General features: G+C 38.6%; 3 protein-coding genes across 6 annotated transcripts; all 3 read right to left on the reverse strand.

The window, feature by feature from the left end:
- Positions 1-3633: 3633 nt before the first annotated feature.
- On the reverse strand, positions 3634-61419 carry TRPM7 (transient receptor potential cation channel subfamily M member 7). Its single transcript, XM_075714158.1, has 41 exons — positions 61146-61419; positions 56725-56888; positions 39348-39427; positions 36962-37000; positions 36276-36474; positions 34364-34577; positions 33728-33852; positions 32389-32560; positions 31355-31529; positions 29994-30117; positions 29027-29099; positions 28653-28753; positions 27597-27731; positions 26190-26243; positions 25483-25623; positions 24774-24908; positions 23896-24176; positions 23195-23423; positions 21819-21974; positions 21536-21679; positions 20791-20919; positions 19559-19843; positions 18226-18400; positions 17536-17668; positions 16458-16642; positions 15614-15746; positions 14424-15139; positions 12247-12323; positions 11284-11343; positions 9777-9858; positions 9315-9385; positions 8766-8803; positions 8045-8070; positions 7631-7681; positions 7477-7542; positions 6576-6859; positions 6160-6242; positions 5622-5827; positions 4927-4978; positions 4733-4839; positions 3634-3764 (listed from the first exon to the last, which is right to left on the reverse strand). The coding sequence occupies exons 1-41, from the start codon at positions 61417-61419 to the stop codon at positions 3634-3636; spliced, it is 6105 nt and encodes a 2034-aa protein (XP_075570273.1).
- Positions 61420-70928: 9509 nt separating this feature from the next.
- On the reverse strand, positions 70929-100504 carry SPPL2A (signal peptide peptidase like 2A). Of its 4 annotated transcripts, none has more exons than XM_075713602.1 (17): positions 100451-100504; positions 96461-96580; positions 94431-94613; positions 93535-93624; positions 90063-90196; positions 87824-87975; positions 85546-85642; positions 84043-84144; positions 83260-83341; positions 82866-82940; positions 82097-82153; positions 81886-81939; positions 81359-81458; positions 80366-80443; positions 79873-80033; positions 72874-72951; positions 70929-70939 (listed from the first exon to the last, which is right to left on the reverse strand). In XM_075713602.1, the coding sequence occupies exons 1-16, from the start codon at positions 100502-100504 to the stop codon at positions 72877-72879; spliced, it is 1614 nt and encodes a 537-aa protein (XP_075569717.1). In that variant the 3' UTR covers positions 70929-70939; positions 72874-72876. The 4 variants fall into 4 exon arrangements, with proteins under 4 accessions (XP_075569717.1, XP_075569716.1, XP_075569718.1 ...); XM_075713603.1 differs by lacking the exon at positions 70929-70939 and adding an exon at positions 77639-77672 and having other exon boundaries at positions 72881-72951; XM_075713601.1 differs by lacking the exon at positions 70929-70939 and having other exon boundaries at positions 72299-72951.
- Positions 100505-110699: 10195 nt separating this feature from the next.
- On the reverse strand, positions 110700-111903 carry LOC104038147 (CDC42 small effector protein 2-B). The gene is made up of 3 exons (XM_009492433.2): positions 111850-111903; positions 111307-111408; positions 110700-110774 (listed from the first exon to the last, which is right to left on the reverse strand). Exons 1-3 carry the CDS (start codon positions 111901-111903, stop codon positions 110700-110702), a joined length of 231 nt encoding a protein of 76 aa, XP_009490708.1.
- Between the last annotated feature and the right edge of the window lie 177 nt (positions 111904-112080).

Genomic DNA, 112080 nt, shown 5'->3' on the forward strand with positions numbered 1-112080 from the left:
CAGATAGCTGAATTTTAGTACTAAAGCAATGGTAATAAGCATCATTCAAGAAGGCAAAAGCATATGCTTATTCCTACTTTTTGTGGAATCCAAATCAAGACCTTGATTTACTATTTTAACATAACACGATACACAAATCCACATCAGTGCTACCTACTGCAAGCTCCGGGGCTGAGAATTAACTTACCGTTACTCTCACCACAAAATAGTTTACTTGCAAGGAAGTGTTATTGTACAAAGAAAGATTAAATAATCAGAAGTCTTTTCAGAAGCATTGTTAGATTTTAATTTTTTTTTTTTCCAGCTGATCTTTTAGGAACATTCAACATGAACTGTTACTACAAAGTTTTCAGCTGTGTTTTTTTTCCCCACTCTGAATTCTTGCAGTGTTAAGTGTTGTGGCATTAAGTGAGATACAACCACAAAGAATGAAAGTGTAGGAAAACACTGCCGCCGGCTTAAAAGCCAAATCCCTCCTTTACCAAATCACATGGCTGCTGAACAGCAGCTAGGAAACCAGCTCACCAGGAGACTCACCTTTGTGTATTTTGCCACAATGTATTTGGGATTGGTTTTCTCTGAAATGTTTCAACACCTAAATACTGCAAGAAAGCAGTCAACAATGCTAAATTTGCTGGATTAATTGAAAGATTAAGTTAGCTCACTCACATATTTGAGGTTTTTGCATAAAGAAATATTGATGCTGGAGGAAATTAAAGTGCATTTTAAAACAGAAGTTACATAAGTAACCAACACTAGTCTACAAGTACAGAATATTCAGTTTAATCTGTCATTCAATGGTCTTTCTTCTAATGAAAATATCCTGAGGATGGTGGTATGGAATCAAAACTATCTGTCAAGGAAAATAATGTACCTTACCTATTTCCCTGTATGAGAGATATTCTTTAAATACCCTCTTAGTAGGAAAGTCACCGAAGCATTTCAGATTTTTACTAAAACTAGTTAGACAAGGTTTGAATTATATTCCTGTATTTAAAAACTAGGCTCTAACAAGATACACTGATATTTTGGTTTGGGATAGTTAACAGAAGTTCCAGTGCTGCTTCTACTTCCCTCCTCTTCAGTAATCTAAAGGAAATTTAAAAGTTAAAGGATCACAACTCTTCTCTATTCATAGAGCACTTCCAAGAGTGATGACGTTTCAGCAGAGGAGTGACACTTGATGTTCTCAACCAAATTAAATTACATGGGATAATCTTCATGTTCCTACAGCCTGACATCAATAGGACCTGGTATTATCCTAACACAATCAGGCTACTTCTTCAAACCAACTTTTTTTTTTTTTTTCCTTTGCCACCACACCTTTCCAACGCCTTCCCTGAAGGATACTTTTTTTTTTTTTTTTTTTCCTGCTAGTGTGAAGGAGAAGATAATTTGTGAAAGTTGTAATGTTTACCCCCCTCAATTTAGACAGAGGCTTCTCATATAATGCTAGCTCTAAGTCTCACAGAGTAAGCTAGCACTCATGCCAGGAAGATGTACAGAAATACCTACAGTGTTTACTCCAAGTCTTACATACATTCCCCAACCCTGTTTGTGCCTTTCGGTCTTGGGAAGGCTTCAGGCAACATGGAGCGGAGGGAACACTCCCCACTATCACACACACCCATCACAAGAGTCACATCTGCTTATGTTGTTAAGAAATGAGTCACAGGCCAAACTCCTGAAGACAGGTATCATGGTTGCAAAAATTACCTGTGCGTTGTTCAGTATTAGGAAACTTTTTGTTTCCTGATGAACTTCTACTTACGATTTTCCCAAAATAGTTTTCCTATTTCATACACTGAATTTGGTCACATTTTCATACCACCTGAGGCTCCCCTAGAAATCCTTCCCAATTTGAAGAGCCAGCCTCACTTTACAGATTAACTGTTGCTGTTATTTGGCTAAGAACATAGCATTAAAAAGGTGTAAGTACATCTTGAATAACTGCCCATTACCTCACAGCAATAGAAGGGGATGCAGTCAAGCATCCACGAACCAGCTCCTAATTCAAAACAAGCACTGTAAAGACATTTTTGTCTCATTTACCCATTAACTCCATCACATATGTTTGTCTACTATGAGTTTTCAATCCCTCTCCCACCCCTCTAGTTTCTGGTGTTAGCCAAAGTTGAGATACCTCAAAAGGTGGACAACTGCTTTGATCCAGCATGGTAAATTCTACTTTTCTGCATAAAAAGTTACTTAAATTCACCCAAATAACCTTTCAGACTAAGACGGACAGCAGAAGTCTGTAAACAAGAATAAATTTATTTTAGATTCTTTAAAGATTTAATGATATACAAAATGTATACAGTATTATATCCTTATAACATTTTACCTTTCCCCGTCAAACATAAAACACCATTTAAACAGCTATTGTGTTCGTGCCTTAGGTCTGTATCTATAAGATACACTACTGAATAAAAAATTTAGAGCTATATACTGCCCTTTTAATTAAAAATTACAAATTAGTACCTATGTAACAAAAAAAAAAATCGCAGCATGAAACTTCAGTTGGACAACAGTTTTTTCTTGCTGAATGCTCAACAATATTTGGGACAGTTAAATTACATTTTATTGGCATGAAAGGTGCATTGCAATCTCCCGTACTTTACATAATGCTAATCCAACCCTAGTCTCTCTTAAATAAGTACCACAAATAACATAACATTAAAAATGTTTTCTACACAAATTTAAATACATTTAAAAGTTATGTGTACATTCGGTTTTGATACACTGGTTTTACGAGATCTTTGGAAGGCATAACTTCTGAAGCAGTCACTACATACGAGGAAAAGCACTTCCAACTTGTGTTCTTACAAGGCAACTTATTTGGACCAGTACATACTATTTCTTCTATTAGATATGATTATACCGGTCTATCATGGCTTTGTTACTATTTGACAGTGATGTGATAAAATTGAAATGTATAAAACAAGAAATTTCATTATGCACAATTAGGGCTCTATTCCACAAAAAACCCCAGTTTTACAGCCACGAAGCTGAATCCTGATTCAGGAGACACTCTCTCTCTACTGGAACAATCAAGTTCCTACCTTCAACCTCAGCCTACTGGCATCATATACACACCTCACTTGGCTCTGTCCTCTTCAAAAAGGCCAGATTAAAAGACATCTGGTGAGAAAACATTAGTGGAACACTTCCAGAACCACTCAAAGTATACTCTGGCATTACAGAGGTAGGTGCTTTCTCCTCTCTTTTGCTGACTGACAGTTAAGACAGCTGCCAAACAAATGCTTTACCTTAAAACATCAACTACCAAAATCCTTTTGGTTGAAGGCATATTGCACACCACAGGACTACAGAGAGAAAATCCTCCACTAAACAAAAAAAACGCCAAAAAACCCACCAACCTTCTGATAAAAAGCCCCTTTAAAAACATAACTTAAATACTTGTCATTATTCAACCTTTAAAATGATCAGCCGCCAAGCTGTTCACTGTAGATGGTTATCACAAGTTGTTAGGTCCTTAGATTATGGACCAGCCAAAATTCCACTTAGACAGCAATCCTTGTTTTGATGTATCTTTCTTTTAATTGTAGTGGAGGAAAGATAAGTGACAACTTTGTGACATTCCATGATGAAGCCACTGATCTGGTCACACCATTAGAGCATCAGACGAATAGAATTAGCTGAATCGGATTCTTTGGTGCAGCTTCCAGGCTGAATTGTCAATTCAGGGGAATCGTCCTGAGGAAATATGATCTTGTCAGGTGTGTAATCATTCCTCTTCAGATCTGTACAAACAAAATGAAGTCATATTTGATTACTATTTCTTGAGCTGCTAGAATCAATGGGGCATAAAAGTCTTTCAAATAATTGGGTGTGCATGTGTACCTATAAAGAATTCCTCAATATGCACGATGTCAAAAAAGGATGTTTTTATCATACTTGTAATCAGAAGCCTACAGCTCTGCTTTAAAAAGTGATGGGAATCTCAGAATTACTTTATTTATAGATATTACAGCAAGTATTGAGTCAACTTTCCATGGAAATTGGATCCTTCCATGATCTGTTTTGATGTTACCAGGATTTACAACTCAAATTTAAAATAAATGACCTCTCTTCATCTGAGGTCACACCCTTGAACTGTGAAACGCAGGTTCCTTATGTTGACCTGCTGGAGTCTTAAAGGCTGATACAGAGAAGCAATTTCAAGGTTTGAGATGAGTATAGTCTAATACATGCAGCAAAAATATCTGGAATCGAAGTTTTTAACAGAATGAATTTCTGCAGACCTGGGCATGTTTTTAAAACCAAACAAACAAAAAAACCAAACAGTAAAGAAACACACACCTCAAAAAGAAGCCACCCAAAACCCGCAAACCAACAACAACATCCCCCCCCCAAGCCAAAACAAACACAAGCACCATTTTGTTTAAAAAGCCTGAAGGTTTGCAATCATCTTGACTTGCTTTTCCTACTTTTTCTAGGAACCTTTATCATTTTTTTTACTTTACCTTCTGAAGTCTTGATCAATCTATTGTCTACCTTCCTCAAATACTATGCATATGGATATAGAACACACATTCTTATTTCCTTCATTTAGGATTTTATCTTACAAAGGCATATTGTTTTAGAAGTCAAATTACAAAACTGCTGTTTATGACTTATTCCACTTTCACAGCATGACATAACTATTTCATTACATATCATACCAACATTTCATGACATGAGTGTCTCAGAAGAAATACAGCACTCTTACCAGGAAGTTTAAGTTTCCTGCAGCAGGAATTACAGTGATGCTTCGCTCTGAAGTTTTTTATTGCATCCTCTCCCAAATTGGCCGGACCAAACACCATATCATATGACCTTAGAAAAAGAGCATATAAACATGGGTTACAATATGCCCTCTGGTGAAAATCTTGCACTTTTCTTTAAATCCTTCTTTAACCTTACCTTTTTTCTCCAGCTTTTATCACAGAGGGATCTGTCAAATTTTCACCAACACCTTCAGACAGCACATGAAGAAAAAGTTAAATCTGATACATGACATAAATGCATTAATACTGAAAAGCCTTGGCAACCTTAGCTATGAATTCTCACCTTCCCCAAGAATAAAAGCCGGGGGGGGGGGGGGGGGGGAACCAAACACCCAAAACCCCCCCCCACAAACCCCATGATATGTGATACTCTTTACCCTTACAAAAAATCGCGCCTAAACAAGCACTTTGTACTTCTCAGATTTCTTTCACCTATTTTTACATCTGCCTGCAACTCCTAACTGTAGTTTTCACCCACGTGAAAGAAGTTTCCTATATAGTTGTCACAGCCAGAACATCTGACACACAATTCAGGATAAATACAGCTTACCATATTTGCACTACACAGATGTGCCAAAAAATAGATTTTTTTTTTTTTTATGGTGCATATCATTAGGAAAAGATGTATATATTTATAGTCCCTGTGTTGCTGTAAGTTTTAATGTGATTTTAAAGAAGACAACCATAGATTCAGATTAACTAGGCTAAGACACACTAAATAATGATTGTTATTTATGACTGGCATATGAATTCTTAATAAAACGCTATCACAAGAAACACCCACATACATTTATCTTGTCCCCAATCCCAATTTCAAAATAAGGACATTACCTTGCAGATCTAGTACTAACAATTCTCCTCTTGTATACTCGTATGTCCAATGGCTGAAAGCTAGCATAACCTCCTCTAGCATGTTAGTTGGAATTATTTCATCACCGTTATTGTTGTTATATTTTCTAAACTCTCCAGTCATGCACTCTTCAACTGCAAACCACTGGCCAGCAGAGTGGCAATATAACAGGAAAACTTCCAGGAATCTAGTAAAAAGCATATTTAATGAATATATTTCCAAAACAAATGGCAAATATATCATCACTACTAGATTTTTATTTGATTTACTAATAATTTAAATAATTTGAAGCTATTACACAATATAATTTATATTATTGCACCAAGCTAGAATTGGTGCAAAAAGTATCAGTAGAAAATACTGCCAAGGATAATTCTGCTCAACACATTCATAGTAATGTTCCGAGACATACATTTCACATATCAGTACCTTAATATATTTGATCCATCTGTTAACAACCCCGTAGGCTTTCTTCTATGTCAAAAGCATGCAACGTAATGGAAGTTTAAATACACTCACCTTGGAGAGTATGGAATGGATTTGGGCTTCATTTGATTGAAAGCAAAGGTGAGTTTCTGTGCTGCCCTCTGCTGTTGAATTTCCTACAATTCAAAGCCCATAGTTCATTAGCTGCATTATATGACAGGGAACATTAAGGAGCCAAAAAGGCAGCAGAAACAGTAAGTGTCTATTCCCCCAAGACAGTGTAACTAGTTACTTGCTTTTTAAATTATGTCTACATTTTAAGCATTTGAGCTCTTTGATTAAGTAAACCATACTGGAGCAGGAGTTTTTAACCTTTCACCTCATAGAGAACCACAGACTAACCTTTTTTTTTTTCTTTTTTTTAAGTATATACTAGTTTTCGGGGGGGGGAAACTTGTTTAACATATAATGCCTGTCTATGTTTAATAATTGATGAGAATAAAACTTACTCTCAAGCACAAGTGTAACACAGTGTCCTCCTTATAAATGCTTGACCAAGTATTCACAACTTCAGGAAGAAAAGATTTGATGATATAAAGATGTCCCGATTTCAGGATATCATATTCTGACCACGTGCATACTACTTTAAGAGCTCGACGTAAACCTCCTCCCATCTCCTCTTTACTTAAAAATTCAATTTTAGCGCAGAGTCCTAGTTGAGACCAGGAAGACATGCTGTTGTTCAAGATGCTGGGAGAACTTTCTTCAAGGCGATACACAGTGACTGGTTCACCTACGTTACAACACAAAAAGCAATTACAGCATTTAATTTTCCAAGTTTAAAATTCAAAGTACTGAAAACCTACAGTTTCTTAGATTTCAACATGCTGCAATATTAAGTTGTTACTAACATCCTGAATTAACAAAAAAATTTAAACTACCCAGTGGCAACACCCCTCTCCAACTTCTTGCATACAGCACCAAAGTAGTACAGTGGTTTTGTCCTCCTAATTAGAACTATTAATGACACTGTTCAAACAGCATTAAGAACAGTGACTAAATGTTTGTTTGCACTTTATACAAGTCAAGGCAACTTGAAGAAATCCTTCCAGAATAGTTTGTTAGAAACACTGTTAGTACAATACTGTCATCACTGTATCACCATTTCTGAGGACAATTACAATTAAATTTAGATTTCATAATCAAGTGAGCTGTCCTAGGAAAAGGTGTCATACTCATTTATATTTTTGAGTGCTACAAGACAGACACTAGACTTCTTTTAGTTCACTAAAAGTTTAGTTTCACACTTGCTGTGAACATTCTATATTAGAAGGAATCTGTACAGATTTTACTTTTGTTTTCTTCCCCAAAAGACCATAGCAAACTAGCAAGAAGAAGTACAATTCTTACCTCTGGGAGGCACAGGAGTGAATGGAATGCTCTGTGATAATCTCATCAAGTTATTTCTTTCTACAGCTAGAGGAAAATTACAACATTTGTTAAAGTTTAAGGATCTAATAAATGTCATTAAAAATATGAGCATTAGTTCATAAGAGGGACTGACCTGAGTAATAGTAATTGATATCCATGATAGGCTTGAAAGGAGAAGCAATGCCTGAAAGATTAAAAACAAAAGAAAGGGGAAAAAAAATATACTGCCTGCTATCTGTACTGTGTATTAAAATTACCACATGCAAAGAACACTTGCCAAGTAACTAAAGCTTGAAAAAGATTTGCTGTGCAGAAAATTAAGTATCATGCTTAGCTCTTCAGTACCCTTGGGGGGTGGGGGTGGAGGAATTAAAAAACTGCAGTGCTCAATGGTAGGCTATTTATTTAAAAAAAAAAAAAAAATCATCACACTATTATATGTCCATTAAGTTCCAACTTATCAGTAGTTAAATGCATTCTTATACAAGACCCAAATAGTTGCTTATATGAAAAGCTCCCAGCTTGTTTATATCAGAAACAAACTTACCATTCAATGCATCTTCTTCAGATGGCCTGTGAAATGCCACAAAACCAACAGTCATTGCTTCTTAAAAACTTATTTTGCATTCAGTGATTTTGACACATCATCCTAGGTCACCTTGTTAACCTCACAGTACTGCTTTTATCCTATTTTTTCAAGGGCAGTACAAGTTTCTTAATTACAAAATGGTAATGGAAGGCTGTTAAGTAATCTCATGTTTTTAGAACTATACTTTAAATACCACCAAGTCACGCACAACATTATGTGAAGTTTGCATCACAAGAGCTCATTCCCACAGAGGTGCTTTAATTAAAACTTGTTCACAACAGCTTACCCTTCTGTTATCAGATTAATAAGGTAATGGCTTTAACTGTTAACTCAGGGGATAATTGTTAACAAGAGCAATGTCTGCACAACTTCAGAGAAGGTTTACAGTTTGAAAGGTTGGGTAAAGACCTTTACCAGGAAGCTAGCTCCTTAATAAGTGTCAACACAGTCATTCTCATTTAACAGCATGTTTTGCCCTCTGACATGTGACCCCATTAATCTAAATAGAACCTGTCAAAGCATTCCAGTGAACACATTCAGTTATTTATTAGAAAAAACCCTTAAACCTTGTTTTTTCATTAAACACAACTGAATACCACTATAGCCAAAGACGACAACCAAACAGAAAAACAAATCAAAATATACAGTAATAAAATTGCTCCATTAGTAGCTTACTTACATTTGACTGCTATTAGAAGGTCTACCTTGTAACCAATCCTTTAAAACAAAGGAGAAAAAAAACAAAGAAGGTTTCAGTTTTTTAAGAAAAACATAGTATATTTAATTGGAGGTGGGGTGGTAATGTGTTTTAAAGATCTTGCAGTATAGCCTGTTTATCGGAAATACTTCACCAGGCTGTACTGAACTGCAGTTGAATGGAAAGACTCAAATACAACTGAGGAATGGTAACTACAGTTAAAAGAATAGGTAAGGCTATATATTCGCTACTGGTTTAATGGATTATATAAATAATTCTTTTATGGAAAAAACCACAACTTTTCATTTAAGAAACAGGAAGCAGCATCTGTTTTCAGAGTGAGAATATGCACAATATGTAGTAGAGAACATGCACAACTCCTTCCCTCAGTCAAAATAAGTCCCCTTCTCTTGCCTCCTTGAACAAATGAGTCCACAAATCAGTATTATTCTTTAGACAATCCATTTAATCTCCTTTATTTGTTCACATTTCTAGTTCTGCTTAACAACAACAAAAAAGGACAATACAAACCGTCAGTAAGGCTGCTTTAGAGTCTACTTGCTGAGTGTCTTCACTCGATGCTCTTCTATTCTTGCTGTATACTACGAATGAAAGAGATTCATAACTGGACAAAGAACGGCATGTGTCATTGTTACTTACCTATTTTCTAACAGTGAGCAACTAGACAGCTTAATGTGTGTCTCATTAAAAAAGCCTGACCCACAACTATCTGATCTTTACAAGTTTCCAACACAGTCCTGACTAGAACACTTCGCTTTTTATGACTAGCTATCCATGGCAAATACAAGGTAACATAATTAAGCTGCCTAGAAGAACCACAATGAGACACAGGAGCAGATTCAAGTAGCACCAATCATGAAAGTATTTCAAGATGCTTTAACTTTTTGTGCTTCCTTTGTATCTTCTTAGAATACACGTTATCAATACAATTTAGAGATAAAGTTAGGTCACCTGAAAAGACGACACACTTACATTGTTCTGAATGGACTGCCAGAGGGTCAGTAAACCCACCGCAAGAACTAGATTGTCTTAGACCACAGTCAGTTTGAAGACCCTACAAAAAAATACACGCATCTTCAGTCATTATCATTGTTTTCAACTAGTACTACTTTGGCACACAATCTGCCCAGTTTTCTTTTCTAGGACTACCTAGGATTCTTTTTTTTAATTCTTTTGTTTTGCTTCAGAACTTCTGGATGTACCTCAAATACCTTGCTGCGCAGAAATGTACAAGTGGAGTGCACAATTCAGTTAAAATGCTCTTCACAGTAACCATCAGCTCTAACATTTTCAGGTGCACATTAAGACTACTGACCCACACTGAAAGTATTCTTTTAAAGAAAACATTACAATAGGATACAGACGACAGAACACTACACTGGATCTCTAAAAGCACCAAGTTCAGCTATTCTGTCACGTGCCTTTGCTAACTATCAATTCTCATTTAAGAACTTTTCTCTGGCAGAAGCTAAAGTTCAGTCGGAACCTCCTGAAAATAGCAACAAAAACTAGAGAAGTCTTGCCACGTAAAACTCTACAGTTTATGAACAGAATTTCCTCATGGACTTAATAATAATTACATACTTTCTGAATATTTATTGAGGTGGTCAGCTTTTGACAACAAAATATTTCTTTTACAAAAAAGGAGAAAGGCAGTTTCATCACAAACTAGAACTACATGGTAGACTGGCATAGGGCTGGAACATTCCTCACAACCAGCCTATTATTAATTCCAATGGTTACCTGAATAAAATGTAAAAAGTCAAGATTTTGAAGAATAAAATACTAGAACTTGGAATGCTATGCCCTGCTTTGATTCCAAGATTTGTAACAGTTAGGAAGTTGTTTCCACTTTTTTTCACCCTTCTCTCAAGGAATACACCCAAACACACCTAAACACATACACACACACCTGCATCTATGTATGTGTGTGTAAGCATGCGTATATATATATACACACACACACAAGAAAGTCTATTTCTTACATCCCTAAACATAAACACTTCACTGGAATGCAACACAGAGAATGCACCTGCTTTAAGTGTCTTCTGAAGACCCATTTTTAGGTCTATATGCATTTCAGTGTTCAGCATATATCTTCAGTATTTTACAGTCAATGACTCTGGGGCCTACATGAAAGGTAAGAATCAAACCAGTCCCACCAGTTAAGATGGAATAACTCTATTATTAAGCGTTTAAGAACAGTAGTACTGTCTGGAAGTGCTACTGGAGTTTGCATCCCAATAGTACCAAACATTGGAACTATTTAGACCTACGTCAAGGAGACATCCAGCTGTATTTGTACAAAGGTTCAACTGTGTTAAATTTTTTTTTCTTCTTCTTTTTTACATCATGACCAGAGTTTACTTACAGATAATGACAGAAGAAAATAGAGTTCCCTGTCTTTGCTGTAAAGAATACATTTAGTATCTGGTGAAAATAATGCCTCCTATAAATGGAAACTTTCTTTACTACTTACTTGAAGTCTGGTTGTCTCTATGCCCTCTAATATAGCTTTTTTGAAGTCTTCCTGTTGCTCCTATTAAAAAAACCAACCAAACAAAAAAAAAAAAACAAACCCGCAAAGCAGACTGTAAACATTATTACCAAAAAACCCATGCCAAAAATACACACGCAAAAAAAGCTTTTTGTTCACACATTATACTTATCAGAAGGTCCAGAAGGAGCAACTCAGCAGAACACTGACATTGCAAATGGTCATAATGCAATTCTCGAGTCAGATTCTCCCCTGAATGAGGGGTAACTGAAATGGTAACTTGTATTTACTAACTTATCTTAATAGCTACAGTGAGAAAATCAGTTTTTTTATATACACTATAGCACTCGGAGGACAGGTTTGTTACAATTAATCACTTTCCATTTAGTTATTTTTATTATTCTTTAAGAAAATGGATATTATACATATTTTTAGTTTATGACAAGTTTATTTGAAAGGCCTTTTCTTCTTGGAAGCATAATGAACAGTTTTTGTCACTTTTTAAAGTCATATACACTGTCATCTTGCTCAATAAAATATCATGTAAATCACTGAAATCTTCCCAAATGCCGATCTTGAAATTTATGTGTGTCAAAAGTTTCATTAAACACTATGGGATACATAGTTTTATCTTAATTCACAGTTGTAGTGATCTGAGGGTTATGAAAGCCAAGATATTGTTTAATATTTCATTAGTATCATATTATGAAGCAACAGTACTTGACATGTAGTTAAGGTTACATGAATTTTCACTAGGTTGTTTTTTTCTTTTTCTTTGGGGGGGGGAATCAGATACACATTCCTTCCAGGCTGCATTTTACAAGTTCTTTGATTATATTTGCTCTTAGACTTTTTCAAAACATGTCGTGAAGTTACAGTTCAAAAAATAAAAAAAAAAAATAAAAAAAATCCCCATTAACATGTTTGATAGCCTTCCATGCTTACCTCAATATCAGCACTTCTTTCTTTAATTTTGCTTGCTGCCTCTTTAAACCGCTGTAACTCCATGCTGTCTCTGTGACCTTTGACACAGTGAATTGAAAAGACAGTATTCAAAATCAAAGGCAACCTCCAATGTTCTGACCATGCCAATAGTTTGCATCACCATAGCAAAGGGTTACAAACCATTTAAGTTCTGTGTGCCTGTTTGCAGTAGAGAAGAATTTCCAAACACACTAAAGTAAAAATCAGTGTAACAAAATATTAATATGAAACCACTGCTTTTCCCACATTCAGGCATGGATTACCACAATTCAAAAAGTAGAACTAACATTTTAAAATTTTACTCAAGGGTATGCTCCTCACATGAAAGGAACAGGGCAGTCTGAATGACAGTATTTTTATGTACATATGACAAATGAAGGAAAAGCAGACAGTTTTCTTGAGGTAGCTTTTACAATATACCCTTCATCCTCCCAGTTGTGAGAAATACTTTTCAGAATTTTACCAAGCATGTGGCTTTATAGTGAATGAAAATCTACTTGGTTTCACAATAGAAAGCTGCACTGTAGCACATGTTTTATAAAATGTGGACAGCAAGAATGAAGAGTATGTTCTAAATGCTCAAGATGTCAAAGGAACATACACTAACAATTCGGTTCCAGTAAAATAAGTATAGTTAGTATTCAAAGTTATTAGTGGTGAAGTACATTTGAAGATTAAAGTTATACAATCACTGTCCATTATTTCTGTTTAGTCTTGCTTTCTGAATTTAAAAAAAAAGTTTTCTTTTTTTAAACCATGAGGAAATTATAAACAAATAGCTAATGAGTGTACAAACGTGTAGATGCTCTTCCTACGCATACATAAATCTAAAAATGCTAGTGCATGCAAGTAACTTCTTACAACTCCCAAGTTTCACAGCAGTAGAATAAACTCTTGTCTAAAGACTTAAATTTTTACATCCTCAACAAACCTTTGGAAAACACTGAGACATCCCTGAACAACTGGGGCAAGACAACACCTCTGCAGGCAACCTGATAATTCCAGATTGTGATCTTCTGCTATACACTAAGCATACTTAAAGCATTATCCACTTTACAGAAACCAGTTAGTAAACCCACACCTGTGTTTTGCAATGAATCTGCCACTGTTTTACCATTCAAATACGCAGGTAACTCTAACCAAAAACGTGCACCTTTTTACTCTTAAGCAAAACTTGAAGGGAGGTATAATGCTGTATTTAATAAAAGGACTTTGGAAGCTTCCAAAACGACTGCCAAAAGATACGTTAGCCTAGGCAACAGTGGAAGATCCCAGCTATAACAGTGTTTAGAAACATAGTATAGGAGGATCCCTCAGCTTGACACAGATACCACAAAGATATTCGTCCAGGATTCCATCAGCCTAAGAAGTCTTCTGTAATTACGTCAAGAAATAGACAATATTTTTGATTTATGCAATGAGAAGGTAGGAGCTTTATAATGAGTCACAAAAAGTTTGTCCACAATGCCCATACCAAGTTGTAGAGCTGCTATTTGCACAAAACTGCTATACTCAACAACTGTCTAATGTTTTTCAGAAAAATATTGTCTATGTGACAGAATTATAAAGAAATGATAATTTAATTAAAAAAAATTCAAGCAACATAAGGAAATTAGAGATGTTAAAAGCAAAAAGAAGCAGAGCAAAATGGTAGAATAAAGTCACCTGCAACCGGAATACACCCAAAATACTATACAATTCTTGATAAGTCAAACCTTGTGGCTTAGATTTGGTCCACAGTTTATGAAGTAGTCCCATAAGGATGTTAGACCATAAATCTTGGTTTTGTAGTTCCATTGCATGGACATGCTGACTTTTGGAAAGTTCATCTTTAATATTCAATTTTCCATGTGAGCCGCCACAGTTGACTGTTGACATCAAGTCGCCAGTTGACAAAGAGAACTTCGTTTGGGGGTTGTTCGTCGATAAGGTGACAGAGGACTGGTGATCACATTTGTCAACTCTGCAGCTGTAGTTATCATTAGTGTCACTCTCATCATGAATAAAACCACAATTAATGTATCCTCCATTTTCAACACAAGGTTGGGTGAAAGCAAGGCAAGCAGAGCCAGAAGCAAAAGGATAAGAGCAGCTAATAATGACTTCAGGACATTCAGAATCTACTTTGTTATACTTACCCACAAATGCACCAAATTCTACATTATTATCTCCTTCTGTAGCCTTAGAGAAAACAGTCTCTTCATGCTTTGCTGAAGAATCCAGCTGACTTTTGCAGCTGGGCCGAGATGGAGTGCTAACAAAAAATTTAGCTGTTGGGGATGTTACATGTGGCATACTGTTGGATGAATTGCCTAATTTTTTACTTTTACTAATAGACTTTGAGATCTCTGCAGCCTGTATTCGTTGGCGAAGTTCTGGAGGGGAAACAGCATTTGAAAATAAGGCACTGCCTGAGGAACCTGCCTCTTGAAAGTTTATTTCTTCTCTTCGGGGAACTGGAGGTAACTCCTGACCAATTGTCTTATGTTGGACTTCTTTTTCATCACGTGTAGAAATGTTGCAGAGTAAAGCATTATTACTTTCAACACCTCCTTGAGGAAAAGAACCAAAGACGTTTCCAATGCTGTGCTTTTTCCACACAGAAGATCTTAGAGAGCCATCCTCAATGAGGTTTTGTGCCAAATGTTTTGAAATGCTCAATTCCCGTGTGATTTCATTATGAACCTTGCTGGCTTCTGAAGCTTTCTGTGCAGTCAGTGTTTTCAGAGTATCCACAGTCAGAGCAGACAGATCCTGTAGGTGGCCAATCTGTGAATCTAGAGACTGTAATGACCGTTTTATGTAGTTGACACGATCACCAACTTCCTTTATCTGAATGCACATTTGTTCCACCCTAAGAAAAATCAAATTATGAAGTAGCTATGAAAGGTATTTTTCTCAAAATGCAAAAGAAACATCTTTGCAACTCTTTCTGCCCATTTAAGGAAAAAACCCTCTGAAATTCCAAGATGGTATACACTATAGCGTTGGACTGGTTTGTAATACAACATTTGTACATACTTCTGAATCACAGAATTAACATATACATCAATAGAGGGCCTACAGCACTTTTTCAAATTTATCAGTTTATTAAAACATCATGAGAAACTAAATAATACAATTGCGTCAGCTTACTGAGTGCTGCTACAGATCAGGAAACATCAATCACATCATTAGTTTCTGTGTAGCAATGGAAAGACATAATCTAAAGTTTGCATAAATACTTGTTTTCTTGAGCTGCATTTTACCCCCCCCTTAAAGCACATTTCAAAAACCTGCAAGAGTTCTAAGCTTCTTTATTCAGAAATTTTAACTGTAAATATTCTACCGTTCAAATGTGACTCGAATCCTCTCCTCACTTCCAGAATGAAATTTATCATCCTTTTCATTGAAATACATCTCAACACACAGCTCTTCAAAATCATGAAGCTTCTTTTGATCTTCTTCTGTCAGGAAGAGTTCTAAAGAGAGATTAAACAGTTAAGAAGATGCATATGTAGTGTAGTACAGGTGCTGGAAACTGATAGCCACAACTTTATAAAAAGAGTGTTAAAAATAAAAACAAAACCAAACCAACAAAAAAAACCACAGTGCCACCTAAGACCCTTCCTCTCTACTTGCTAGAAAAAAGTTCAAGGTCAAAGATTTCTGCTAAAATAAAATCAAAACAGTAATTCTGAGAGGATCTGTGCACAATATTATCAGTCCTTACACTCCTAGCCTCCAGTCCCTTTTTCTCTGAGGCAGGAGCTAGATTCTGTAGCTGGATTTTATCATCTGTGGAACACTTTTTTTTTTTTTTTCCTTCCCCCTTTTTAAATTTTCGAAGTGTTTACAATAAGAACAGAAGCTTTCCAGAAAGAAAGAAAAAAAAAAAAAAAAAATCTTCCCCCATTAACACTAACAGGAAATCTAATCTCAGGTTTTTTGTTTAGTTTTGTCATAAGTTAGTTTGACTGGAGATTTCTAGGGGCTATGCATTATACTCTTCATAAAAACACTGGGACTTTGAACAGAATTAGAGTCTTAATACTAAAAACATGGACATTTTAAGACTTACTTTGACTTTCTTGAGAATACGCATTATAACCAAGAACAATGCACTTTTCTGACAGTTTGCTTTAATTATATCAAAAAGTTATTGCAATTTTTTGGATAATAACTGTTCATACTTGGCCCATCTGAAGTCTTGTCTGTCTTTCTTCTTTTACATATACAACAGAACAGGGAAGCCATGTGGCTAAGAATAATAAGTGGTGGAGGCAGAACAGGTTTTTCATGGTAGGCCATAATGAAATGATAGCGTTGATACTTCCACACAATGTTTGAAATTGCCTTGACTTGTAAATACACGTTGCTGAAAGGGAACAGAAAAGCATTAACAGATCAAGGTGGTTTTTGGTTTGGGGTGGTGGGAGGGTGGGTGTGTGTGTGGGGGGGGTGGTGGTGTTTGGTTTTGGGGGTTTTGGTTTTGGGGGGGGGGTTTGTTTGTTTTTTGGGGTTTTTTTAAACACTTTGATAACAATCTTGAATTCTGAAGCTAGTTAAGTAAGAAACAAAAGCACATACTTGTCTTTTACTGCAAAATTATTTTAGTGGAAGTTGGAAACACATTCAAGAAAACACCATGATTCAAAGCAAGGAGAGGGTTAAAAAATTCTCTTACCTGGTACCATTTCAGTACCCTTCCTCAGAAATAAATTACACTGAGATCAAATTTCAAGTTTGCCAAACAACAACAACAAATTATTTCTAAATAAACCCACATTTTTATATCAGACCACATTAATACTGCAGTCTGCCAGTCTTCAGTGTTAGTGAGCTACTTATTCCCATAAATCAAACACTTGCAGAGAACCGTAAAAGACAATTTACTCTACTACAATTCAACTCAACCAACTAGTGAATGTTAAATGAATTTAGGAACAACAGTCAATATACAGATCCAGAAACAATTTTGGTTTTTTTCCTGACAAAGAGAAGTTACAAAATGCTTTGAAATCCTCTTAAACCTCCGATTCCCCTGGCCTCATAGATGTGACGCTTATCAGTCACATCACACAATTCCCTACCTAGCCATGGGCTTGCAGTGAGAAGGAGACGAAGACCAGCCTTAGAACCTGAAAATACTTCCAGCAAATGGGATTGCTTTGAACTGGCATCAGTTCTTCTTATTTTGTCATCTTTATGGCAGTGAAATAGAAACTTATCAAATAATTAGCAAAAATTAACAATTATCCATATACTTACTTGAAAAATGCAATAAGGAGATTAACCATAATTATGTACTGTACAAAGAGGTAGACAGCTTGAAGAAACGGGGTCAACCATGTTCCTGGGCCACAGAGATGAGCAACTTTTTCATCAGAATTATTTGCACATACTATGTTGGGAAAAAAAGACACAGAGAAAATATGTACAACTTTTACAACTCCCAGATGGTATAGATGGGGGGCGGGGGGGAAGATCACTTATAAAGATTTTAACAACCAACTATCATACACTGCTTCTGCAATTCAAAAATGAAAAATGTCTCCATGCATTTAGGAACACGGTAGAAAAATACAGGAGACAAAGTTTCTGGTTAATACTATGGTATAATCATATCATCAGATTAGCATAATATACCACCACAGCCAAAATTTTGGCATGACAGCTGTGGGGGAAAATTCCAAAATCTTGCTAGGAATAGCCTTCTGAGAAATTGTGATTAAGTGGAGTTTTCATTCTAAGCCATTCAAGTTTCATAAAGAATAACAGAAGAGTCAAGTCAAGAAGTTATACAGCTGCAACCCACAAAGCAGAGATAATCCAATGAACGGAATCAACGTCAATAATACCAGCTATTTCATTTCATAAAATTAGAATTTCATAAGACCTTGAGGAGATCTTATCAGAGTAAGTCTTCTCCTTACTTGCTTCAAAATTGCAGTGTCTTACCATCAATTTCATAGGCATACACTTCACCAAAAATCATCCAGTATGGATGAAACACAATATCTCTAGCAAGAGTCCAAGATGGTGCCTCATCAGGATACAATATTGCCTTCCTGGGAACACCAAAACTAAGTAGTACAAGTGCCATAATCACCACAATGTAGAACATGTTGGCCACCTATTAACACAAGAAAGTCAGTTAACCCACAAGGTCATCATAATGATTTCACAACTTTAAACACTTTTACAGTGACAGTGTAAGTTTGATGAATTTTATGTATTATATAAGGAAAAAAGCCTAGGACACTTATATTTCAGGCAGAAAATTTTGTTAAACAACAAACCCTGTAAAAAAATTTGGGTTTTCCTGTCCTTTCCTACAGAGTATTTAGTATCCTCAGCCAAAGACAACTGAGACTATTTCCTTTGTAACTCAAATACCTGTTATGTAGATGAGTAGCAGCTGATAGAGAAACATTCCTTCCTAAATGCACTCAATAGCTGCACAAAACACAGAGGTAGCTTTCCAAGGGCTGAAACGCAGTACCTATGCCTCTTGTAAGAAATCAAAGCGAGAGATGAGCAACTTGATGCACTCTTTTTTTAAGGACTGACAGGGTTCAACTTTGTAGGAACCATTTTAGAGGGAGAAGAAAAACAAACACCCCTTCCACCTTTGCATATACAGTTCTCAAGCCTTAAAATCTTTTTCAACTTTTAGAATAGCTCACTGACAGTAAAGCTAAATTATTTATTTTTAAATTTAAACAATTTGAATATTTTTTGTGTGAGAGAAGACAAGAACAGAACCACAATCTATTCCTTTTCCACAGCACAGGATACGAAGGTGCTTTAGGACACAAAACAAGTTCAAGTCTTGCACTAAGGAGCAAGACCTTGCTTGGCACACAAAGGTGCTTTAGGACACAAAACAAGTTAAAGTCTTGCACTAGAGAGCAAGAATCAAGACTATAAATAAATCTCAGACCAAAAACGGAAGCAATGCTAGATGAATCAAGAAAAAGGCATCCCCATATTCATTCAAGTCTCTGACATCCAAGAACAAAACAGACCAGAGAAGGAAGATGTGCCAGCTTTTTACAGATACGCAACAGAGAAAGCTCCATAATAAAGGAAGCCTTCTAATCAGTGCTTGTTTTGAAACACATTAAGTTTTATTCCAGCTAGCTAATTCTGCACACTGAGTTGTTGACATATTACACCAGGATAAGCAACCTTTTCTAAATAAAACTTTGAGAAAATTTGTAAATGGATGCAGCAAGAAAAACATATTTCAGTGGGGGGGAAAAAAAACAGTGACAAAAGTAGTACTTACCATTTTCCCAATCATCATAACATAAGGGCCAGCCTGTTGATTTACAGCTAGAAAATCCAGTAATCGCACATACCAAAAAATTATATTGAGACAGTATGTTATTCTTCCAGCAACAAAGACATAATTTTCTCTATAAGTGTTTTCACCAAAATTCCCCTTTGCTCCAAATCTTAATGCAAACCCGATGAAGAAAGTGACAATGGCAACTGTGTCACTGATATTGAAGTAATCACTGAACCACACTTTAATCTTCTGATTAATCTTCCCAGCCTCTGACATAAAGATCTGCAATAAAAACAGAAGTCAGATCTGCTCACATTGATTGCACATGGACCAACACTGAAATACATGAATCAGTAATATTTTTATACTTGCAAAAATAAAACACCTATTCAAATGGATAACTGCCTTACACTGAGGAATCAAACGCAGTATTTAACCACGTCAGCTTCCCAAGGACAAGGAGGATGTATGTTTCCTTCTGTCTGAACAATTTATGAAGGAATTTTGGGTTTGGGGGTTTTTTTGGTAGTGGTTTTTTTTTTCTTTTGAGGCAGTTACTATTACAAAAATGAGCCCTACTTTCTGCCCCTTCAGTTAGGCCTGAGGTACCAGGTTAATGAACTAACTTTCTCTCTCTCATTTAAGAATTCTTACAGAACTTTTCAAAAGTCTCTCGCTGACCAGCAATGCTGTAGTTGTGATAGCTATCCTGTCTTGATAAAGCTTTTTTTGTTTTGTCATCTCAGTCATAGCATAGTGGTAGAGTTTGACTGACACCAATAAATAAATACACTAAATACACCTTTCATCCCTCTGAAAAGTAAGGTTGTTTACTTCATTACAACTTGTGGACAGTGAGTTACAGATTTAAAAAAAAAAAACAAACAAAAAAATCAACTCGGGGTGGAGGGTTTAACAAACAAACAAAATCAGACCAGGATGTCATTGCCAGTTCCTTGAAATTTAGGAGGAAGAAACCCACCTCCTTTTAATAGACCTCCACCTCTTCCCCATTGGAAACAGAAGAAAAGCAAGCTAAGTCCAAGCAGTAGGCCAAGGAACACTGGTATTGAAATTAGCAGCCTATACCAAAATTTTAAGATAAAGGTATTACATCACATTCTCTGATGCTTGAAGTTTCTTAGGTTCTCTTGTTTATAAACACAGTTTAAAGCATACTGTTTTAACTGACAAAAGAAAACTAAAATCCCAGATTGTTGCAGGCATACCTCACGAACTTTCTCAATTGCTGATGTGAAAATGTAAGCAATAACAATCCACTCTTGAACGGACGGTAATTCTTCCATTTTTACAAGAACCACAAATGTGTAGAGCATGAGGAATCCTAAGTACGCCAACTAAAAAAAGCAATGAAAATTATACATGTAATTACTGAAGGGTTCTTTATAGATGTGCATAGAGTCTTTTGGTGTGGTATACAATAAAAGCTTCAAGTAGGATTACAGTACTATATTTACCCCTTTAAGCAGGCAAGTTACTATTTATAAGGGGATACAAACATTTTCTTCTTAGAAGAGGAAAAATAGCTGTAATAAGCTATTTATTATTAGCAAAGCTTTGTTCTTATTACAGCTATTTTTCCTTTAATACAAATTTTAGAGTTTCTATTACAGTAATTTAAACAAAGCTGTGTGTGAACACTTCAACCTAATAAATAATAATAGAATTCCTGCTAGCAACTGATGAAATTAATTACTCAGGCCAGAATAAAAATGTTCATGCTAATTACTCTCTTAGCTTAAAAAAAAGAAAGTATTTCTCAAAGCCAACATCATGAACTTAAAAAAAAAAAAACCAAACCAAACACACCCAAACCACAGAGCACTTCTCAAGTACTTCTCAACTTCCAGCTTAAACTTTGACTCAAGTCACAGAGCTACTTGTTGGGAAAAGAACCCAAAAATCTGCGTTAGATTTCCAAATAAAATACACGTTACACAGAAGAAAACTCACCGTATTAAACCAAAACTTCACAATTGGTGCATGATAAAATGCATAAAATTTCTGTGTAATTGGAAGTCTTTTAGGTTTTGCTGGAGTTTCCATATCATGCTTTTCTGAAGTACTGTCCAAGATCCTTACTTCTTTAAACACCTCCTAAAATGAAAGGACCGTTAACTTCACATACAGAAATATATGCTTTTAGACACTCATTTTAACCCTTGTTTTAATTTAAAAATGTAATTATTTTAAGTTAGAAATGCTGGTTTTAATATCTCCCCCTGCCCCACATTACCATAGGTATTTCATCTGCTGCATTCTGGAAGTTGTTTTCACTGTCATCCATTGCCATTTGATGCGCATCTTGAGACTGAGGGATATGTGACATTTCAGCCTTGGTCTTATATTCCAACAGCAGTATAGCAGGAGGGAGTAAAATACTCAGTATCACCTGGAAAAGATGAAGACTAAGTGCAAATAGTTCACAGCTATCAGAATATGCCAACACACAGAATATCCTCTGAAAATATATTACCCAAATTTCACTTGCTTGTTATTGAGGAAAAAAAAAAAAAGTAGAAAATAATTAGTTGTTATTACTTATATACACACTGAAGAGGCTAAGATCACATATACAGAGCATTCCTTGACTTGAAGATATAGGAAAAGGGGAAGAACCAACAAATTCCAAAACTAAAAGCTGCTGAAAAGAATATACTTCAGGTCTGAAGATCCAGAGATGTTCTGTTTACACTCTGCTCCTCAAGCCACTCCCAGAAACTCTGGAACTGTGTACTGTCAAGGTGTATTTAAAAAGCATATAAGAGTCAAGGTTGTGGGGGGTTTCTTTTGCTTGGTTTTTTTTTTTTTTGGGGGGGGGGGGTGTTCTTGGGGTTTTTTTCAACTTATGGTAGAAAAATGAGCTAAGATATGGATGAAGAGAATAAGTGAAAGCTATTTATTGTCATTAGCCTTTTACAAAGCAAGCAAGAAAATGGTTAATCAGTTATCAAAGAGGATTTTAGTAGGTCACAAGTTAAATGATGCTCATAGATATTTTGTAGGAAAGTTTTATTTCATTATATTCCTAGCAACAATTAGGTTTTGGTACACCATCTCAAAGAAATATGCAACTCCCATTTTGGTTCAATTGATCTATATCAAATGGCACCATTGGAAAACCTATCCCCGATTTGCCTACCCTTGTTTAATTCTGTGCCCTGCTTTTTTGCTCAGTTTCTTCCTCCAAAATAGGACATACACAAAGCTTTTCTACATCAAGTCTTACGTACTGCCTGTAAAAAGCCAAAACAAATGAAACTATATTCTTACAGTGGGTTTTCTGTCTGTTAAGGTTTATTACCACTATGGTTTTAGTAGTAGATTAGTATTCACATGTTCTCTTTAAGCCTCTGATTAAAGGCTACTTGCCTGGTTTTTGCCTTCTATATTTCTGTACCTTATTTGAAAAGATAATAGAGTGTCAAAAGAAGAGTTAACAATAAATACTTCCAGTTTTGATCATGTTACAGGAGACTGTTTTACACGATTTATTAACATAAGCTATAGTTGTGAAAGCTTTATACTAATAGCATATAAACACACTTTCCTTCCATTTAAATATAAATTCCCTTGATCCTTTTTACACCAATAAACTGTGACAATGCTTACTTTGTACCATGAATTCTTCCTCATATTCAGCCTTCCCATCCACATATCTGATAACAACATCTGTGTACAAGTATGTGCTACAAATGGACGAAGCCTTGATGACACTGCTAGCTTCAGACAAGTCGAGTTGCTCCAATTTTTAAGCTCATAGGTTAGTAATTTCATTGCCATAGTTTCATCTTGTCGGAAGGACTGTTCTAACAGTTCAACTGCCAGTTGACCAAACTCGCTAGAATGAAGAAAAAACAACATCTAGTATCTATAGAAACGACCTTGAGTTTAGGTCAAATTCTCTTGTACAATCAAATTCCCAGTAGCACAACTTGAAGGGACTATAACCTGTCCCTTCTGTACAGATATACTGTACAGTAATTTGTAACTACATGTGAATCTGTGACTTCTATTAAAAACATATGGATGCTACAAACAGCTGTTAATTAAAACATGCAAGGAAATTACATGGAAGTAAACAGCACGTTCAGTGTAATTTTAATTTAAGTATAAATCTTGACTTGTAACAGCTCTCAAGAGAGAGCAATATCCAATATAAAACTTCTACTAGAGCGCCACTTAATCCTTTTTGCAAAAAGGAGTTGTCTTCAAGTGTGCTAATAGAATAGTCTGGGTTTTGTTCACATATAGCCCACTACTTTTATGGTAAATTTCAATAAAATATCTTTAACTATACAAATGTAATTTACTTGGAATACTGTTTCAGTTCTTCTGAAGTATCATCGACAAGGTCACTTTGTTTTGCTTCATACGCCATTGAACGATACACTTTGCAAGCAACTAAGGCTTTTGCCATGGACTCCTCCCCATGCTGCCAGAAGAAGAGGGCCATCTTCTGCCTCTTCATTAACACCGCCCAAAGTAACAGCTCGTTGAGAGGATAAGCAAAACGTCTGGTTTCAGGATCATCTATGTCTACTATTTCATCTTTGGTTCTTTTCTTTTTTCCCTCTTCTGCACCAGTGTCAATCTTTAAAATAAAATCAGAAAGTTACATTTTAAATCTCTAACTTTGGTCATTACGTAACTTGAAATAAAATGCTAAGTGATCCAATATCAAATTATATATAATTATTAAAAAAATGAGTTTCTGAAGACTTGAAAACCAGCTGGAACATTTGTTCAAAAATTTCAGTTGAGTCCAATTCATTTTAATAACTGGGAGACTCATTTACTTTGATTTATAGATCAAAAGAAAAGCCATAACTAATATACCTACATACAAATGAGGAAACTCATGGAGACACATGGCTAATCTTGCTCCGTCTACAAAGCCATATGAGTACCCCCCATTGCTAGAACTGTGCCAAAGATAAGTTTTTTGCTCCCTAACATATCAAAGCTTAACCAGGAGACTACTATACAGAAAGTTAAACACTCTTTACACAATCCTGTACACATGCTAGACAGTTTATAAACAAGTACAAAAGCAAGGCTGAAATTCCAGCTTTACCAAGTCAGTAAAACTGCTGCTAATCACATTTCAGTGGCACCTGGATTTCAACGAGGTTCTCCACTCTTAACTACTTAAAATAAACCCTGCCACATTCCCCTCACACATCTGTACCTTTGGTTTGTACGGCTGTGCTGTTTTGATGAAGTGATTATGGCGCATTTTTTCTTTCTTGTCTGCCCTGTTACCAAAAGACTCATGGCTTTTACACATCTGAGGAGTAGTATTTGAAGGATTTCGCCCAGATCGCTGTAACAAGAATAACGGTTTGGTTTGATTTCTTTACTCTTACCTGCTATGCATTATAAAGTCACCTGTTTATAACTAGATACTTAGTTGAGCAATTAAACAGCTACTTTGCTACTGAAACAGTAATGAACTTATGTAACAGCAACAACCAGAATCTTCACTGGCTATTTAACAAGTTTTTTGATTGCTTTGGTTTTTTTAAGAAGTCACAAAGTAGGCAGTTACACTTGTTGCTTTACAATAAGCTAAGCTATCTGCATCCCAAGCCCTGGTGAATCTGCATGTTTAGTGCTCATTCTTCCCCTACAAGTAGGAAAAGAGGGAATAACAGAGAAGGAATTTAGATGTGCTAGAATAAGGAGCAGAAGAACAAAACCTTTTGTTTCTCCTCAATCTCAAACCAGCTACCAGCTGCCCTCATAGGCCTTACTATTGCCTTTAAAAGAACCGGTCCATTGACAAGAACAACAAAACAATATGGATCCAATTTTCCTTCAAAATAGGTAGTTTTTTTTAAAACTGAGAACATACAAATCAGCATGTCCTGTTATCCAACTGCCACAATGCCACATACCCGATTGTTCCCGCTGAGACTATTGTATATAGCTCTAAAGCGTTTTCTTGTATAGGTGCATCTATAGGTTCCTCCCATCAGGTATTCAATAACCAGCCCCACATCAATCAGGTTGATTTTATATCCTGGAGGAAGATTTCCCTAGGAATACAAAAGGTATTTTTAGTTTTTCAAATTATAATCTTCAACTTGCTCAGTGTTTCTACATGCCACATCATAGCTCTAAATAAAAAAACCCCAACAAATTAAACCTTTCATGATTAAAAAAGCCATCTACATGGCTCAATATTTATCAGTTTCAAAAAAAGACAAGGTTATAGCTTCTTGTCTGCATGATCTCCCCTAGCAGGGTAGATGATCATTTGGGGGGGGGGGGGGGGGGTGCAGACTGATTTTTGTCTATTAACAGCCAAAATTACTCCTAGCTGGGAGTATCAGCTTTCAATCGCCTCAAAAAGCAAAACAATCACAAATAAGATGAAAAAGACAACACTCATCAGGGTTTAACACCTTTCTGGCAGCAGAGCACTAAGCGTACAACAGCATACAACAGCAAGTATCGGAAACAACAGAATGACTGCAGAGGTAGCTTATTATTTACAATACAACCCAATTAATAAACCTAAGATTAAGTTGTCAGTCAAACATTAGAAATCATGAAAAAACTAACACTGCTAGTTTGACAGATTTTTACATTTACAGCATACCTGTTTGACATCCCGAACAAGATGAAAGAGTGTTGGGTTAGTTGGGCCTTGTTTCTTTACAAAAAAAGAGGGGGGAAAAATTTGGAATGAGAAATTAAGAGTGCAACGACAACATGAGAAGATTACAGTAGAAGCCAAATATTTTTGCATGATGGCTCAAAAAAAAAAATCCCTAGTTTTTAAACAAACAGTAGCCATCAAATAAATGCAAATATTTCAAATTACCATATTAGCTATAGACTATTTCCTTTTTTGTTTCATTTTACTTCTATTTTAATTTGGGACATAATTAATACACCCATAGTTTGTCCAAAAAGGGAATTAAAAAAAAACCCAGAATGCAAACAGCAACATTATGGGTTTCTTTATATTATTAAAGTATACTATTATAGAGACAAGTTTTAACAAATAAACATTTTAATTTACAAGAACACACAGAGACTGATATTCATGTTTACCGTATTGCAGGATCCATAGTAAAAGCTCCCTTACTTTAAAAAATCTTTATTCTAAACATTCCCTCTTTTTACCAAAGTAGATTTTTCTTCCTTCTCCGATTTCTGGTGAGAGCATGAACTGTTACACTTTTAGACATATGGTTACCCTAGCTCCCATACAGAACTCAATCAAAAGCACATCATGCGTGTAAAAGCAACACCATAAAGGGATAATTAAAAAAAACCCAAAAAACAAAACCTGAGCATGTGGGCTCATTTACAGAGCTTTATTAGCTAAAGATTTTTTTTTTGGTCAAAAGCAGATAATGAGAACATTAATGTAAGCCTAAGTCATATTTGTGTACTACTCACATCAGCTACTTTTTGATGAAAGGTTTTTTTGTTTCCCCTGTTAAATACTTAAGTGTTATACAAAACTACTTTAAAATTCTTAAATCAACACCTACTCCAACAAAATTTTTTAAGTAATATTTATAACTATGCAGGTTCACAAAATAAACTATTTTTACAACTATTACGATAATATTAACTGCTATAGACAGAATTAATCTTATGAAGTCCTAACAATACTATCTATAGACCTCATATTTTGTGCACAAGTTTCACCCATCTGACTTTCTCTTGTGCTCTTCCCCACTGTGGTTTACACATTTCATATGTTCCACAACAAGGCTGCAATTTTCCCTTTAGTATCTACCCCCAGCATCAGACACACATGAACATCCTGCTGACAAACTATTTCTGGTATCATTTCTGAAGAGACAGAAAGCAGCTGTGGCACTACAAAGCAGCCAGACAGCATGCACTTCTCAACTCTAACCTCACGCCATGGAGCCTTCCCTACTGACGCCCCACGGCCTTCAGACTGCTGCACATGAGCCAGTATACAACACACTGAGCAACTAAAAAGCTGTTCTAAAAGTAGTTTAAAAAGCAATCATTCACTTACTGTGTTATAAAGTTCTTCCAGCCTCGGAATTGTAAGAAATTTGTGCATGCTTACTCCATTTTCAATCAGAAGTTTCACAAATGCAACTCTATCCATTACAAGGGCATCTAACATAGCCTGTTCCAGAGAGCCAACCTACAACAAGTAAGTAACAAGGTAGAGCCTGGAGAGAACCAGTAAAATGGAGCATCACAAAAGTTAAGTGTACTTAGACTACATATCAGCCTCATTCACTTACAGGGCTGGGGAAGCCTTCTATGTCTACAAACACAAAGATGTCACCCTTGGTTCAGAAAATCCCCTGAACTTCACACAATTACAGGATGAGAGAATATTCTGAAGACTTAATCAGCAAGTCTTATACTCTTCCATAGGTATCTCCTACTGACACAGTACATGGGACTATGTAGACATTTAGTTTAACGTAGTTAAGCTGTTCTCATAGATTGATATTGGATGAAACACAAAGACATAAACCATTTAAAGCACAATTTGCTTCAAAGACAAATGCTCAGAACCATCATAGCTACCAACAAGCCTTACATTATGTACTTTTGACTGCACACTCATGTAAGATTGTGCTTTATTTTTACAGTAATATGGGAAAAAGGCAAGATCCACAATGTAGTGTTCAAATTAACTTGCAGACTACAAGAAACAGACATTTTGTCCTTCCCCTCAAAAGACACTGCAGTGCTGCCAACAGTAGTTAATATATGCATTTTACTAGATACTTCTTAAGAACTTCCTACTACCATGCAACTGTAAGGAAGAAAGAGCATCTGACTAACACAAATTCAGCTTCCACCTTTTGTAATGTCTCTTCTCCTCTAGTTAGTAAGAACACTTAGCACATCTCTAAAATTTTTGGACCATTTTCAACTACAACAAACAAACCAGCTGTAAGATTATGCAGGATGCAAAAACTACTGTCCTCAAAGTCAATGTGTCAGTATTCTACAGTCTCCCTCTACAAAAGTCAAGAGTCATTCTTTACAGTAAGTTGAGCTTCTCTCTTAGAAAATACCATTCTGCTTAATCCAGACGATTACATACCAGCCATTGTTGTCCATAAACAAAAACATGATTTTTGGCTATGTCAACTCTATCCCACGCAAGTGTAAGAACAAGCTGGTCAAATGCAGATGCATTTGTGCCTTCAGAAGCAAAAACAGTGAAAGAAAAATTAATTAAAATATACGATAATAAACATTCTTTCTTCCTAAAATGGCCAAATCAAGCAATCCAACAGTATATTTCATCATTTATGACATGCTATGGTATTATACAATGAGAAAACATAGTAGATAATTATTTGCTTAAAACCTAAAGATTCCTACAGATTATAGTATTTTATAAATAATCCATCATATAAACACTAAACAACAATAGCTGGGGATCCCAAATGATCTTAAAATTAAAAGTCTCACCTTTTAACAACGCTGTAAGTATTGCCACATCAATGTCCTGATGCTCATCTGACCCAATATGAAAAACTGTAATCTGTCCAAAATGGTGAAATAGTGAAAAAATATTTTTAAAGTTATTTTTAGACAAAGGTGATTAGCTCCAATCTTTTATGTCAGGAATATACATTAAAAAGTCACCTTATCTTTGAGGCAATTTAAGCTTACGCTCGATTTAAACTTACCTTTAGTGTGCACTCTGTATTGTTTTCCTAACTGGGTGCCACACAAGACAATCTTTTATGAGAAAAAGCACAGCAGAAACCCTTACACTCTTCAATCAATTTGAACTTCTTTTCCCACTATGATTACAGTTCTCTATTGTCTATAAACACCACACAGTATTCTGTTTACCCCTTCAGTTCATTCTAGATTATGAGATCAACCAGCCACCAAACATGTTTAGTCAAATAGGACAATTTTAAACCTTAGAACAGCACAATATGATGCCCAAATGAGACACCAGTACCTGAACTCAGGCTACATATGAAGCTCTGTAAAGTACTTTTGCTTTAAGCATGCAGTGATAGTAGACCTCAGTGAGTACAGTCATAATTAAAAGCCCAAAACACAGCAAAAGTAGTCCCAAGGTTTTCAAAAATCAGAGCAAGAAAAAAAGGACAGCAATCCAAATACAAAATACATACACAGTACAAACAAACTAGAACCCTGTCATCTGAAAACAAATAGGCTTGGAAACAACAACAAACTCAGATTACCAGGAATAACCACAAGAATTAAGTCTCTCCTGGCCTTGAGATAAAGTATACACAAAAACTGTATTTGACCATCTATAACTGGAAGATCTACTATGTCCAGAAAAGATTTCTGAATGACTCTTGATCATATATAACATTGAGATACAATTTAATATTATATCCACAAATGCACACACCTTGCACACAAAATTTTTATGGCAAGATCTACTTACAAGTTCTTTTTTTTTCATGCATTCCAGCAGTGTCTGAAACAAATGAACTGCTTCACTTTGACCAAAGTTAAATGTCTTTTTGATGGTTGAAATTATTTCAGGCTCAGCACCCTCAGGAACATTCCTGAGATACAAACAAACAGGAAAACACATTGTTATACATCAACAGTAAGAACAACAATGCATTTAATTAGTTTCAACATGTCCATTCAAAGTCCTGCTATCCATAAGCTTATTACTGTTTCAGTGGCAAAATCTTGGGTAACCTTTAGAAAGTAGCATAGGTTGCTTTATCTATGACTTTCTACTACTGCCTCCTAAAAGCAACTCAGCTTCTCTCCCTTTCCTTCCCATACCCAGTTCCGAGATACTCTCAACTAAAAGATTTTGACACAAAACACTAAGTACTCACCCCTGTGCATAAGACCTGCTTCTGATCTTACTATGGACAAAGCTGTTCAGTTTACTGCTACGTTAGATCCCTGCCTCCTGGTTCTGAGGCAGTCCCTGCAACAAGGACCCAATATGTTTACGGATTTATGCAGATCTGACAACTAACTAGAAATTACTAAGTATTGTGGAGACCAAGGACATCCCTTTTACTATTTGAAACTACACTTAAAACAGACAAGTGTTTTCTACACTAAAGAGAAACGTGTAAAAAGTTCAGTTTTAAGACCACTCAGAAGAAACAATACAGAAACTCTTTCTGATCCGTTTTAAAGAAAAGTTACTACTATGCAACGGCTAACTTCATGAAAGTACTTCCATTCAGTGTAGTCAAGTGATACTTTCAAGCAGTTCGGTAACATACTATTCTCTATGTTATTCTCACACCTCTGGAAGGTCTTGTCAACTCTGACTTCTGTTGAGCAAAACTCTGTTGTGCACACTTAAGAACAGTCACATTTATCACTTAAGTTACTGCGGCTTAGCTAAAATTTGAAGTTGAAGCAGACAGAGCATTTAAACTGTGAGTCGGGTCCTCTAGTTACAATGGTGTAACAAACTTACCACACATAACTGAAGTTACACGAGACGTTTCCCCTAATTTAGGATATAGGTGTGTACACTTTTCCTATCCTTTTTGTAAGTATTGCTAAAGCAAGCATATGCTACAGAATTTGGTGCAACTGGTACAACATATGTGGGAGGAACCTAGAACTAGAGAAGAAGTCTCGGTATTTAGTGAGAGCTATTATTGCAGCCAACCTAGAAAGCTGCATCATGGGTAAGATTACACTCTCCTCCTTTAGCCTTTGTCTTTCCACAGAAAAAGCTCTTGCACAAATTCATTAAGGAATGATCTCAAAACCCATCTATGTATGACTGAAAGTTTGGCTCGTAGTGCTAGGACTTACCCTCCCTCCTCTGTTTGCTTGTGAACATAGGCCAATATGTCTGCAGCTCTACCAGTTCCTTCACATACTACCACCGGCACAGGAGGACTTTCTTGAAGGAAGTCCAAAACTGTGAGTATGACGTTGGGGCCACCTTCGAATACAAGTGCCACCACAGGCACACCTTGGCCAATTCCTATAAAGTTGCAAATAAGTAATAAAAACCAGACAATGTTGTAAGTGCGTATGGAATGCCAAGATTGATTTTACATACTTAATAAACCAAGTACGTCCCTTCTATTGAATAAATATTAAAATGCTGCCTGCCAGACATTTTAACTGTTGCTAATGCACAGTTTCAAGCACTGTTTATACTTTGGGCTGGGGCGAAAGCACTGCAAAGCAGCTGATAAATCAATGGAATACAGTCTACGAAACAGAAGAGATTCTTCACAGAAATATTCCTGAACTAATTCAGAGAAGTGAACTTTTTTTCTTTAGGGAATTCCCCTTCCACCTTCCTCCCCAAATAGTTTCCAAAGATGACAACATGTATAGACTTTGGACACAGTTACATGGAAACCCTCTACTGACAGGAGTATTGCAAAAGCATTCCTAGAAGAGGAAAAAACACGTGTTGCTCCATAATTGTGAAAACACCAAAAGAAGCCATGACTTCTTTGCACAAACACACATGATGTTTTACAAACTCAGTTGCCCTGTTGTGAAACTGCAAGTGATCAGTGTCAAAATCATTAATCAATTGGACCAGTAAGGCCTGAGAACGTACTAGTAACTCAAGTGACATACATTTGCTTTATCAAAGCAAAATCGACAACTTTATTCAAAAGAACCCTCCTCTCTGGTCCAGAGAAATCCTAAATCTACTAGCAATATCTAGGGTCTGCAGCAGCGGTTGAAATTTGCAAAATAATCAGACTTGAAACATAAACAAAAGACTAATTTTTCTATTTTCTCATTCAGATGTTTGGTGCAAGTACTTTTTTTCACTAAAGTATAGAGAAACTCAGCCCTCAGGCATCAGAATTACTTACTTGCATGGATCCGTTGCAAATTAATAGTTTTTTCCAGCTCCCTCCGCAATTTAACTTCTGCTCCATACTTGCCAACTGTTCCATCATCCACCAGAATGAAATGTGAATGGAGGTTATTTAGGACATTTAGTTTACTTAATGGGTTTAACAAGGTTTGATATGGAGCAACCACCTAAGTATAAGCACACAACAATATCTTTTACTTACGAAGATTCAAATTTGTTTCTGTGAAACTTAACTTTTTGTCTAGTGTCCTGGTTTGAGCTGGGATAGAGTTAATTTTCTTCCTAGTAGCTGGCATAGTGCTGTGTTTTGGATTTAGTATGAGAATAATATTAATAACACACTGATGTTTTAGTTGTTCTTAAGTAGTGCTTACACTAGTCAAGGACTTTTCAGTTTCCCATGCTCTGCCAGCAAGAAGCTGGGAGGGAGCACAGCCAGGACAGCTGACCCAAACCGGCCAAAGGGATATTCCGTACCATATGATGTCATGGTCAGTATGGGGACAGTTGGCCGGGGGGGTGGTGACCGCTACTTGGGAAGTGGCTGAGCATCGGTCGGTGGGTGATGAGCAATTGCACTGTGCATCACTTATTTTGAATATTCTTTTATCACTTATTATTATTACTATTATTATTTCCCCCTTCCTTTTCTGTCCTATTAAACTGCCTTTATCTCAATCCACAAATTTTACATTTTCCCCTGATTCTCTCCCCTATCCCACTGGGGGCAGGGGGGAAGAGTGAGCGAACACCTGTGCAGTGTTCAGCTGCCTGCCGGGTTAAACCACAACATCTAGACACAAGAACTGGTGGCTCAACAAGAAGCACTGACGCATATAAGCATGCCTTGGGTCAGGATACACCAACAGCTGTAGCTCTTAACTTTGTGCAGGAAAGCAGATAACTATATCACAAGAGAATTATATTCTGAAGGATAATAGAGGAAAGATCCTCTGAAAAGAATCTTTTCTTTGGGGAAAACTTGTGACTGCTCTGGCAAACTAGCATTGAAGACTCTGCATCAATATTTTTCAACATATTGTCTTCTTAATGTGAATTCTCTGTAATACTTCAGCATTTTTGTTATATGATTCAGTAGTATCGGTAGGGAGGAAAAAAGGATTAAGTACTTGAGCACAAGCACCTCCTGTAGTGCATTTGCATTTTGCAACTTGTTTACACTAATGATCTTGCGTGAGTCACAGATGTCAATGTATCTTCATATTAAAGGAAGTATTCCAATGATGCAAAGCAAGTGAAAAAACACGCTTGAGCAGCTTTGTGAAAAAATAAGTCAGGTAAATCATTATTTCAATTAGGTAGTTTATCCTTACATCTCTTCCAACAAGGTCATTTCTGTTTTCAATCACTCCCCACGGAGCAATCCCAATAGTGCAAATCTTTCGAGATGATCTGGAAGCATGCTCTCTTAGAGCATCACCAACATGTTTTGCAACACCTGTTTGTGCACAAAAAGATTTCAATATATTGAATGTCACATCTTATTAAGAAATACAACTGTTTTATTAGTTAACTGGGCCTTTTAAGGATCTGGGAACTTATTTGACACAACACCAAAGAAAAAGCACCATACTACATCTACTAGAAGGAAACAAAGTAGTATGTATCAGTAATTCAACAAAATAAATATTAGCCTAGTAAGAAATAAAGGGTTTCCAGCACATTACTGTAATTGTTTTAATTGCATTAAGTGTCTCGTCTTGCAGTTTCAAAACAACAAAAAAAATTATCTCAAAACAAAAAGCCCCCACCTTGGTGGTGTTTCTCTTTGCAAGACAAAACAGCAGCCCACTTCCAACTACACGTTCAAAATGCATTATTTTAATTTCACTTGACCAAACTCACCCAAATTTACTTTACTTTAAGATGAAGCTATGCATCCATTAAATCTTTTGGCTCTTTTAAACCGTAATCCAGTTAACTGTGCACATTCATTGGTACTTCTTTACCTGTGTTCACTCCTCCAGTTATAATCCAGGCTCCTGTTGTCACTGCAGCTTTAATAAGACCTTTGCCAAGCAACTGTTTGATGCGTGGGTGAAGTTCAAATTTCTGCATGCCCCCATGTACAGATATAACAAGCTTCGGCAACTCCATCTGCCATTCTTTAAGCATAAGTTGCAGAATAGCTTCAGGCTTAGTGTCATACGACAATCGCACATACTGCAGGCACAAGAAGAGAGTTAAAAGGTTCTTAAAAGAAATCATCACAGAATGAATGAGTAAAAAGAAGCGCCAGGATGTACTTCAGGATATACGACCCTGGCTACAGAAGATGTAATTCACTTTCTCAAAACACAGCAGATGCAATAAATTAACAAGCTTACTTATGTCCTCCAGGATTAAGGACAAGATAGTTAACAGTTTTCGAAAGCAAGTTTTGGAAAGGAAATGACTATACGAAGATTATGTTATTCCATCCTACTGGCACAGTGACCTAGAAAAATGAGTCTTTATGAAAGCATTGGATGCTCTCTAAATTAGATGAAATTCAGAAATATTTATAAAAGTTCTGCCATCTACTGGGGAGAGGCTTGCATGTCTCTTGCAAAAAGTTTTACAGAAAGACAGTTGCTTGCTTTTCCTTCCCTATTCCTGGTGGGAAGGAAAGCTACATTCCTTAACAGAAAACTTCAAAACTAGCAGCTTTTTAACTTTCTATGTTTAACAGCATAAGATTAAGTAGATGGCTGACCAGTTAAAAATACTGCTGCAATATGAGCTATTCAGTAAGCCCTACCTGAATCAAGTTCTAACTAAAAAAATCTCTATTCCAATAAACCAGTTTTAGCAACCTCACTAGCACTCTGCAAAAGTAAGCACAGAAATGAGTACAGGCAGCTTGCTATTTCTGTACTCCTAGAAAAGGATTCACAGCAACGTTAAGCTATACTAAGCGTACAAAGGCACACATACGCTGCTATTACCAACATGAAAAAATTCTGCTAAGAGCCCTTCTCTCCACAGAGATGACCTCACCTAAAGCACTGGTGTCTCCTTGGGGGCTCCGCCAGCTGCATAAAGAACACAGCTCCCTCATTCAAGCGCTTCGGTTTGGCCACAGGAGCCACACTGTATCAGAACCCCTTGCACATTATAACTGCATGAGCATGAAATCATTTCTACCACAACCAGAAATCCTTTACAAAATGGTGGTAAAGAACACGTCAGAATTTCCAGTTTTCTAGCCTCTCCAGTATGTGTGCACTTGTGAATTAAGCTGGTTTCCAAAATTTCGATTTATTGGTATGCTTGTTTTTAAACTAACCCCCTCTCGCAAATAACTTAGTTATTCTGATCAGTACAATTATGCTTTAATAATTTTGAACAAATCTACTAAAGAAGCATATTCCACATCTATCCATAACTTTAAATGATTTTTCAGAGTTTGAAAATTATGAACAGAGGGTTAGGATAGCAGATGTTACTTAACAGGTCCTATAAAAATTTAACAGTAGCAAGTAAGCAAGCAGCACAGATGAGTAAATTGTATTTTCACGAAGTCTGAAACAGTGACACTGAATTCTTAATGTAATGTTTTGCTGAAGCGATTATGAATTCTTACCACCACTTGCAATTTGAAGGTAAGCCTGTATACAAATATAATTCTAATTATAATAAATATAATATAAAACTAATTCTGATACATCTGAGCAACTTTTTTTATGAAAAGTAAGTTAAAAAATGGAAATTAGAAAGAATTCAGATCACAATAAAAAAAATACTGGAATAGTGGATGGCACTGGTTTGTCACAGTATGGATGACATTGTTTTCAGTCTTCAATTTCAAAAGTTAAATGAAGCATCCACTATATCTATCAACACGTTTAGAGTAAGAAAAAAAGAAAATGTCATACATGCCTTAGCCCTGTAAGAATGAGAGCCACCTTGAAAGTTGATGACACCATAAGCATCAGTAGAGGTCTGTTCTGTATGTTTTTCCACTGACCATTCTTCTGTTTCCTGGTTATAGTTTTCACCCAGCTTCACATCGGAGTATTTCATAGCAAGACTTGCAGTAAAACAAGCATGTTGCCTGACCAAACGGCCACAACAGCACCTGCACCCAACCATATCATTTAGAATACTTGAGTACATACTGTTATTAGAAGACAAGAGAGAACTTCTTTTATCTATAACAGAGATACATCAGATTTAGAAAGCAAAGATTCTAAATATTATATAAACCTCTTTTCCAGAGCAAGCCTTGTTGCCATAAATGTTTATAGCAAGCATTAATTACAATACATAATTATTATGCAAAATACTGAAGTTCACTGAGATAGCAAGTTGGAGGCCAGAAGTAGCTGAGTAGTCAGGACATAGAAAATTGATTCTTTGAAGCCAAATAATTTATAGAACATTTATAAATCTGTGATCTAGGTATTGCAGACAGTTCTTTATTCATTAGTTATATTTCTTTTATCTAACATTTCACCGACTTGTCATTTGCAATATTGATCAAAACTTTTTAAAACCCTATTATGAAAGCACTTATTTAATGGAAAAAAATATTCATAAATACTGTAATTACAAAGAACTCTTACCTGACAAGTTGCTGACAAATCTGACATCCTGGAAGGCATCTGTAAGAAATATTTAAATATATGAGTAAACTTCAGCTTCAATTGGGCAGGGGGGAGGCAGGGAGTGGACCACTCACACCACTTCATGTGCTTACAGAAAGATTACTGAACAAAAGAGATCTCCAGTAAATGGAAAACATACTGCCCAAGTTTGCCCGTTTTTAAGATGCTAACTTGTCTGTCTGTATTTTACATGACTGTAGTATACTGGGCAAGTAAAAACACATAGACATGCAAAAGCTTCATACTGGTTTTCAGGCTTTGAACCATCAAGCCCAGGAATATTTCAGACTGGATTATCTGCAGTACTCAAATTGAAACATTTTGCTAGGTGCTGAGAAGTTACAGACCAGCATCTTCTTTCACTCATTCTAACTATGCACTGTTGCATCTATTCTACAAGTGCATCCTTCTAATATACATGCAAGCTGAACTGCCTGTATGGGAAGGTTATTTGACCATTTCTGAGTTGCATGTGCAGAAAAAGATATATTTGTACAAACTTTATACAGTAGTGCCTTTACATAAAGTTTATTATATAAAATGAATTCTTCATTTCTACCCACTTAACATAGATAAATTTATATCACTGTTTTCCACAATTTTCATAAGCAGCTGTTAACCAATTATGGTTAAGAGCTAATATGCAAAAACATACAAATACAGGTATTACACAGTAGTCTTAAACTGTTTTCAGACTTTGAGCATAAACAATTTTTTAACTTTGTCCTCTATAGAAGTTACTCAGCTATTAATTGTCTGTGTTTTCAATACTGAACTATAGCTTTAGATCTTCTCCAACAGTTATTAAAGTATAATTATCTATACTAAAAGGTACAGATCAAAAAAACATACCTAATACTCCTGTCTACATTTGATTCATTTACCCATAATTCACAAACAACAGTAAACTATTCTTAGAAACTGAAGGACAAAATCTGATGGAAACGTTGTAAAGTATGCTACAAATGGGTTAAACTAAAAGTGCAAGTGTTGAAGATCATTCCGTTCCGTGTGAAATGCTCTGGAAATTTTAACAGCTCCCTAATTACTTTGTTTGCATTTGCAAATTTTCCATGTGCTACAATCATGGCTATAAATTCTAAAAGCTTCTCATGTCACATGGTTTCAAGGAATGTGGTGAATTATTTACAATAATTTAAAAATTCTGTAGCATTTACTTTTTCTTTTTCTGCCTAAAAACAAAGTTCTTAAAGGAAAAATAATACTCTGCCCCAGGAGAACAGAAGAGATTTATAACTTTTTCATGAAAAAGACTGAAATAGAAGTTTTCAGAAGTTCAGAAGAAAAGTTCTCAGCTGCTCTCAAATATATGAAGCTAAAAAAAAAAAGCTCATCTGAAATCCATAATAACAATAGTAAACATTTTGGGGAGACAAAACTTCCTTAAAATACCGATTTTTAATCTATTGTCAATTTGACCTTATTTAATCTGCGATACAGATGTCATGACCATGCACATCGAGTTCAATCGTTGTAGGAAGTCTTAAAATTATACCTATAACATTTGGTGAAGGTAAACTCCACCAATCTGATATGTTAGAGGTATCACTAACTTGCTTGATTTCACATGTCTAATTTAGCATATGGTAAAAGCAGCACGAGATATGCAAAACATTCTTCATTAGTCTCAGCCTCCCCTCTAGAAACATATTTCCCCATTTTTTCAGCCTCATTTTTTCCTTACAGAACTTAAGGATTAAGAATTACTAGATACCACATAAAATCTTTTGATATCTGAACTGTTCTTATTTTATCTATCTTCCCTGGAAGCAAATACTTCTTCAGTCTTTGTTTTGTAATTTTTTTTGTCCTACCACGATTTTTGTTTTTCTTTATTCTTCTATGAATTCTTCATCCCTTTTTCCTGCACTGTTGGGTTTATTTTTACATTTCACCCTACACTCACACTGCTGTTTCTTAAACCAGTAGAGTATATGTCTATGAGACTTTCTGACTTCAGAACTATGCCACAAAAAAAAAAAGAAAAAAAAAGAAAAAAAAAAATCAGAAAACCCCCACACTGTCAACACACCATAGACATCACTAGGAAGACTGGTAAGAAGAAGCAAAGATACAGGGGAATGTTTTTTAGAGATTTCTGCAATGCCAAAGTACTTTCAGAAAAAGGAAAAAAAAAAAAAAAAAAAAAAATCCAAGCTACACACAAAGAGTGATAATGCCCAGGCACAAAAGAGTGAACTAAAGACAGTATTTTATACAGATAGAGTAGTTAGTCCAAAAATCTATTATACACTCTCTTTATAATACTGAGTTTTTTAATTTTAAAGAGCAGCAATGAGTCCTTGCATCATTTCTCATTTACCTGTGGGGGTCTTTTGAACTTGGTATAATATACACACACTCCCTCTTGGTGAAAGTATTTTCTATCCAGGATTTCTGGGACTGAAAAATAAAAAGTGTAACAGTATTATAAAATACAAATCATACAACTTTGCAATGAAAAATGCTTTTTAAGGAAACAAGAATTAGAATGGGGGGGGGGGGGGCGTTATTTAAAGATGAAGGCAAGTAATGTCTAACACAAGGAAGTAAGGAAGTTAAACTGTTTAATGTTTTGCTGTCTCCCAAAAACTAACAAAACCATATATGACCCTATGAAAGCATCTCACACTGCCTAAGGGTTGAGATAACCAGAATCATTATGTAACTTATTTTATACACAAATCCATTACAATCCAAAGTAGTATTTTTCAAAGCTAACATTTAAATAGCAAAAATTTGCAGTATGCAAATAAAGATGTACCCAAAACCCCCAAACAATTTCAAAATATACTGTTTACCTACCTTCCTAAGAGGAAAAAAAAAAAAAACCACCCAAAAAACCCCACTTAAAATTTTTAAAAATTAACTGCACTACACTGAGGTAATAGTAATTTCATCTATTTACCTCTTTAATAAAGTAAAATTTTCATCTTGAAATTGCAGATAATGAAGTTTCCTAACACCACCAGCAATCTTTTCTAGTAGCAATAAATAGGTCATAACCTTTGTTCTTCATCAAGAAACTTTTCATTTCAATAAAGAAATGTAATTAGCATCTCTAAGCTATGTTTTAAGCTTGAACGAAACATGTTCCAAAACCTGAAATTAAGGATATTTACTTCTTCAAATGCTTACCTATTCTAACAGCTGGAAATAATTTAATTTCGGTTGCTTTAAACAACCATGTAACATTATCTTACATGATAATCTCACAATTACATGCTAAACAATATGCATAACGCCCAATATCTACGTCATGTTTCAGCAATACATTGGGAAAGGAATTCAGACACGATTTTTAGTAATTAAAACCAAGAAAAATATCTTGGGATGCCAATTTGTACCTTATGCAATATTGCTTTAAATCCTTATTAAGATTACATTAAAATTTCTTCATTGCTAACAGCATGCCCCGTTCTATATTTACATTTTACCTTTAGAAAAATGATTTTTTTTTCAGATCTATTACAACAGAAGATTCATTAAAGATGGATGGTTTTTCACTCACCAAAATTTCAAGATCAGTTTAAGATAATACAGAGAAATTACCAGCTAGTTTTAATAGAGGCCCCTGGAAAACTGCTCAACTGCCCACCCTCTTTCAAAACATTTCCCAGACTCAGCAGATCTTTCCCACATTATTCATCATGATCTCCTTCCAATATTTTGTTTTAGTGAACTTTGACTACGAATCTGTCAAGATGGCAACAAACTGCTGCTCCGGTTTCTGTCTTCACACGAAGAGGGCCACCAGTCTCTTCCAAGGAGGACAGAAAGTTGCAGGGTACATGTACCCACCATGAGAGAAACAAGGGTAGGAGAAAGGTAGAGGCACAATCCGCAGGGAAGAATCATGGCAGGGAAGAGGAGCTGTAAACAACAGAATGAGCACTCACACCATATATTTTACATTTAATTTAATATTTTTAACACCTGGAATAAATAGCCAAAGCCATTATTCGCTACTGTCCTCCTCCTCTACCTATACATAGAAAAGGATGCTGTTGCAAAAGAGAAAGAAAGGCCTAGCAAGGGAAAAGCAGGATATTAGACATTACATGCAAACACGGTGTTACGAAGGATTCTATTACATTTATGGTGCTTTCCCTTCTTTTTTGGCTTTTTCCTTCTCCTTTGGAGCAGGAGATCAAAGTCACTGACTAAACAGGCTTGTGAAAGGCAAGATCTCTTCCTCTGCTGTCCTCAAAATTAATCTCTAATCTTTCAGGAGTGTTCTCCTCAGTTCTTGGATAAGAGAAGAGAAGCACATCACTTTCCACGAAGGAGCTGGGTATTTCCTAGGACACCTGTGCCTTACATGAGCCGGGCTCAAAACAGCTTTATCTCTTCTCTACCTTTATCAGAAGGTTAGCAGTGTTATAAAAATAATCAAGCTATCACAGGCATAACATGCTAGATATTGAAGTCTGAAGTATATAAACCACAAGTAATTGCGTCAATTGCTCCATGAAATATTATTTTATTACTAAGTGGTGATCAAAGCTGGGGACAAGGAACACTGGTTCACAATGTGCAACACCACTTTTCATAATAAACGGATCTGAGCATTTTTTTTTAAAGTTGATTAATTTTTATCTTGAAGAATGTACAGTTTTAACCACACATCAAGGATTTCTCTCTATTCTTCAGCAGTGAAAGTATTTTCAGTAGAGCATGGGTACACCTATGCTATTTATGTGGAGGGGGCTCTATACTGTTATTAAAACATAATATAAATAGAATATATTTTTAATATATATAAGAATATTAAAACATAATTAAAAATTGGAACCTTTCACTTGGTAAAATTAGACTCTCTCCAGAAGCACTCCTGTACACTGATCAGTCTTTATCACAAGAGATTTCATACAGAACTTGCTAATTACAGAGTCTGGTTTTCAGTTGAGGAGAAGGGAAAAGGACAGGGGGCAGGGAGCAAACCAAAAAGAGAACAGAGTAAGTGAGAGACACTTCCCATAAACAGGTAAAGAACACATCGAAAGTGTAGGAAGAACTGACATACAGCATTGCCTTCCCTGTAAGTAAGAACTACTATTACGTAACATTCCGGTGATGACCAGAAAAAGGAAGATGACGCGAGGACACTGTTAAGATAAATTAGTTGCAGCAATTACCTCTAAGAAATACTTCCTCATCAGCTAAAGATCAAGTTAAAATAGGAGATCAAATCAGTACTCAAAAATCAATATGCAAGTTATCAGACTGTGTTAGAAAAATTGCCTACTCTTACTAAAGCTTTTAACTTTCTTTCCTTTCAAACTTGCATCTTGAGGGAAAGATACTTAGCTTTCCAGAGTCTCTCCATGCATTTCAAATCTCTGAAGCTAAATAAAATTTAAGACTTACAAGAAAAATGTTAATGCAATTAATATTACTCCAGAACTACCTTAATTATCTTTTTCCTGCAGGTGAGGTATCTATGAAAATTTCACCACACTAAGACCTCTTAGCAGTCAATGTTGGCAGAATCTTGTCTGCGCACCAAAAAACCCTTACTTTTTGGAAGATGTACTACAGTAACTACTAACTCCTAGTCCCAAAGTGGCCAACAAGGCTTTTGCTCAGTCTTTAAGCTGTAGAGGGTTATGCAAGATACCTCATTCTGGTTGCACTGATTTGTGAGCAGACAAAGTTCACTGTGTCTTTCAGTACTTCTGAAAGAACTTCAAGAAACAAAAAGCACATAGATTTGATTCAATAAGCTAGAAGAGATATACTCACCCTGGGATCATGATTAAAGGAAATACTTTAAACTATTTCCAATAAATAAGTCCTTTCATAACAGTTTCACAAATGCTGAAATAATTCTAACTGCTATTTGAAACAAAACTTACACAAGTATTTGCTGAACTACAAACTCAAGAAAATGTGCCCAACTACTTCCAACTTCTCTAAGTATCTAAATGCCAAAATAATCCCACAACCTTTTACAACAGGTGGAAGTTTTACCACAGCCATTTTAGTATCAGTTATTTTTGATTCAGCAATAGCATTAGCACTCCAAAGCATCGATAATAGAAATTATTTAAGCGGACCTGCTCAAGACGCAAGGAATTTCTTATGTTATCTTTACTGAAAGTCACGATGGATATTTTTAGCAAGTCTACTTGTAGAATTAAACTTTTAACACAAAGTTAACTATAATTTAAGGTTTTGTATATAGCAGGTTACAAATGAAAAGAAGCAGTCACCAAAGTAGAGTATCAGATCAGGTCTCAGGGAAAAAAAGAAAAAAAAACCCAACCACCTACCACTCTCCCCACTTCAACTCACATAAGTGTTTATAAAGAGCCTCTTATTCAACATATTAAAATAATAAGACGACTAATTTCTAGCAGGGCAGCAATTGATGGACAACAGTACAACAGAGCCTTCTGTTCTCTGAGTTTATCCAACAAGTTTGGTCTGAATAATTTTCTGTATAGAAATTAAGCTTTCCTATTTGGTAAGATCTCAAAACAACTTGCATGACTTTCAATGAATACAAATATGGCAGGTATAAAAATACTGTATAGCTGACAGTCATGAACTTGTTCATGTACAAAATCACAGTTTATTCCTTCTACTCATTTTGTAATACTGTATACTGTTGGAGGCTCATAAGTTACAGAACATTTGTTACAAAACTAAACTTTAACTTAAATATATCACTTTCGAACCTGCAACACTGCATACCAACCTAGCAGTTCTGCTGACAATTTTTCTACAAAGCTGACCAGCTGAATCAGGAAACTGAACTGGATTAAAAAAATAATATTCCAAACTGTAACTTTTGTGGAAGGCTGATAATAGAGATTTCAATTACTCATATAATAATGCATAGACCTCTGTTTCAAATTTAAAAGGTCTATCACTTTCTACAGCATCTCATATTTCAGCTTTGAAATCTTTGCTTACACTATATGGCAGTTCAATATATGCAGTGGTTTTTACAGGAAAAGACCTTCCAATTTTATTTGTCCTTTATTTAAAAATAAATAACTTTATATTCTTTCCCCACTGCCTCCAATTTTCCAGAAAGCTGAAGTTTCCATTTGGGCAAAAGAAAATACATGGAAAGTTTCAGGAAGCCTGAAAACAAGATGATACAGTGGAAACTGTCTGCAGCAGGAATACTCACGCTAGCACTGCCGTAGAGCAGTCCTATCCGTCTAGATCACTTACAGCCAGCAAGATAAATTTCAAAACATTTCTAAGAGACATTCTGTACTAAGAACATCCTTTAGCTTGTCCGTTCAAGGAAACGTCCACTGACAAGTTTCTACTTCTTATATAACTATATATACTGCACACGCTCTTTTCATGATTTACAAGAGGATCTCTTATCTGAGATACTCACTCCATTAGCCAAACACGTGCTACACCATGGGACTGAACCATGATCCCTGCCCAGCCAGCTAACCCCTAACTGAGCACTGGGCTCCTGCAGCCATAGCTGAAAGGAAGAAATGCCAAATGAACCTTTATCTTATCACTTTTATACTCAATACGTCGAATAAAACCAAATAAAGCCAAACAACCAGGATGAGCATGATACCCAATTAAGTTAATGCATATCAAATAGTTTAGAATTCATAAAACTTCTTGTGGAAAGAGGTGCCATAAATAAAATGGATGCTAGCTCTCACTGCAAAGATTTCCAGCAGGGGATTCAAGCCCTTAAGGCAGTAAGAACCACGCTCCAGGCAAAGTACCTGGACTTGTTCTTAGTACAAATTAACTGAATGAGACTGAAAATGTGCATCCCAGGATAAGCTAAGGAACTAAGCCACTGTGTATGGGGTGGAAAGTTATCGGAAAGACAGTTATGCCCACATTTCTCAAAGAAAATACCTAATATTTTGTATTAAAAATAAAATGCTAGCAGAGCACAACTCAGTTCCTCAAGGAAACATTTATCATTTGAGGAAAGTCTTCAGAACTTCAGCTAACATTAAGTAAATAAGCAGATAGAAGGAAAAAAGAAAAAGGTAGGCAGTTTGATGCCATATATTTGCTAACGTTTGTTTTAAACTCTTGGCTCCAGCAAACCCCAGACATTTAATTTACTTGCTTTCCTTGCAATTTAAGATGACATACCTCTATAATTACTGTTTGGGGTTTTTTTGTTTTGTTTTTTTTAAAGGAGGGGGGGAAGAAAACAAAGCATTTAGCCAGCTAGTATTACAAACTATATTTAAAAGACTCTCTGCTGAAGAGTAACAGCACTATCTGTCCAGAGAACACACAACACATACAAAAAGTTTACAAAATTTGTTCCTGAATCAGTAACTAGAACACCAGTCAACCTTACCAATTTTTTAACTAACTTCTATAGAAAGTATGGATATGTGCAATACTAGAAAGACAAAAAGGCCCAAATATTATCACAATGCCAAATGATATTTATACAGAGTACTTTAATGTATCCCTGTGAAGTATGTCACTCTAAATGAGAAGGATTGTGCATTAATCTTAAATTGTTGCTTAATCCACTACAAATGAAAATTTTTGCAAGGATATTTTACCTGCAGTCCACATCAGGATTATTTTATTATTATCCTGAAACAACTACCAGCCTCACCTACAGGAAAAGGTTGTTTCGTTTATTTTTTGCCAAACCCATCGGGGCACCTCTTGTCACAGAGCCCGAACGGCTCAGGCACAGACCGACCCGTGGTGCACAAAAGGTGTCTCTGCTATGCTGAAGATCCTGTTCTGAGCAGAACGGTTCACCTGGCTTCACTTGACTCACAAAACCAAACAGCTCTAGTTTTCACTAGAGAAGTCTTTCAACCTAGAAAATATTGCTACAGTCCTGAAAATACATTGCTCAGCAGCAAAAAGATACTGGTTTTATTTTAAATAAAAACCACTGAGGAAGCAGGGAAGGAAAAAGGGCAGTCAGAGAAAGTCTTCTGACAATTCTCCTGCACCCTGCATTCAGAAGCAGATGTCAAATGAGCCAGCGAGCGAAGATACCAATCTTGGTATCAATGGCTCCCTTAGTGCTGAAAACAAACCTTCAACAATCTTACTCCCTATTAAACAGTTCAGAAGATTTGCTCTGAACAGTTTTCGCAGCAATCCAGGTCTCTAACAGACTAGCTATTGTTTCATCAAGTTCTTCTCTGACGTAACGCAGTCAGCACCGAACTCACCAAATCCACATGCAGTTTTGGATGCAAAGAATACTTGGGATTTGTCAAAAGGGATTTTTACAGCTCTCAAACTTGATGACAGTGATTCCAATGTGCTATTTGGAGAACAGGCTGCTTCTGTGGGAATTTTTTCACCAAACAATCACAAAGCATAATTTTTTTTTTTTTGTAGATTCATTTAATTCACAAGACCATAAATTCATATATAGAATTTTTCCTTCTGAAGTTGTTGGTTTTAATCCTAATGCACTAGAATAAAACCCACAGACCTAATATTTTTGGGACATTTTTATTACTTTCAGACTTGATCCACTTGACCCACATCTTAGGCAAAGTTATTGTCTAACTGCAATACAGGTCTTTCAGGGGGAAATTCAGAGCAAATCCAGCATATTTTTAATTTTTTTTTTTTTAATTGCTGGTTTAACACCCAGGTGAAGATGCATGCTGTTCTGCAGTTAGACCAGTCATAAAGTTACTCCTCCTTTTCAGAAAGTATTAAATCTTAAAATGCATACACCATCCATACAAGGCATAAAAAACCCCATTAAAATATACCTAGAAAATATTTCACAATTGATTCTACAGTATGAGAGGTCTCAGGTCACACTGGAATAAACCATCAGTTGATTTCAGAAGACACACGCACACCATTGTAATTCCAAAATGGCTTTCTCTCAGCTGAGATAACAGTAAACACCTTCAGAGCCAAATGTCCAATTAACAGATACAGTAATTAAACAAACTGGCCAAAACCAGAGACTCTGTAAGACTGCGTCAGCCCAACAACGGCACGCTGCTCATGAACAAGCCTTCAGAAAAGTGGAGTACCCTATTGGGGCGATGGGGGTGTATTTTGCTTTTTATTGCCCAACTTTCATCAACAGAATCTGGAATTTTGGTAGGAAAAAGAAAAGACAGAAGAAGGTAAACCAGTTTCACTGCTGTCAACTGCAATAAACAAACTGATTTCAACATAGTTTACATTTGCAATCCTCCTGACTAATGAAATACCAAGCTAAAAAATTTTAGCCCTTCCAAAGAATCTATAAATTACTTTCCATGAGCTTCCAGACCAATCAAATTTTGATGCATTCCATACAGTATTTCAGAACATACACCAAAGCTATGATCTAGAAGCAACAAACCAGGAATTAGTCCACTGAGTTTTCAAAAATAATTCTTTACCCCCTAAGACTTATAACCATGGATGAAAGAAAAGGATAGAAAGGGAGCATGTGGTAGTAACTGCAAGGAAAATATAGCTACAGCTTTTCAGCCAACATTTTTGACTCTAATACCCACTTTGTTCAAATGAGAGACTCCAAAAAAATACATGGCAAAAGTACATAGGAATGTTTTCAAACCTGTCATACAGTGCCTGCTTCTTTCTGCCAGGGTCCCTTGTTCAAAACCCGGTTTTAATTATGTCGAGTCACCAATATAAACCAATCCCAAATCTCCTACATTTTTAAACACACAGCCTACTTTTCCTTCCTTATCTACAGCAATACAATTGTATCGTCTGCATCCTCTTCGCCTCTCTCAACACCAACGATTTAGCTGCAGCCTGCAGTCGTTCTAATCTTACCGCTGATGCAGATTGCGAGCCTACACACTCTCTTAAATAAGACCAGCAGGAAGGCAGTCAGCCTCCTACTCACCAACATGCAACAGAAATGATGCCAAGCCTTTTTAAGTGGGTCAAATAATTTCTGTGGGTATCAGGGATGGCCACTCAACCTGGTCCTTTCTGCAGGGACCGAGGGCACACACCGTGCATGGCTGCTAAAACCTCTGCGCTTCCTGGCTCACCAGATTTGCTCCACATGAAAGAATCAGTTTGGTTCATACCGCACATTTCTGGCAAGTGCTGGGCTTACCTTGCACGTGCCACACAACATGTATGGACAGACAATCCTATAAACTCTGGGTTTATTTTTGGAAGGAATGAGGCTTGGGGCACGCTTTCAGAGGTAAAACAATTCAGATAGCCTGGATCCATTGGCTGTCCTCGCCAAGCAACTTCCAGTCCCTTCCCCATCACATAGGGAATACAAATCACAGATGTGAGAAAGGAGTTAGCGGTGGCCACCTCTGGAAATAAAGCGGTAGGAAAGAGCTCCTGCGACCAGCGAAAGAATTAATCCCACCCTCGATTTGCTTCCGATTTGTTCCCAGACGAAAAAAGCTCAGCTCTGGCAGCCGCTATTCATAGACAGCATAACAGGCTGCAAGTTCACTTCACCTAGTGCAAAGGATATATTTCAGCTTTGTTTGAGCTGCATATTTAAAGAAGGTCCTGCCTTTCTGGTTCATGAAGTACATGAACATCTGATTAATGCATTATGTGCTGAAGCACATTACAACTACAAAAGCAAGCTGGAAGGGTGGATGTTGTTGGTCTTGCTCTACCACTTTCTTAGCCTGTTCCATTTACAGACCTGATTTATTTTTAATGTCATAGAAAGAAAGGTACTTCTCTATCATCACAGCGAAGATTTTGGTGCCTGCTGACTTAAGTAGGCTATTATTAACTCATTAGAGCAATGGAAACTTGTTATCACTAAGGGATTTTTGACATAGCTAACCTCAGACGACCCTCTGAATATCTGAAAAAAAACCAAACCCAAAAACCAAAAAACAAACCAAGAAGCCTTATGCCCACATTTACATTATTACAGATCCATAATAACTCTCTGAATAGCATGGGTGAGAGGGAAGAGCAAGAGAAAAGTGGGCATGTAAAATAGGTGACAGCACCAGACCACTGCTAAGGATGATGGCATTTCACATAACTTATCTTTAGACACACTATCAGGGAAAACCAATTTATTTTTGTAATCAAAACTACTAACATTAGGAAGGCAGCCCTTCAGCAAACATGCTATCAAAGAACCACCTGAAACAGATTTGGAATTTTGTTCATTTTAACAGTGAGTACCGGGGACGGGGGGACGGGACACGACACCCAAAAAAACCCCCAACTTTGTACAAGTTACAACAGTCATCTCAGAGCAGAAAATTGTTATTAGGCTGGTTCCAGGCTACTATTAAAATATCAGCATTGGACCTGACATCTGAGGGAGGCGGAAGTTAGTCATATAACCCCTGAACTGCCTTCAGTTCCTTGGTAAGGGGAATATGTGCACTACTCGCAGCCAGGATCACGGCGGCGTGATGGGGTACACTGTCTTAGCTCCTATTCTCTACGTTCTCCTTGCCTGTACACAGGTGCACGCCAATGTGCCAGTATTTGCTAGCTACAGTAGGGGAAGCAAACATTTTGATCAACTCTCTACAGCGACCAGAATTCTTGGGAGATTAGAATAGGATGGAGAAAGTAGGATGAGCTGGGAGAAAAACAAGCCAAAACAAGAATTTGCTGTAGTATAGCTCATCTACTGTAGAATTACAAAGACTTAAGCGTTTTTAACTTCAGCTCACTAACAAAGAGCTGCTGGATTCAGTTACACTTTCATTGTCTGTCAAGACAGAGAATTAGCTCTTCTAACAGAGCTAGCTAGGTCCGCAGTCGGGCACGCCGACTGCAGCACTCATCTTGGGGCATAAGTAGCCCGACAGCATTCTAGAGACATCCATGCACCTAAACTCTTATCAGAAGATAAAGTTCCTTACTAAAAACTGTCTAAGTAGTTTCTGTTTACTCTGGCAAAGTGCAAAGAAGAAATTTAACTGGGTTTATTTAGGAAAATGTGAAAGCAGCTATTTACTGTCTGAAATAATATATAATGCTTATTTAGCCACTTTAAAAAATTTCGACCCTCTGTTTTTGAGGAGAACAAACAGTTGTTTGAGCTACTGTGTCTTATTTTGTGGATCTCTCATGGGGCTAGTCTTACACAAAAACTGAGCTCTCCACCACAACCTCATACTGACTGCTGAAATATTCTTTTACACTGATTTTTCCATTAGCATTCAACCATTTTATTATTAGCAGGTTCTGAAAGTCTCAACTACACTCTTACATCCCTCTTCGTGAAAGTTTCTTTTAAATAGTACAGCCAGAGCTGTAAAACCTACACAATGCAATGTATTGTGAGAGAGCTTAAAGACATTCATTTTATCTCCAAGTCAATATTCAGGCTGCTAAAATGTACCATTTTACTGCACCATTTACCAAAAGCACTACAAAGCCTCCTATCGCACCACCCTTCACATGCACACAGCATTGCTAATTAAGATACAAGCACAGACATCCTAATGCCTAACTACTGATTTAAACCAAGGTCTAGCTAGCTTTAATGCAGAGGGGAACAGAAGAACGTCTTTTGGGTTTCTCCTACCCTCGTCTTACAGGGTTGCCTCAGCAAGCTTGAGTCCCCAAGCTGAGTACTCGGATCTCAAATCAAAAGCACAAAACTCTTGTCAAACACTTGTATGGACTTGAAATATTCTGATTCATCAAGTTAGACAATATCAACTAAAAAGCAGAATAGTCTGTGGGGACAAAAACTCCCTTTTTGCTCTAGCAGGGAAAACTAAATATATTTGACAAAAGGAAGATCAACTGAAGAAGAAAAAAATTTGAAACATAAAAAAAGAGATCCGTTCCAAATGACTGTTCATTAACTGAAAGCATAATGAAGCAATGCATGTAGTTCCCTAGGACGTACAATTTACTGTCTCAATCTTATCTCTTAATTTTTATTTATTGCACAGTGATATAGGTATCCTCTACTTAAGCAGATAAAAGAAACTACAGTTTTTCAGCTCTCCCACCAAATGTTGATGCAGAATTGCAGGTTACCCACGGAACTGAACTACCTGCAACACATCTATGTTAAATACCACAAACCTAAATAAGCATTCAGAAATTAAACATATGATTTTTAGAAATAAAGTAACCTCTTTTTTTTTTTTTTTTGCAGGGTGGGGGAACAACTAATTAAATGATATTGAGAAATCACACCACCACTTGCACTTCATAAATGTTTTCTGTTTATTATAATTTCTTCCAGTGTACTCACTTCCAGTAAAATTCACCAATGCTGAGCGGTGTGTGGCACAAAGGCCTGCCTAAGCTGTACAGGACTTGCACCTCGGGCTCCTCTGTGGCCTGCTGGGGGAAAGGAGTAAAGGCAGACTACCATTCGAGAGAAACAAAAGACAACAGTAAGGAGGTGGAGGCCCTGGCAACAGCAAAGCCAAGATATATAGAGGAAATATTTGCTTTAACAGACGCAATTCTTCAAATTATACAGCAAGGGTGCAGTCAGAGGAGGCAAGCTGAGCAAGTTACTACTCTGCCCTCCCACCCGTTCTCCTGCAACTTCCCTCCCACCAGCAGTTGTGCACTAGCCCTTTGGCGAGTTGACTGAGCTCCCTAGACCAGCACAACATTATTGCCGGGGGAAAAAGAGAGCAGGTAGCTTTGATGTCAGAATGAACCAATTCAGATGCAAACTGGGCAGAAAACTAAGGCACAGGAAAGGACTACGTGGCCATGATCAGGGTGGGAACAAGGGAAGGAGGACATCCTCTTTGGTAGCAGTAAGGTACTGGGTTAGCACAACAGCTGATCTAAACATACTGTCGGGGTACAACAGAATAATCCCCCAAAGCACACTTACTCCAGGCATCCAGGAAAAGACTACAGAACTGTCACACAAAAAGGCATTCTTTTTAAGCACCTGTATCCTGATGTTCAGGAAGGAAAGGAAGCTAAGACAGTATTTCTTTATTTCTCTGAGAGCTGCCAACAAAGCAAGAATGTATTGCCTAAGGTCATGTTTTAGGTGAGCAGATACCCTGGGTTTGAGAATAGCATCCATTCTCATCTGGCACTGAAGATGTTTTTTCCTAATTCATGGTATAATTAAAACCCAACTAACTCCTAATACATTAATTACAAAAGATTTTTCTTGTCCTACATGCCGCATCTTTACATTCATCAGAAAAACCCTGAAAAATCCAGTAATGACACCCAAGAGGATAGTCAAGACAACTAACCTTATCTTAGCAGTGCTAATTTTTCTACACCCTCTCTGCAGAGAGAAGAGAGCTGCTCTGAATCCCCCTCATTCTCCACTGAGCAAGCCTAGGGACTTACCGCCTAATTAGCTTTTGCAAACAATCCTTCCCTTTCCTGCAGAGTCTACCTGTGTTCTGCAAATTGTCTACATGCATGCGACCAGAAAATATTTTTCTACAACCCAAAACCAGGATTTTTCTGAAGGCAGAAAAGCTTCAGTCTTCTACATTTTCTATACCAGGAAGAAAGCAGAGCCCTAAGTTTACTGTATTGTGTTGTCCAGCAAAGTACTATGATTATACTAGTACCAAATATTTCTCTCATGGGCTACAGAACACCAAGCACAACCAGACGGATGCATTCAAACAATGACTTCTTTGTTAGCAGCCTTCATCGCTGCAGAACATTCACCTGTAACACTAGCTGGCAGCCCAAACCAGGACAAGGATGATGAGTGTCTTCTGCCTTCTTTCCCTATATAAGCAACATAAAAAGACCACATTGTTTCACTAATGCATTTGAAACAATTACAGAGAATTTAACAGTGAAGAGTCCCCAAATTCTACATACAGAGGTAGGATTTATATGGGAAACTGCATGCATACAGTGTTTTTCCCACAGTTGAAAACTTTAAAAAAAAAAAAAAAAAAAAGTTTTTTCTGCATAATATTTTTATAAAAGAAACCAAGAATAAGACAGACCAATTGCTTAACAATGCAAAGGCATAAATCCTCATTGAGAGCACTTCTGAAGTTGGCACAAATTAAAAGGACAAAGGTTAGTTAAGGGGATATTTCTGCTTTTCAATGCCTCTGGCTGCCAAGCCAGTTAATGCCAGTTTAAGAGGTTAATGTCCACCCCAACCTCCACAGCTTCGCTTACTGCCCCTCGCACAGGCCAAGGTAAGTGCTCGCAGGGCTGCCCCATGGGCTAGTCTGCAGCGTAACCCCGCGAACATTTTCAGCAGCACAATTAAGGAGTCAGTGAACTACAGCTTGTGAAATCAGGAGGAGCAAGCCTCTTCCAACTAGTTCTGCATCCAGAGGCCTTGCAACACCAGACAATGCTAAGTTCCTAGAAAGTTGTCTGTGATATTTGTCAGCTATGGTACTGGTGATTCATTACTCTTTCCCTAGTGCGAGATTACTACCATGAGCAGGAATTCCTTCAAGATCAATCACGCTCAAACTTTTTGGCCAGAAGATGACCCTCAGGCATGTACTCTTCTAATGCCTTCAGCTGAAGTTGTATTAAATTTGCTGTTTAACAGAATTCTGCAAACTACAGTTTAGACAATACTGCAGCCAGGGAACACAGGAGAAACTGGTAAGACTTTGACATTTGAAACATCATTAACTGCACCTACTCTTGTAGATTAACTGATTTTTTGTAATTGAAGAGAAAGTTGATTAACAGTTCTGTAATTACACAACTGGTATTTTTAGGCTCCAATTGTGTGTCACTTAAGCACACACATAATTTAACTTATTCAGGTGACTGAAGTTATACCTCACTAAATACTTGCATGACCACAGCAGCCACGGGGACAGGCTTTGAGAGGAAGCTAAGTTTTTCAGAATGGCTCTAGCCACAGACTAGTACACAGCATTAAGCTTACTACACAAAGCCAATATACATGCAACTTTAACTATGTTGTACATCATCATGACTGCCTTTGAACCTGGTCACACGGCTGCTGTGCTGAGCTCTATCAGATACATTAGCAGAATGCAGCTTTGCTCTCTCCTACCTCAAAAGGAACAGGTTCAGCTTCTTGAGAAAGTTAAACAGGGATGGGAATAGCACTAAAAAGCAAATAAGCAGCATGTTAAGAACATGGAGAAAAAAATCTAGCAATATTTTGTTATGTCAGACAAGTTACTAGCAGTAACAGAACTTGATAGGAGGGGTCAAACTCATCTTGATGCAGCTCAGTTCACAAAGACAGGCTACAGCGCAGCATATCTAGTAAAAAAAGTTATCTTACATCTGGTAGCACACATTCAGAAAAGAAGGTCAAGAAAACATCCTCTGTAAACAATAATTTAGATACAGAAGTATTCAAGCATAGCTACTACATGCCTATGGTACAATTAGACAAGGTCCACAATGCAATTTGATTTATACTTTGAAGAAGCTACAGAACCTGACTTGTGATGGCGCAGCTCCATCCATGCTTGCACACAAGGCTGTAAGATTTAGAAAACGCTCATGTAGAGTGGGTGATACACAAGTAACCGAACACTGACTAATATGATGGCACAAGTCAACTCTCAAGCACCTCAGAGCAAGCTTCCAAACCAGCTTCACAGCTGATGTCAAGTTTTAAGTGCCACAATCCCGTTTTCCTAAGCCTCTGCACATGATCCCACCCTATCTCATACCAGCACCGGCATTTATGCAGTCACGTGGAAAGCCGATTCAGGGAAATGACCGACAAAAGAATTAATCCTTCAAAAAAAAAAAAAAAAGGGGGGGGGGGGGGGGGGGGGGGAGTTGTTTAGATGTTTATTCAATTCACATCCCCAAAAGAGTGACTGAGCACAGAGGGAAGCACAAAGGGATGGGCGGAGGGGTGACAGCCAGGGCTTAGATGAGTTTAGACTGGATTACAACCACACCTTTAAGAAGAGTTCTGGCAGATTTGGGAGAGGCTAGTAAAGATGCTATGGACTTGAACATCAGCCCTGCCTCCTATCTGGTATTACCCTGCAACACACATATCGATACCTCAAGCACTCCCGGTCAGTCTTGGGAACTATACTGTCAATGAAGTAAGCAACAGTGGGAATACCTGGACTCCTAAATAGTACCAGTTCTAAAAGTGCTACGAGTCTAGAAATTTTTAGGCAATATGTGCTTGTGAAATACAGTACACCTAACAAAGCAACTAGAAATTCATGTGCAGAAGGCATAAATGTAAATTTATTTTTTAAATTTAAAATTCAAATTTTCAAAGTCAAGTTTGTCAAGTCCTCATTTCACAAAAATTGATTATCACTTTGCAGTATTAGGATTAGGAGAAAAACTTAGCAGGTATTAGGATAAGAACTGTCAGTCAGGGACATCTTCCAAAATTCTACCCAACATAAGTCAGGGGACTACAAAGCAGAGAAAACATCGTTTCTGTTCCTCTCTTAGCAAAGGTGACAAGAATCAAGTAGATAAGATTAAGAAAATAAGTACCTCTTTGGGTAGAGGTAAGTGGGAACAATGCACGGAACAAAGGCTGGTATTCAATTGCAATAACCATTGTGTTAAGATTGACTGAGCTGTAACAGACACTCTCCCAGGCTTTGAAGATGACAGAGTTGTATTATGGTTAAAGACTGAACACCTAGATTAAATTAACTTAGAGCTGTAACTGAGAAAGTATTCTCAAGCAGGAACGTGTTAGTGTATGACAGCAAGAATATATTTCAGTAATCACCCAAAAGGTCATCAGTAAAAAATAAAAATCAGCAAACCAGAACTTAATAGAAATATGCCAATTTTCAAAACCTGCAGTTTCTTTTTTTTTTTTTTTTTATCTCATTTGATTAGTAGTAAACAATTAAAGACAGAATCCAATAGCACTGGGAGTCATCCACACCAGGCTTTGGGATCCATGACTAGGAAGTAAAAAGCCTTACCAGGCTGCCACAGACCCTGAAATCACACCAAAGCTCTCCAACTCAGAAAGAGGCCTCCCCAAATTGTTACTATTACAATTACTCGCAGTTAGTCTAGACATTGATAATATTCACACGTGCATAATTTTCAGATGTAGACAAACTATACGCACACATCTTTCAAACTGTGTATCTGCCAGTTGCATGCTCTTTGCAAAACATGTGATGTGCATTTAAAGAAAATAAGCACTTCACTTTGGACCCTATCTGAATGTAAACTAGTGACCTCCATGGACAGGTTGAAGATGAAATAGTAATAAAGCTTAGCAGAGAGTTTACATTAGCTGTTTCTGAAGTTGGATCATCTTCTGAAAACATTAGTTGTCAAACTACACACAACAGAGTACCAGCTTTATTACTGAATTAGCCTGTAAAATTCCGATTTTGCAGCTGTAGAAAGTCAACAGATACACTAGCACACATTATCGCATGCCATCCTCCTTCAGCTGAAATCAAATGAAATAAAGATGGTTGGGGTACACTAACTCAGCAACTGCACATTTGCCATAGACACCGAAAGTTCAAACATTTCAGAAAATCTGATGACAGAAAACGTGTGAAACAGCTTGAGTTAGAATGAGTTTGTAAGAGTCTTTAGGAAAAAAAATTATATTGCTCTTAATAACACAAGTATTAAATAATCTGTAACCTTGATCTGACTTCTAGGATTTTTTTTTTTTTTTAAAACACAGAAATTTCCAGAATTAAGGTTTAATCCAAGCCTACCACCTCAGTAACATCTGAGCTTTACTTTAGTTAAGGGGGCAAAAAAAATGCATAACTTGTAAACCAAGTTCAATCTGCTCTAACGTGCAGTTTGTTACCATACTTTAAACTCTCCTTGGCAATCAACCACTACATTGATCCTACAGACTGCAACGTCCTCATACCATATGCTGTCAAGCCATTTTCCACAGTTAAATATTCTAGTCCTTTCATAAGGCAGCTTTTCGGAACTATCAGCACCTCAATCAGCAACACAGTTATTCTTCTGCCTGTATTTCCCATATGTTTAGAACACTTTTCACCCAATTCTTGGGAAGGGGAAAAAACAACCCAATACAGTTAAGGATAACAGTACTATTTATCCCAGTTTCTCTCTTGTTTTATATATTTCATTATCCCATCAGAAGTTCACTGGCCTTTCCTTCTTGGAAAGAACAGAGGGGCAAGCAATTTCCCCTGCTCACCTAACAGCGATTAGACAACCTACTTCCGTGCAAGAATTAGAGTGGCTGGGGAGAAAAAAAATAATTCGAGCGGTACTGTGGTTCCAGCAAACCTGTAGCTAAAGAAAGCAGCACACACCCCCGCTTTCAAACAGTTCCCATCCACTTTACACACTAAGCAAAATATAGGAGTAAAGAAGGCTGAAAAAACCTCACCACTCCTCAAAAAAATAACATTCTCTCCATCAGTGCAACAGCTGTGATGGAGACCAGTCTCCTGAACACTGCTGCTCGGGTCTGTGGTCCCATCCAGTTAGATGCAACGGTTCAGTGTGCCAGGCGATGCTGGTGTATTGACTGGCTGCTACCAAAAAGACAAGTCACCTCCCGCACATCCCACCTCCTCTCTCACGCAGCAGCACCGATGCCCAGCTAATCCTGTGCTGAGCCAGGTCAGGAAGCGAAGTTTGCCAATACAAAGGTTTTGAGGTTTACTTTTTCTGTTCTTTTGTTAGGTTAGCTTTCTATTACTTGAAATACAAAAACATCTACAATTCAAATAGAATAAAAGCTAAGCTTCAAATAATAAAAATAACAGAAACCAAGGATTAGTTAGATCATTTTCAACCCAAGCACACAGGCTGCATCACAATATATTAACAAGACACCATTACCTGTACATTCTCATTATGTGAGCAAAAAAAATGGGATTAAATCAAATAAAGGACAGTAACAAGATTGCAGAGAATACAATAGAGGAGAAAGAAGGTTTCAGGCCAGGGAACACGAAGAAAGCATGCAACAAGGTTTGTTAAAGTTTCACCACAGGTCAAGTCAGCATCACTGACTATTTTTTGTAGAAATAATTAAGCATATAGACTCATTTGCCAGAGGCCACCACTACTTGTCAGTATCAGAGGTAAGAAGTAACATTATCTTTAATAATCACCTAAGTATCCTATCCAAATACACACACACACTGATATTATTTGGTAATTTATCTGCTGAAAAGCCAGATGCTGGAATTTCAACCAGTGAAGCTAAAATGCACCAAGACAGAATTATTCACATGAGAAACAAGAAAGATGACCTCAAAGACAAAACTTCAATTCTGGAAAACATACACATTAATTTCACTGTCAGTTTGCCTTTAAAAAAAGTGGGACAAAACCCCAGAACTAATGTTACTTGTTTCAGCAAATTAACACAGCACGCAATTATTGCGGCCAAAGTAGACACAGTTAAAGGAAATGAGGGATTCCAAAAGAAATAAATATCTGTTAAAAAAAAGACAAAGATACATTTTTCAGGTTAAGTATATTGGCATGAGAAGTATCATTTCATTTCCCTGAATTTTCAAAACATAAGCCACAATTTCAAAATCCAGCCCCAAGTCTTTAAAGACTAAAACTTCAAATTTGGGCTTTTGTCAGACAATGTGCTGACAGTATCAGAAGCTCAGTAAAAGTGTCACTGCTAGTTTAACTACATATTAAACTCCTAATTAGGCTAATCAGGGTCTTTCTGGGAAAGAAAATTAAACTTACTATGCAAAATCCTGTCAAACACACAAACTGTAGACTATAAAAGCACCTCCCTCCCTCCACACACTCTTTTTGACAAATCCTCTTAGAGATTTATTTGCAACATTACTGGTGTAAAATCAACAAACCAATATGGCTCAACCCTATTCACAGCATCAATTATTTGAGTTGAAAATAATATTGGTTTGTTTAGAAAACAGTCATCTGTCATGACTGTCCACAAGGAGTGAACAGTTAATAGAAATGCACCTCATGAAGGGACTTGAAAGAGAAGCAGGAAAAGTTTGGGTGTTGGTGCAAAGCTTCCAGGAAAGGGAAGCACAGCAAGTGGTAAAGACAACTGTGAGCAAAAGAGAGTCTGGATGCTGCAGTACTATCACCAGCAGAGAAGAGAAAGCAGGGCTGGTGTGATAAGACAAAAACGTAAGGCAGCAAGACTAGAGTTACGCAGAGCCTCAAGGGATGAGAAAAGAAGTGAAAGTTTAAAACACAATAGAGTACCTCTCTCCAAGATAATCCATGGGAGGAGGTAGACGATCTGATAGAGCATCGTTAAATATAAGCGAGATAACTGTCAAATGTTAGGTGATGTTTCAAGGTGCCTTTGTATGACGAGTGCAAATTACCCTTCCACTCCTGAGCTCAAGCAAGGCGGGGGGAAAAAAAAAAAAAATCAAAGTAAAACATCAGGAAACTAATGTACAAACAATCCAAAACCAGCCTAAACAGTTCCACATGCACAAAGGTTTTTTCCCCCACTTTAAATAGCAAAGGCAAGAATGGCCTCATACCAGAAGGCATGAGGGATGATCTAGCAAACACTTATCTCACCCACACAGACACATTAAAAAAAAGAAGACTGAACTGCCGGAATTGCCATACTGAACAACTCACTCTTTAGATTAATTCCTGATTTAATGTTGGACACTGTCCAGCAATTCTTCAAAATTGCTAAATAGTCACGGAGCAGCAGGAAATTTTTAGCAAAATGAACTTGCATAAAATGTCCTATATTCAACTCAGGCAAAACACCTGTTAAACAGTGGTTTCAAAATATTTGATAAACACATGGTAAGTATAAAACATAGCAAGCATGTTACATTGCCAGAAAAACTGCTGAGCCATGATCAGTTTACAAATCCATAAAGGTTAAAACCAATCTGTACATTCCTAGGCTATGTCAGCACCAACAAAACACTGGAACTAAACTAAGCTTAAAAAAAAACCCACCAAAAAACACAAAAGAAAACCGCACTTCAGTTGAGGAGAGCAAGTACCACGCAAGGGGGAGAGGCCAAGCACTCTTTCAAGTCAGAACGGAAGGTTGCACTTTCAGCTTCTTCCTAGAAGAGCGGGGGACTTGCAGATTCTAGAAAAAGACAGCCCACATTTCTACAGGGTTCACAGATATAGTCAGAAATGGAAGATTCACAGGTTTTGAACAATATACTTGCAGTTTTGAATAATATACTGTGAAACAAAACACCTTTATTTCAAATTAAATAAAGCATCTGACTAGAAAGAAGTTCAAGCAGACTGTAGAAATCCAGATTTACACTCCACGCTTAGATTTGCAAAACTATTTGACAGCACTTGATGTGACAGCTCAGTAAATTCTGTAAAGGTCAATGAAGGAAAAACGATTAAGGGCCAGAAGAAGAAAGAGCTGGAACTAAAACTGCGTTTTCTTTGTAGAAGCTCATACACCTCTTTGTAAGGGTTTTAGTGTCTGGCAGCGTGTAGAAATTGTAAAAATGAACTCGGCAGAGGGATTAGAAGGGAAGCACAGCTGCACCCAGAGCACCACCTAGTCCACCGCACACACTCGGGTACTACACAAAACCATCATGAGGGATTACGGCAGCACCCAAAGAGCACTAAACGAAAGGTCACGTTTCCAAGCAGCGAAGTCCCCTGCGCCGCGGGACCGGCTCCCCAGAGCGCTGCTCCGAGCAGCGGGGCGGGGGCCGGGGGGGCGCGAAGGGCCGGGGGGGGCGCGAAGGGCCGCAGCCGCCCCTCGGCGGGGCCGGCGGCAGCAGGGCGGCGCTGCCCGGCCCCGCGGGCACCACGCGAGGAGGCTCTGGAAATGCCGGGAGGCGGCGGGAGCCTCGCCCGGCGGCTCGGGTCAGCGCCGGCCGCGCCGCGCCGCTCCGCTCCGCTCCGGAAGGGCAGAGCCCGCCGGGCCAGGAGGGCCGGGGGCGGGCGGGCACCGAGGGGGGCGGCTGCGGGGCGCCCCGCCGGCCGGGGGCGGGGGGGGGGGGGGGGTCGGGGTGCCCCGCGCGGGCGGCCCGCGGCGCCCGAGCCCGCGCCTCCCCTTCCGGCCCGGCGGTGACGGCCCGGCGGGGTCCCTCCCCCCTCCTCCCCGCCGCCGGGGCGGCCCGGACGGGGCGGCCAGGGGAGCAACCGCCGCGGCGCGGGCGCCAGAGGGGCCGAGGCGGATCCGGGCGGCCGCGGCAGCCGGGACCCGGAGCGGCCGGCCGGGACAGGTCTGAGCCGGCGGCCGGCGCCCCCGTCCCTTCCCCCCCCCCCCCCAGCCCGCGCCCCGCCGGGGCGAGCCCGGCCCCGCCGCCGCCCTCACCATTCTCCTCAGGGCCGGGCTGGGTCTCGGCGCCGACTCTGGCTCTCCTCGCGCCGGGCAGCTCCTGCTCGTGGTTCGGCGTCGGCGGTGGCGGGGCCTGTCTCCATCTATCGGGGCTGAGCTCGGCAGCAGCGGCGGGCTGGGTGGGGAGAAGCCGGGCGAGGACAGCGCTCCCGGGGCGAAGGGGAGAGCGGGGTGAGAAGGACGGCGCTGGCTCGACTCCGCACCGGGACCCAGCGCTGGCGGCGGCCTCGGCCCGGCGGCCCTTTCTCATAATTGTGCGACTCGGCCGGCGGAGAGCCGCGGCGCTGCCGCGTCAGCGCGCACCGCCCCCGGGAGGAGGGGGACGCCGGGGCGGCGCGGCCCGGCCCGCTCCTGCCCGCCCGCCCGCCGCGTGTCGCGCCGCGGCCCCCTCAGGGCGGAGGCGGGCCGGCCAGGGGCGGCGGGCGGCCTCGGCCGCGCCGCACCGCACCAGAGGGGGAAGGAGGAACCCCGGCAGCCTCCCGACATACCCCGAAAGGCGCAAATGCTGCCGGAGGGCAGGCGGCCGTGCCCGCCGCGGGCTGCTGGCGAGGCAGAGGCCGAAGGCACCTTAGAAGCGCAGCATCCCGGGACGGAAACCTGTGCGACTGGAAAGGCGTGGTTCGAAGAGGGAAGCTGTGCTCCCGAGAGCCCCGTCTCTCTGCAGAGCCATCAGCCTCGGCGCCGGGGCTCGGCCGGTGAGGGCAGAGAGCGGCGCGGCGCCCCGGGCTCGGCTCCCCGCGTCCCGGCCGGGAGCCGTCGCCTCGGAGCGGCTGGCTGGGGTAGCACGGCCCGGCAGGTCACGGGTGGCTGGTGCCTCCCGAAGGGAACCCGGCGCTACTCGTTATTTAATCATAATAGGGAACAGCGGTAGTTAAGTTTCGTTTAAGCTTTTCTTGCCGGTCGTGCTTAGGTATGGAAGTGCCGCCATTAGCAGTGTCAGACACGTTTTGTAACTCGGTCTGAGCAGAATTAGAGGAAAGTTCATTTTGGAGGGAGAAAGGAGGAGGCATTTCTTCCACTTCAATCAACTCTGTTCACAGTTCAGATTAGGAACTGCCCGGTTCAGATTAGGAACTGCCCAGGGCAGGAACCTTGACTTCTTTTGTCAGCAAAACTCGAGAATCAGTGTCACTCATAAAAAGCTTCATACGGTAATTCCCGCTACACGTTTCAGTATTCATCTTTTGCAACAAACCGTATGCTAGAATTTTGCTAGAACAAACCGCATTTCTAAGGGAAGAAAAAGCGATTAATTAAGCTTGGCTGAAATTACTGGTATTCCCTGAATATGAAAAATCAAGATTGCCTAGGAAAATCCTCTAAAATGTATGTCTAATATTACTGTTACGCCATTAATTTTTACGTAAGACATAGGGAGTTAAGATAGCTCAGTGTTCCCTTTGCAATGAAAACACAGTTCAAAAGTGAGTTAAATCTGGCTCAAAGGTCCTGGTACAATTTCTACAATACCATAGCCATACACGAGCAGTAATTTTGCATAAACTCAATCAGAACGTTCAAATTAATTTAGAAACTTTGATTTTCATTGTCGGGCCTTATCACTTGTCTGAGCTGTTGTGACATTATGTTGAATGTCGTCTTGTCCATCTCCCCTTGCTGCAAAAAGCCAGCATTAACTCCATGTAGTACTGGGCTAAGCTGATAGGCATGCGAGTGTGCTCACACCTGAACCGCCGGTTTGTGCACCACCGGGTAACCGAGCTCTGCACGCACTCACAGCCAAAAACCGGTGAGCCTCAGCATGACAGCAACGGCCTCTTAAGAGACTGAGGCTCAATACGCTACTAAATTTACTAGACCCCCTCCAATGATGAGAAAGGGACGATCAAAAAATCAAGCATTAAAAGAAAGCAGCAGAATTGGCAGCTGCTAGTTTAAACTGAGCTGTAGATCTCAAGAAACAAAGCGTCCTCGCAGGCAAGTCCCGTAGTAAATTCTGGTAGCAGAACCCATTTGCTGCAAACAATAGGCGCAAATTTGAGAAGACCCAGGCAACTGCGGGCATTCAGCTGCACATTAGGATGTTGCTGCGGGGAGTTCCTTCAGCTGCAGGGAAGCTGCTAATGCTTGTTTTTAGTTAACTTCAGAAGAATTTGTGGTGTCTTACACAGGTATGAAAATTAGGCTCCTAAGACTCTTAATTTCCATAGAATAGGAAAATCAGGCATTTCCAGGGAAACCTTAAATTAGTTCTGAATACAAGATGTCCCAACTAACAGGCTAAATTCACTCCCTTACTGCAGAAGTCCCAAGCCTGCTGATCTGCAGCTACTTGTTCCCACCCAGATTCCCCTCTGCCAGTGCTAGTTCTTGGCTTAAGGAGCAGGAACAGAAGGAGCAGTGGAAGCCTAGTACGATTTTTCTGGAGATGGTTCAAGAACTTTCCAAAGGAAAGCAGAGAAAATAGGGGATTTCTGAATACTTCAGCTAAGACTATAAAGCATTTCTGACAAAGTATCACAGTCCTGGCTTCCTCCCTTCCTTTTTCCCTTTCTAATTAATTAATCTAAACGTCTTCACATCCCACATGAAGTTAATGAGCAAGATCTTCTATGACTAGGTCCTTCATCTTGTCTCACAGCAGTATTTGGGCTATGCTGACTTAATTCGCACGGTTATCATGTTGGCCTCTAAGTTTAGTATTTGTAAATCGAAGAGCTAGAAGGAGCAAGGGAATTAGGAACAAGTAGCTGGAGGCCAGCCTGGGCATGAGACTTCTCTGGTACAAGCTATTGTTTTAGAACATGCTGGAGGTGAGGAATTTTCCATGCCTTTTTTCCTGTTGATCATGCAAAAATGTAAAGAGATTGACATCAAATTATTTGAGAGTTAAACTGTCTGTGATAAGCTTAGATGGAGAGACAGCACATTGTTTCACTGGAACAGCTTGTGAAGAAAATGAAGGGAAAGTGAGTCATCAACATCCTCTCTGCCTCACTCTGTCCGGGGGAGCGCGTCAGCCTTCAGACAGAGTGTTGTGAGGGGGGGCAGGACACAGTGCCACGGTGAAATACATCCCCATGACCTGGGACTGATGGCACATGGTATAAGGAAGTCACCTTACATCCTTTTATTACGTTGATCAACCATACAGAACATGACGTGATTTGACCCTAAGCTAAGCAGCGGTATTAGTCATTGAAAAAGAGTGAATTCTTGTACATGCAGATGCTAAGTCTTGTTTTCATCACAGTATCTCAACCTTAGAGGGCTAAGTAGTTAGCTAAATATTTGCTACTTGTCACCCTAAGTGTTACCTTCCAACCACACCAACAGTCAACTCAAAATTCCTCTGATATCTTCTTCCAAATCAACAACTGTCAGCTGTGAATTAGAAGGAAATAATGAAGCATTATTTTATACCTTACTGCATTTAAGGACCTTTAACCTGAAGCAAGCTTCTGTTATCTGAAATGGAATATAACTGGTTTAAACAAAACTCCTTTTGCCATGTGGTTCCTGTATCTCATTATTCTATCTCAAAGCAAACTATCAGTCTGTCACTGGCACTTCATGTTGAGTAATTATTTGTTATGTAATCATCACCAGAACTAGTAGAATTTGTGATGTCAACTTTAATAGGTTTTACATCGCATTAAACCAGCTGTAACTTGATCTCACCGCAGTAAGTGCTAAAGGATTGTAAGAAAGCTTTCTAAGGAAGCCTTTATCTCAATATTGCAATATCCAGTAGCCAGGATGAGGCTGTTTGATTGCTCACTCACCTGCATGGAGATGAAATACTGACTCATGCACAGAAAGAAAAAAAATAAAACACAGAATTCCTCTTTATGAGAAATGAAATGAGCTACCATTAAATAAAAGTAATCTGGTGTTGACTTTCTTTGTTTGACTCCATAGTAAGTTTTACCAGAGATACGTTCTGTTATTCTGCAGCTGTTCTTTTAAAGTTGTTGAAAATACGTGCTGGAGTTCACATAGTTAAATCAGATACAAATGCCAACTGATAAGGAGATCTAGTTAATATCCTACTCGAGGTCAAACAGATCTTGTGGAGAAACCATTTTTGTCCCTTACTAAAGTCACCTTTGGCAGAAAAGAGCTATTATTGATTCACTTTTCTTACTCTTGTAACAAGCATGAATTCTCCCGAAGCCTCCTTCCCCAGGTTTGCCCATTTCTGATATATCGAGGTAAATCAGCTGTCTAGCTGCAGCTAAAGTGGCAGCTCACCAGTTTACATTCTGACTGCTACTCCGGAACACTGAAGGTTCTTGCTGAAAAAATAAGTTTAAAATTTGTCAAGTAAGGCAGGAAAAAAGTGTAGGATGGCACAGGGATCTGTAAGTCCCCTCCATTATTTGTGAAGGGCTTTTCTAGTGCTGGAGTTGGAGAGTTCCTGTGAAAGTATTTTGCCCAATTCCTCTTGGATAATACACCAAATAACATTGCAAACATGCAACTTTTCAGCAATTCAAAATATGCTGTTTCAAAATGGGATGAATAGCTTATTGCTGTTAATCACAACATTTAGGAAATACAACCTAAAAGGAGGAGGCTTGTTTCCATTGAAGCCAGGGAAAATAAAACTCAAAAAATGTGTAACTTCACAGTTTTTGAACTGTTTAGAAATTTTGGTTACTTTGTTGGTATGTGGTATGGCCCAGAGTTACACATCGTCTGAAGAGGTCCCAATGGTTTAGTAATCTTTTTGCACTATACCAAGGTTCTTCAAAACCAAAAAGTAGTTAAGTCTAAGCAATGTGTTAGCTTTAACAGCTGAGACAGTATGAATTCCCTCAAAGGAAACAAGTGCCTTAGCTGTACATTCAAGAAATAGGTCATAAAATCTAGGGTAAATTCAGGATATATCAGGAGTAAAATAAGGTACAAAAATTTAATTTTGCATATTTAATAGTCAGAAAACAAATTATCCCCTGTACCCGATTTAGACTCCAATCTCACAAGCAATGTATGTATTTAAAGTAACAGAACGGTTCATGTATTAAAATTGGTAAAATAGCATTGCCATCTTACTGTACAAAGTAATTATAAAAAGGGAACGTGGAGGTAGCAGCCTTTAGAGATGAGAGCTGAGCTGGTACCACGCGAAGGCCACGGGTGCAGTTCAGCTCCCCTCTAACCATGAGAGCCCTCACAACAGCCCGAGGGTGCTTTCACTGCATTCAGCCTGGTAACTGGGGGGAGAGCATTACTGCACTTCCAACGTCAGCCATTTACTTTGCATCGCAGATGCAGGGAAAGCTATGTGAGGCTTCTCAGTTTTTCAGTGCTTCCCCATTTTTCTGGGCCTGGCAAATTACCACCAACACTAGGAAGGGCTGCTAGTGCGGGTTTCTGATGGCGGTGCAAAGGCCCGATGACCTAAAGCGCCAAGCTGGGAGTGCAAAGCCAGTAACTCAGGTTCGGCTTTGCGATATGGCTTGTCACATCCAAATTAGGCAAATGAGAGTGTGGGTTCTCCAGTTTTAAAATCTGCATTAAAGACACTCCATATTAATAGGAAGGGATATTCAAGGTAATGAGCCAGTCAAGTTGAGCACACACAGTAGTTCTGGAAGCGCCGTTTTGCCTTTGACATGCTCTGTAAGCGTACCAAAAAAAAAAAAAAAAACCAGCTACATTACCCAACCCATCATCTAAAGGCATCTAAAGTATAATGTAAGCATATGCTGTATTTAGGAATATGATACATTACTTACTGCTCAGAAAACTGTGTTTGAGAGCTTAACCAACACAGGCGGAAGTCTTGCATAAAACTGCCAAGGGCGTGCCTCCAAATGTCTCTACATGCGTAAAGCCAGGAGCCAGGAACAGTATGGGGACATTTACACCATAATGGTGACCCTCTGCAAGATTTTATCAGTGCCTGCCTTTCAAAAATAACTAAAGCAACTTTATGTCAGTTTTGTGCCTTCTGAACTTTCTCCCCCCATAACTTCTACAGGATTTTTAAAGCTTCCCCGTGAAAATTGTGCCTGCTGCAGTCTTCGGGCTCACAAATTCTTGGTTTGAGTTTTAGCTTGTTAGCAGCTGAGCTGGTGCACGGTGGACAGGTAGCGAGGTGGCCTTTCCATAGAGACACTCCATGGGGGAGAAGAAGAGGGGCAGCAGCTCCTTCCATGCCCGTGCTGCCCAAAGCAGCGGGGGAGAGGGGCAGCAGGCGGAGGTGCTGTTCGTCCCTGCAGCCAGGCAGCAGCAGGCAGGGCCGGCCTAGCGTGACGGTCTAAAGAAGTTGCTTTGCAAGAACAGGGCAGCAGGTCAAACCAACTGCTTCCTGAATTTGAGAACTCGGAGGCAAGTTCTCAGGTATCCTTACAGAGCTCTGATGGATTTTTTTTTTTTTTTTTTAAATCCAGGGATAGGTACCTCAATCAGAAGGTAAAATTTTAGGGGAGCCTATACAGGAATGGCCTTAATTGTCCAACTGTAAATTCTTATTTGAAAGTGACCCTGACAAAAGTGTCACTTTGTCCTGCAGAGGCTTGCTGTTCCATTTCCTAGAGAAAAAAAGGTACCAATGGGCATGCATTTGCTCTTTTTTCCATTGTTACTATAATGTAAATTTACTTTTAAAAATTATTTTTTAAATCAGCTACCAGAGAAATACTCACCTACCAGAGAAATACTCACCTACCAGAGAAATACCTTTTTGCTAATTTTCTGCAGGTAGTTGCCTTAAATCCATGAGGATGGATCAATTTACTGGCATAGTCTCCGTTACCTTTGGAAAGAAACATGAATTAAAAGGACCCCGCTCTTGTAGCTTTGATAGGGACACATCACAACAAAGCTTGAAATTAAAGTAACCGAGTTATTGTTGAACTTTTAAACATACCAATACCTGTTGTATTTCCTTGTATTCCCAAGCATGTACAATACAGAAGTTGATATATTCTGGTAGCCTTTCTGCAAAACACGGGGAGAGCCAGCGCAAGTGCTTTTCAGCTTCTAATAAAACTGTAAAAAACTTCCTTTACTTCTTTGGTTTTTCAAATCTAAGCCAGGCTGTTACACCAACATTAATGCAACCCTAGAAAGTCAGTGGGACGGTGACACAGATAAGGATGTGCAGAAGATAAGCTATTGTTTTAAATTACTGTTACTGGTGGATTGAGCTGGTGTAGGTATGACTGCTGCATTTGTTTTAAGAGAGTCCAAAAGACTAAACCTCCTCATAAACGCTCATCTCCATACTGGAACAGAGGCACATATTAATTGTCCAAGACAAAGTAATGTGCAAACACACTTCAAAACGTGTTGGTATTGCCCCAAATAGAAAAGAGGAGGAAGGAAAGGAGGTGAGTATGTGCAGGAGCAAGGGGAGGCAACAGAAAACCAGACAGCAGAGTACCTGTGAGCACACTCTTAAGAAAGAGCTGAAAGGGAGCTCTTTGATCTAAACACTTTATTGGTTAAAAGGTCTTTGAGCTGCAAGCAAAAAACCCCTATTCTCAGCTATTTGATGTCCTCTGTGTTCAGGGAAACAGGATTTTGCACATTCTTTATAAATAAGAGGGATTCCAGAGATACCTGAGCCTCATCATCAGCCTCTCTCAAGAACACAAAACCTTCAACTTTGATCACTCACTCCTGACAAAAGGGATAACAGTATGAGTTGCTCTCCTCTTCCTTTCCTCAAAAATTAGAAAAAGAAATCATTCACAGTAAAATGTGCTATATAGGCTACTTAAAAATAAAACAGTGCTTTAGCTTCTGAAAGCATTACAAATCCAAAGACAACTTTTAAATATGCTTAAATCTAACAGTTTAGTAGAAGTAAATTATTCCAAGTGAAAAATCAAACCCATGTTGTGGTGATAAAATTTGAGTTTTTCTATGAAGAAAAAAATAAATTTTCAGACTATTCAAGCTGGGAAACAAGCAGAAAAATGCCTTAATAATCAAGAGCAGTAGAGTTGGAAGGCTCCTCTATAGATTGCCTAGTCCAGCCCTCCTGCTCAGAGAAGGCTGCTAGGCTTGTGTCCACTTGTATTTTGAGTGTCTTCAAGGACGGAGACTCCACAACCTCTCTGGACAACCTGCTCCAGTGTTTGACCACACTCACAGTGAAAAGCTTTTCCTTACGTCTAAATGGAATTTTATTGTAAAGACTGGACCGATCTAAACAGGCAAGCACTTGTTAACTAATAATGACCCTCTTCCTTAGAAGAAAATGCCTCTCCTGCTTGTAATTTTGAAGCCTCTGAGATTCGCAGTTTTGATAAAGTGTCAAATGTACCAGCCTTAACAGTGGAATGCATATGGGGAACAGACAGTGAAAAACAAGTTTGCCAATTGCAGCTGTGTCTGTTCTTCCCAAGTTCTCTACCTTTTGAAGTTAAGTCAATTCAAAGAGCGTTTTGGAGAGTTTTCTCCCAGTTACATACTCAGTTACTGTTACTCAATGCTACTGGAACCTCCAGTGTATGAGCAGAAGAGGCTTAAAATATGTGAAAACATGGTAAATACAAACACACTATCGCAGGGTTCTAGGGATGTCTCCAGGATCACATATCAAGTGTATTTGGGTTCAGTGATTCCCCACCACCACTTCCAACCCAGCCTAGATTTCAAGACTGAAGCTTGGCTTTTTCTTGCCCTTCATGTCTAAGGCTTCTACAGCACTATTTCCCAGGCTGAATGCAAGTAAGCTTGTTACCATCAAGAAGTTTGCACGTGTTAACTCTCTGACTCACTGTTTGTCAGGTACACTTTCACAGAGCCCCATGATTAACAGTTGTGCAATACGCATTTGCCGAGTTAGACCAGTAAAATTGATGTAGCTCAATTCACAGACTTCAGTTGTCCCCCCTGCCCCTGGAAAAAAGAAAAAAAATGGCAAAAAAGCGCGATCCACCAAAACCACCACATAGGTATTTACAAACAGAATCATAACTCTGATACATCAGGCAGGATGGATAAAAACTGCAACTCCATATTTATGGGGGTGTATAATGAATTTTTAATTTACTTGGTATTATGAAGTGTTAACTGTTTTGCCATGAACGTTCACAGTAAGAAAAAGACGAGTCAGAACAAAGCAATTACTCAGCTATTTTTTTTTTCCAAGTACCATTTATTAATAACATTCTTCAGGTGATAACTTAAGAGTCATAAGGAAAGGGGCTATTGTCAGTAAACATACAATGAAAAGGTAGTAAGATTTTTATATTAAAGTATGACTAAAAAGGCTTTTAACATAGTGTTTAGCCCAACCCAATTTAATATTAAAAACATTCAAAATTGCTAAAAATGTTGCAATCAGTTCTATTCAACTTATAAAAACCTCATTTCAGTAGTCAATACTAACCTATTATTTATATAAAATCTTAAACTCCATTCTTAATTTTTGTAAACAAAGCACCTAAGCATTTGAAAGAAAAAAGTTAGTTTACGTCCCATTAAACTGCAGCACATGTGTGTGAAACCTCAGGCATGATCAGGCATGGAGCCTAATTAGGCACAAAACAAGACAGAGTTTCCACAGCCAGCTGCTGAATACACTTGTGTTGCCAGAGGTCGTCTTTATTTATACTAATTCCATTATCATTTATAGGCGAAAATTTAATAAATCCTCCACGCAGAACACTTCAAAGAGAAAAAGGAGTCACATTACATGGATTTGTGAAGCTTCTGAGGGCTCCGAGTAGTGCATGACTTTGAAAGAGTTATGACTTCTTTATCTCTTTCAGGAATTTCAGAAACTTCTTCATAACCATATCAGAAGACAAGTTTTCAGTCTGCTATTGGAACGCTGAGGTATGCTGTAATTTATTATTAAGTGCCAGTCAAATAAAAATTGAAGATGGTGCGCAAGATCATTGTATTCTGAGGCTGTCAGTTCAAGCTTAGGTCAAGAAAGTCAAGAGGGGCAACTACTAACATACGAAAACTGTTTGTAATTTCTGTTTTCTTAGGGAAGTTGCAAACAAGGTGGTTATCTTACCCGTATCAACTGGCACTACAGTCAATCTGTGTGAGCAGCAACAACTGGTACTCAGGCTGTAAGTTTGTCTGCTCCTGACTCTTGCGACCAAAGTTTAAACGTGATATAAATTACATAAAGCTGTGAATTTGCAGTAAGCCTTTGTTAATTGCCAATATAGATTTACAGTTGTCTTAATTAGCATACTTCCAAAGTAAATCTAGCTAAACTAGATTTAATCTGGGTAAGTCCTCCTGAGCCAACATGCCCCAAACTAACTATAAATGTCTAGAGGTGACCTTCAGACCAACACCGAGGCACTTACGTGAGGCACTGCAGGAAAGCCTGCATTGCCATTGCCCAGCATGTGCTTATTCAGTTGTTTTCTCCAGGGTTTTTGAACTTGTACTGACTATAGGAATGACATTCATTTAAAGAATAGGAAAAATGTTTTAACGAATACCTGACATTAGCACTAAGTGAACTCAGTGGTTTTCTGTTTGTTGCCTTCTCCAATTTTCTTTGGTGTAAAGTGTTAGCATTACAGCCATACAAATTTTCTATGCCTAATCCCCCTCAATTTGCAGTTTCCTGAAAAAAGAAAAGAGTCAAACGAACTCAAACTCTTCTAAATGCAAACTAATGATTTAATCTATTTCTCCTTTTCCAAGTCTTTAAAAGCTAAAACAAATTAAGATTAAACAAGTTAAACACATGCATTGGCCTTAACTAACACAGGCATGACTAGCGCTATTCAAACCTGTTGTTTTGTCTATCAATTGCAAAGAATTGTCAAAAATAGTTTAAAAAAAAAAAAAGTATGGTGTAGACCCAAAAGCTAAAAAAAAAAAATCTGTCCTGTCTTCCCCCATCCCTTTGAACTGATCCACAGCCAAATGAAGACTGCAAATACAGACCTAGTCTCAATGGGTAGAAGAACCAGGCCAGAGTTAACACTTCCTCCCCCCCAAAAAGCACTTCTTGAGCAAAAAAACCCTCTTGCCTTTCGCACCATCTTGTTTGTCAACTATTCCAGGAGCTGCACCTAAGTTCCCAGGACCACTGTGTAAGTGCCTCCCCCTCTTTTATTTTTTTTTTTTTTTAATGGTTGGTGATGTATATAATCCGAAAGACTTGCACCAAAGCTGAACAATTTTCACAGTTAAGGCATAAGCCAGTGACAGTACGGGGCGGGGGGGGGAAGCTCACAACCCCAAGCTAAATTTGCCCTGTTACCTATTTTACGGCTTACAATGTACATAGCCTAACATACACTGTTTATTCAATTACTTGCAGTAATGGAACTATAGTTTCATTCTTTAGTTGCTATAGTTACATTACTACCAATCTTTGCATTCAAAATCTGGAAAGGAATCCTATGAAGGGTACTGTACCTTTTTTTTTTGTGAAACTTGACTAGTTTAATAAGTTTCTTAATCAAAATTAAGAAAACATTTCATGCATCAAACTGATATGGGCAAGAAACTTTTATAAAAATATACTGTATAGAAACACATTTGGAAAATTGCATAGAAAATATCCTTTTATTTAAATCAAAATAAGGCACGGTTTTACTAGCTATGGTTTGGATGTAAAAATGCAAGTCTATTTTGATTACTTCTATGTTATTAACAATATTTTCCATAAAAATATAAGTGTGGGAGTAAAAACCCCTTTTACACAGAGTAGGAAATACTCTATTGTAAAACTTCACCAAATTTACTGTAATTCATTTGTAGAAAATTTGAATACTATTTTCAATCAGGATCCTACATGTTATTGTCCTCCAGGCTGTTCACTGGCTGATGCTGTGCTTTCTTCATTTCCTGTGTAATCCAGGTGTTCCATCATCTAAGTGTAAAAAGAAAAGGAAAAACAAAAAAAGATGGCTCTTTATAAAGAAATACTGATTTCCCCCCATTGCTCCAAAGTATTTGTTAGCTAAGAGAATTATAATTGAACATGTGTTAGAGTGCATTTTAGCAGCGTGTAGATAGGAAGTCCTCTATAGATCAGAAAAGTATTCAAGCCAAATAATCAAAGCTCTCTTAGCTAATGCTTTCCACTACAAAAGCATTCTCCAGCCAAGGATCCAAGTACTCTACAAGAAAGTAAACTGAGGAGTCAAAAGTGTTTCAATTATTAAATACAGAGAACAAAAAAACCCGATTGGGGTTAAGCAAATTTTTCAAAGACAGTTTGGAGAAATAGACCCTAGGATCCTACTTAACATTTACACAAAGCAAGCAATAGCTTGAACAGAAAAGACTAGCTTTCTCTTTTCATGACAGTAAAAGCTAGCTAGATTACAGTTAGTAAAAACTAACTGTATTGGCACCATTTCTTTGCAAATTTTCCTTTTAGTTTAAAAAGAATAAAGGAAATTAAATTGTAAAGTCCCACAACGGAAGAGAATCTAAACCAGATTACTATGTAGACTGATTATGCTTTCCAATGAACGTAACTGATTAGGTCACCTGAGTAACCCAGGACAATATTGCACATTTCCTGGCTAAAAAGCAGCCTGTTTCCCTATCCATTGCTGTATTCCTAGAGGGCAGCGAAGGCTCTGGTTTCCTCCCTGGGACCAGGCATTGAATAAATTACAGAGGTAATACACACATTTGTTAGCATGACAAACTGAGACCCATCAGTTTGAGGGCTTCAGAATTAAGCATGATTAACAAGAGGCCAAGGATTGGACAGTTTTGACAGCTGATAACCAGAGACAGAAGATACAGCAGTAGTAAAACTAATGCTGAAAAACAGAATGTGTCAAGGAGCTCACATGCCCAGCGTGGCAGGATTATTAGGACAAGGTCATAACGCTTTCAGCATCAAAAGGCAGAAAACCCTACATACGTTGTTCCACAGTGGCATATCCTACCCAGTAGTAGCAAGGCTCCCTGTCTTTCTGTAAAACAGCTGCTCACTGCATGGGTTCTAAGCTGGCCAGGTTTCCATGCGATGAGGACATGATTGCTTTCATGTCTTACCATCACCCACTGGAGGACCCTCGGCAAGATAAAGCCAGGCTCCAACACTGTTGTGTCATATGCACTTTGGTGCGGTATAATTCTATATATAGGGCAAAGAGAGTAGTTCCATTAACTTCTCTCTTCTTCTCTAGCCATGACCCACCTCTGTGCCATACCCTCTTTTACACCAACACAATTGTTTCATTGCAAGGTATACAAACATACCTTATTAAACCCAGGTTTGTTTAAACAAACTATTTCCCAATCCAGACGCACCAGCATGCCATGCAGTAAGTTGAGATAACAGTTCCAAGGCAGAAACAAGTCACTGGGACTTGGGTAAGGCTTAGGAGTGACCTAGTGGCCACCATATCAATCTGACTAAAATCAGAAAAGGTCTTTCACATCCCTCCCTTCACATGTCAGAATTAAGACAAGAAGAATTAAGGCAGGCACTAGTCTTGCTGATACATCTCAGAACTGAGCTATAGCAATAGCACACGCTCAGTCCAGCAGTGAATACCAAGCTCCCGTGCTAATGACAATCTTGCATTCACTTCAGTATATCTAGAACTTTCCCCTGGCACTGTGACCAAAAACCCACATCAAAAGTCACCCAAAACAAAACACTCCCTACAATTACAGAAGCCAAACTGTCATTTTGAATGAGGATTGAAGTATTTGTTCCGGGATAAAACAACAACAAAGCACCCCCGCACGGTACCACATTACATCGAGTAATGCCAGGTACCTTCCTTCATACTAGGGAGGATCATCTAACAGCTGGCATAGAACAGGTAGTTTTGGTAAGCATTTTTGTAAAATCTTTCCCTATTAAATTGGCAAGATGCGTCCAGAAGGAAGAGTTAACATTATTTGCAACAATTCAGTGTATTCCAAACTCCAAGATTCTTCTCTTAATTGTACAACGAGGTAAGTAGCACAAAATGGTACTTACGCTGGAGATACCACCTGTACTTAAATTTTAAAGTCTCTGCATAATGTATCAGATTTTTAAGTTAACTTTAAAACCGAAATGGCTAGTTGAGCATAAAGGGTGTTTGGGGGCTTTTGATAGACATAAATGTTACAAGGCAAAAAAAAAAACCCCAAAAACCCAAAACAAAACACCACACCCCATTTCTAATCTCTCCACCATATAGAAGAAGGATAGCCCACAACTTGAAGTCAGGGACAACAGGTGCCTTTCTAGAAGTGTAAGATTGCACTAAGCAGCTTTTTCCACAAGTATATCTCAGTGGTAGGTATTCTCAGGACCACCCCAACCTCACAGCCTCAGCAGAAGCTGCAGGAATCTTTAGGATAACCAGCAGCAAGATGAAGGCACCATGCTGAAACCCTGGACAAAGTTGCTGTTTCAAGCCTTGAAAGAGCCAAAGGAATCGGACCATACGCTGTCGAGAGCTGATGAACGTTTTTAAAGTGGAAGAGATTCAGATGCTTTTCTCCCACATCTGAACTCCTGACAGTTTTTAAGGGGGGGGGGCGGGGGGAGGTGTCAAGATAGCTTTGTAACTAAAATACATTTATGTTTAACCTATCTCCTAACATGGTGAACTATCAAAACCCAAAATAAATTAAAAAAAACCAAAGCCACACACAGAGCCAAACTAGAAATGGCAATACAAACTTCTACCTGTAAAAGAGTACATAGCACTTGTGCACACACTTGACTGCAAGATTCACTCTGATGATGTTGAATTCACATAATTCTTAACAACTTACAGCTATGATTAATTTGCAAGTATCTAAAAATGCGATTTAAAATTGCAGTACTAAACAGCAGGTACATGCTGTGCAACATGCCAATGACAAATCTGTTGATTATTTCAGAGAGATAAGAAAGCTTGCTAAACACTTCAAATTGACAGACTCTAAAAAGTTGCAAGACTATTCTATCTGGAAGACTTCAAAGTTGCATTAGTCCACTAGATTTTTCATGATGTTACTAAAATGATTTCATAGATTGTACTGATACAAAAACCAAACAGTATTTTTAAATTAAATCAATAACTGGGAAATAAGTATCAAATTAGTTTATCATGCAGGCATACATGAGGAGTATAAGCAATTCAGAAAACCTAGAAAAACCTTTATGATATGCTTCACAGCAGCAACACTGCTCATTTGGTGGTAGGAAAGTAGGTACATTACTCTCCCAAAAAATCCGTGTGCTTCAGTGAATAGTTAAAATGTTTTTCTGTGCAGCAACAAGACTACAGCTCAAGACTACTCCATAAAAAAGCCACAGACAGCATAACTAGAATTTAAGACTGCATCATTATGCAGAAACAGAAATGCTCGCAGCTAAGAATTATGGGACCTCAGAGCTATCTTAGGGAGTCAAGTATTTCCCATATGTATAAAGTAAAAATTGAAAAACTGATTTTCAAAATCCTATCCAAGAACTATTCCAAGGTCCTATTCCAAGAACTTGAGTGCACACAGCAGGACAAAAGAATTTTAAGTTATAAAAATACAGTCTGGCCATCTGATTTTAATTTGCACTCAATCCCTCCCACTTCCTAACCTCTTCTTGGGTTTCTATCTAATTTATTTATTATTAAGGCTTTTTAATGAGACTTACATTGTTAAAGTACTCTTTTTTAGAAGAAAGAAGCTAAGGAGAAAAGTACTTTTTAGTTCAGAATTTAAGACACGGTCAGGCAGAGTTCACCATCTCAAATTGTCTTCAGTGTATAAGGCAGACAAGCTACACTGTATAAATAGATGTGTAACTCTAGGCTGATGACTATAATTCAAGATTATATTTAAATGCTTAAATTCTGCAAGAAGTTGAAATTGGAAAGCTTGCATTGCTCTCTCCATGCTGTGCTTGAGACAGCGGACAGCTCAAATAAATACCATCAGTGTTAGCGGTCATGAGCTATAGCCTACTAAGGTTAAACCTTCTCGCTGCAGTCTAGAAGTTGTAGCAGCAAGGCCACAAAAGCTGGTCTGAATCCTTGCTCCCTACCCCACTGCAAGCATGGCAGACAGTACAGGATAAAGTATATTGGTGAGTAGTAAGATGATAGAGGGACTGTAGACATGGTTACTAAAGGCAAGTTATAATGCTGAACATTATAACAGAGGACAACAAAATTGTTGTTTAGCACTAAGCAGGTTTTCATGTCAATGCAGTGACACAGAAAAATTAGGTGAATTACTTCCATATAGGTAACAACAGAGGAACTAACACCAATTCTAAATATTTGAAGATACTCCTAGGGATCTGGGAAATTACAGAGGCATACAAAGCCTGCCTTCAGGCTTCGGAATCATGGCTCCATTGGTACTTTATATTAAGTTTTCCTGTATTCCTTTAAAGAAAGAAAAAAACCCAACCAAAACCACCTAAGCATAAAACCAGATTTATAGCTTGTCTTCACTTCTACCCTCTTCTATTGAATTAAAAAGAAAAATTAAAAAGACGACAGACGCAAAAAAGAATGAAAAGAGGCAGCAGAGGGGAAAAGAGAAAAAAGAAACCATAAGATGATTCATAAAGTTGCATTAAAAGAAGGCCATAATCACACCTTGTAGCAAAGGCGTCCTGGAGGAGTCCGATACCTAAATAAAATTCATTCCATTATTAAAATCATACACAACAAAAATCAGAAAAAAAACAAAACTCAAAAAAGCAAACTAATGGATTATAAATAAACAGCAGCATTCATGAAGTTTAGTCACCTGATACACTGTACATGCTCTTGTACCCCTATTCTTAGCACACTTTGCTCTAACAAGTCTGCAAGGTTTCTCTGTTCCCATGAGGACAAAGCAAACCTCTACAGAAGTCTGGTCACCCTTGTCAATGGGCAGCTCTGCTACAGTCCAGATTACCACTGTTGTAGCAAAAAATAGTCTTCTGTCACCTTTCTGTATCTGTGCTCCTCACAACGAGCACTGAAAGCTGGAGATTTCAACCCTGAGGTTGTCTGGAGGTTTTTTGTACGTTTTTTGCGTTTGGTGGTGGTGTTGGTTTTTTGGTTTTTGGTTTTTGTTTTTGTTTTTGCTTGTTGGTAAGTTCAGCAAGGACAGTTCAAACTACAGCTTTATGTGGGGAGGACAATATGTAAGAAAGATCAACACGGAAGCATTCCGAGAGTGCAACTTGAATAACACTCTCTGGAAATAAAAACCTAATAGAGGAAAAGTTCTTCAGAAAGTTATAGAAAAATAGGAGTTAGTAAAGCTACACCGAGATGTTCAATCACAGACAAGTCTAACTCAGGGGTGGTGGAAATCAACATTTTAAATTGTGCCAGAAATGAAGTCTTCTGACCTCAAAACAAGCTGAAGTTCAGAGCAATTTTAATCCTTCAAGAAACCATGAAAGGACATTAAATAACTACTATGGCAACATAATTCTTCCAAGTATGAGTTTTGCTATGAGAATTGCAAGAAATTTTTGTCACTGAAGAGACTTGTCAGATTTACCTAGGCCAATACTACTCAGAACTCAAGTGAGCAAAATAAATTGCAAAGCTTTTTTGCCCCAACAGTTGCAGAGTTACTGGGCTTTATTTATGCGACACTTTATTTTATTTTAGAAGAGCAAACAGTCACCAATTTATATACAAATGCATGGTAAGCCAAATTCATTCTGACCTACAGAGAAACATTTCTATTCACTGGACCTATGAAAGGAAAAGAGTTGTTTTTGTAGACAGACAGACAGGGTATCTAGTTAAAGCTGAAGATCTGAGTAATTTCATACCTCGCCAATCTCCAGATGAAGCAGGTGTAGAGTATTAGATCAAGAAAAGGTAGCATTTAGCTGATACTATTATAGGAGCCACGTGCCTGCAGTTTTATGTTTACAAGAATTACCACCACCTTAACTTCCATTGATCCACTTAAACCATGCAATCCAGAAGCTGAAAAAGCAGGAGCTGCTCCTTTCCACCACCAACTTCACAGCACCCACCTCCCCACGCATCAGACTATCCATTCTCTGAGCCAGGTTCAACACAGCCTAGATACAGGCAACAGCTGCTGAATTCAAACAATATTGGACTTTAGGTCTCAAACAAAATTTAGAGTAATCTCAGGACTGGTCTGTCTTCTGATAAATGCCAGCTGACAAGGGGTACCGGCACACTCAGTTACTGCAGCAAGTCAAATCAGGGGGAACGTGCACATGTCAACAGGCAGAGGCAGGCAGCTGGTGGGATTCTAAGGACTGCAATTCCTGGGTAGTGTTAGAGATAACCAGAGGGGAAATGCAGAATACCAAAGGAACGTGTACACAGCATGTGCTGCAATAGAAAACAGTTATATAACCACCCAGCTATTTTGTTGCTGAATGCTCCATATCATCCTGGTGATGCAGGACACCAGTGATGCATGGGAAGTTTCTAAAATTCTAGCTCATCACCAACTTTTTTGAACTGTCTCTTAATACAGGACTAGTGCAGATTGGAATCTGCATGCTTAGTTCAGTGACTCATGTTATACTGCATCAAGATATAGTTGAGGAATGTTAAAACATGAAAAAACATTTCAAAGAAAATAAAACAGAACAAATTACTTCTTCCTATGAGTACTGAACCAGCCATTTCATCTCCCTTAAGCTCTGTTCTGCCATGTCAACTACTAGACTAAGATTCTCTAAGAGTAAAGACTATTTTTCCTTATTCATTCCAGAAGATAAACCAACACTAAGACTAGCAAAAATTGGATTGCGAGTGATACGTTACCAAGTACTTAGAGAAGCACATACTCAAAGGAATTAACAACAATGAAATACTCAAGGCATCCAGCCTACCTGGTAACTGCTTCCTTTCCAAAACTTCTTCATCTCTTTGCGCCTCCAAGCAACAAGCGAGCTAGTAATGAGTGTACATGGTACAAGATAGAGTAGGGCAGGTTGTCCCATCTTCATTAATGCCAAAACAATGAAAGTCAGCACCATACCAACAGCATAAGCTACAAAAAGATATTTATACATACACAGTCAAGAACAGCTGAATTTTTAAATTAAGTCACTCATTTAGTAAGCCAGAACTATTATTTTTTTAAAAGTAGTATCTTCCTTATTAATATAATGGAAGAGGGACAATAGGTTGCTCTGTATTTGCGAGCTTTCTCAAAGCAACTGACTACCATAAAGACTGCTCACCTTAAATATGGGCAGGCACATTAAAAAAAGATTATAAAGAGATTGTTGATAACATTGAACCTTTACCTGAAGAAAACTATCTAGTTCTGCCATTTAGAAAAAGCATGAAGATTAATGTTGCTGAAATATCACAATTTACCTATTGTACAGGAAATGTAGTATACAGAAGATGAACTTGTTTGAACATCAAATCTTCGACAATAGGCAACCAGAAGCCCTTGACAGGGAAGGGGGGGAAGGGGGCAGGGAAAAAACACCACAAAAGGATTAATGAAATATTTAGCCATGAATTTTTTTCTCCCCAATCCTCCAAATCAAAGCAGCATAAAAAGACATTATAGTAAGACTTCCCATTACTGTATGTTATCTTCTACCCATTTATTTCTGGAAAGACAAGAACCAGTTTAAGAAATCCTATGGTAAGTCTTGAAAATCAAAACCATAATGCAAATATGAGCCAAGTGAACTTAGTATTAAAAGGTCTTGGTTTTTTTAAGCAAGCTAATTAAATTGTGCTATTTTCAATTTTGAAGGCACTAACACAGAAGAGTAACAACCTAGTTTTAATACTTTTCTTAATAGGATTTTAACAGTCATTCTTAACAATCAGCATTTCTGCCTCAGTACGAATCACAGGAAAAGGGAGAGGGGAAAGCATGCTGTTCACGAGATGGTGCTTTGTGCCTGACACAAGTAATTTGCTCAAGACTCCAATTATGGCAAAATTCAGCTCTTCAGAGAAAGATGGAAAAACTTGATAATGCATTTTCCATTATCTCACCTCTAATTAGGTAGTCTAGGATACAAAAATACCATGAAGTCACAGAATACTTGCCTTCTGTGAGATTTCGATGAGATTTAATTGATACTGACAACGGGATTTATCTGTGGGACTTGTATTTACACAATACAGGGCAACAGAAAAGCAAAACCCCTTCACTATTTAAGTGTTCTGTAACATACTAAGCTTTGTTATATTGAGGCTTTGTTGTATTCTGCATTGACAGATCAAGGCAAACTGCTGCATTTGATTCGGTAACTACTTTGTAGAATAAACTCTAATACAAGTCAGTTGAGAATCAAAACCAAAATGTTTAATCATAAGTTACAATTGCCAAAAACATTTGCTCACCTGGGACAATAATGTCTCCAAAACCCAACAATGAAAATGGCATGTCACACAGTGTCGATGCAGAGTATTCAAGTCTAGGCACTCTAATAACCACAGGTAACTGTAAAACAGTATTTTAGAAGCCCACATAAATCTAATTTAAAGCATCCTGGTGTTTTGGATTTTTTTTGTTTGCTTAAATTAATAAACAGTTTTAATGTAATTAATTAATTGTTAATGCAGAACTTCAAAATAGGTAGAACCTAAAGTAAAAACCAGAAACCAACATAGAGAGTGGATTAAGCTTAAGGCAACAGGTGAGCTGGAACTTCAGATTTACAAATAATACGCACACACCAAAAAAAGTTAAAACAACATTTAACCATATAATGAGAATAACAAGTCTGGATTATTAACCTAACTACAGAGAATTGATCAATGATATCCAGGCCCTGAAGAGAAATTTGGACAGTCAGGTTTTCCCCAAAAGAATAGTCTTTTCAGAGGGAATCATTCAAAAAATCCAGTATCTGAAATACAATCCTTACTTTCTCATGGGGAGCTGAGCGTTCAGTAGGGACTTCCACCAAGTTTCCATCATTCTAGGATCAAACCCAAGTCAACAGGTATTTAATACTTAAAATAAAATAGCAGAAGCTGGCTATATTTTGTGAGAAAGTTATGCTGAAAAGCACACTATGAATTAGCTACGAAATGTCAGTATTTGTATGTTGCACGTATTAAAACAACTATTCATACCTTTTCACTGTTTCCAAAAGGACCAGCTGCAACTTCAACCATTATACTTGCCCCATTCTGAAATTAAGGTTATTTTTCAAAAGTTAGCATAATATTCATACTACATTTACAAAAACTGCTTGTACCTCATCTTACAATTCAGGGTTGGAAAAATCCTGAATATCAAAAGGAATGCACTAGTATCATACAGTATTGTTTTGCATTAAAAACATGTAGTCCAGCCTAAAAGAACTGTTAAAAAAAAACAAACAAAAAACAAGCCAAAACAAAAAAAACAACAAATCCAGTAGATGTAGCTGGAAGTTTAGATAAAAATGTGTCAGCTTTTTCTACCATGAGCTTTCTGCTTCGAAATAAAAGAAGGTACGCTTGCATACAGTTCATACTACACTGCAAGTGAGCACCACAGAAAGTCCTAGAGCATGTTCTGATATACGGGTGTTAAAAGCAAAAGGAGGAAGAAAACTGGAGGACAGTCATCTCTCATCATCACGCTGTCACACAATTGGGGACAGCTTATTTTTGGCCACGTGATTGCTGAAAACTTACTCATTTAACAAAATTTATGGCACCTACACAAGCATTATGCTCTACAGCCCCCACAAGATGAAACTTTAGACCACTGCTGTCTTAAATGGAGAAGAAGAAAAAGGAAGTCAGCATTTCTGCATCAAGAATACTGAAAACACTAATCTGTTTGACAAAAATACTGCCCCAATGACCAGACAATATTTTTGGTTTTATTTTAAAGATAAATTCACAGACATACCTTTGTGATAAATGGTGTTATGAAGACAAAAAATACATCATATAGAAGGAGAAGGCCCAGAAGTATCACACAGGACTGGCAAAAAAAGAAGAAAATATTACCGTAGTTTTTCAAGGACTGCGTAGTTAGATTCTGGTACCATAACTGTACTACCATGTTTAAAAAAAAAAAAAAAAAAACAAACAAACCCACAAAACAAACCACCTCCCCACCCCACTATGTGTTTATTCTGGCATAACATTTAAAACAGGATTAATTTCTCTTAGTTATTAAAAATGGTAAAGTTTTTTTTTTTAAATATATATTTCTTGAGTGTTGAAAACCTACTTCCTGACACTAAACTTACAGATTCATGGCATTAGAATACTTTCTTAAGGTAAGCAACTTACAGTACCTTAAAGTTGGGCATTTTCAGTGTTTTAATAAAGTTTAGGCAGAAAGCAACTCCTAAAATATCTTGCAAAATCCAAGCCCACCTAAAAATAAGAACACATTTTTACACATTGTTCAAACTACTGCTGGAATCTAAGCGCAATAACGATTTTAGATTTTGCTAGAAATAGCAAGATCACAAAATGGATTGGAAAGCAAGAAATTAGTTTTTAGGAAGTATTGCTATGAATACCACAAAAATACTAGTTTCAAGATGGTCCATTTACACTAGCCTCTGATCATAACTAGGTAACTGTCCTTTATCAGCGTACTACAGAGAGAATGAGTTCAAAAGAGGCCATAACAGGGCCTTGGTATTCACTTGTATGATTGCTCACTTGATTGGAAGCCCTACTTAACATCTGGCTCAAGATGCTACTTAGGATTTTACTATAATATTTCTGTATTTGTGGTTCTGTGCTTCCACTGGACCATAGGAAGCATAAGTCCGATGGTCCCTATGCTATTTTTGCACTTTTTTCCTCTGTGGCAATCATTAGCAATCAAGCTAGTTCTTCCTCATCTTCATAATTTTTTGTAACTCCTAATTACCACAGAGTTCATTTGTATAGCTTTGTTCTCTATTATCCCCATGCTTATTAAGCTTCATAAATACTTTCATGACTTTTTTGAAATCAGCACTGGAGTTTAGAAGGATGTCATGCTCCAGGATTAGTTATACGTTGGAAAGTTCATTAATGACAATTATTTATATTACTCTTTTAAGTCAGAACACATCACTTACCTATCTTCATTTCGAAACACTGCCCAGACAACAGCTGCTGCTATGCAGAAAACAGCAAGAAAAATAAGCCTCACTTCAATGTTTTTGTTGCAACATGCAATCCTAAAAGAAAATAATTAAATTAAAAAAGAAAGCCTGCAACAGCCAAAACACATGCCTGTGCTATCACGGGTGCTTAAGGTGACAAGGTGTTCTCATCCTGAGAGCCTGTCCTTTGCCCATTTGTTCTGTCTGGACTCAGGGGGGATTATTCTTGCAACTGCAGTACCAGTCTTTCTCTGGGCTGCATTAAAAACATGCCCACAGACAGAAAGCCAAGTTGGGCTTTGATAGCCAGTCCTCATTTTAGCAAACACAGCTAGGGAACGCAGCAAGCAGATGGATTTATTTAATCCATTTCTGTCTTGTAACAATTATTCCACCAGAACTGTATCAGTGAGGGACAGTCATGATTCCAAAAAGGGGTGGTGGTGGTGAAAAATCAATTTTAGGACACTTAATACAAGATTAAAAATGGAATAGTTATGTATTGCAAAATTGGGAGCCAATACCCGTTTCCACTCCCTACTCCATTTTCTGGGACAGTTCTTGAACTGATACTAACTGACAGAAGTAATACCTGTCCTGCAGCTTACACAAAACCTGCTGTCTTTTCTACCTGATCTCTATCTTTGATGTGATACTGGATCACCTGGCACTAATATCCTGTACTAAGTAACATGCAAACATAGTCTTAGGCTTCCAAGCTTATAAGCATTGTTCTTTGGGGAAAAGAACCGTTTGTTGCATTAAACATTAGGGTTTTTTTAAAGTGAAAATACAGGGGAGGAAAACAGAGACATTCCCATACTCACTAATACCTGCAGGATATTTAACTCAGAGCAGTAAGAAGAGGCTATCTGTATACTGATAACCCACTACCCGAGTTAGGACTGTAACTGCTAACATCTAACACAGAGGACACGAGCAATGTGTTGCCTTCGCAACACGTTAAACAAAATTCAATTTTGGTCTGTCACAGGCACAGTACAGATAAAGATGAGGGGGGGAAAAAAACTCTATCACCTATAGCATAGTACTTGCTCAGAACAGTCTGCTAAGAATTCAAAACTATTTAGCATTCCCATTGCCAAAAAAACAAAGTATGTACGGGATCCCCCCCTTAGAGAGTTAAAGTGAGCACACCCTACAGGCAACCAGAATTTTGTAAAACTGAGCTCAGATAACCAAGCAGAGCCTTTCAAATTTGATTATTGCAATGCTTTCAAATAAAGGTAATGCAGCAAATCTCCCACAACACTACTTTAACTGTTGATTATGCTACGGATACCTTTAATATCTGTCAAAGGAGCTTGTAATGTTCCTTTGTGACAGTCCCGCACACTAAACCACAGAGGAAACAATTTGTCAAACTGTTCTTGTATTCTCACACTACCTTGAATAGCAACCAGAAAATACCAAAAAGAAACCTCACATTTATAACAGTTGAAAAGTGTACAATACCTGCACTGCCCAAATGGTATTTCTCCTATTAATGCCGCAAGACAGTTGTATAGACTCATTGCAGATGCCAAGCAGAAGACTGATATTATAACATACACTAAATAAAAAGAATGGAAGATGGGAATCAGTGACAAAATACAATAGAAAAAATAGCAAACAGGAATCAAACACAATGATGTGTATGTGATATAAACCGTTAACAATTATAGCACTGCTTGATACGGTCATTGGAGACTATAGCCAGCAGATTACAGAAAGTGCTGAATTTTGAGCGTCTCTGCCATGACAAGAATTCTCATCAAGCAAAGACTTGAGTTTTGAAATTTTTTTAATTGAAAACTTTCCTCTTTTTTTAATTTTTCCTTCCTTTTCTCTAAGAAGAAACATGTCATCTGTTACCGCTTTCACATACTTTTATTTGGTTATGGCTAAAACCAAAGTGCTATTTTACAACTACAAGCATTCTCAATTGCCGATAATACTCCTCACTTCAAACTTTCCTTTTAAACACTTCACCTGCTTATGCATAAAAATTTCAGCATCCCCAACATCTGACTGATTATTTAGGTCACGTTTTAAGATGCTAAACACTCCATCCCTTCCAAAAATTTCTATGTAGCTAGGAATCACCTGCTTAGGAAAAAAAATCTACATTCCATGTTCTAACAACTTATAGTATATTGTGTGTTCTAACTTATGGTAAGCACCCTGAAATGTGGACAAATAATAAAACCAGTTGTTTGCTAGTTGGGTTTTTTGTCTTGGTTTTTTGGGTTTTTTTGTAGCGAAGGTCTGGCTAGAAAGCAATTCTGACACCTACAAAGAGATTACTGAAAAAGCAGCCAAGAAAGGTGAATTTTATAGTTGTAACCAAGATCATGCACCAGTATGATCTGTTAAGCCCCCAAGAGGCAAACCAAGAAGTTTTGCATAACAGGTTCCTCTGAAGTCAGTAAGAAATCAGCTGTTTAAGAAATCTCAAATTTTGAGGCAACAATGCAGAATCAATAATGCCTGAATACTTACAAAAAGAGATACAGAGAACTCCCATCAAAGAGCTCAGCTTTGCAACTGGCTTTGTGCTGGAAATGCTCCCTCCCTAGTACTTCAGCTACAGAATTGATCCAAGTAATGATACTAGGACTTACATTCACACACTATAGTAGTGACATATAAAAGAGTGTGTGTGTGTGTGTGGGGGGGGTTGCCTGTTTTTAATTAAATACAGATTTTTTTTCCCAGGACAGCATGTCATACTGTGGTAACAGCTTCTTTACCTCCAAGAAATTTCATATATGTCTGCTCCAAAGTGCACAGAACTACCGCTTCTTAGCAAAAAGCTATCACACATTTTCTTTGAACCATTCACATTTCTTCCTCCCACCAACTGATTTGTTACTCCTCTTCCTTTCTCCTTTAAAGAGGCCTCTTTCTTCACTTCTTCCTAAATCTCACCTGAAACGTCTCAGAGTAAACAGGGGACATTTTTAACCTAAATCTTTTGATCACATTAAAAGGTTCATCAGTCTTTTAGTGGGACAAGTTTACCAAAGGCAGCATTACCCACAGTCAAGATAACAAAAGCTAAACAAAATCAGAAGTCAGGATGGTGAAGTTTCTTTTGCAGAAGCAGAGGGTTAACTGGTAACAAATTCTAGGAAATAGTGAATTTAGGAAGCTTTCAGAATGAAAGTTACATTGTTCCTACTAAAAAGTGTAATTTAAAACAGTGTACATTTTCTAGTTGCATGATTTGAGGGCAGAAAAAAGAAAGAAAAAAAAATCAACCAACAGTTTGGAAACAACATTTTACTGGAATTGCATAAGAACTTAGGTTATTGCTAGTATGCCTGAGCTTATTCCATTACGGTAATGCCATTGCACCTCATACTTTAGTTAGGGCACTGCAACAACAAACTCAATGTCAGTGTAGCAATACCAATGTAACAAAACCCTTCACTCTAAACCTAAGTTATCATTGCCATCCTCCCAAGAACATCAACATAGAGCATGTACTTTTTTTACTAGTCGCTAGTCACCTCTCCTCCACACTACTTCATTCAGAATAAGCACTGTCAGGGCAGCCTTTGTAAAAGAGTAAAAGAAAGCTTCTTTTTTTAAGTAGCAACTGTATCTTTTCAACCATCAACTCATACATGGAGACAACAGTTAAAATAATTACTTTAATTTTAGTTGAGAAATCTAGCTTTTCAGACTCAGACACCTAATAAGATCATGCAGAAGAGTAAGTCAAATGAGATTATCCGCTGTTTCTTACCTAACCATTTGTAGAAGAAATACAGTAACACCAGCATGACACAACAGATGACAACAAACAAGATAACTGTTACAGGGGTGAAAGTAACATTTTCTTCCTTCTTCCGTCTTGTTTCTCTCTCCCCAGGAGTTGCTATTGCTTTCAAGTTCTCACTGTTTTAAGGAAATGACAAACACATTTACCTCAGATGACAGATTATGAAAATGTTTTACCTGGACCATACCATTATTAGACTTAAAAATTACAGAAAAATGGTATGCTTATTCTTTGAGTTTTTCTCCATTTTTTAATGGAGATACTCATTTCTAACCTAGCATAGATCACAAGGAAAAGATTCTTAACTGCCCTCCTTTCCAATCATGTGGCGACTGCCAACTTTAAGGAGTACCCCCAACCAAAACCCTGATCCATGTGAGGAAAAGTAGTCTGATATCCAAACTCTTAAACTCCTTTTCAGGATGCACACACTCAACTCTATGAGCATGTCACCTCAGACTACAATATATCTTGGGCTAAATGTAGTCAATCTGATAAATATGTCCATCATAAATCAAAATCCTGGGTATTACACACTGTTTTAAAACATCAACTACAGACATTAAGTGTCTGCAAAAACCATTCATATTAGCAGAACAAAGCTAGCTAAGTACTCATTCTTTTACCCTTACACCTCATAATTACAGTAAATGAAAGAGAGGGGGTGTAATTGGGGATTTTCACTGGGAGTATATACTCCACATTTATACCTCACCATGCAAAGTAAGGAGACTTAAATTGTTGTGTTTGTTCTTTGAGCAGATAGCCCTACTACTCTTCAGTACAGACACTAGTGCAACTTGCCCATCAGATAGCATGTTCCTGACGAATCCCAGGACCTACACATACAAAACGCTGAATTCAGCACTGAAACAGCTACCTTCAAAAGACAAAAACCCACAGGAGTAAGACACTTTGTTAGATGAGTCACCTTCTCGGAGGACATGCTTTGAATAAGCAGCTTTTTAAAAAAAAAGCTCACCCTAGATTTATGAAAGTGCACTTTAACAAGTTTAATATAATTACATCTAGGTATTTTTCAATATGGGAGACAGCATCACATTTTGTTATTTTAGCATTCAGTGCAGCCACACCCTATAGTACTGCAGGGTAAAAAAGCAGCATAATCAGGTCCAACCTTTAAAAAAGAAAGAAATATCCCCCCCTTCCACTTCTTTAATCTCTTTAAAATCACTAGATTTGCATAGCTAGTGGGAAAGAGGAAGCTGTTGTTATCACATACAACCCACCCCCTGTTGTTCTGGGGAACAAAGAAGGAGAACACCACTGAGAATGGGAAGCCCTAGGTAGCAGCACACACTGGCCCATTCAGTGTACGCAGACATCCAAGAAACACTGCAGAATAATACCATGCTCTGAAAGGCCAGCTATATCCAGTTTAACCCCAGACTAAAAACAGTTCTGTGCATCAAGCGTGCTTCACTTCACGAAACAAAGCCGCACACCCCTCAAGCACAGTGCAGAAACCCCTACTACCCCTCGTTTCCCTGCATTTGCCACATTCTACACCTCCCTTCCCTCCCCTTCCCTGCACAGGAACTGCTGCTGCCTCCTTGCCCCTGCCTAGTCCTACAGCTGCTATGGCCCTGGCTCTGTGGCTCCACCAGATAACACACAAAGCTGAAGCAGATAAGCCTGGTTGGACTTTAACTGTCTGGAGCCACCCAGACACAACCAAACTGCATTCCCCAGTGCTCCTAGTGACAGGAGCATGGTGCAGAGACATCCCAGAGGGTGCTGCACAGCTGGCTGGGATGAAGCAGTTGTACAGATCCCAGCCGATGCGGGCACTACATACAACTACGTATGTACCTCTTGGATCACTGGATTTTAAAGGTGTGACTAAAATACCTACTTTCTATCATGAGTACTGGAGTAGTGTGATGCTAGTTATAGAGTATTTGGCAATTTGTCAAAATGTTAACTCAGTCCTCTCCCAAGAGCTGCATTATCCCTCAGGGACTTTTATAATCTACCACTCAAGGTTTCCTCAAAGACATACAGTGATTTTTGCAAAGGTGGCAGCGCTCAAGCATTTCATGGCAAAACAGCTAATTGCACCTAGATCTTCTCATTTTTTTAACTATAACCCAAAAATAACATAATTTCTCACTGATCATAGTCACAGTTTTCACAAATTTGTAGTTCACATAATTTAAGTAGTTCCATTTAACAAACTTACAGTTCTGCTACTCCACTCCAGTAGCCTCCTAGTGCCACTGTAAACACAGCAATTAGGAAGATGACAACCATACTGCAATCAAACTCTGGCAAAGGTGGTGAATACAGAGTCACATTAACTTCACTTCCAAGTGTCTAGGAACAAAAACAAACAACAACAACAAAAACCCAAACAAGTTGGTCCATAAAGACAAAGAAATTATATTGCTTATATTCCAACAAGATGCACATTATGATTTCCCGCTTTTAACCTACACAACACTGAGAGCAAGTTTTCAACTTACTGCACAAGATATCCCATACGTTTGGTTTGGTCATTGTAAAGAAGCAATGCTTTCCATGCTACCTTTCAGGATGGTCAGGTTTGAAAACAACCCTATTACTACTGCTGTGGAAACATATGGATACCACAGGCAAAATGGTACTTCTTTGCATTCTTTCAACGCTTCTGAGAAGTTGTGCCTCTAGCCCAAAAGCTTTTCATCCCCCAAATATACCAAGTACTATCAAAGACTTCTGCTCTGCAGGGGAGCATATCCGAGTCAATGAACTTGAAATACAAACTCACAGGTCCACTGAGATATCAGCAGAGGTCTACCTCTAGCTCTTAGAACCACAAAACTCACAGTTCAGATATGGGTACGATGCTTCAGACAGGACACAGTGAAAACTCAAGCTGGCAGAAAGTTACTTAATAACAGGTTTACACAAACATGATTTGAGATGGATTCAAAAGACAAGAAAGCAATTTCATGCTACTTAAAAAATTAAGACCAAAGTAAAAAAACCAATCAGCTGAAGGACACTAAAGAAGATAGGAGGGAACAGGGAGACATAGCTGATACATAATTGTACAAAAATCTTGAAAGCAAAACCAAGATGCTTCCCTTTGACTGAAAGGTGAGATTTAAGAAACAAAAGATGATAATTTGACAGAAAATGGAAGGTGGTAGGGAAGAAAGTTTTGCTGTTGTAGTCAAAGTAAGTCAAGGCATCTAAAACAATCCTGCAGTGAAAACAGACTTCAGAGATGCAGCAGAAAAACAGATTTGTTAACAGCCTGCATGTGGGAGCATGCAGGAGAGAAGATGAACATGCCAGGCAGGTTTGGCTACAGGAAGATCAAACTGGCAGTGAAAAGACCGAATGGGAAGCTGAGTAGTGTAGTGGAATATACTGGCCATATGTGAAGAAAGCTGATTCATTTCAACATCTGAATTATCTAATTACAGATATTAACCTTACTGCAGGCTATAGAAGTAAAAATCATTCCTTTGCCTGAAGCTATGGAAGTTCAGAAAACAAGAAAGAAAATGAAATTCTAGTGAAACATTGCAGTTGTATGAAATGGAACATAACATTAGATAAAGGCAAAAAAACCTTGTTCAAATTACGGCATCCTGTATGTAAAAAGAGAAAACAAAACCCCAAACAGACCAAAACACAAACACACACAAAAAAGTGCCAAAAAACCTAAAGTCTTACACATTTTTAATATTAAATTCCACCATGTCTTAATCCAGTTTTTCCTTTAAGTTTCATAAATCTTATAAAGAATAATTCACATGAGAATCTAGAGTGATGTTTCCTTTTGTTCCGATTGTTCTGCTCTTCACTGAAAACTTTTCAAAGTCTCAACTTCCACCACAGGGAGCACTACAATCAAATACATCGCATCAGATAACTCTGCAAGAGACCTGTCCACTTACTAGAAGGTTTGTAACATTCTCCTATTGCTATCAAGACTCATAGTATACCTGACTCGAATAGTGAAAGCTAACAGAGATGAAATCTAAGAAAAAGCAGAAAGAATGCTTATACAAACTAGCTACCCTCTGACTGGTGCTGTCTCTCTCTTCTAAATAAAAGGAGAAAGTTGGAAGCCTTGAAAAGAGTTAAAACAGAAATACAACTGTAGTAGGAAGAGTACAATGGCTGCCAGCTTCTAAGCAGCACATATTCAAAACAACAGCTGCCAGTGACATGACAGAAGGCTTTGGCAAAAACTACATCAGAACTAGGAAAGGGTCACCTGTAGTCTAGGCTACTCACTACTTTTATCAAGACAGTCTCATTATAAGACAAAACCAAGTTATTTCATTCAACAGCAGTATGAGACATCATCTGGCATGCTAACCTACTAGCAAAGTTACTTTGGTGAATTACTATAGCTATACAGAAGTGATTCTACATGATACCACCCCAAGCAGCACTAGGTAATAAAGTGGTGCAGAGAAGATTCAGAACAAATTAGGGGTCTAACCTTGCCCTAGTTCCCTTTCCTGTTAGTAGGGCATATGTTAAAACCACTCAACTAAGCAAACACCACTTGTCTTGAAGGAACAAGTTTCAAGACAGAGGACAACCCCAACCAAAATGCAGTATTCACCAAGACTATGGCAGACTGAGGACAGTCATCACAAACCTTCAGTCATGTCAATGCTTGGCAACAACCAATCTTTAATGGGAACAGACAGAAAACAACCAAAGTCCTATACATCTAGGCACAGTTTCAGTTTGCATACTTACCTAAGACAACCTCCCATGGCAGCTCTGAAGATTAAGAGCAGAAACGGTGAAGTGAGCTCGCAAATTCAATCCAAGAAGCTAAGACTACACAGGTTAGTGCTAGCCTCTGCTATTCAGAGAAAAACATGTGCAGTGCAACTCCTGCCTAGCAAAGCTATTTAACACCAAATAAAAAACAAAACACAACAAAATAACAACAGAAAAAGCCACACTGAAGAAAAGATACTGTTTTCTTTAAAAGCCTCTGCAATATTCTGTATCCTAGTATTACATGTCAAGGAGAACAAACTCCAAATACCCCCAAAACAAACTCCCCTGCTTACAAAGTGTAGGAGACACCACAACTGCCACATTTTAATGACACACACTTGGCATCTCACCAGGAACTCATCAACAGACACTCAATCTATACTGCCTAACTGCTCTGTAACAGATGCTGTCATGCTATATAAACAGAGCTCATCATCTGGCAAAGACAAAAAAACCCTCACACCTTCCTCAAGATCCAACCTGATAAGGTACTGCTTGTCTGAAAGATATCATGCCAGTGGATACAAGCTCAACTGTTTTAGCCTCTGCGCTAAAGGAGCAGCCCTCTCAGGCTATAGCTCTTAACGTTTGTCAGGCATCTGCAATTGTATACAGGTCTACTGGAAGGATGCTTATCTTGTTTAGCGGGAAGACTTCTAAGATTACCTTCCCTCTGGTTAGGTATTATGTTTCCCATTCTTACTGTTCTAATTAATCAACTTCTCAAATTAACCTGAATTACGAAGACTAGCGCTTCCACGACTTCAAATCCATCTTCTTCTGTAAAACTGAAAGCAGTATCTATGCACATTCAAATCATGTAGACAACCATATCTGACCTGAAATTATTTTATTTATTTGTTCAAAAACTTAAGTTTATACAAACCATAACATGCTGAAGTTATATTACTTACCAGCTGCATATCTACTATGTCATTATATCTTATAAGAGCAACTGGAAGAGTTACATCTTCAAAATCAGTCTTGTTATCTGAAAGAGGAGACTTTTTAAAAGAGAAAGTGTCAGTGATAAGCATGTTGAGCCTAACCACAACGCAAGTTAGATCCCTAAAAGCAGATTATCCTTTAAATGTCAGTGTATTTCTAGGAAGGAAAAGAAAAAAAAAAAAAGTACTTAATCAAAACAGGCGATACTACCAACACATCTGGATTCATAAAGTTCTCGTGCTTTTATAGTATTACAAGGGATAATCAAAACTCTGGTTTTATTCTCTATGCTTTTAAAACAAGATTAACTTTTCATGATAATCACACAAATTCATAAATTGCAAATATTTGTTCACACATGTTGCAGCTGTAATAGAGAACAAAACAGCAACAGAAGTATCTGTAAAGGTATCTCAAAAGGCCTTTTTTCATTTCCAATTTTGGATTACATTTTCCTAGCTTATTTTTGTCACACATGTCTAAACCAAAGTATCACTTAAGATTACAGGGAGTTCAGAGTACACTAAAATTAGGGAATGATAAAGACAAGCATTTGCATTCAGAACCATGATTAATGATACAAGGAACAGATTAAAAATACAATTCAGCCGTAGATACTTTTAGGCAATACAACACAGCGTTGCACAGAGCTACCTCAGAATGACCCTCTCAGTCTCAGGAACAGCAGTGGCGCCAGCACAGTGGTCCGTGGGGAAGGTTAATGACTCATGCTGGAATCCCACACATTTCCAGGGTCCTCTGCTTTTGGGGTTTCTCTCAGCTAACGCTGTACAACACTGCATTGGTCCAAACAGGTAAGACACTATTTCACTACAGAAGAAAACTGTATGTTGTAACTTACCAGCCTAGGTTTACTGGCAATCAGCAGCATCTTAGCACCCAAACTTTGTGCAATTCTTGCTTTCTCCAAAAAAGTGCAGTTTCCTCTCATCACTACGACTGCTTTGTCCTTCATTAAGCCAGAGGGAACTTCAGAAGAATTGCAGAGTACTGTAGAAGTCAGATTTTCCAGAGACCTGAAAGTCTGCAGAGAGAAGAGGGAGGAGAAGAATGTGATGAAAGTAGGAAATTTGATACTGCAAACTAATCTAGAAGACATTACTATGCTCCCTAATTTGAGGTTTGCCAGAAAGAGGTGTAACAGAAAGGAATCATTAATTCAGGAATATAAAATCAGAGCAGCAGTTCCTACAGCCTGCAATACTGAGGGACATTTAGAGCAGCGTATAGCTGAAATATCTGGCTGTTTGTCCTGGTTTCGGCTGGGATAGAGTTAATTTTCTTCCTAGTAGCAGGCATAGTGCTGTGTTTTGGATTTAGTAGGAGAAGAATGTTGATAACACGCTGATGTTTTCACTTGTTGCTGAGTACTGCTTATGCTAGTCAAGGACTTTTCAGCTTCCCATGCTCTGCCAGGCGCACAAGAAACTGGGAGGGGGCACAGCCAGAATAGTTGATCCAAACTGACCAAAGGGCTATTCCATACCATATGGCGTCATGCTCAGTATAGAAACTGGGGGCGGGGGGGTGGCCAGGGAGCAGCGATCGCTGCTCAGGAACTGTCTGAGTATCGGTCGGCGGGTGGTGAGCAATTGCATTGTGCATCACTTGCTTCGTGTATCATTATTATTATTATTATCATTATTATACTGTTACTATTAGCATTACTATTTTACTTTATTTCAATTTTTAAACTGTTCGCATCTCAACCCAGGAGTGTTTCTCACTCTTACTCCTCCGATTCTCTCCCCCATCCCATCGGGGTAGGGGGAGTGAGCGAGCGGCTGTGTGGTGCTTAGCTGCTGGCTGGGGCTAAACCACGACACTGTTTCTAAATGCAACTTCACAGCAGTTGTTGCTGTAATTTAAACATAAGAAACTGGTTATATAGAAACATCACTGTTTGTAGTTCTAGGGAATCCAATGTACACTCTGTGACACTTCCAGGCTTCACAAACCAAAAGAGCACTGACAGATACAACATAACCAGAGTTCCGAACTATACTACTTGTTCAAAAACAGTTGGCGAGCCTGATATTACTTATTACAAAAGAATTTAAAAAAAAAAAAAAAAGACTTCTATCCTTATTTCAAAGTTCAATTCCATATTGACAATTATTTTTAAATTGTTGTCAGTTTTCTTTAGTTAGTGAAGACATCCCAGTGGCCAAAGTAGCACAGCAAAGATGTTTGGGGCAGACAAATGATTTTTATTCTGTTTTACATTGAGTTAACCTGCTAATGAATGACAGGAGGGAAGGGAGAGAAGAGTGCCTTGATCACTTGCAAACACAAAATATTTCCTGTTTATAAGAAGAGTGCCTAAAGAAGGACAAAAAAAAAAAAAAAAAAGATTTGTTTCTGCCTCACACACTAGTTCAGCTCAAAGACACACACTCAGAAAATATGGCATGACGATACATTCCAGGTAATCTCCTATTCCACCACATGTTTTCAAGACAATTAAACAGAAGAGCAAACTGATGAATCAATATAAGAAATATGTTTCACAAGTTTAAAACATTTTTGTAAACAAATAAACAGAAGTTTTACTCCCAAATCTAAAACTTGGACATACTGATAACACCTGAAGAAAGAAATTAACAATATTAGTTGAATATATAAACATATTTAAAACCAGTTCTAAGCACAGAGAGGGTATCGCCTTCATAAACTTTAGGGGCTTTTTGAAGTACAGAAATGTTCACTACAGAGATTTGGGGGGGGGGGGGGGGGAGCACCACACAACCCAAAAAGGTAAGTATTCAATGTAGGACCTATTTAACTCAAAATTTTGAAGACCAGTTATAGCTGATCCAAATTCATATTGCATTCTAGTTTTCTTAGGGAGTATGATTATAAGCTACTTACAGCATTGTCCAGGCTCTTTGGAAGAGATATCCAATTAGAATTGTAAATTATGCAGTAATCCTTTGTTACTGGAGGCACACCATTTCCAGAAGCATGCAGGATCCCCTCATCTGCAGTTACCTGCAACAAACCAGAGTGTTCTGAATTAAACAAAGTTCAAACTATCAGTATATTCTTCTAAAAAGCTGTTATGAAGAGAAAGAGCTGTTTGGGGAAAAGGAGTTTATTCAATTAATTATTTTACATAATGATTGATTTCATGAGAGATGGGTAGCTTGAAAGCAGGATGGAAAAATAGTAAAAATCAAGTCACTGTATAAAACTATTTATCATCACTTCAAATAGAATGTACTTGTCACATGTACAGTTCATGTCACTACGTAGAATACCATCAAGAAACCCAGGTAAATGATTTCAGATTCCGTATCTCACACTTTCCAAAAAGTGTAAAATTTTACATAGAAAGCAATTAAACTAGCACATGGAAAAGTGGATTAAAGTCTTTCTCTCCTTGCAGACTCTAGAATTTCCCCTACTAATAAAGGTATTATATGGCAATTCGTAGAATATTTTTTTATCAAATAACTCTAAACACAAAGAGATCACCTAGTATAAGAATAATTTGTGTAGGTAAGGAAATACTGGTGTCTCTTAAGATTACTCTCAGAGTCCCTCATGTAATATGATTTCTGTTATTTACTAATAGATAGGAATTTTAAAACTTCTGATAATTTTAGGGATACATACTTCTCCCCAAGCATTACTATACTAATAAAGGTCAGGTATCTAAGTGGATAAATGAACAGACTAAGGATTAGATGTAGCTACAGCTGTGAAGTAGTGAAAACAAATTAAGTGTCACTTGTATCTCAAAGAAGTGTCACCTTAAGAAAACTGGGAGATGATCTCATTTCAACTGTTTTTCTTGAGAGAGAAAGTGACCTCCAATACCAGGAAGTACCAATAGATTAAAAAAGAAAAATTAAATCCTGTTGTAAATTCCAGGTTTGTCTGAAAGAACACTGAGATATTAAGCTAGAAGTAGGCATGGTAAGGGGGGAAAGCCCAAATACTTGTCAGATATACAATGCTAATCATTAACAGTGCCTTTCTCCTCAGGCTAGCATATCAGTATTCTGCAGCAAGCGAGAACTAGAGAGAAAAGAAAAACATGTGACGATATTGTTTCAGAGGTTTATGTCTGCCTGGTTTGAATAGCAAAAAACCTTCTTCAGAGGAATCCTTTATATTGGCCATAGCACATGAACATCTGCTGGGAGAACTGTGTCAAAGGGCCTGAGCACATTAACTGTTTAACATATAACAGCTCGTCAGCTGTCAGCTAAAGTAAGTTGCTCCATGATTTACGATCAGCACAAAAATTATCAAGCTTCCCTCTTAAGTGCACTCACCTCAAAGTATAAGCTAATGGCAAATTAAAAGCAATAAAGACTTCCAACAGGTGCAAACCCCAGATGTTTCCATCTACTAAAAGCTCTTTCTGCTTCACAAAGCGTGTGTTCTGGGTTCCCGGAAATCAAGTGTTAATGCTACACAAGCGTAAGTCTACCTAGAAGGAGTGATTACTTGCTTATTTGATACACGTGTTTTGTTTGGCAAGCTTCCCTTCTCTGGGGATGAACCAGGGAACACAGTTCTGGCCCATGAGGTTGGGGGAGGGAGCACCAGAGCACAACATTTACCCTCACGTATTCATTGCTGAGCTCTGAAGACAGCATTTAGAAGTTAAAAATGAAGAGAAACGCTACATGCTACACCTCGCTTGGAACATCCCCACTGAAATTCTGTTGCATCCAGCTGAACTTCTATTATTTTCCAATTGCTTTGGCATCCTCCTTTCACAACAGACAAGAGCTACTAGTTTAGGTACATGGCCTTGCAGGCAGCTGTGCCACTAAACAGCACAAAACACATCTTACTCTCAGCGTACATGCAAAGTAAAAATTTCTTACTGAGCACATTTGCAATCTTGTTACTTAAGTAGAAGACTAAGAGTGTGTCCATAAAACTGCTCCTGAAAAGATTAACCTGCTTCCACAGCCTGACTTGCTCCAGCATAAAAATATTCCTATGTGGATGGCATAGAGGTGTGACAGCTGTCCTTACCTGAAGGGGCATCATCATCTCCTTTCACTTGAGATTCAGACAATTCCCAATGGCCCCTCCCCTTCAAACAAATTTCTTCCTATTTTTGACAGGTGGATCCCTCATTGTATTTCCTTCCTTTACCACCTTTAAACTTTTCTTGTATAATTCCTTATCTCTGATAGAAAAGAAGACATCTGATACTGTCTCTTAATCCTTATTTTTCCTAACACGTCCCTGTCACTGCAGGGAAATAAGCCTGGGCTGACTGTTGAGCTTTAGAGTGCACCGGCAACCCCACCCTGTAGAATACTGGAAGTTCTATGAACCAGTGGACACAGGAGACCAAACTAAGCCTGTATTTACAATATCCATCACAGTTAGCGTCTAGATAAGACACACAAGATACTCAAAGGTACAGAAGAGGGAGAAGGTATTTTGTACATAGCAAGTAACAACAAAAACCTCACAGAAATGTAAAAAGGTAGGAAAAAAATAGCCATGAACAGAACAAGCATCATTTCGTAGTTCTGCCAGTGGCCCTGTGACATGCACAAACTGTCCCTCCTTCCCTCCCTCTGGGCATTGCGACCCAGGGGAACCGGTGCCCGTGCTCAGAGAGCAGCAGTGGTCCTTCCCTGAACACCTACTACCTTCCCGAGTGCTAACTCCCCGTGCTGTTAGTCTCAGGATACTGTTCTTGAGGCTGAATGAGCTGGTCTAATGCTCAGCACTGCCACAGCTGCATTTGTACAGGACACAGGGCCTGCAGTCTTACAGGAGGGCAGGAGAAGAGCCTTCCTTTGTCAGCAGCAGCAAACCAGTGGGTTAAGGAGCAAAGCCACTCTTCAGAAAATCCCAATGCAACTAACGACAGCTACGCGGGACTTACAAACAGCAAGAGAGCACTTCGTAAAGAGACACAAGCTACCTCACCCAAAGGCATTCTCAAGGCACTAACAAACTGCACTGTGCACCTACTGCTGAGCACATCCAGTGGTGACTTCCTACACAGGAAAAGTACTCTGCATTCTGCCTTACCAAAACAAGAAAAAAATTATGTTAAGAACAAGCAAACAAACAAAAAACCCCCAACAACAAAACAACTTAGTGGAGCAGCATTTAATGCTGATATGTCCTTCATACTGCTTAAGCAGATTACAGAGATTTCTAGCAGATTACAGAGGTTTCTGGCTTCCCCATTTCATTACTCCATTAGGCAGAAAGCAATCTACCAGATTTCCACGGCAATACGCAGCTGTGTGCAGAGAGAAGCCACAAAGATGTCCCATACAGGAACCAAAATGGCACTGGAGATGAACAAGCCAAAAGCCAGGACACACACACAAACCACGAGCCTCCCCCCCCTTCCCCAGCACCCTAATTTAAACACCTCTAGAAACATCAGCGTTGATCTACGCAGGCACCGTTGAGATTTGTTACCCAAACCCACCAGCGCCTGACGGGAGCCCGGGCCCGGCCTTCGCTCCCCGGGCGCAGGGAGAGGGCAGGGGCTCGGGGGAGGCGGGGGGGGGACCGAGGGGCCTTGCCCGCGGCAGGCCCGAAACCGCCCCGGACGCCCTTCAGGGCCAAACCGCCCCAGAGGCGTTCGGAGGCGGGGGCACACACCAGCCCGGCCGGCGGAGACCAGAGCTCCGCGGTCCCTGCCCGCGGCGGTCGGGGTCCTCCAGGGAACGGGTCCGGGGGGATCAGGCGGGCGGAGGAAGCCCCGCGCCCGGCAGAGGACGGGGAGCGACGGGCGGCCCGGCCGGCGCCTCCGCCACCCGCGGCCCTGCCGCCACCCCGCACTCGCCCGGGCCGCCTAGGCCGGCCCGGGCGCCGGGCCCCAGCGCCTCCCGCGGCCAGGGCAGCGCAGCCCCTTACCGGCGGGAGCAGCAGGCCCCACAGCGCGGCCCACAGCAGCCCGGCCGTCCACATCTTCCTCAGCGGCCGCCGCCAGCTGCTCGGGGAAGGGCCTCGGCTGGGCTCGGGCTCCCCACGGCGCCTTCCAGCGCCGCCGGCTCCCGGAGAGGCGCCACTTCCTCTTCCGTCCGCCGCGGCCGGTGGGGGCGGCGGCTGCGGTTGCTGCGGCCCCCGGCACGGCGCGGCCCCCGGCACGGCGCGGCCCCCGGCACGGCGCGGCCCCCGGCACGGCGCGGCCCCCGGCACGGCGCGGCCCCCGGCACGGCGCGGCCCCCGGCACGGCGCGGCCCCCGGCACGGCGCGGCCCCCGGCACGGCGCTCCCGAAATGCCCCGTCCCGGCTCCTGCCGCGGGGCTGCTTCCCGGCGGGGCGGGTGCGAAGGCGTCCGTCGCGGGGAGAGCCGGCACGGCCCACGCGTGTCCTGCTGACCGCCGGGGCTGCCCCCCCGCCGTGTTTCTTTTCCCCTTGTTCTCTCGGTGCGGTTGTCTGGGTGGCCAGCAGCTGTCAGCTTGCCGGGCTCCCCACCTAGCCGCTCCGAGACGTGCGGGTTTTTAGGTACTTAACGCTACCTGAAACCCTTCACAGCCATTACGAATGAACGGGAACCGTCCGGTTTGCCCCACATCTCCCGAGCCGAATCTGAGTGTTTCATCTCGCTCCGTCTTTCTGGATGATCGAGCAAGCGCGCAAAGCTGCGGGAGGGGGGCACGACGAGGGTAGCAGTGGCTCTTCAGTGAGAGCAACAAGTACAAGAAACAGCAAAACAGGACCTAGAACAAAAGGTTGAGGGAATTTGCATTGATTTGCAGGAAGCAGAGAGACTGAAACAGCTGTTATTTACCAGCTGAGGAAGTTGTGCAACATCTTTGACTGGAGATTTTTGAGCACTGCTTACGCTGTCGGGCCAACGCGCACAGGGAAGTGGAAGAGGCAAAGATAAGAAAGATTGTTGGAGAAAAGAGGATAAGTGGCCATGAGCGAGATGGCGGAGGTGTGAGGGAAGAGGGAGAAGCAAAAGGGTGAAAGTTGAGCTGCAGAGCAGCATTAGTAAATCAAAGCCTTAAGCGGGTAACCCACTTGCTTGAGTTGCTCACAAACTAAGTGGTTGTTAGTTATTACTACTGAGTAAAGAGGTTCCTGCGCGTGTCATTTTCCCACTGTGTGAATTTAAGGACAAAGCCATGTAAAATATCTACAGGGAACATTTCCCACTGCCTTATGGCAATTTTCCAGTAAGCTGCTCTGTTGCTGTAAAAATCCGAATAACATTTACCTACCTGTAAATAAGTAGTTTTTTGATCAATACAGATATTTTGATGATAACAGGCAAGCTCTCTTCCCCCCCTCCCAGTGACGATCTGCAATTCATCTTTATATCAGCAACAGGACAGGCTGATGCATCTTGTAGACTTGCTAGACTGCAAAAGTGTGTCTAACAATTTAACGTGCTTAAACAGTGAAAGGTAATGGCACACCATGACACAGCTAATAATTCATATTTCATGCAGAATTGCTATTTAAAAAAAACCCAGCTAGTACCTTGTCCATCTGTGTGTTTCTATTTTGGTGCTGTTGTCAGAGTAACCATGACGCTTTGCGCCAACTACTCTCTCTTCTTCTGAATCTAACAAGATCTGGATGATGAATTAATACAGATTACGTCAATAAATCTATCAATTCTGTGATCTGTAAAGAGCTAAGGGTATGTACATGACAGTGTATTTCAGGCATGGAGGAAGTGTTTAATTTGAATTGCGAGTGCGTAGCTGCTCACAGGATCAGATTCCATGGGGTGTCCTGCCCTATCAAATACTAATCTCTCCCCTTGCATTCCCCAAGAAAGGACAGCAGTTCTTATTCTGTCTGCAGCTGAAAAAAAAATGAGCCGAGGAGAAATACTAGGAGTACAATTTCCTTTTACTTAAAGCGTATGTTTGGTTTGATCTCCCCTGCCTTGATGCATGTTTAAAGATATTGTGTAAACAACTCTTACGTTAAATATATTCCCTGCAGTCCAGCAGGACGGTGCAGGTTAGGAATGCCTGCACTGAAGAGCCTTAATGTTAGCTCAGGACATGGGCAGCTCGCATTCAGGACATCAATAAAAACTTCTTAGGTAATCTTTATTGGCAACGTAAGTAGTCCCTAATTTTTACCATTAGCTTTAATGTGTGACCAAAACTAAACCCAGATGATCTCGTCTCAAATTTCAGTACTATGATAAAAACTAGATTTTATTCGTATGTTATTTCCAATCCCAGGCAAAGAAAACTAGGTTATAAAGACATTCAGAGCCTGAAGAATGACTACAAAGCCAAAAATATTTTTTTTTTCCAGTTGTAAACCTGAAATTCTTTATTTGGCATGAACAATACAGCTTCTATTCATAATCAGTGTAAGATACTGAAAATCCACACCAAGAATTGCATCCTTTCTATACCACCATAATTATTTTCAGAGAAAATAAGAGAAACTCCACTCAGAAAAATCCCTTTCCCAACCAAAACATCAACATGAAATAAATTCTGTAACTCAGCTCAGGCATTCCTAAAGCATTTCAAAGCATTAAGGAACAGATATGTTTAATGTAGGCTTTGAGCACATTAGTTAGAAAGTGGAAACTGAAGCTAAATAACCATTACCACAGAAAAGACACTGCTTAAATACTATACATACATAGAAATTTTTTTCAAAGGGATAATGAAATTATCCCTTCCTTCCTCCTGCCTGTTTTCCACCACATACGCACACTTCTAAACAGAAATTATTTGACTTACAAGGAAAGACATCTAAACATCCTCCATTCCAAGGCCATTCTCCTGACTCTCCCACTGCAGTAAGTGCTACTTTATGTTTTTTTCATATTCATCAGCCTCTTGGCTTTTGAGTAAACTTATTCCAACCAATCTGCCTTTTTCTGTTCCTTTTCCTGTATTTCGTTATTCAATTAACTTTGCTCTTCCAGTAGCTTAACTTTGAATTACTGTCTAATTCTGTTAATTTTGCATAAAATACCATAAACAGAAAATAGTTGCCTTGTTAGGTAGGCAGATTTGGAAGGGTGGCTATCAGTACTCTTAAGGTATTTAAGAGAAAACATATGGCATCATTTTTAAAGGACTAAGACTGTAAAAGAGACTAGACTCTGCTCACTAAACAGTTACGTTGCACAAAAATCAGTAAAGGGGATTTTGGGTTCATTAATCAATACACAAACTTCAAAGGGATGAAAGAATTTTTAATATCTTGTATTAATTTCTACAAACTAAGAGAGAACGCTGAACCCAATACTGAATGTAAATATATTTCTAAGAAATTTAGCGGATGGTAGAGTAATAGGGCAGAATGAAGTAGGTGACAAGGAAAAGGAAGTGGCTTAACCAAAGAAAATTTTACCCCGTCCTATAAACTGTGTCTTTCATCAGTGCTTCATATTTTCACAGCTTTTTGGCTGGAGCCTGGAACAAGACAGCAAGATAGCACTGTGAGACCTCTTGATTAAAGTGACACGGGGAATATTGTTATGAAAACCTGCCGTCTCTGTGAGACATACACACGTGGCAAAGAGGAGGACATGTGCAACAGCCTGATGGGACCTCTATCTCCTGGCAAGAAAATGATCCAAAACATAGAAAGACTGGTATTTAAGAATTCTTTATTAATACAGACACCTCCAGCAACTTTTCCCCATATACTAACAGCCTTGCCCGAACACCAGTAAATATCAATCTATGCAAGCAAGAGATACCCTACTTCACTGGATATTATGCAGCAGAGAGAATAGCCAATTCAAATGCGTTTTCCAAGGTGATGTTTAAAGTAGTTGAAAGAAACTACTGAAAGCCTTCCTCATATGCCATTATGCAGCAAGGTCACATTAGCATGCATTAACGAAGGACTGTAAACCTTACTTTTGAATTATATTTTCAAGCTTGTATCACACCCTCAAAGGTACTGAGTCAGGTTTAGTATTTCCTGGTGGTAGAGACTGCAAGGGTAAACATGGGTAACTGCATTTAAAGGCATATTACTTTCACCATTAATATGCAGCTTCAGCACATGTCAAGACTGGACTTTCAAACTTACATATATTAGATCAATTTTTAAAAAACAGATTTCTGTCTAGAATAAATGCCATTGTTTTGCCTGATCTACAAATCTTCAATTTCAGACAGCTTACTGTGAGGAGATTAATTACTGGGTATCAGTATAGTCTTCATTCACCTTTAGACTCAGTTCAGGTAAGTTATGTAAAATGTACGTCTGTCTTAAGCACCAGCAATGCATGTAAATACACTATTATATATATAACAAAATAATCCTGTAACCAAACACTTTTTCTAGCTCTTTGATGAAGAATCTGAAATTAGTTAGTCATCCACTTGTACAGGCCAATGTCAGCTTTAAAAGCACATCAAATTCTCTCTCAGTAGTTTAAATGTAGATTTTAAGTCAATTTTTTTAAGTTCCAGTAAGCCAGAGCAATCATACTAATTTCAGTTTAAAAGAATAGATTATTTCCTTCCACATTACTTATTTAAGATGAAGGTCAAATATATACATATATATTAAAACATTTACATTAAACCAGTAAAAGACATAATTCAACTTTTTTTTCACCCCTGAATTAGGGTGAGCCCTTAGTAATAACAACCTTGATTTTGTTCAGTTTGGATTTATATGCAAATACCAGAGGAAACTTAAAATTTGTTATAAAGAGAATATTCTTCCCATTTACATTGTCTTAATAACAAACAAAAAAAAAGTTCACTCAGTAAAGTAGTTTCGATACAGTTTTGTGGCCTTGATTTCATGAGTAATTTACTGTAGAGGTCTCAACAGACACCTCAAAGTTGTTGTTCTTGTCCGTCTGTTACTACTTTCTTCTAAATGGGATTAAAACTAGGTTAAGAGAACTTCCTCCCATTTGAACTATGTTTTTGGGTAACGTTTTAGGATTTTGGTCATGCTAGTGGGATGCACAGAAACAGGATGTACGGAGCAAGTGACAACCACAAAGTGTCCCGTAGCCATGCTGCAATGCTTGATAAGCTGGTTAGGGCTGGATTTAGGTGATGCAGAGTCAAAAGCATACCATGCTATGGGTGCCCTTGCACAGCCCGCTCTCCCTGAAAGGGCACAGTTTTTTATTATAACATGAGTTTGCTCATCTATAAGTTCCCAGGTGAAGACAGGAGTCCTACTTCAATATCAAGCACCTCAAGTTGGAAGCTTTTTTGGCACAAGAACACATACCAGTATGTCCCTGCCTACTCAAAGTGCTTTCACTATTTTCTTTCATGCTTCCTTTCTCTACACCGCATCATGAGAAGAGGTCCTAATAGAAATCTGAGGTAGCCGTGGTGACCTCCTGGCATCTCAGCCTGCAGAGGCCAGGAGAACATCTCTCAAGCCTCCTCAGGCACAAGGAAGTCTTCAGGACCTTTCAGTTCCAACCCGTCCATATTCTCCCAACACCTGGAAGCTGAATATCAGATGGGTCTAGTTCATTTCCCTGAAGCTTTGGCAGCATGGTGGACTGAAGGCAAATACGCTTTCACTACTGCTATTTTGTATTAACACTAAGTTTTACTTGTTTTGTGTTCCATGCAGGTGATGTTGGCTGCAGCAGGCCTCAGCATTTAGAACATCTGCAACCTCACATTCATCAGGGGTGGGGAGGGGGTGAAGTGCCATCTCATTCAAACATATATGTGCCATCAGTCTGCAACTGCTGAAAGCAAAGCTAGCTTTGTGAGTGGCTCCATACTTTCTGAAAACAGCTTTGTAAGCCACTGCAGGAAGAAGATACTACCATCCATTAAAGTTACATTGGCAATCTGCATCTCAAAGTCCCAGTTTAGTCATGCATTTAAGTGCCCAATTTCCTCCATATACCAATTATGCACACATTACAAGTATTTTCCAATTGATATCAACAAAGCTGTCCTGTGCATTGCAGATAAACATTAACATGCACATATTCTGCTCCCTGCTCGCTCCTCAAACATATACCACATCTCCTCTCCATGGCTTCTAAAGCTGCCTCTCTCGTATATCTTATTTGTCTGTAGTTCCCAATCAACCCGTTAGCCTCTCTGACCACCTTCCCTGGCATATGAAAAATGAAGCAATAACAAGGAGACTTTATGCTTTCACGTAGCAGAGTACAAAACTGGCTCAGAGCTGCGTGTGGTGATAAGTTTAAGTACCTCCACAGCTTAAGGCTCTGTTGAGGAAACAGCTGTCCAACAGGCCACTTCCCTAGAGGACCTATTCTGTACAGGACTAAGAAACCCTTTACATATATGCTGTAACCACATGAATATCAACAGGAAAACCACTGATGTAAGTAACTTGGGCCTTGTGTGCCAGACAAGTTACCATGTGTGAAGAAAGGGCAGTTTGTCTGCAGAAGCCCAAGCACTTAAGAGCATCTCCTTAGGTGCACAGGGACTTCAGCTGTAGAGGTAATCATCTAAAGGTTTGGATTTCAAGCATTAACTGCTACTCTGGGTCTAAATTCTGTCTTGCAGGGGCTGGATCAAGAGAGAGGTACATAGTAAGAGTGGTACTGCAATTGCAAGGAGTTAAAGCTGCAAGTCTCCACTTTCTAAAAAATAAATAAGATTTATTCCAATCAGCCTTGTTTTTGGAAAAACATTCTATTTATGGTCAGTCTTTGTTTTCTGCCCTAAGCCAATGTGCAATCTAATGAACCAGATTTTTTTCTTTATTTCAGGACTCCACACCTTTGACTTTAACCCTTAGTGTGCAATTCATCTGTCTTAGATATTTTAGAATTGAAAAGTCTACCTTCAGGAGCCATAAACTAGAGGCATGACCTAGTAGACCAGAGTACTGCAAGTACTCTTTTTAATCAGTCCCATTGAAGAGTTTGTTTTCCTAAGAAAAGAAGATACAAAAGGTACAAAAGATACAAAAAGGAAGATCTAGCTTCTACCTCCTATTCCTAGACTACTTAACTTTATCTGAGTGATTTCATGGTACAGTGCTTTAAACGAGTGCCTGAGATTCTTGACTAACCAAGTTCGCAGAACCACAAAGTATCTGGAAGCCTTACAGGAACCCACTCACCAGAGGAGCTCTTTTTTGACACCACTGTAACACAGCACTGTTTTCATCCTGTAGTTCATCTCGTCTATCTTTTCTATATACTGACTGCAAATGTAGGCAACATTATGGGATAGTCAGTAAAGCCTAGCAGGGACATGAAGGGATAGAACAGACCGTATTTTAAAATAACAGTTACTCCCCACCCCGACTTTTTTTTTTTTTTAAAGGAAGCAAACAGGTACAGTGCTGATACTCTACCGGACTACATATAAAAGACTTGATCCTGCTCCACTTTCAAGTTATTTTACTTCCGACTACAAAAAGAAACCATAAAATGCCATCAAGTCAGAGCAGTAATATTTCTTTGCCACATTGTGTTGATACAAGGTCTTCACAGCCTACAACACAGATTAAAAAGTTTGATCCTTTGGTCTTATTTGCTGTATTTTATTCCAGTCAAGCTCAAAAGCCATCAAACAAACAAAAAAATACCACAGTGAAGTAATAGCTTGCATAGAGCAGACAGAAAAGACTTAATGTAAAATTGTGCTCTCTAGTGGAGAAATTTGGTTTTGTGCAATAAAAGTTCAAGCCATGCTGATCCATCCACTTGACTAACAGGTTTTCAGTGTAGAGAAAATAACAAGTTTTTCCACAATATGAAGAGAGTGCAAGTGCCTAGTTCAACAGATTTATTATAACCAAGATAGATTTATACTGAGTTACATGACAGATTACAGCTAGATAAGGTTTCTAAATTTAAAACAGAAAAACCCACCTATGTCCTAAGACATGCTTTTATGTTTGTTTAGATTTTAAAAGTAATGGCACCTTTAATGCAATAGCAAAACATTTCCTTTTAATGATGTGACACTTTAATATGGTCCTATATAATACTATATAGTCTGATGAAAATAGGTTTTACACCAGATAGTGCTAGTTGGTTTACATAATGAAAACTAGGATTTTTCTATAAGTAAGGTTTTAATAACAAAATTATCTGTTGATTTATTTTTAGAGAGAAGAACTGACATGATCACCAACTCCCTTTTTTCTAGTTATGCATACACCACTAATCTTAAACATACTGAATGGGTCTTCAGGAAATACTAACTCCTGTTCAATTTGTTTTCTTATGGTCTTAACAAAATACAACCCATTTTCTTCATGGCAGCTGCCCTACCACTATTTTTTCTGGACAGGTATGGACCAATGACTGCATGAACTCAATTTAATAGCAGATGAATTAGAATCTATTCTTTAAAATAACTTGGTCACTTTATGCTTCATCAACAGTATACAGGATTTAGCATCTTTGAACTTTGTATCTTAACTAGGCTGTCGGAATAAATCTGAAGTTAGAAGACAGAAATATGAAAGACTTTAAAAAGCTAAGTGTACAGCAAATTCTTGCTAATTTTAAAATATATTAATTCAAGAGTAAGGATTTAGCAAGACATGGATATTAAGTTTCTCTTATGTGGTTGCAGAATTTATGATCAGCTGTTGACTGTTACAGAAAGTAACATTCTCTCTCCCTCTTTGGCCCTTAAAGATGAAATATAGGGGGGGAGGTTTTTGTTGAACGCATGCAGAAACACAGAGCTACCTTTCATGTTTTAAGTTCCTTAGTATACTCAGAAAAGGCAGCCTAACAATTCAGCAAAGCCAACAGTCTAGATTTAAGAAGTATCACAAGCCACAAACAGAATCATACAAATTAAAAGATTTGCCAGCTAGAAGGTTTTTTTTAAATGGAAAAAAGTTCATAACTGATCTTATGCCTAGAGCAAGAAGGAGAGAGTTCCACTGACTTCCAGCATAACTGGTGCTAATATGGCAGCAATTTTAACACTTTTATTTAGTTAATCCCATGACAGCAGTTCCTAAGTTTCTGCACTAGTAGTCATTCAGATTTTAAGCTGGAGAACAGTTGTCAGGGATTGGCTAAAAGAAACACCTAGCTCTAATTCAGCAGTTTTGTCATATCACTTAATAGAAAGATGCACAAGAACTTGGTGATAAACTGTAGCTTGGATATAGCTAAATATCCGTATTTATGAAGTGCTGGAACTCTGCAAGACACTGTTTCCATATAATATTCTGCAAGTTTTCATAATATTCTTTAAATTTCTGTCCTTCACATGGCTGTATCACTTAAACCATACTTTTTATTTAAACCATATGCAAGAAAAAATTCAGTTAATCTAAAAAAAACACAACCAAACAAAAACCAAACCACTCCACAAACCACCCACCACCAAACCAGTCTCAAAATTAAAAGAGCCAGAAAGACAAGTGAGATATCCCTTGAAGTCCTGTGTAGTTACTGTTACAGATAGGTAACAAAGAGAGTGATCTTAAATATGTTTAGTTTGAAATTCAATAATAGTCATGCAAAATTAACATACAGTTGTGAGCATATGGTAGCACCACTTGAAGTTAACTGGTACATGTTATTAGCTCTGTTGTAGTAATACCTGTCAGTCACACTACCACATGCAGCACCTCCATTTTTAGCTACAAAAGCATTATCACAGCAAGGCAGAAGTTTCACTAGGTTTTGCAGACTCAGCTAACTATAGTACATTAGAGTTCATTCACTGTTAAAAGACATTAAAAAAATACCAAAGTACAGCTCAGTAGATTTATGCATTAGGTTGTAAGCCATCTAAAAAACAGGTCCAAAGTTACATTACAGGCTACAAGATCCTACTTAGCAATTCAGTTTAGTCCATACAAGAAGTGCAAACCTGTGATATCTTCCAATTAATCAGCCTTTGCATTTCTTGATGGGAAAAAAAGACAGACACCAAAACCCCAGACAATTCATACTGACTTCCAATCCCATCCTACAACACAACTTTGTGAGGTTTTTGGGACACAGCTAGGAAGTCATCCACAGTGACAAACTACAGTTGCTACTACAACACTAACATGACAGACCATTTTAAGGATAGTTTACAGTAACTCCTTCAGAAGCTATTTTGCTAAGAACACCAAAGCTTGCACTGACCTATTTATAATTCAAGTACTCTCCCTACTCCATGATAAAGAGGTTTTATAGAATATGAAAGCACAGTCCAGGGGGTCCTCATAAAGACGGAGCAGGTTTCAGCCTTCTCTCAGTTTCCTATATCTCAACAGTTGCAGAAGTGCCATTTGTGTAGCCACCTTTAGACTTCATGTGGTCCTGAATTGATACAGCCTAGAAAAAAAAGTTTATTAGAACATGCATCTTTTAAAGTCTGGTTGCCAGAGCAATTATTAAAAGCATCAATTTGAAGAGGCAGGTGAGCCGTATGTTTACAGTGCTGGGTCCCAACACTAGTAAGGAGAAATAACAACTAAACCCAGGACTGGTAAATACTATTTTAAGTCAGTGCATGAAAGGGATCTTGCTATCCAAAAATCCACTTATTCTTACACCCCTCACCCTGGCACAGCTTTGACATCAGGGCGGTGTTATCTGGACCTAGTATCAGGGGCATCCACAGGACCCTTATCCAAAAGGTGCTTATCATATGTAAAGATACTGGGGAAGCGAGCACTTCTTGCTGAATGTATCTTCCACAGCATCTTATGTTTACAAACCAGGGGACAGTTCTGTTCTGATGCTATTCTACTCATGAAAAAAAGTCAGCTTTTTCTTTCTTACAATTATCTAGTATTTTATTAGCTCCCTGCTCTACAGGTTACTGAGTGGAGATTTCTGCTATTCCGAGAGGTGCAACACTTACCGACGAATAGTCACTACTCATCTCTCTTGCCCCAACGTGCGCAGTGTGTACGAAGTTCATTGGTTCTCCTATCATATTCCGGTCCAGTCTCCGACGCCTCTTCTATAAGAAAGAAGATATCTTAGGTCTCTACTCAGAAAACATGAGCAGCTTTCAGACAGAAACAACCAGCTGAGTTAAAAAAAAGAAAAAAAAAAGATAGCCAGTACTGACCCCTAATGACTCATGGCAACTGGGCTGAAGTTTCAGACTATTCGCAGTAAGAGAGGGGTCAAAGTCAGCTTTATTACTGTCTTACTGCTAATTGAATTTTAGCAAAAACTTTCTTTAATGTTGGAAAGTCAGGGCCTGAGAATTGCAAACAGTCATATGGCCAAAGTTTCTGGCAAAACACATATAGTTTAAACATAGTTTAACTGTTTTTAACTTTTGCGTTACTTAGCCCAAACTAATCTAAACAACACGACAATGGAAGTGTTTTCCACATAATTGGAAGACAAAATTTCAAATCTGATAAAGGACAGCAGTTGTGCATCTACCTACCGGCTCGGGCTGCTCACCATTGCACCAATTAAAACAAACCAGGAATTCAGTCATTATATTTTTCAGTAGGTAATAAGGCCTTGTTAAGTATAATTATTTCTCTGGGAGTCAAAGCAGTTCGAGGACCAGGGTGCAGTTCCTGAAGTGCATTTAGGAAGGAATTGCTTGTGCAGATTCACTGGTAAAGATCACAGAAAGCATCCAATGAGTACACCTGCAAAGAGATTATTC

The sequence above is a fragment of the Pelecanus crispus genome, chromosome 7 (genome assembly GCF_030463565.1).
Source record: "Pelecanus crispus isolate bPelCri1 chromosome 7, bPelCri1.pri, whole genome shotgun sequence".
Classification (NCBI taxonomy): Eukaryota; Metazoa; Chordata; class Aves; order Pelecaniformes; family Pelecanidae; genus Pelecanus; species Pelecanus crispus.

Bases quoted from the DNA above. Each gene is read 5' to 3' on its own strand.
- SPPL2A (XM_075713602.1), bottom strand. From the start codon at position 100,504: ATGTGGACGGCCGGGCTGCTGTGGGCCGCGCTGTGGGGCCTGCTGCTC. The intron at 85,643-87,823 runs GTAAGAAACAGC...CTTTTTATTTAG, and splicing joins TTTCTTCTACAAATGGTTAG to TGTATGTTATAATATCAGTC. The intron at 83,342-84,042 runs GTAAGTGATGTG...TCTTATTTTTAG, and splicing joins GTGTTTCGAAATGAAGATAG to GTGGGCTTGGATTTTGCAAG.
- LOC104038147 (XM_009492433.2), bottom strand. From the start codon at position 111,903: ATGACTGAATTCCTGGTTTGTTTTAATTGGTGCAATGGTGAGCAGCCC. The intron at 111,409-111,849 runs GTAGGTAGATGC...TCTTTCTTATAG, and splicing joins ATGGTGAGCAGCCCGAGCCG to AAGAGGCGTCGGAGACTGGA. The intron at 110,775-111,306 runs GTAAGTGTTGCA...TTTTTTTTCTAG, and splicing joins TGAGTAGTGACTATTCGTCG to GCTGTATCAATTCAGGACCA.
- TRPM7 (XM_075714158.1), bottom strand. From the start codon at position 61,419: ATGAGAAAGGGCCGCCGGGCCGAGGCCGCCGCCAGCGCTGGGTCCCGG. The intron at 24,177-24,773 runs GTACAGATGTGT...TTTATTTTAAAG, and splicing joins CACAGCCGTACAAACCAAAG to ATTGACACTGGTGCAGAAGA. The intron at 8,804-9,314 runs GTTTGTATTGTC...TTTGTTTTAAAG, and splicing joins CTAAAGCAGCCTTACTGACG to GATTGGTTACAAGGTAGACC.